This window comes from Calypte anna, chromosome 4A (assembly GCF_003957555.1).
Source record: "Calypte anna isolate BGI_N300 chromosome 4A, bCalAnn1_v1.p, whole genome shotgun sequence".
In the NCBI taxonomy this organism is placed as follows: Eukaryota; Metazoa; Chordata; class Aves; order Apodiformes; family Trochilidae; genus Calypte; species Calypte anna.
Window position 1 is genome coordinate 44,323,208 of NC_044248.1, and position 144,179 is coordinate 44,467,386.

Consider the following 144,179-nt stretch of genomic DNA (forward strand, 5'->3'; position numbering starts at 1 on the left):
TGTGCTGAGCTTGTATCCATAGAAGCTGTGGTGTCAGGGAGGCAGGGACAGGCACAGCCTGGGCACAGACACTTTGTGCCTGGGCTGAGAGAAGGGCAGAGTTGGGTATTGGGAAGAAAAGCTGAGTGTGAGGAGGTGAGCCCTGGCACAGGCTGCCCAGGGAATGGATTTACTCACCACACAGGGCTTGGGTCACTCTGAGCTCACACAATGCAAATGGTCCCAGGAAGAGGCCCAAAGAGTTGGGGCTGCTCAGCCCGGAGCTGGGAAGGGCCTGGAGGGGCTAGAGGAGAGCAGGAGAGGGACGTTGGCACGGGGGGTGGTGACAGGACAGGGGGTGACAGTTTTCAGCTGGAAGAGGGGAGATTGAGGTTGGACACGAGGAAGAAACTCTTGGATTTGAGGTTGCTGAGCCCCGGGCCCGGGTTTCCCAGGGAAGTCCAAGGCCAGGCCGGATGGGGCCTGAGTACCTGGGGCTGTGGGAGGTGTCCCTGCCCATGGAGGGTTGGGACTGAGGGATCCCGAGGGTCCATTCCCTCCCCTTCCCTCCCGTCCAGCCCTTCCCTGCCCGCATCCCGGGGCCGCCGCTGCCCTGAGGAGAAACCCGGGAACGCCCCTGTGAGCAGAGGAGGGGTCAGGTGACCCCCATGGACCAATCACAGCGCTCCCGCCCTTGGCGCTCAATACGAAATGGCCGCCGAGAGAGCCCTCTGGGGCTGCTCTGGCTGAGGCTCTGCTGCCGCTGCTCCTGGGTTCCTCCCCGCAGAAGAACATCCCTGCCCAGGACACCAAGCCTGCTGCCTGCCCAGGTAGGGCTGCTCCAGCTGCTGCCCAGCACTGGCGGGACTGGGCTGGCCTCTCTTGGCCTCTCTTGGCCTCTCTTGGCCTCTCTTGGCCTCTCTTGGCCTCTCTTGGCCTCTCTTGGCCTCTCCTCGCCTCTCTTGGCCTCTCCTCGCCTCTCCTCGCCTCTCCTCGCCTCTCCTCGCCTCTCCTCGCCTCTCCTCGCCTCTCCTCGCCTCTCCTCGCCTCTCCTCGCCTCTCCTCGCCTCTCCTCGCCTCTCCTCGCCTCTCCTCGCCTCTCCTCGCCTCTCCTCGCCTCTCCTCGCCTCTCCTCGCCTCTCCTCGCCTCTCCTCGCCTCTCCTCCCCTGTCTGAGGGAAGGCCCTGCCCTCTGAGGCGGCCGAGCTGCACCTTCACAGCCCTGGGGATGCCTTTGCTTTGGCTGCTGCTCCCGGGCTCTTCCTTCCCTCCTGAAAGTCTCTCTCCCTTCTTCCCTTCTCCATCCTGCCCTGGGAGGGCAGTGGGAATCCCACAGAGCAGCTGCCACTCACCAGGCACTCTCTCAAACCGTGACACAATGGAAATGCAGAAATCAATGCCCATTCAAACTGCACAATTTTTTCCTTCCAAACCTTTTGAGATAAATGGCTGTAGATGGACTGGCAGTGCTCACGGTTTGGGCCCTGGAAGGTGTGATCCAAGAACCAGGCTGCTTTGGTTTTGTCAGAACCAAGAATCCAGCCCCCTCCGTGTGTCTGTGCCCCGGGTCTCGGTGCTCCCTGTCCCTGGGTGGCTGCAGAGCTCCTGTGGTGTCACAGCTTCCAGGATGTGTTGTCTTCAGGAACATTGTGACAGCTGTCACCTGGCTTCTGAGCAACAAGAAAGGGATTCCTAAGTAGCCATGTCGAGGATGTTCTCTGAAAACCTCTGCTACAATATTACAGTGTTATTAACCGTAAATTGCAAAGTTAGACTTGTGTGCTCAGTTGGTACTATGGTTTGCAGCACGGGGCAGGAAAAAAGAAAAGGAAAAATTTTAAGGTCCTGGTTGGAATTTGTTGTAGTTTTTTCCTGAAAAGTTCTGGTTAAAACATGCTGTAAAGCAGTTACCTTTGTTCTGGGGGCTCTTGTTTTACTGATGAGAGCAAGAAAGTTCTGAAACCATCTTTACTTAGCTTCTTAGTCATGAGAAGGTGCCTTTCAGCAGCTCGGCTATTAGGCACTGAGCACTGCGTTAGGTGATCGCTGTCTTCATTGTAGAGAAATTCTCAAGGCACACAGAGATTTCAGTCCCTTGTGGAGATGGTGGTTTGCACCTAGTACTTGAACCCGTGGGTTTTTTCCAGAGTAGAGTTCTTTTTTAATAAGTGCCTGGGTGTAGTTCTGTTAAATCCTGCTTAGCAGTGCCTGTAGGTGTGATTCTGCTCTAAAATCTTACTATAAAAGTTGGTGAAGTTTGTTTTTCTTTGGGAATGATAATGTAAATACGGTACCTGCCAACAATATGAAATCATAGACTGTTTTTCCTATCAGTCCAAGAATTTCTCTTGTTTTGTGGTCTTGCACACTTCTTTCCTCCTTTTGCTGTCAGTTTTGCTACTTTGTATCCCCTGTATGAACAGGGGATGATAGATATTTCCTGAACAGCTTTGCTTTTGTTTTTTTAAGTATGCAAACATCTCCTGACAGAAAGCGTGGTTGTTGTTTATAATACCTCTACATCAATATAATTCCTTTTCCCCCTCTTCTAGGAAATGAATTTCCTTTCCTCTGGCTTGTACCTGCATGCTGATCGTGCTGTCTTAAACCATTTTCTGCCCATTTATTTACGTTCTCAGTTTTCTCAATGTAAGAGAAAAGAATTGTTTGCTTCCGTATTATGAAGCTGGCAGATATTCAGGGTTTTTCTAGTGTATGCAGTGTCTAGTTTAAAAAGCAAAACCAGAAAAGTGTCCAAAGGAATTCCAGGCCAAGAAGGCAGCACCTCGGGATCTTTAATGGTCCCCTCTTAATATGTTTACTGTTATTTAGCTTCTGTTGACAGAATTCAAGAGGTTTTCATCTGTATGTTTCTTTTCTTGGCAGTGTGATCATGTTGTGCTGTTTTGGTTTATGGTGCCATACCTCACTTTTCAATTACAGGTGAAAAGAGGACATGGTTTGGCACTTAGTAGTACAGCATACCTACAACCAAAGAAAAAAATGTTAAATTCCTTTACCTACCATAAATCTCCAGAATGACCCTTGGCAAATAAAATAGACCTTGTCTATATTTAGGGAATATCCTCATGTAGCTATATCAAATTGTACCACTTGAGAGGACTTGCTGAGCTCCACCTGAGCTCAAATTAATTAAGGTTCAATGATTTTAAAAGTCTTTTCCAACCTAAATGATTCTGTGATTTAGAAAGGTACTACTGGTAGCATACAGTGATTGCTCAAGTGGTTACCATAAGCATAGAAGTCATAAAAGCAGAAGCAAGCCAAATGTAGGTTTAGCTTTTACTTTTTACATTTCAGTTTCTTCAATGCAAAGTAAAACATTATGAATAATTAAACTCGGTCATGGTTTAAAACCTTTTGAGGACTTTTAGACATATATAGAAGCTCCAGCTCAGAAGTCTGTAATCAGCTGGTGGCTAGAATTTGGAAAGGGACTATTATATTCTTATCCTGTTGCTAGTTCCCTCCTCTGTAACTTCTGCTCAGCACTGCTGGGTACAAAAGGCTGAGGTATATTAATTTTTGGTGTGTTGCTGTGCATGTTGCTTCTGCTTACAATGATACTTTTTGAGGGCAGAGTCTGCTGTCACTGTTAGTATTGTCATAATGGGCATCTCTCTGTTTCAGTCTTCTGTGCATCCTTTGGAGTTACTGCATTAGTCCTGCTTTGAGTGAGCTGAAACAGGAATTCCCACTTCAGGGAAAGTCAGTTTGATTTCAAGGACGAAGTTTTTTAGCAGAATGAAAAATATCTTTTGAGAACAGAAAATCTGAAATGGTAATTAGGTGATTTATTTGTTGCCTTTCTTCCCAAGGACTTGTAGGGCTGGCCAAAACAACCTGCTATGGAGCAGCAGCCCAGAGAGCCTGATCCTTGCAGATCCCCTAGAGCACACTGGGATGCACTGAGCCTTCTTCCAGCCACTTGGGAAACCTGGTTTAGTCCTTTAAATATGTGAGATCTCAAGATACCTGGCTGATTCTCCCTTTCTGGGGGAGTGTGTCATCTTACAGTTCCAACATTGAGTGAACTGCCAGTTTTGAACCAATTGTCATCCTCAGTAGTTTGTGTAGTGTGTTACCACAGACAAACATGCAGCCTGAATCACAAAGATTAGACTGGAACCCTGTCTGATGCAAGGGCAGAGAAAAGGAGGGGGGGATGTTTGTTAATCACAGAGAATAACTTTCTTCTACTGTTGACTCACCAGGCTTTTGAAACTTCTCATGCCCACACAGCTGGGAGGTTTCAGAGTTTAGCTGTGAGGTGCCTTCATCCCAACGTCAGTTGCAGAAATAGACCAGGAGCATGAGGGACATCATCAGGTACACTGCTCACAGCACCTTGAGCTGCAGAAAGCATTCCTGAGACACAGGCTTTTCATCTCTTCTTTCTATCTTCCCAGTGTGTTCAGTAGGTTGGGCCTCTGGCTAAATGCATCTGATTCCTTATGCAAAAGGCAAGGTTGCAGACATGAAAAGCCTCAACTGGCATGGGTTGTGTGTGACTGTTTCATCCTTCTAGCCTATTGTTTTATGATGTGAGTGTCTTTAATAACAGTTGTTCAGAGACTTACAATCTTTTGTGTGATTTACTGTGATTATCCTGCATGCCACCTGTGCATGGTAATAATTAAGAGAGATGGTTCTATAAATCTGAAAGATTCAGCTAGGTAGTGTATGGAAACCCAGCAAACCTTTTACATGGAGCCATTTGAATGTTCTTCCAAAACTGGTTTTTGAGTGGTGTGTTTTTTTTTTTTTAAGGAGCTTAGTGGAATGGAGCATCTTAAAGATAAACTTCCAGGTTCAATTGACTGCTTAGATGTACAATCATGCATTTTTGTCCACTTGAATTAAATGTGCCTAAGGGACTGAGTTTATTTTCTGCATCTGTTCAAACACACAACTGAAATAAACAGCATAGTCCTAGCAACATAGCACACTAGCTATTAATCCACTAAGTACCCTATTAGTACCTGTCACTTTGGATTAGCAGTGAGTTTTTTATGTTCATCATGTATTTAAGTATACTGACTTTTGGGTGGATTAAATCTCTCTTATTCAAGTAATTCCCAAAAAGCATCCATCTGGAGAACTTTATGCCTTAGAAGTCTATTTCTCAGCAATAAGTCCAAATAAGATGGGCTTTATCATCCCAGAGAGTCAGTCAGGATGAGGTAATGGGAATAATAATTAGTTTATAAGGTTTTAAGTTTTTGCTGCTAGAAACCTGCTCAAACATAAATCAAAGACAGATATTTCATTTCTGTCAAGCATTAAAATTTCTCAGCAATTGATTAAATGTCAGACAACCTAATAATTAGTGTACTTGAGTACCATTTAGAATGTAAACTCCCGAGGGGGGAGGAATATTTCTTCTTGCTTCTGTCTATATAATCACCATCTCAAGTCTCACAGTGCATTATTTGGGCTCTTTAACTGCTCTCATACAAGAAATAATAATGTCTGCCAAACACCCCAAAATAATAGCATATTCTCTGGTGATTATCTGATCAGGAGGTATCTGAGGCATGCCACTGTGATGGTTTGGAATGGTGCTTAAAAGGGGACAACTTAGACTTTTATGTCATTAGTATTTCTACTTCATTAGTCCTAATGTGCATATGAAGTGTATCTTGCCAAGGCTGCTTGTTTGACAACACTGCTTGAGCTGTGTTACCTTCAACAACTGATTTTCAAGGTAAGAGGCTTTTTTAATTGAGAGGGGTGGAGTGTCAGTGGCAGGCATGAAGCTGACACAGCTCACAGCTGTTAACCTGACAGTCTTGTCAAACAATTTCCACTTCACAGAGGAAACTGGAACAACAATCCTGCAGGCTCAAGCCCTGCTTTCATACCAACAACAAGGTGGAACATGCAGGTGAGGACAAGGCAAGTGCCTATGGGAGCTTGTGAACTGGTTATGTAGCCCTTGCTCTGTGCTGTGGATGAAGCTGTTGGAATGGACTTGGATACTATTTTTACACTGTAAGTCCTCTGGCCAGTGATAAGAAGCCATGCTTGGGGCAGAATAATGAGATTGTACTCTCCAAATTAGCTGTAACACTTAAACTAATTAAATTAAGTGATTAATTTTTGTCAGTAACCTGAAGGCTTAAGGAAACTGAAAAAGCCCCCACCCTGGTTCTAGTCTCTTTCCCAAGGTCTCCCCACACTGTTTTGTTGCTGCTTTGGTGATCAGTGTGTCTGCCTCAAGTACACCCTCTGGGGTGCAAGTTTTAGGGTGCTCAGAATTTCTGTGTACCAGACAAGCTTTATCTCCCCTAGTTCATCTTTGCAATTTCCTATCCTTTCCTCATTCTAATCAAGCTACTGTGTAAACTTGTAAATGCTGCATTTTGAGGGTAAAATGGTACCTGTGTCTTCTGAGCCTTCAGGTCAATAGCTATCAGCCAGTTTAAAAGCTAATTGTTCCCTCTGAGACATCAAAAGCAGTGCAGTACATTCATCTCCAGGCAGCCTGAATTTCTGCCATTTAGATGGCCTTTTTGTTAGAATAATGACAATTTCATGGTTGCTCAGTTAGCAGAAATGCTCCATTTCATTTTTAGATTTTACAGAGAAAAAGAATGCATTTGAACAAACCATCCTTCCTTAGACCTAGATGCCACACATGTTCTTCATGTTCTGCCACTGCTGATATCCCATTGCTCGTGCACACAGGTTCTTACAGGTTACCTGCAAGTCTTCATTTTTAATGATATAAAAACCAAAAATCACACAGTGAGTGGTGAACTGAATCTGAGTACAGGCTGTGTTTTCCTTTTCTGCTCTCTGTAGTTTCTAAGCTGTGTGTGTATGGTCACACTTCCTTAGGTATTGATGAAATGTTGAGCACCAGTGTTAGTGCAACATGTAGAAGCCATTGGACTGTGACATTGTTCAGGTGGTTTCAGAAGTTCCATTTGACTTCTGGGTATACAAATATCTAGGCTCACATCTGGGATGAGTTTTCCCTTGTATTTCAAGATGAGTCCAGAAAGTACATCAGGAGTAATGTCCAATTAGAAACATAAGTGACTTAGAAGTCTACTTGGCATTTGGAATGGATTTAAGAACAATGAGAGAAGTGTCTGGATTGCTTGAAGAGAAATACCTGCAGATTTTTTTTTTATTTTTTTTTTGGTTTTTATGTGACATCCTGGTTCATGAGTAGGTTACCTTGGGGTGGTGAACCTGATCATGTGCTGCCCTGGGAGCCTTTAACAGCACAGCTTCAGCTGCCAGGGAAAGGCTCCAGGCAGCAGAGGTTGGCAGTGACTGAACTGAGGTGTCTCTTACAGAATTAGGTGATTGTACCCTCTGGGATGGAGATGGAGGTGAGGTCCTCTCTCTGCTACTTCCCATGTGTTGTGATCAGCTCAATTTTCTCAAACACCATACCCTTATTGTTTCTACTTCATAATCTGTTCTAGAGCACAATTTTATCAAAATGGGTTATTTATTTTCTGTTCTCAACAACTCTCTTCTGTCACTCATTTTGTACTCAGTTGTGTAGGTATAACTCTAGAAACCTGCAGAAATATTTTTAAGAGTTGTCTGTGTCTGGTTGCAGAAGCCAGGACAGGTGGAATGATCCCTACACGTGTACCAGCACAATTAATTTCTCCCCAGAAATCAGTTGTATAATCTGGACATAATCCAGTAGTCCTTCCTTATGGGGCACTTCCTATTCTGTTTTTCCATTAACTCTCTAAAATATTATTAATCTCTCTTATCCTTTGTTTAGTCCCAAAATAGCTTGGAAAAGAGTTTTCTTGTGGGTTTTGGTCTGTGTTATCAAGGCTGTTTTTTGTTTCAGAGTTTATGGAAAATTCCCCAGAGAAGTGCTTAACTGGATTGCTGGCATCAGTGAGATATATGTGTATTTAAAGGATTCATTTACAAATGCAAGGGGAGCTGCCCTGAGAGCTGTTTAATCAAAATAAGATTGACAGGTATGAGGAACTTGTGGTTAATGGGCATGGGAGAATATGAAGTGGCCTTTTCCACACCAGTTGTGGGTACAATGCTTCCTGTCACACAGCCCGAGTTATTTATGCTTCTGGCAGGATTGCATGTTAAAATTCCTTTAAGACAACTGGATTATGATTTGTGCAAATATGGAGGGTAGTATTTGGACTGAGAGCAGAGAGGTTTGCTAATGGAAGGTGGCAGGAATCTGGTGCTTGTGTGCACCTCGTTGGATTTGGTCAGAGATCTGTGGCCAGCAGAGGCAGGCAGACATCACAGCAAGGTTAGACAGTGCACCGAGGGGGCTTCAGTTTTTGTTTTGTGGATTTATTGGGTATTTATTTTGTTTTGTTTTCTCAGCTAGGAAGTGATTGTCCTGGGAAGCCTAGAGCATTAGCCACCATTTTATTCTTGGGGCTTCTTGCTGAAGTTGGGAGTGTCTCTTCCCTCTAGGCTAGCTTTGCCAGAAGGACAAAGCTGCTTGATTTCCCTCCTCTTTGCCCTCATTATTTGCATTTAATGTGCTGTCCAATATACTGTTTTCCAGTGAGGTGATTGCTTGTGTCATCTTCTAAGCAGGAAAGAGCCCCCCAGCTCACTGAGGTAGCTGTGAAACAGTCACCCTGATCTGCAGAGCAGCAGTGCAGCCCAGCTTCTGGCCCAGCACACCGTGGCTCTGTGGCACCAGCATGAATGAGCCTGTCTGTCTCTTTCTTCCCCATCCTGTGTCCACCGTTCAGCCTGGTGTCTTTTTGGATTTGGAGTGCTCTCTCACTGTGTTAGCAAACCTCTGGCATAATGACATCCTCATTTGTGCTGGGATCTCTAGGTACTATGGTAGTAAAAATGTTTCTGTGTTGGCTCCTTTCAGGCTTGGAAAGCTCCAAGCCCATTTTTCCTCCTCATTAATTAAAATCACTAGTAACCTTCCATCAATATGTAGCAGCATCAGCAGGAAAAACAACAATCTCACTCCAGTGAGGCCTGATCTTTTCTGGGAGCAACACCAATCAATTTGTTATCAGAACTGCAAATATTTGATAGCTATAATAGCTAGACTGAAGGTATTGACTGCACTAATAATGTTTTGATTTTTCTGCTCAATTTTTCTAAAGCAGAAGAAAATGAGAATACAGTTCCTCTCCTCCTTAAAAGAAAAAAAATTATTAGTGAAGGGCAGAGGCAGTAAAGAAGAAAATTTGATAGGAGATTCTGTCAGACACCAAAGGAGAATGCTTAAAGCTAATTGAAAGCTTCCCAGTATAATGTACGAAGTAACACAGAGTACCAGGACAGTGGTAGTGGCATTTGGGCTTACATCCTCCTTGAAAGCCAGTGGGAGGTGGCTGATAGTTTGATTTCTGCAGCTCTAACAAAAACTTAGTTTTATTATTTTCTTTTAATTAAACCTGCTAGATGTGGTGCACTAGCTCTTGCCTGTGTGTCCTTCACATCTCCCATCCCTGCTCTGCAGCAGAAGCAGTTTCCTCTGTGCACTGGAATAGGGAAGGTGAGGAAGAAGAGTGAAGGGATGTCCTGTTTCCTGGAGTCCAAGGAAGGAGGCAGGACATCACAGACTGCATGTGGCACTGATCCAGGGCTCAGCTTGCTGCAGCACAGCTTGGCTAAAAACCATGTCAGGAAGTTAGAGCAGATGTCATGGGATTGATGAATGAGGCAGTGGACTCTGATCTGCATTAGTCGAGGGAAAGTGTTTCACCCCAGGCAACTGGAGACTTGAATGCAGGCTTCTGGCATCTGAGAGTGGTATCCTATAGATCCTCAGGCTGTATAGAGTGCAAGGAGGTTGCTTCCCACACGTGTAAAATTAGGCTGAACATATGCAGGCTCCAAAGCCAAAGCCCTCTGTTCTGCCTGATATCAGGGAGGCTCAGAGATACTGGCCTCCTCTGACTCTTGTTCCTGCTTGTTTGTCTTGGAATTTTTAAAATATCAGCATCACTGGCATGACAGGAATTAGCTGCAGGGGTAGAAAAACCCTAACGACTCAGATTTAATGAATTGCAGTTTTCCTATGATGCAGAGGATCTTACAGCGCAATGAAATACCTCCCTTATTGCTCTGCTAGTCATTAAATAATTCCTCCAACTCAGTTTATGTCTTTCTGTTGCCAGCTTGGAGACTGGTATTGCTTTCTCAGTTAAATCATTGGCTTCTAATGATCCAGCTGAATTTTTATGCCCAGCCTATTTCCCAGGAGACTTTTATATACACTGTAATGATGCTGTTTGCTTGGGCACTGGCAGCTAAGTGTTCCAGCACCTCCTTTTACAGTCTTTGATACATTTCTCAGAAAAAAAAGTGCTTAGGCTATTGAAGAGAAATCAGAATGGCAGTTGTGTTAAGGTTGCAAACGCGTGATCAGCTTCACTTAGCTTGTCCAAACTTCACCTGAGATTAGAATTCATCCCTGTACTGTCTGGGTTACCTCCCCCTTGCCAGTGTTGCTGCTCCATTAGAGATGTCATTCTTGCAAGCAGCATGAGGGAAGGGACTGGGAGTTAGGTGCTGTGTGGTATCAGGCTCTTGGGGATGTCTCCCACAACCTCTCTGCTGTACTTGATGCTGCATAAGTGTAAAGATGAACTTAAAAAAAAACAGTTTAGGAGCAGTATTTTTTATAAAACATTGTGTTTCTGGACTGTCAGAAATAACATAAATTGAAAAAAACCCCACACATTTCAAATGTTTTCAAAACAAAAGGTGGTGCCATTAGGTTTAAAAATATTGTGATATGTGCTTCAGGTTCTACTGTATTTTTGAATTTAAGAAGTAAACAAAGCAAGTTTTGACTGAAGCACAGTACCTTCTTACTTTTTACATTAGTGTTTGAGGGAAAGTATTTTAAGTTTTCCTCAGGATCAGCAGCTTTCTGCTCACACTTGCACATCCCAGTATTTTAAAGGTAATTGACATGACCTGCACCTTCTGCATGCTGCTGCTTTCTGAGCACCAAGATCATTGTCCAAGCTAGATCTCCCTTTCAGACACTGAACTCCTGCAATGATGTGATTCAGTGTGCCCATAATGCTGAGGAGATCCCAACCTGTCCTGGAGTAAGGTACTGAGGATGGCAAAGATTCAGGAAGTGATGTTGTGTTTCAGGACAGGGATGCATATGCTGTGTGCATGTAAAACAGCAGTTATTGGTGTTCTCTGCAGGGAGCAGGACTGAGGTTTCTGTGAATAATTTATATTTCATCTTAAAACTCATTATTTCCCCTTTCCTTGTGTTTTAGTTTGTAATCTTCGTTTACTTGATAGAGTTCCTTCATGTTTTGAGAAATGCTGTGTAAATAACAAGCTAATGATTGCTATTCATCCAGCCTTGTTCCTGCTGTGTGAGATCATTAGGCAGACACTGAGCCCCCTCCTACCCGTGTCAAATTGCTGTGTGATTTCTAAATAATGATTTTGTGTCATACAGCTTAGGCTAACAGAAACTCCTGCACTGGAAATCTAATACCATACTTTGTATCTGATGTGGTAAATATGTCATGAAAAGCTGCCTTACCTTCTGAAGTCTCTCCTACTGGATTTGCAGGTCTCAGATGATGTGCAGTGGCCCTGCTGCAGCATCTGGGACAAGACCTGTGTAGCATTGGTGTCATGCTTGCTCTAATTAAAATGAGAGGGAGTTTTTCCACTGGTTGCATAGGGGTAGGAAAGTGAGTTCTGATTCAGGAATAGACTCTTAAAAAAAATAGTAATTCTACTGAATGAAAGAGGATGGGATTGTTTCATGACCTGTCACTGTATGTTTGAATACAGATTCAGTATGTCTGGGTACCTTGCAGGATGTGGCTTTCAAGTAGAATTTTGTTACATTCACAAGCTTTCAGGTTTGCTTTCTTGAGAGGTTTTTTCCTCGTTTCCTCAGTCAGAGGTAAGTGGGGTCTTGATGCATCAGGAAACCACCTCTAAAAAGGACATAAGTATTGCTGCATCCTCTCTGCCTGTTCAGAAAGAGAAGGCTAATGCAGAAGAGATGAGTAAGAGTCAGCTGTACTCCTGAGTGTGATTGCAGCCTAAGCTGCAAGGGGCTGTGGAGTACCCACCAGAGTGGAGGTAGTGGGTATGTGACAGAGCCAGGAAGAGAGAACTGCAGGACCTGAAGCTTTAATCAGCCCTAAGGCTGTCTGCAGGGTTGTCTGCTTCTTGGAGGTTCCAGTAGCAGGTACCTGCCAGTTCAGGGACTGAGTAAAGCAGGATTCAGTGACTCCAACCTGCAGAAGCTGCCTGCTTCACCCTCTGTGCTGTTACTGTGGGCAATACCAGATTCTTGCTGGTAAATTTTTAGGACTGAATATGATGCTTGTGTTCTGTGCTTTCTAGGTAGACACTCATCTCCTATGTCTAGCAAAGACTTCTGATCTGAGGCTTCCTGAGCTGCAGCCTAGCATGATGAGCCTCTCTGGCATGAGATTTGAGAGTAGGTGTCAGGCCTGGGGACAGCAGATAGATGGTAAATTCAGCCAATAGCCCCATCAAAATTGTAGAATACCATAATTACAATAAAAATTTAAAATATTCCTGTTTCACTTGGATGGATCTTTTTCATCTTACTCTTTGAAAATAACCTCTGATCTTCTGTGATAATGCATCTAGCATTTCAATGGAGCCTGTGTTTCCTTTGGACAGACAGTTGTGGTTAGATCTTCTTAAAGAAAACTAAAAATCAGACAAAAAGATCAGACAAAAGACCCTTAGACTATCTTGCAGGACTGGATTGCTGGCTGAATGAGGGCTGTCAGTTCTACCCTAGGGATCATGGCCAGTTGATACCCTGAGAATGAGGAGCAGACATGTGCCTGAATAATCTCCTGTCACCACCTGCCTGTCTTTGTTCTTGGGAATGCACTGAATTGTAAGTCTGTAAGTAGAACCATGGCCAGGAACGTTTCTGAGCAACTGTCCAAGCTAAATAAATCAAGGTCATTTGTTCACTTGGTTTCAATTGATTTTCAAGGAGTGATGTCCTAAAACACTTCTTGGCCTTTTGAGCACTTTCTGAATATCAGGGAGATTCTGGAGTCATTGCAGAAATGATGATAAAGGGGGTGAAATTAAATGCAACGAATCTGAGATGTTTCAAACTCCCCTATTCGTTTAACCTTTCCAAAGTGGCATATGAGCTACCCATATGTTTTTGAAGTTATGGAAAACAAAAATACTTTGGCATAGATGAGAAATTTTCTCCACACTTTCTTTAAGATAACTTGCAGTCTTGATTCTTCAGTGCCAGTAATGCTGAACAAAATCTGTGCTCAGAGAATGAAATATAATTGCCTCATGCAGCAGATTTTGTGCCCCTGGTAAGGTGCCACAGTAGGTTTACAGACTGTGCTGCTCAGAAGTGGCAGCTGAGTGTAATGGTAGCAACTGGAAACTCATCTTTGTGCTGAGAAAACTGTTTCTAGAGAGATGATTCTAAATATGTACATGAACCTACCTTTATGATTTGGCACCTGAGGAGGGCTGACTTCTTCATCTGTATGTGCAGGACAATTTCTGTTGGAGCTTCCCAGTTGTGTTTTAGTCTTGCTCCCAGGCCCAGCTTTTGCTCTGAGTGAGTCCTGTTCCTCTGCTGTTCACTTCCTCTTGTATACACCCCAGGTGAGTTGCTGAATATTCCCCAAGCAGGGCAGCCCTGCTTATTGGACAGGTGGATAGGATGTGACCTATTGACTGAGACCTGTGTCATCTTCCCACCCCCCTCCAAGCCTTCTCTTCTTAACAGCACTGCCCAGCAGTCTCAATTCTCTTTTTGGGTTTTATTTACTCCCAAAGAAACCATCCCATGTGCTTACCCCCTGCAGTATCTAAGTTTGCTAAATGAAACCTCAGATTCCCTTCAACTGCTTCAGGAATGAAGTGGGAACTTCCCCATCCTCCTCACCCTGCTCATGTTGCAGTATTATTTAGTAGGACATGGGTTGGTTTTTATCTTGCAGGGTTAAATACTGTACTGTTGCTAATTATGCTTTTACTGTGCAGCCTCCCAAATGGTGACACCTTGAGAGGGTGTCTCTTCCCTTGTGAGACAGCTCTGAGGGCAGAAAGGTACAGATAAAGAAATCACTTGTGTTCTTAGGTTTGTGCCCATGCAAGGCAGGAAGGCTGCCCAAGAAAGCAGAGAGCTTTGTGTAAAACACAGACATTTGATCATCCGTGGCAGATGCAAACACAGCAAAGGGGGCAGTTAGGCTAGAAAGGGGACAGAAAATCATGTGCAATAAATGAGGCATGTTTGGGAAATACAGTTGCTTTGCTTCAGCCCCTAAGCACAGATAATGTCTCATTTCCTGCATGGTTCCTAGGAAGGTGAAGTGGCAACTACTGATTGTGTGCCAGCAATCAGAGCTGGGTGCTGAGACAGAGAATTCCATGCTTCAGCTGGAGATGAGCAACACTGGACCCTTCTGCCTGCTCTGTCCTGTCTACATCGGTGGAGAGGGTGTGTTACCCAGTGAAAAGACAGGCAGATGTTGGAAGTGCTGGTTCCTCTTTATTTTCATCTCATACTGGGGCTGTGTTCCATTCCATGTTCTGAAAATATTCAAGTGCATTTATTGTCTTCCCAGATGTGTGTGCCGAACTTGGTGTGTGTTTTGCTGCAAAAGACCATTCATACCTTCTGATCTAATGAAAGTTTAGTTTTCTTGTGCACAAATTAGGTTAATTTTTCTCCTTGTTCTGTAAAGGGAGCTTTGGGAAAAACACTGTATTGCTTCCTGCAGAAATCTTTTTTCACTGATTGTATAAGAAGCTCAGGGAGTCTTAACTTCATAAATCCACTGTTTTAGGTGTGGAATCATTGATAGTGTACCTACTCTTCCCACCCCTTCTCACCACAGTAGAATCTGGAGGATCCATAGGAAGAAAGCCTCTGTTATCTATGTAGTGCTGAAGTACCTTCAGATTTGGTATCAAGTGTTGTCCAGAATAGTCTGTGCTTCTCCTTGTATTCTGTATGTGTTCGTTCCTACATCTTAGATTTCAGCATCTTCCAATACTTTATTGAATAATGTATCTCATATCTCTCACTTAGGACTCACCCTTTCCTTGAGTACAACTTCATGCACAGGGGGGTTATTTAGGACATTTTTTTTCTCTTAGAACAAAGTGGATGAGTGTTCAGTGGCACTGCAGCCAGCTTCCCTGCCCTAATGACCCAGCAGTCTCAGTGATGGGGAGAGCAGCTCAGGCTCCCCCTGCAGGGGAGTGTTTGTGGGTGCTGAATCAGCAGCAAAGCACAGTGAAAGCCTCACACACACCATCTCTCCTACTAGCTGACAAAATACCATACCTGTGCTATCAATACTCTGAATGTAGCACTGCATTTCTTCTCATAACTGAAAAAATACCTTTCCCTGTATTGATTTTTTATTCCCACTCTGGGACTGAGTTTGCTTTACTTATGCTTTGCTCACCTGCACTTTCCACTGTGAACTTGTGTAGTACTAATTGCCATCAGCTGTTCCAATGAGCTTGATTTCATTTAAGAAAAAAACAAAGATAAAAAACAGGAAAGTTCATTTGCCCCAAACTTGGGCAGCTGTTGTGACAAGGCCCTAAGGCTAATGTTTTCCCCACAGCTGTTCTCACTTGTGTTCTCTGCCACCCACCCAGAGAGCTGTCTCAGCTGCTTACCTGTACCCCATGCAGGTGCTCTCTCAGCTTCACCTCCAGCAGAAGGCTGCAGTCAGTCTTTTCTAACACCAGAACAATCAATTTTGAGTTTTCTTCAAGTGTGGAAACTAAAAGGTATCTGAGCATGAAGGGTAAGTTCAAACTGTCTGCTTTTCAAAGGTCTGTGTCAAAACCTTTGGTTTGTTTGGCTCTTAGATTTCCAGAAATCAGGACTAGAAGGAACTGCAAGAGATCCTCTAGTCTTCAAAACTGATGCAGTGCAAGGCCAGCTTAATCTGTTATGCTTCATAGCTCAAAAAGGGTAGTGGAGATTTTTTCAAAAAATATAGATCTTGAGATCTGTAATTGCAAAATTTATTATGTTGTTGTATTCATTGCAGATATAGCAACATTATTGTGATGTTAACTATGGCAGATGATCCCGAGGACCCCTTAGGAGAGGCCCAAAGCAATCTGTTGTGTTGCCCCAGCAGGAGGCTCAGTTTGGGCATACTGTAACTGCTGTTGCAGCCTTGAACTTTGCCAGCAGACACCCACAGTTTGCTTTGTGTGATTAGGGCAGGAAGGTGATAAATTTTGGGGACCTCTCACTTGTACTGACACTGCTTAATACTTATAGTGATAACTGGGGAAAGATGTTTAATGGAAGAGGAGAAGACCTCAGTGTAGATAATTAGAGCTTTACTGGTGTGAGTTAATCTTGGCCTCTTCGGATAGGAATCTGGATTTATGTGTATGTCTGCTGTGTATGGTTCTGAAGTGTCACTGTCTTTATGCTATATGTTGTCTTAATGTAAAAGGTATTTTTCCTAAAGTGTGGATGCAGGGGTTTCAGTTTACTAGAGGTCCCCCCATCTGAATCTTCTGTTTCCAGCAGGGCAATTTCAGAAACGGGCTTATCTTGGATATAAAGCTTTGCCAGTGCACTTGTAAAGACAGCTCTGATGATGTAGGTCAGATTCATCCCCTCTGTTTTGCCATCCCATGGATTAATACAGTGTTCTCTGCACAGACCATGCAGGGGCTGTGTATATCATGCTAATAGACAGTATTTGCAAAAGTTGTAATTCACACAGGCAGAGTCACAGCTTATGAATTAGTGCTTTTGGCATTTGGGAAAGAAAGCCTGTTTGAAATCCAGCTGCTTGCCAGCTGTGGCTATTCACAGCAGTTATTACACTGGCTGTGCTTTTCACTCCAACTTTTCATTTAAAAAGTATAATGAGTTATTTTATTACTGCCTTAAAAGTCTATTTATAATTCATTCACCTAGTGATGAATGTGTGTATCTGATTTTCAACCTCTCTTTAATTCTGTTACAAAGCTGAGTTACTTAGTGTAATGTTTTCTTGGCAGAAATGTAAGACAATCACATTTCTGAACAGCCAGAGTGACATTAACTCTTCACTCCTGTACTTCTAAAATATGAGTATTAATGAGTATTTAATATATAACTACTTGTTAGGTTGTTTGGGTTTTTTCCCTCTGTATTGTAGCCATCCCTGTCTTTCAGTTACCTTGGGCAGCAATATCTGGGGAATGACTGAGAATGTTTGGAGGTTTTTCAATGGGGCAGAATCTTTCTGGTTCATCCTTGAAGACACCCATGGCAGGTTTCGATGGCTGTGTGCTTCAGGTGAGGCACCTAATGGTTGTATGGTCCTGACACCGTTGCTTTAAACCTGCTCACCCTGTCAGCTACAGTATCAGAGACCACTTGACTGCAGTGCCAGGACATTTGTCAGCCTGTGTCCTGGGCTGTCAGGAGCTGCATTAGCCCAGGGCAGGTGATGGAACAGGCAGGGTCACTGATGCTGCTTCAGGCCTGGGCCTTGGAGAAGGAGCAGCAGAGGCTTGAATGTGGTCAAGTGGAGGGGGGTTAGACTCTTTAGCATGTTTGTGGGACTGGGCATGAAGCTCCGTGGTATTTCCTCATGTAAACAGAGGCCACTCTCTGTCTCATGGTTGTCTATTTGCTGTGATTACCCTTCTTGGCTGCTCTGTCCCAGCTTCACACCCAGAAACTGGGAGATTGGGGCATGTGGCCTCCTTGTTCCAAGATTCCCTGTAGGCTGCACCTGCATTTGTCATCCCACTTCCTTCCATGTTGGCTCTGCTGCCCTCTCATAACAACTATTGTTCCTTTCATAACAATTGTTGTTCTTCCTGACCCTTCTGGAAGATACATGGGAAGTCAAGATACATTGTAGAAAAACCAAACCAAAACAAACAGAGACCACAAGCTGTAAGTGACTGTAGCTCTGGTGCCTGGTGGGAGTTCATGCCTGAAAGGGCTGCCTCTGGTTTGGAAAAGCTCCTTTTTCATCGCTGCCTGGCTAAGTCATGAGAGAGCTGCATCCATACACAAGTTGCAGTTGAAGGGGACAAGAGAAAATGAATCATAATTATTTATGACAGGTTCCCTCAAGTCCAGGAAACACATTTTAATCACAGAAAGGATCCTGGAGACAGGCCCAGGGTGTCCCAGGTTCTGTCCTTTGCAGATAATTCTGGGTCTTGCAGGATATATAATGTTGCTAAAAAAAAAATGTACCTTCCTGCAGATTTAGTCTGTCTGTGATATTTTTGTACCAAGGTGCTGTCCAGTACTTAGAAATCTGGTTGGAGGATCTAAGAATAATATTGTTTGAACCCTAGAAAGTTTTGCTAGTAATTTTTGTAAAATAACCATATGATTTAGGAATATGTTTTTACTTATTGATATGTAAAACAGAACATGAAATTAATATTCAGACACAGTAGAGTAGTAATTTTCATTACTGAAATGGGCTTAATTGGAGTTATAGCGCTTTTAAATGGCATACTAGCAGCACTATACAAATTAGGAATGTGTTCCTGTGAATAATATAACCATTATCCAATTCCCCTTCTTCATTTCATTCTCCCTCTTCAAAGAAGTTAAAGATTTTGTCATGTACTTAATACGGATGATATTTTGCACTCAGGAAGGAAATAATATCAGGATAAATGGAGCCAAACAATAAGACAACAGCAGGCAAGGCACTAGGAGCAGCAGTGCAAATCTTTTTGTGGTGAAATGTGCCTTGGATTTGACTGCAGTTTCAGCTTGATAAGAGACTGTAATGTTCCATGGGCTGCTACATTTAGCAGGCAATGGCAAGATCTGGAGTCAGCAGTAGAACCTTTTTGTTGCTCTTTCTTTGCATGCCTACATCTATTCCTGTATTTTCTTTCCTTTGTGACTGAGCAAGAGATGTCTGAATGTCCCCCCTCAGGTGCATCCACTGGATAAATATTTTCTGAAACAGCAACAGAGCTCCTATAATAGGACATTTACTGAAAGATTCCTCTCTGCTTGGTGACAGTGTGCTGGGTTGGACTCTGGTAGTAGCTGAGAGAAAGGATTAGTGTCCTTAAAAAGCAGTTAAAATGTTTGCAGTTGGGTGTTAGTGGCTTCATGGGTGTTGCCCAGCTAGCAGGATTTTGAGAACACAGAGAAGCCAGACAGAAGTCTGGCTGATGTTATGACTTTTAGATGGAGAGGCCACTGAATTAAGCTCACTTGTTGTAGCTGTTCACCAAAACAGTGCTTGTAATAGATGATCCAGCATGTCTGACCAGAGGAAAAAGACCAATTTTTCTGACTTTGGAAGGCCCATCAGAGGGTTCCATTTCCTGAAGTTAAAACTTGCTCTGCTTTCTTATAGTTCAGAAAAAGCTTGAAACAATTCCACTGAGTATGAAATTTCCCTCAGAACAGTCCAGTTCTTTTAAAAATGCTTTTCAAGGAAGAGAAATCCTGAACAACTGGGAAATTTAACTTTTAATTTGTCTTTAATATTTTATCCAGCTTCTCAAGAAGCAGGAGAATGTTTCAGGACCCAAATGAGATTTAGGTTTGCAAAGCCTCTGAGCTCTCACTGGAACTGGAATGTTTCTGTCTTTTCTAACATTTAAATATCCCTTACACCGAAGATGCTGAGTAAGAGTATCCTTTCATCTTGATTGAGGGGCAGATTTTAGTATCAGAGTTATTTTTTACATTTCTATTTTCAGCATTTTTTTTTGTTACTTTGCACTGTCATAATTATTCCGAAGTCTGCATGAAATTGATTTGAATATTTATCTTGCTTCCCTTTCCTATTACTTGCCCTGTTTTTTATAGGTTTAAATTTTCCTTCAGTATTTAAGATATATTCTGTGGAAGTTTAATTTTCAGTAGTAGTTGTAACTGAGACTTAATGTTTGGTGAATGTAGATGCATTCAAATAAAGCATTTTATTGTAACATATTCTGAAGGTAACTGATGGCATGAATTATGCTGTTAGCAATTCAAACAGAAACCCAAATTTTTATTTTTTACAGTCTTATAATAAGGTCTAAGTAAATCATTGGTAGAAGAGAAATTAATAAGGTAGCTGAAGCTTTATGTCTTGGATTCTGTGGCAGTGTGCATGTTTTCTTTCCTATAATCAGTTGAACTTGTTCTTTCGTGTGTACACTTGAAGTTGTTCACAAGTGTTTTAAATTAATATTTCCAAGTGTATTTTCTTGATCAGCAAGTTTTTCTGAGCTGTTGATTGCAAATAATTTGCAATCAAAATGCAAGCTGTGCTGATTCACTTTTATTAGACACCTCACCTATAACAAGGTATTGTTTTTCTCCCCAGGTGGAGGTTCCAGCTCAGGAAAATATTCAACCAGAGATTTCAAAGGGACTTCAGGAAAAGCTTAAAGGTAAGTGTGTTCCTCAACACTTTCCTGAGTCCAGTGTAAGAGAGTAATTTTTTTAAGCAAGTTTCTGCTATGCATAGTTCTGTTCATGCGTTTTGAAATACACTGTGTGTATTCTGTGATGTTAAATTAAAAAGTGCTGCTTCCATTATATCTCTTCCAGAAAATTCACTTTCCAGAGTATCTGTAGAGGGGGAGCAGGAAAATAATGTGAATGCAACCACAACAAATGATGGTTTTATTTGAGTAAATAGTCAGGGCAATAAGAGGTGCAATTCCAGTTTAATTCCAGTATAAAAGATTCATGGCATTCATGAAAGTAAAGATTTAGAATAAAGGCTTTATTTCTGTGCATTATCTAGCCACCCAAATATGGAATGAATTTGACCACTGTTGTATTTTTCCATACAAATAGGCATACAAGACAAAAAGATGTTTAGAGTGTCAGCTTGTTTTCCTTCCCATCAGAACAAGAAATTTTAAAAGGAAATAGGACTGACTCAAATGTTCCTACAGATTTTGACAGATGTGACCATTTCCCTTCCATGCTGTCTGGTTTTGTCATGTAATTTAAGGAATGCAATCCACAGCACTGACAATTGTATTTGTCATGTAACCTTGAAAGAAAGTTTGTCATACAGAGGGGCTCAGACCTCATTAAAATCTCATTCCCTGCCAGGGTCTGCTGATGGAGGGCTTGGTACAGGTAAGGAAAGCTCACTGTAGGGTCAGAGTTTGGGGTTGTAGATGGAATTTCTTTTGCCTCCTGCCAGAGAGTAGATCTGCTGAGAAGACAGAGATGTGTGGCAGACTTTTTGTTCTGGACAGTACAGGACAGGAACTGCCCAAGATGAAGGCTGTGTGTAGTTTTCTAAGCAGTGGATTGGCAGCCCAGGCTATCAGATCCAGCTGAACCTGACAGCAGTTCATCTCACTCCCACAAAGGAACTTCATGTGCAGTCTTTATACAAAGACACAGATCTCAAGAACTGCACACACACTTGGTTTCAGGGAGCTTTAAAATAACTGATAGCTTTATTTAACTATTTTCAGATCTAGTCTTACTTTGATTTTCTCACCACTGGACAGAGGATCTTTGTTACCCAATGTCTGGCTGTTAGGTGCAGGGTGCACGGATGAGACATTTTCAAAACAGCTGGAGCTGTATTTGCAGTAGTGTGAAGTTTCACTTGCAGAGTTTGAAGTTGTAATCAACAAGCTTTTCCTTAATTTAGACAAAGCAACCATATCAAACACAATATTAATCATTGTATCTTTCACTGAAACTTTAATGTAATAACAAAAGCTTTGGAAGTAAATCACCAAAGCTATAAAACTAGTGTGTGCGTGTCCCATGCTAAATGTAACATAACTTGTTTAGGAAAAAGGGAAGTCTTGCTTACCTAGCAAGAAAGTAAGACAAAAAAAGCTTCTCTCTGTCATTTAACAGGTATGTCTGTGCACAAACAGAGCAAGTATATCAAAATATGGCACTGCTTTCCAGTCAGTGTTACCTGGTAGGAATATAAGGGAGGATTTTGATTCATCATATAAGAAATTGCAGACATATCTTCTTCAGTGCAAAGCATTGTGGTTGGGTACATGGATAGAGGGGGCACTTGCAAAGATAACTGAGTGCAGATGGATGTGAAACACTGCAATGACTTTACAGCTGGTTGTCTGCAAGAAGAAGGAAGAAAAGGCCATGAGAGTAACAGTGGTTTGTTGCTAGGAGAGGACTGGGAGGCAGTGGTCTGATCTGCCACACAATTAGACATATAATAAGAAAATTTTAAGAAGCTTTTTTTTGGGAGGGTGAAGGACAATTAAAGAAAGAAAGGATTTTAAAGTTACTTGGAAAGTTTAAGTTAAAAGCTTTGTGAGACTTGCTGTATATGAGGACAAGACTTTCCCTGGAAATAGCAGCACGGTTCTCTTGGACATCCACACTTCTGAGCATGGTTGCCAGAGTTATTGGACATGAGCCAACAGGTCTACAGTTCTCATTTGCTAATGGTTGGTGCTTCAGAGGCTGTTAATCCTTCCTCTGGTTTCCACACAGTGCAGTTTGTGACAGAAGGGTACAGATACTCCAAATGGTGTCTTTTGGGGTCTCAGTAGCTGTCACATCACAGCAGCCCAGAGCTCAGCATGGGCTGCTTTCTCCGCTCAGCATGGGCTGCTTTCTCCTGGGAGCATTACAGGCTCAATCTGTACTCCTATGTTGATGATTATTTTGGTGGTGCTCCTTTTTGTATTGCAGTACAGTGCTGACCCAGGGGTTCGTGGCACAATGACATGTACTAGACCTTCAAACAGCATAATATACTCAGCAACTCTAAAAAGTGGTTGTTCAGGAGCAGCAAATGAAGTTGGTCAGTCAGTAACTCAGCTGCACACACAAATTGTCATTGCATTAATCACCATTATCTCTGGAAACCTATCAGCTTGCCCAGCAAATTGCTGCTGCAGAGAGCTCGGAGGGCGATGAAATTCAGCCTGCTTTAGACAGCTTGTGTAACCCAGCTCTCTCAGGTCAACTGCAGGATTTGAACTGAGGAATTTCAGGGCAGTTGTGAGCCATGAAAGGGCAATGGTTGTTACTCTGAAGCAAAAATGGAATCATAAGCAACGCAGATCAGGCAACCAGCAGAGGGGGAGACCACTCTTTCTGTGGTTACAGAAGTTGTAAAGCAGTGGGAAATCAATGCGAGACCTTTTCTCCTTTCACACCATGCCCTGTTGTCTCAAACTCCTTCCTCAGTCACCAAGGAGATGACCCATAGTTAAAGGTCTGCAGAGGTCACCTCTCCACACCAATCAGCCCTTTCACTGGTATTTTGGTGAGGTGAACTTTAGCCTGTGAAACATGGGCAAGTAACATCTATTAGTGTATTAACCTGGCAGCCCTGGTGGTAGCAGGCTCCATATTACTCTGAATTTCCTCAAAAAGAGACAATCAGACTAGGACTCCCTAATCAGGGAGAAAAATGGCAGAAGGGGTATTACAGGAGACTTTGGAATTAAGAGAAGTGTGAAGAGGATGAATGGGAACCTATAGTGTGTGGCTTTTGGCCAAGAGAGCAGTTATCAAATTAAAGCAAATAAAAAGAAGACTGTCTCTTAAGCCAACTGTACTTGAGCTGTGCATGCAACCTGGGGCCTCGTGATGTTATGGAATGAGAGTCAGGGAATTCTGTTCTCAGTCTGTGACCAGTAATCATCGTGGTCCCCAGGTAATCTCCAGCTGAGGAGATTCCCAAACTGTGCATGGTCATTATTAGCAGAAATGTTAGTGCTGCCATCTCCATTCCTAAGCATCAGGACTGACTATTGTCAGAGACTGGATCCTGGGTAAAATGCTTGGCCTAAATCTATAATTTCTTTCATGCTTTTAAGCAGTGTTTGATCCATCTGTGAATAGAGCCATGGGTTCTGCAGCTTGGTACTTTGCATCTTAAACCTGTCAGTAGAGAACTCTAATGGGCTGAATTAGCCAGCAGACAGGCCTGTAGGCTTATATCTGAGGGATGAGGCAAGTGATTTAAAGAAAATCATCCCAGGACTCCTGGCCCTGGTCTCCAGTGTGTACACCCCGTTGTTACTGCAGTGTGATCTGGTTATGTCCCACCTGGGGGGCAGCCCAGGGACCCCTTGCCAGAGGGGAGCTGGGGTGTAGTTAGATGCAGTTCTCCTCTCTTCTGTCCCTCATGGGGAGGGACATGGGGAGTCACAACACCATGGGTAGACTTGACCTTTTGTAGCTGCCCCAGTGCCTCAGTCAACCCTCTCTTAGTTAATCTCTTTTAACAGCCCATTTGGCCATATTAACCTCTTGAATTCTCTGCACACTTAAGCCAGTGCACTAAGAGGCTTACAGAAAGCACAGCTTCACTGGAAATTAAGATGGTAAAGCTTGTCAAGAAACAACATTACTCTCAAGGCAAAGGGTTACAACTAGCAGAGCAGTACTCTCAAAACCACAGGCTACAACTGGCAAAAACTTAGCAAAATTAGAAATTATGTTGCCTTTATGTGCCAGGAATAAGGTTAGAAAGAAACAGAGAAAGAGATAAAGAAAAAGATACCACCACCCCTGGATGGAGTGAGGATTGTGATGTGAGGTCCTGGTCCTGGCTGGAAGGTACACAGACCCAGTGTTCCCAAGCTGCCTCTTCACCCAGCTGTGCCTGCCTCTCCTGCTGCGGCTGGGCCTACTGTGCACAGACTCAGTCTGGGGTTGGACCATGTTCTAGAAGTGGGTTGGTGGGGCACAGGTCCAGGTGGTCACTTGACATTCTCCTCCCCCCCGTTGGGTTGCATGAGCAGTGACCTTATTGTCACACGTGCTCTTGTTGTTAAACAGGAGAGTGATCTTTCACACATGTCACCTCTGCCTGGTCCTGTTCCTTATCCCTGAGGCCAGTGTTCAGCTTACCAGGGCAGCTGCCAAACAAGGGGCTGCCCTGGGACAAAAGTGTCCAGGTGCCTTATCAAATGAGGACCCCACCCCAGCACAATGTCCAGTTTGCCAGGGCAGTTCTTTTGAGGCAATTGTTAATTTCAGGACCCTGCAGATTTTTCATGTGAAAATGAAAATGTAGAATTTCTTCTAAAGCTTTCATTGTCCCAGAGCAGTTTGATGCAGGCATGATTTTGTATTCACAACACAAAAGCCTGATCCATTCAGTATTTCACCTGAGTATGTCATTTATTTTCAATCTCCCTCTGAGTAGAGAAAGGTACTATGATAATAAATGAAAACATAAATTCCCTTGAATTGCTGTTCTTTTGCTTTTTATATTGCTGCTGAGATTTCTGCTAGCCTTGGTTTCTCTTCCTGACTGCCTTTCAGTCTATCCAGTGACATTTTCTAATGGTTGCAGTTGGTGTTGAGGAGAAAATCCTCTCTCAGATCCAAGGGGCTGATGAGGCTCTGCATCAGAATTTTTTCAAGAGCAGATTTACTTCAGATTCAGGATGCTATTTCTTAATAGAGGTGGTGGATGAAGCTGGCCTCTGCCCAGCTGGTTAGCAAGCATTCCTGCCACAGTTGCCAGACACAAAGAACTGCTTAACATAATTGGGAACAGGGACTTGATAGGTTTCTTTTTGAAGTCTCTCTTGCTGGGTTTCTTCTTCATGGACACAATGGCTACTTGATAGGGAGAAAGTGACTGATTCAATAGCTTGTGAGCGTTCAGCAGGACTGCATTCAACTGCATTTGTAGTCCTGTGTATTTTTCTTCTTAGCCTCTCATGTATTTTTCTTCTTAGCCTCTCATATGCCAGGTAACTTCTTTAGGCTGTTTTAGAGAAGTGTGATCAGCTTGCATGTTACTTCATGGTTTTTCTATGGAAGTTTTGGGTAACACGGGGAGATTGATATAGGACCCCTTGCTCTCTAAACTCCTTCTTAGAGAGGAGCCTGGGTGTGTCTGGACCCAGTCCCAGTGGTAGACCTGACCCTCACAGGGAGAGTCCAGGTAGTTCTGTCATCCCCTTGGGCTAATTAAGGTGAAATAACACCAAACAATTAGTTAAGGGTTGTATTTATAGCAGAAGTGACCTGAAACTAGGAACAAGTATTTATAAAAGAAGTAGCTTGAAACTTGGGAAAGTGTAATGGTAGGTGGGGTGACCCATTATTGAAACATTTACAAGAAGTAGAAGGAAAAGGAAACTGGAAAAAAAAAAATAAAAAAGAAAGAGAAAAGATATCCCCCCCCTTGGATCCCTTGATGACAGTGTCAAATGCAGCAATCTTCTGGTGATGAGCATGCACCTGGCTCCTTGGCTTTGTCTCTGTTACAGTCCAATCCCCATCTCTCTGGGAGTCAGAGATTTGCTCTGCAAGGCACAGCTGAACATGGAGCTGCACACCCCCAAACTCCCTGTGCTCACTGCAGCTTCTTCCACCACAGTGCTGAGACATCAATGTGGTAACTCTTGCAGTCCCTCTCACTTGTTTCCCTCCTGTTGTGGAACAGAACCAGAGGTCAGAGCCTCAGTGTTTCTGATGAAATTCAGTTTGTGTTTACCAGACAGACCTGCCAGTGACAAGGAACTCCTGGCAGCACAAAGCAGCTGTTGCAGCACAGCTTGCCAGGAAAGCAAACCTGGGCCTTGGACTGTCACCTCTTGGGGATCCTGGTGACAAGTATCCAAGTGACTGCCACCTGAATGGTACTGATAGAACCTCACACCACTTACTGATAGGCAAGAGACTGAACACCCACTGGTAACACTGGAACAAGCACAGAGCAAAAGCCTTTCAGGTACAGCCAGGTGCTGTTAAATCTTTTACCATTCTTGTTCTAGTGAGCAGTTCTTGACTCCAGACAATGCAAATGGTGTATTGTTGCCATACCTGTAAGTGTCATTGTGAGAAGGAAGAGGCAGCCTCTTTCAGTGGGCAGTGAAGAGCTGACAGTTTCCTTTTTAAGCTGATTTCATGGAGTAGCATTGTCTGGAGGTCCTGAAGGAGAAAGCCTGACTACTGCTAAGTGCCTCTGCTCACTGCCAGTGAGGCTGCACTGCTGTAACCCTCAGTGTGGCAAAGAAGTGAGCTGAACAGGTTGGTGTCATTGCTCTAGACAGTGCACTTGACAAAAGGGAAATAATGCTTTCAGTGAGTGTTTTTTTTGGGAGCTGTATTAAGATTCATCAAGTAATTTTTATGATAAATGACTGTACTCTTGCCATTTGAACTGCATAGAGTGAATCAAATGGCTGTGTGTTAGCCTTATCTTGCAAAGCTGAGTCAATCATGTTGAGTGCAAGAAGTGTGAGTCTTTGTAAGTCTTAGGAGATATATTAGGATCTCCAAAGTCTTTAGACCAAAAGGTCATATTCTGAATTAAGAGATGGCACTGCATGCTGTTTTTTTTTCTTAGCTGAAGTTTCTTAAGTATTTCTCCTAGTACATGATACTTTTCATACAACTGAGGAGCCCCTTGAGGGGCAGGCCACAGTTGTAAATTCTGCTTATAAATGTTAATTAACCTTTATTTCCATAGAAGCTGATTTCTACTAGGTCAACATATACTTAGGGAACAGAAAGAGGTCTCTATACAGTATGTTGCCTTATGCAGTACTTTTAATTAATCACCTAATTTCAATTACTGTTGATCCTGGCTTTCTCAAGAAGTTCTGCTTAGTATTTATCTTGTGTTCTTTTTTTTTCAGCTTGCAAATGCCAGCAAAGTAGCATTGGAATTTTCATGAACACAATAAATATTACCTGCAGAACAGCACCACTTTAAAAACTCAGAGACAGCAATGAGTACACCAAGGGCTGGGTTTCAGGTAGAGAAGCACCATGTCTTACAGGCATGTAAATCTTTCTCAGGGTTTGAGCCAAACACCCTGAGTCTTTTCAAAAGCTGATGGGTCCTAGAGGCCAGATTTTTAGTGATATTTGAAGAGAGGTTTAGGGGACTGTGAACTTTGGTCAATTCAGCATTAGCACTTGAAGATACAGATATACAACTAGTCAGATATTCTGAGGATTTTCATAGCATTAAGTATTTAAGCATTTTTCAGAGTCTTCTACTGTCTGTATCTACATCTTTAAGCACTTAAATACTTCCATAAATCCAAAGCCAATGTCTCTATGCTGCATATGAGTGTTAGACTTCAGCATTAAAGTTTTCCTTGTGAAACTAAATAAATGTTCTACTTCTTAGAAGTCAGCAGGAGCAGGTGAGAACTTCTGAAGGTCAGACTTGGCTTACTGATGTACTTAGTTCCCTGAGGTTTGTTACTTTAGGTTTGGTAACAAGTTTGCCTTGAATAAAACTTGCCTGCTTTCAGGTGCTGCTGGTTACTAGCATGGCAGAAATGATAAGGCACAGTTAATAGAGAAGTTCTGGTTTCTCCTCTTGGGAGCATTGTTCCAAGGCTGGACAACCATGAGATTTTCCTTGGCACTGAGCAGGAAGGAGAGGCCTAGATCCTGCCCCTGCCAAAGGGTTTGGAGCATTGGCTTTTGGGGAGAAGAAGCCCCTGAGCATGTACCCTTGGTGTGGTGGTGATGGGAAACAAATGAACCCATCTTTGGTTGTCCTGTGGTGCCAAGCTCATGCTCTGCTGTACACAGCTCTTTCCTGAGAATGGGACTGTTGTGGAAGCACCCAGAGGCCTCTGACCTGGTCTGGCCAGGCAGCTGAGCTCCCTGGGGCTGCCTGTGCACTCCTGAGGAACAGGGCAGCTTAGCCAAGTGAACCCACAAGCACAGCCCTGCTGCTGCAGAAATGGCCTTGGTGCTCTGGAACAGCTCTGTCCTGTCACCAGGACATGGTGCAGTGGGGAGGCAGGACAGACCTAGCTGTCACCATGGCCTCACACGGGGCTCCAGTTGGGGTGTAGTGGAATAGAGCCCTGCACTGGTACCCCAGATTGCTGATGGCAAGGGGAGGTGCTGCAGGCCCAAATCCCACATGCACAAGGGGAGAGTGAGGAGTAGAACCGTGTGTTCAGGGGTCTTTAGTCTCTTCCCACTTCCCACTTTGCAGGTATCAGCTGAAGATGACTACAAGACTCGGAGGCATTTATGTATTATGGTAATAAAAGGCATGAAATATGGGTGTGTGCTGAACTTCTGGAGAAAAAATATGTGACTTCTTTTCTTCCTGATGGTGTGTGTGTGGTGATAAGCCCCAAGGGATCAAACCATTCTCTGATAGCAGGATCCAAGATCCTCCCTCTGCTCTGAGGGCATTTCATTTCAGAGATATAAGGATAGTAATAAAAGCTTCCTCCCCACCCTCGTCCCAAAGCAATTCCTTGGCTCAGAGATGCCTGTCCAGAGCTACATCAGTAATACTCCAGTATTCAGCCCAATAAAAATTTTGTCAAGGAAGCATAAAGTTTCTGTCAGATCTTTTCCATTAAAAATCATTTTTATAGTAGCAAGCTGTAACAAGCACACAGCTATGGAGTGAAAGTGTGAAATTATGAGAAATTTGGACAGTGTTATCATCCAATGGGGACTCAGTGGCAGACCACTTAGAATGCCTTCAGTGTATGGAGCGTGACAGCCAGAATATTTTTCACAACAGATTATAATGTAAGAAATTTATTACAGATCTCAGAAGGGAGTCGCCCACGCCACTGGTTCTAGTCCTTCCTCCCAGATATATAACTCGGATAATATGAAGTCATAACTCCCTCTAAATTATTTATGAGCCTGTCTCACCTTAGATTAGAAAATGTTTCTGTTAGAGATTTGCAGGGTTAATATCTGTAGCACTGTGTTTGACTTGCTGAAGTGCAAAGCTATTTCTGCAGTCAACAGGAGGTGTGCAGCATTTGCTTTGTTGGGCTGAACATTTGCTCAGTTGCAGCTGGGTGTGAGCTGATCAGAAGCAGGACAGGCAACCATGACCAGACCACCAGATCTAATTGCAGATAGCTACTGTAGCCAGAGGGAGTCACTAAAAGAAATTCAGTAAAAGAATCTGCATCGTGGTCACTGACTGAAAGCAATCTGATTCACAGGACACCTGTTTAATTTTTCATGATGTGTCATGACACCAAGAGCATCATGAGCCAAACCTGCCACTCATGGCATTTATTTTTCATTTTCTATCCAGAAGTCAGATGTGTTGATAATTTGCAGCATATTTGTAGCAGGCAGCAACGTTTGCATAATAGAAGGGTCTGAAGAGAAGAGTTTATTTTTACTGTAAACTGTGTTGTTTGATTGTAAGTCCTGATCTACTGACGATTTCATCACTTTGTGACTTATTGGTTTGATCTTAATCATAACCTTAATGTGATCATCACATTTTTCTCTTTACTGTCTTGATAGAGTTTCAGTATATTAGCTCAGTGATGTGCTAATTTAAGTGCCTCTGCTTGCTCAACCTCTCCAAGAAAATTCATTTCTAAAAGTCAACAGAACAGGTTTCATCTGTCAGATTTTGCAGTGTGGATGTTGCATTCAGTAGGTACAAATAACCTTCACGAAAGAAGATTGCAAGTCAGTGCTTTCTGAGACCAGCTTAATACCCACATCTCTTGGCCTGACCTACGAAGAGAAAAAGCACCTCTGTAGTGGGACAGGGAAAGTAAGAACACCTACAGAGCTGCCTCGTGAAGCCCTGAAAAGCCACCATGTGAGTGCCCAAACCCACAGGTCCAGCTGCAGAGCCATGCATCTCCTCTGTGAGTGTGTAACCCTGCCAGGATCAGCCATTTCAAATGCCTGAGGGATGAGAGGCAGTATTGCTTTCCTATACTGGGCACTCAAAGGTCACTCAAAATCAATAGCCAATAAGGTGAAAAGCAGCTCTTAGGGGAAAAAAAATAGTTGAAACTGCTCCAGAACTTCAGGTTTTACCAACCACTTGTGTGGTGGCCACGTGCACAGTATTTCAGCTTGCAGCTCTGCAAAGGCAGTTGCAAAAGATACTTGAGTTTTGTGCTCTTGTGTTTTCAAACCCCCTGCCCTGGTACATACCTCAAAGGCAGGGCAGCACAGTTGGCAGTGTAAATGGGCACTGAAATCCAAAGGTCTGGCTTCAATATTAGGAGCAGTTTTCTTTGTACTTGCTACCTCCTTGTATTTTCAATAGCATCATGGTCTACTGCAGGGACTTGTAGTGGTATTCTACTAACATTTTTCTGTTCCTGCAAACCAAGCTCAAGTATTTTTATGCCAATGGGCAGCTGCAGAGGTTTTAAATAGTTTTTTGTGAAAGAGCTCACATTTATATGTAAAAACATTGTCTGAATGTTTCACTGATCACTTTTTATGCTCCTAGATCTAGGAAAATGCATGTGCTAAAATAACTTCCAGGCTTTATACTAGAGTAGCCCTGCAGATGACACCACTGACAGCGTGTGTTGTGCCTGTTTTCCATGCAAGTCTTACACACATCTTGGATTTCACAACTTGGGTTCCCTGCTACCTGTGAGTAGCTACCTAAAAGCAGACACAGTGCTCAAACTAATGTTGAGCAGGGGAGAAAGATGAGGTTTTGTATCATGTAGATAGATGATACTTCTCCAGTTTCAGTTTCAGACATTTTCCTTTTCATATCAGCATTTTGCTGTTGATGTGCTCAACTTGTGAGCTAATCAGTGCTTGGTAGGGGGGATTATACCCACGCAGGGAAGGCAGACTGAGTGGGGGGGGAGCCTTGCCAGTACTTGGCATTTGAAGTTATTTACCCAAAGTGGAATTTGTGTACAGCAGTCATGCTCCAGGCCTGATTTTGAATCTGTCACTCCAACCATAAATTACATATTCACAAGTGGAAAACTTGAACAGGCACCTGCTTGTCTAATGGGAAAAGCTTTTTATTTCTGTTCTAAACAATGTTGTTTGTAGCTTTTCCCCAACTTGAAGTAAGTTCAAACTCTATTAAAGTCTTAGCAGAATTTGAGTAACTCTAAGTGGGTTTGATTTTTATGAAACTTCATTTGAACGCTTGTGCATTTTTTCTGCCATATTAAGTAGAGCATTTAATGAATTTTGACTGGTAATACAGCCAGAAGCCTCATTACTTGAAAGGTTTCTAGCTACCAGAACTACGTGTTTTAAGGCTCTGATGGAGAAAAATGAGCTTTCTGCTCTTTCCAAACTGAAAGACCAATGAGTTGTCACCTCTTTTTACAACACACCCAGCATTTCAGGTCCGTGTACCTTGAGTTGTGTTTTGTGGATAATACTTCATAAAAGAGAATTTAAGTGTTGTAGCTGATGAGATGTGTAATCATCACCAGGAGCTCCTTCATTTGTTTGTTTCTCATGCAAAGCAGGTTTCTGTGCAGCAGAGGTGCAGTTTGGAAAGGTGGCAGAGTCAAAGCCTGAGCAGGAGGCAGATAGATCTTCCAGAACTTGAGAAAGGCAGGGTCTGATCAGGCAATTTGTCACCTGGCTTTAAAGTAAAAAGTGGCTGCATCTATTTTGTTCAGAAGACGAGAGGAGGGAACTTGCATTTATTTTTGTAGAAGGTGGAACTGCCAACTTTTTTAGTCGCTTTCATGAAGAGATGAAAACTAAAGTCTTCTGACTGAGCTTTGTATGGAAAATTTGTCCTGCTGATTCCTTTGATTAGGAGGATGTATTTTTTCTTCCTTGCAAAAATGTTTGACATTTAGAAGGATATCTGAAAAAAATCCATTCTGCAGTAAAATAAAATGAGAGCCTTACCAAGTTTTTCACCAAGAGACAGGAGGATAGACTGGGGGACCTGTTCCAGTTGTGGAAGCCCCAGGCTCAAGCCCTTGTTAGAACACAGAACATGACCTCAGGCTTGGGTAAATGCCTAAGTCACACAATTATTCTTTAGTGAGGTCTTCCTCATGAGCTCAGTGTCCATCCACTCTACAGCAAGCCACTGAGAATCATACTGACAGCAGCTCTCCTCACAGAAGAATTTGTCATTTTTCTGCTGGGAAAACGTATTTCCTAAGAGACTTCCATCTGTCTCGAGCACATACTTTATTTAAGCATCCAAAATATTGAAATAAGAAGCTGTTCACAGAACAATTGCCTTATCATAAAACACCCTGCTAAGAACATGATTTCTGTTTCCATTTAATGTGAGGCAGTGCTTCTCATTATTCTCTGTGCACATGGAGGCTTCACCTAAATCAAACTGCACTGAAAAGGACAATAGTGCCATTGATTTCTAGTACTAAAAATAATGCATAATAACCTCACTGTGCTGTCAGATCTCTTCAGTGAATGAAATTGCAATCACAGAAGATGTATCATTATTCATCAACTTTATTATCCTTACCGAGCAGGCTGGTATCTTCATTCAGGTCATTTCTATGGAACTTGCCTTGAGCAGGAGTGCCAACACCATCTGCCTTTCTTGGTCACCCGTGCATATCCAGAAGGTGTTCAGACATCTTTATCCACATGAGGAGAGCAGGGAGGTGCCTCCTGGCTGACTGTGTTGCTGAGGATGACAGGTACAGAAAGCTGCAGGTTAGCTGAGAGCCAGACAAGGAGAGGACACGTGCATGTCTTGGAATGTTTGCAGCTCTGCCAGGATAGAGATTCCTGATTTAGAAATTAGATAACAAGGAGATGAAAAACACAACTAATTTACTAGATGCTATCAACTAGGCTATGAATTTTTTTTTTCTGTTTTGAAATATATATTTAAATGAGTGCTGCAGAGGAAACCCTACAGTACAGGGTGCCAAAGTTATGTTTTGGAGAGGGAATCACAGTTGTGTTGGAGGTTCAGCTGGCATAAACTGACTTGGGTTCACAGATGGCTTCTCTCATATCTGGAATGTGCTGTGACATGGCTCAATGCATGGGTGCATGCTGGTGATGATTATTTTTAGATGATAACTGCATCGTTCTGGAGGAGCTTTTAGCAGTTTTGAAGCCCATAATTGCATTCCTTGCCATCAGCTATGTAAAAATTGTAACAGTGTCACACACAGGGAAGGTATGGGCAGGAACAGGCCATGTTCTGATCAGAGAGAACCACGAGCAAGTACAGACACCAACAGCAGGGTTTGTGGGACTTTTTGTTGGTTTAAGAAAAGAACCCGAAACAAAAACTCCTCTTGCTCTTCCCTTTCCACACACGCTTTTAGTTTGGGCTGGGGTACATTTTCTCTCTGTGTACTTGTGAAATGTTGTGTTCATTATGAAGAGTTCTTGCTCTTAAGTACCTCTGTAGCCTCTACTTCCTAACAGTTCCACCACTTGCAGCTGAAATCCAAAGCTGCTCCTGTCCTTCTGGTTTTGATTTTGGTTTCCATCTGCCCTTGCAGGGGCTGCAGAAGGGCACAAGTGCTGTGAGTGAGGTGGGTGTTGTTAACTCTGCCTTCCTAGTCTGGCTGCTAATGGGAAGGACTGACATTCTCACAGGAAACACTTTTCCCCAGGTCACCTCAGCTTTGCAAGTTCAGGCTGACAGCAGGGCCCAAGGAAAGTGGATTTAACTGAATCCAGCTTTCAAACTTTACACTTGCTGATGAGGAAGCTTACACCAGGCTGAAGATCAATTAGACTACATGTGGCATGTGGGCATCTAAAAATTCAGGAAAAGAATGTTCCTTTTGTGTGAGGTACAGTCTGATATTTCTCATACTCATTTTTCTTACACTGTTCTTCACAAGCACTCTTCTTCTTCATCCTACTTGAACTTATATGGGGAGGAGAAGCACATAAGTAGGAGTGGGAGGAACTGGCATTGCCTCTGGGTGGTTTGCATACGGTGAAGCTTGAGCTGGTGGTGAAGGTGGAGCTGTTGCCCTTACCAAGGGGTTTTTAGCAGCAGGGAACGTGTATGAGATGGTGTTGCAAAATGATAGGAGCTCTTGAGCAGAACTTAAGCTAAACAGAAGGTCTAGGTGGTGCAAAACCCATTTAAAGGACTGCTCTCTAGCAAGAAATTTCTTCATCTGTCCTTGTGGCATGGACTAATTCAGCACTGAGCTGCCAGTTTGTTTTGTGGGACCTGTGTAACACCTGCTATGGAAATGTGCTTCACACAGCAAGGCTTTTAATAACCCAGAGCTTCTGAGCTCTTGGCCACAGTCTTAGGCTATATTTTTCCAATAGCCCTAAAACATGCTTTATTTTCTTATGTTATGCTTGTGGATATTAGATTGAACCTTCCTACTGTCAGGGATTTCTGAAACCTTAATTGCTTTTCCAACTTAATCATCCCTGGAATGAGCTCAGGAATCAACTTTTTGCTAATGGGGAAATATTTGAGCTGTTACGGCCCTGAAACTATTATTTGTAGACCTAAATTAAGGTGGGGAAGTGAAATGCAGACAGCAATCAAGGTTTCAACATCATTACATTAGAGCACACCAGGAATTACAGGATTAAATACAGCCTAAAATTAGTCCAAGAACCTGTTCAAAATGAAAGGAGTAGTTTTGAGATGAAATGCCCAGGACATTCTCCTAACTACATGCCACCTTGATGTTATTGATCCCTGTTCTGATGCAAAGGTCTTGCTGACAAGCCTCATTCCACTGGTAATTTCACTGGCTTTACATGCTAAAAAGGCTGGTTTTATTGGAATGATACAGGAAACTTTCAAAGTTTGTCAATTTCTCTCATCTTAAAGAAAAAAATAGAGAAATGTAATAATAACCTGATTGGTTTTAGCAGCATGTGGAGAAATCATGTGATAGGGTTGTCACTGGGGGACCTGAACCATTCCTGAGTGCTTTGAAGCTTTCAGAAGCAGTGCAGTGCTACCTGGCAGTACTTCTGAGGTGTGTGCAAAGTGCAGCTTTCAGCAGACACACTTTAAAGCCTCAGCAGTTGCAAGGCTGAAAACTCAAGCGTAGCAAATTAGCAGCTTTATTTTATACCCAAGTCATTACTGAAAGATGGAAAACTATGCTAGAAAAACACAGCATGTGATGAAAACTAACATTATTTTTATTCCTAGGAGAAACTTTCACAGAATGGTTATTAGTGTTGCAATTTTCATTACTGACTGATTTGTTTAAAGGAGACTTCTCTTAATGTGATGGTCGGTCCTTCTGACACAGCAAACCACCAAAACTCCAAGCAAATAGATCCATCAGTCAAAACAGTATGCAGTTAAAGCTAATCAGTCTCCTCTCTGCTAAGATTTTTCAATTTGTGGGACCTGAATAAGCTAATATTTTAGACCCTGTAAAAACATAACAGGGTTTTTCTATTAAAGGTTGCCAAAACACACATGTGCAATGAGACCTAACTAAGGAAAAAAAAATCATTTGAACTTGAATAGAAACAATTGTTTGTCTGGGGGACACAAATGGAAATTTCTCCACAAATCACTCTCTAGATCTTGCTTTGATTTTTTTTTTTCATTTCTTGACTCCCCTGTACAACATCCATGAGGCTGTTCACTGCTGGAGACCACAGAAATCCTTCAGACCTTCTGGGAGAAAAGAGATAAACAATCAGGGCAGAGGCAGGAGAGTGAACTGGATCATCCTGTGCCTAAAAGGTGAATCTGGCACCCTGCTCTTTTTTAGAGGAGAGGATAGGGGAAAAACTGAAGGGGCAGGTAGGGACCAAGCTGTTTCTCTATCTGAAACCTGCCAAAAAAGTGCTTAACATAGTGAAAAGGGAGGAGACACCCTTCCAGTGTGGGGTGAATACATACCCCAGGACACCTTCATTTGACTTGGAAATACAAAACTTCCATCAAACCGATCCTGTTACAGAGCAGAAGTGGGGGCAAACCAATGTGCAGAGGTCTTCCCCAGACCTAGCTGTCAGAGGTCATGGTTTCCTTGCTTCCAGGCAGAGACCACTCCTGGGCCCCCTCCCTGTGTGTTGAGGGTGCTGTAGCTGCCTCTCCTGCCATCAGCATGTTCCCAAATGAACTCAGCACTGTGCAGGAACTGCCTCAGGCTCCAGGAGGAGGTGCTGGCATTACACCACCTCCATTTCTGAAGGATCAGTAACAAAACATCCTTCCTGGGAAGTCAGAGAGCTCCAGCAGATAGGGCTATGACAGGGACAATATATTTGTATAATTTTCTGACAGTTCAGCTTAAAACTGTACAAGCTGGAAATACACTGTCAAGTGCAGTTAAGTTTGTAGAAGCCCAAGGTTTCATGAGGTAAGGCACAGACCTCTCTTACAAAGATGCTGCTGCTTTTTCCTGTCTTTTCAGAAACCCTATCAGGCAAGACCCCACACCTGCATAAACCTGGTCCCTATTACTGATAACAAAAAGAACAGCATTTTAATGAGGAGTTTGTTTGGACTAAATTCTACCACGACTTGCTGGCTTCAGTGTTTATGTAACAAGAGGCAGCATGGGTTCTGCTCAGCTGGAACAGTGGGTGTGCTTGAAACTTGCCTAAAACTGGGAAGATTATAGGAAATGAGTTAATGAGGTTGGGTCATGATTTTCCAGCCTGTGCGATGCCCTGACACTGTCCAGAGCCAATTAAGGCAGTTCCTTACTGCAGTTTTATGCTGCTTCAGTACAATAATTTTGTTAGTTCCTTAAGTTTTGGCACAGTGACTCAAATCTAAGGTGTAGGTAGTGCGTGTAGCTACGAAAGCCAGGAGGGGCGTGAGGGCTGACCTGAGTCTATTGTGAATAATTCTGGCAGCTCTGACCCTGTCTGTCTCGTTAGGAGGGTGAGTTGCTTTATGCTTGTTAGCTGTCTGTCGGAAGCTGCAAAACGTGATGGTGGAATACATTAGTCAGAGAGAAGGCTTCTGAGAATGACAGCAGCAAACTCAGGTTTGTGCTGTGAAACCCCCCCTCAACAGCTTCTGTGCATCCTGACACCATGCACAGCTTCTGTACTGCACCCTAGGGCTACACGTGGTACCTCTGGTGTGCCTGTGACTGCAGACCTTTGGGGAACAAACTGAAGGGCTTTAATGGGCTCTGACTTTAAGTCACAATTTGACAGATCCTACTTGTTCAATGCATTTTGTTGAGATCCCACAAAACCAAAAGGATCTGGAAATGCCAGACAGGCACTTGATTTTTCTGCTCCTGAGACTTTATAATTAGGAGAGAGTTTCTGCAGGTGAGGTGGGTTTGTCATGCAAGGTCAAAACAGGTAAGGTTTTGCAGCACATCCTGTGTTCTTGGTTCTGTGTTGTCTCAAGCTCAAGGGACACTCATACTTTTCCTCCTGCTTGAGTGTGGCATAGGATGATGACAAAAGCTCAAAGGGTGCAGTCTCTGTCCGAGTGAAGAACACAGATTATTATGTTTTTATTTAAAAAGTAGGAAGCAAACCTGTTCTGAGTAGCACAGCTTGTGCTACAACTGTAATTCTTGGAAAACTGCACCACTTTGGGAATGGAGGCAGGCCTTAAATCTAATTTTCCCCTCTTATTATGGTTACAAAATAATTGTACCTGCTTATTCTCCATTCAAGTAACTCTTCAATGTAAGGATTTAACCAGAGATGGTGGCTGCAAACTCTTGTTTAAAGATGCCAGATGCCCTTTCCCCCTGGAAACGCAGTCTACTGTTTTTTAAATGGAAGAAGTTTTGAAACCTGAGTGTCTCCTTAATGCTTAAATATGTCTTTTGATTCCTTATCACACTGAACAAATGAAAGGAGTAGGTAGGAAATCACCAAAGCAGGTAGCAAAAGGAGGAATGATGCAGAACTACATTTTCCTAAGTACTTTTAACAAAAACTTTCTGCTGTCAGATGTAGATTTCCACATGCCTTATCCCTGTTTGTCTGTCCAACAAGAACAGATGGGAGCTCATAATTTTGGAGGTTTGTCCATTTGAGTTAGGTGACCTAACGTGTTGTTATGTGCAGAGAAAGTGGGGCTAAATAGCTTCCTGTAGTGAAAAAGTTCCCAAAGCTGTGATGATGTCTGTAGGGGGAGGAGCCAAAAAACCCACAATCCCAAACAGATTACAGAAGGAAGATGAGCAAATTGAAAAATCAAAAGGAGCCTTGCAGTAGTTTTACATTACAGCATAATTGTGTCTCATTAAAACGCTCTTCCCTTTATTATCCTTGCATTTAGTACAGCAGTGGTTTTGTTTGATGTTGCAGTGATTTATGAGTGCTTGTGACATGACAGAGAAAGCAGAATTTTGGTGAGAGATGAATGATTGCCCTTGCAAGACCAAGGGATTTGTAACACTTGTAAAGTTATTACGTGGCAATGCATTCCTGGTTTGTAGAGCATTAGCTTGTACAGTCTTTCTGTGGGATGCAAATCTCTGATCATCTCTGTGCTGAATGGATGTTTATCTGGGTAAATGTTTTGTTTAGGTCACATACATTTTTGGTTGGGTTGGGTTTTTTTACTTGGTGGTGGTGGTGGTGGTTTCAGTCATCCCAGAAATGAAATGCTCACTGGTGATTTCAAGATGAGATGACGTTGTCTGTGTGGAATCCACAGAGCTTGTGTACAGAAAGCTGTAGTGTTGGCAGAGCTACATCAGCTTAGGTCAGGGAAACATTTTCTACCTGGCCCAGGTGGAGCTCAGTTGCTTTACAGCAATTTCTGGTCAAATCTTTCATCTATAGATTTTCTGTTTACTATTGGTTTAGTTATGTATGTCTCTGTTTATAATCACTTGATTAGCTTTTTCTAGTGAGGATATTAAAAAATCCTTCTGATATTGGATTTTTACTGCTTTGCAAACTGTTTCCTTTGCACCATGATGCTACTGGCTGGTCCATTTGGACTCTAAGGTCCATAGTGTCCTTGGGTTTCATCAGTAGGTCATGAAGTGTGCATATAGCTCACTCTTAGTGGCAAGAGATGGGTCTGAGGGTCAGGAAGCAAGAGAGCTCTCAGCTTGGGTCTGGTTTGCTCAGAATAATGACAAGTCTGCTCCTCTGTTCTTAATAACCAGAAAATCCAGGCTGCCAAAGTCTGAATCCAGATACTGCTCATGCAGGTTGATCTTTTCCTTAAAGTGAGTGTGTGTCACCCTGCAGGAGCGGAAGCCCTTCAGTTATTACTTGATGAGATTCCCCGTGTGGATGTGGCACGAGGATGTTTAACACTTCCTACTTCTAATTACCAGTAGTCTGCAACATGTTAAAAATAGTCCAGAGGCTTTGACCCTGTGTGCCTTACAGTACATTAAGCCTTGTTTAGGCTTACTGCAACACTGTAATCAGAGTTTCTGTAGCCTGAGGGATTTTCTCATGTTTCTTAATTTAATTAAACATTTCCCATTAAGTTTAATTATATGCTAAGATGAAAAATTCCTCCTGACCCTATGATAATAAGGGTTTACAACCAAAGTAGTTTTCACAAGTTTTCTTCTGGGACATCATCTTGTTTGATACAGTGAATAGTTTTTAAATTTCCGAGGTTTTGTGAAGTTTACTTCTACTTCACCCCTCCAGATTGGAAGTGGGGTGGGAAATGGGGATTGGGATGAGGATGTATCTGGGTTTGCACCACTGGGGCAGTGTTACTGAAGAGCAGGCAGCCTCCCAGCCCCCAGGGTGGAACCAGTGTGCTCAGCTCACTCCCTGAAATGCCTGCACACCAATGTACACAGCACGGGTAAGAATAGGAGGAGTTTGAAATCCATCTGTGGTCAAGGGGTTCTGATCTGGTGGCGATTAGAGACTGGAATGTGGTCATGGGTGGCTACGGGCAACAAGAGGAGGTGGGGGAGTTGATCTTCAAGTGAGAGAGCATCTGGGATGGGTTGAGTTGTGTCCAGGAGTGGATGAGGAGCAAGTTGAGAGTTTTTGGGTGTGAATTAAGGGTCAGGCTGGCCCCTTTTGTGGGTGTCTGCTACAGGGCACCTGATCAGTACAAGGGAAGGAGATGGATGAGGCCTTCTACAGGCAGCTGAAAGCAGCCTCGGAATTGCAGGCCCTGGTCCTCCTGGGGAATTTTAACTGCCCAGATATTTTCTGGAAAGCCACTCAGCCATCCATTCACAGTCCAGCAGGTTCCCCCAGTGCAGTGGTGACTGCTTGATGCAAATGGTGGAAAAGCCAAGCAGGAGAGGAGCACTGCTGGATATTGGAATTCAGCCTTGCAGGAGAGGCCAAGGACACCAGAAAGGGTTTCTTGACATAGACTGCAAAGAAAACCAACACTAGAGGTGGGTGAATGAGGTGGGTGCCCCGGTGACAGATGATACAAAGAAGGTGGAGTTGCTGAATGCCACTGAGGACCCAGGTAGCTGTGAAATCCAACAAGGGCATCTCAGGAGCCCTGCATTTGGGAAGGTACAACCCGAGGTACCAGTGTAGGCTGGGGACTGAGCTGTCAGCAGCATCCAGGAAAGGGACCTGGGGGTGCTGGTGGACAGGAGGATGAAAACATGAAAACTCTGTTAGTGTCTCGAGAGTCCTGTTGCAGATATTTCACCAGTGACAGAGGTATTTCCATATTTATGCTCAGTGGCATTACACTTTATATGAGGGTGATTAAAATTGCAGATTGCTCATTGATCCTTTGGACAGAAACTATTTTATGCTGCTTTTCAAAGCTTTGCATCTCTTGGGGCTTTTGTGTATGTGTTACAGTTTGCTATTTAAAGAAAAAGAAAGAAAAAAAAAGAAAAGTGTGGCACAAGAACATCCCACATGCTAGATACAAGCTAGCTGAAGGAAATTCACGAAGGCTGTTTCTTTAGTCTCCCAGCTGGATTATGATAGCAAAACATAAAATTCTAGAAAGAGCGGAGTCCCATCAACATCAAATCTGTTCAAATTGCTTGCCTTTTAGCTTCCATACTGGAGTTCATAAATACAAGTGGGAAGAAGGCTCACGGTTCTGTCTTACATGCAGCACATTTTATGGTGCAGAAATTTACTGTAACTGTTTTAGTTAAATATATTATTATGACATGCCCTGGGTATAAACACAGTAAATCTACCTTTTGTGTAAACTGTTTTCACATCAGAAAAGATCTCTGGTTTACAGTAGTTCTAGGCACAGAAAAATCTGTAATGTCCTAGCTGTGTGGATTTCACACAGCTTTTACTATAAATGGCCTTTATAAAGCCAGGAGGTTTGGAGCCATCCCCCCTTGCTTTCTCTCCCCAGGGTAGCTGCTCACAGCCCCAGGGACCTCTTCAGAGGCCACTACTCCCTGTGGAGATGCTGTTTCTTTTCCATGGTCTGCCGGGCATATTGGGCCTGAACTCCTGATTTCAGGTGTTTCGTTTCAGTAGAAAGCTGAATGTGGACCTGATTGGATCTGAAGCATCGTTTAGGGATGGAAATCTTATAGGTGGGAAATAGCAGGGCAGGCCTTTACAGTGCCATGTTCTCTTAGCTCGGGTAGTGATATTCACAGAGCATATCAAAGGAGCAGGTTTGCTTTACAAAGTCTGCCTGTGCTTTGGAAGTTGCTCATTCTGTGCTGTACTTAAACACAGCTTTCAGGATCAGCAGATCAGAGCCAGTTTGGGTCTACAGTGCTGAGCAAAGCATTCCCATCTCTTGTGAATATGTCATGGCTCTTGTGATATTTTTTCTCCTGTGATCTTGTCTTCCTGAATAAATTCAATGTAGTCTGTAGCTCCTAAAGAGAGGCTTGGAATCACCTTACATTGAGTACACAGATTAAAAACAAACAGAAAAAGTAAGAAGTACTTCACTTCCTTTCTTTATTCATTTCCTTTAAGTCTGTGTGTGTGAAGCCAGTCTCTTAATTTTACAGCCTAACCTGTAATTTTGGAATAGGTAAGAGCTGGCAGCATAAGGATGGATGGAAAACCACAAAGGATTCATGTGATTTCAGGGAAGAATAGTTCAGTCCCAGGGAACTATGCCAATAGTCATCAGAGAATACTCATGAAAAATCCCTTTTTTTAAGAAAATGAGCAGATGTGTCTGAACATACAAGGTGAACTAGTCTGTTGAATGAGAAAATCCTGATTATATGTGATCATTTTTCAGCACAAATCCTCCTCTGAGGTTCTTGCATGGGTTGTTTCTGCCTTTATCTCCTGTGCTTCTAAAGGATAAACAGTGAGTCATATCTGTTGGTGTTGGGATTTGGAGTTTAATAACTGATAATGAGAAATGTAACTCCCTCCCCTGCCTCCTTAGCACCAGAGCAAATGCAGCTCTGGGTTACACATTGTATATATGTTTTTAATGAAAATAAAAAAGGCAGGCTTTGCCTTTAAGTTAAAAAGTAAGTTGGTCTCTCAGTAGCTATAATTAGTTTTTGAATACTGACATTATATTGGTTCATATTTTGCCTAAAAAATGAATAAAAATTCAATTGAAATATATCATATCATCCTTGCAAAGTATTTAGTTGGAAGGAAGCATTTTCTTGATATAAGCCAGAAAGTCAGCAACGAGTATACAGGTTCTGCTTTAATAAGTCTTTTGCTTTGATGCAATCAAAATGGCTGTAAAACTCCAGAGCTTTCTGAATGTGCCATGAACACAGGCATACTTAGTCTTGAAATCAGAGATTGTCAGAAGTTCCTAAGCAATGGAAAAAATCCCCTAGTAGTGCTGTAATTTACTCACTAGGCACCAGGACAGGTTATTTTGTGCTCATTTATACTGCATTCAGATGAATTACTGGCACTGTATCAAAATGTCTTCATCAGCATTCAGCTGAGAAGATGCTGAGCTGGGTAGGGAGTATATACAGCTGAACCCAGAGAATCCCTGACTTCTCACCTGAGATATGGGTATTCTAATATATAGAAAGGGGTCACCAGCTGACCCCTTCCACATCCTTTTTAGTTTTCTTGGATGCAAACAATGTGCAGGAAAAGAATTGGCACTGGAAAGAGGAGATTGTACCAGAACTGGGCATTCTTCACTATGTCACAGTGTGGCAACCAGTGGAAGAGCATAGAAACGTGATGACCTTCAAGGGATTGCTTCCCAAGGAGCAAAGGCAAGCAAGTTTCCCATCATCTCCCATAACTGTGTTTTATTGTGAACAGAGAGAGACCTCCAGGGAAGCAGCAGGGGCCTGGGTGGTCAGCAGGGACAGGCAGCCTGTGACACAGAAGTCCCTTTGGCATGCTGGGGTCAGCAAACGTGGGAAAGAGATTGATCTGAGGTCTGCAGCCAGTGACAGTACCTGGGCTTCTTCCCCCAGTAGGCAAGCTTTTTGTATTATTGCTGTTTTTACAGTGGGTGCTATCAGCCATTATTTCTCCATCTGTATGAGCAGAGAGTGTGGAAAAGTCAGGTCTGTGTCTGAAAGAGCATGCAGTCAGCACCTGCCCAGGAAAACATTGTTCTCAGAGTGCTTGAAAATTGAGAAGGTGCCTTGCTAAATGTTTTAGATAGAGCACCTGAACCATAGTGTGCTGAGGCCTCCATTCTCCATAAGCAGCATTCCTCCTCTCTGGTGGATTTTTTTTTTTAACTTATTTTTGAACTTTTTTTTAAAACCTGCAATCTTAAACTCATGACACAGAACCTTTTTTGAGAAGGAAGCCTTGGAAAGATGTTAGCAAACTTGTATCTAAAACCTATAGGACTAATACTTGAAGTGGTTTCTTCCAAGTGGTGAAATCAAATTAGCAACCCAATTTGCCTGGGATTTTCAAGTGGGGAACAAAAAAGGCACTTTTTTGTCTCCTGGAAGATAAATGACATTGCTCCTTGCTGCAGGCCAGTGTACAGAGCCCTAGACACTCTACAACTTTGTTTTGGTTTGTAATTGATTTTTTTTTTATTAGAAATTTTCAGAACAATTTCAAACCCAAATATTTTCCCTCTGCCCTTTTATTTCTTGCTTGCTCTCTGGCTGATTTAGCTGTCAGTGTAGTGCACTGACAAATAAATCATTGTCAGGGCTCTGTTCTCCAGCACACAGGAGTTATGAGTCCCAAACTAACCCTGCAGTCCTGCAAAGGTCTCAGCTCCACAGCTCAGTCACAGCTTGCTGGCTTGGCAGCATCCCGCCGTGAATGCAAACACATGACATGAAAGGCAGTGTCTTCTGGGCACAAAACAAGAGTGGAAACAAGGTGCCAGGCAAAAGCAGTGCTTATCACAGGCAGTGCAGCTGCCTTTGCCCAGCAGGTGTGCTGGGGGGTTAATCCCAGCAGAAGAAGGTGGGTGACAGACATGGGAGGGTGCTGAGTGAGCAGATTCCTGTCCTCTCAGCTGATACAGGGAGCTGATGCTTTCCTACCTGTCTGCTGTAAGCAGTGCTAACAGGTTGGAAAAGCTGCTCTGTCTGGCAGGGTCAGGGCCAGTTTCTGCAGCTCAGAGCAGTGGAAGGGCACAGTATGGGTAGGACCTCACAGAGTCAGAGAATGCATGGAGCTGGAAGGGAGCTTTAAAGGTCATCATCTAGTTCAGCCCCCTCCCAGTGAGTTATTAACTGGATCAGGTTGTTCAGAGCCCCATCAAGCCTGACCTTGGCTATCTCCAGGGATGGGGCCTCCACCACTTCTCCAGGTAACCTGTAACTGTTTCACCACTCTCATAGTACAGAACTTCTTCCTCATGTCTAATATAAATCTACTCTGCTCTAGCTTAAGACCATTGCCCCTCATTCTGTCACTACATGCCCTGGTAAAAAGAACCCTCCTCAGCTTTCCTGTAGCTCCTTCTGGTACTGGAAGGCTGCTGTAAGACCTCCCCAGAGCCTTCTCTTCTCCAGACTGAACACCCCCAGCTCCCTCAGCCTGTATTCATAGGAGAGATGTTCCAGCCCCCTGGTAACTTTCATGGCCCTCCTCTGGATCTCCTCCATCAGGTCCATGTCCTTCCTGAGTTGAGGGCTCCACAGCTGGACACAGTGCTCCAGGTGAGGTCTCAGCAGAGCAGAACAGGATGGCAGAGTCACCTCTCCTGATCTGCTGGCCATGCTGCTTTTGATGCAGCCCAAGATGAGATTTGCCCTCTGGGCTGCAAGCACTCCTTGTCCAGCTTTTCATCCACCAGTATCCCTAAGTCCCTTTCCCCAGGGCTTCTCTCTATCACACTTCTCCCAGCTGTACTCATTGTGGGGATTGCCTCTGCCTAGGTGCAGGACCTTCCACTTGGCCTTGTTGAACCTCATAATGTTCACATGGGCCCACTTGTTCAGCTTGTCCAGGTCCCTCGAGGTGACATCTCATCCCTCTGGCACCACTCAGCTTGGTGTCATCTGCAGACTTGCTGAGGGTGCCCTTGATCCCACTGTCTATGCCATGGATGAAGATCTTGAAGAGCACTGGTCCCAGTATGGACCCCTGAGGGACACCACTTGTCACTCATCTCCATCTGGATCTCATAACTCCACTGACAGTCTTTGAGGGCTTTTCTGTAACCTCAGAAGATACTAGTTTATTGTTGAGCATTTTGCCTGTGAACATTTTGACAAACATTAACATTTTGGACCTCAAACCCTCCAGACAGAAGTTAAAAAAATACAAACGTGCTCCACCAAAGTAGACAAAACCCAGCAAAAGAATCTTCACCTTGAACTGATAGCTTGCTAGTGCTGGTTTTGTGGCTTTTGTGGCTTCCTCTGTGCTGTCATCATTTAATGTTTTAAGCTTCTTGCTGTACTGCAGAAGGTATCAGATACAGGATAGTGAACTTTTGAACTGCTGCTAAAGCAAAATGTGCTAAACTGTCGAGTGAAAGTTAATGCCACAAGTCTTGGAAATTTCACTTAATACTTTTATTTCAAGGATAAAAAACAGATGAGCAAGAACCCTTTTTTTGCAGGTTACTTTGCTTGATGAAGAAAATAGTAAATTCACCTTTCAAGACAAATTAGAAATCAGTCTTAATCACTTGCTCAAGAAATATGACTGCAAGTTTGCAGAAAGGTAATCAAAATAAAGCAAGAGGGGATAGAGAGACAGCAAAGATGTGAAAAGGCAATCAGCCCTCAGAGAGTTTCTGCCAGATACCATGTTTACATTGCTAAAAATTGGGAGACCAATATTTGTCCACGTTATCAGTAAATGAGTGTTTTAATAATAAATTATCTATGTGGTCTGTTTTCTTCTCTTTGCAAGGAGAGCAGCTCTAAAGAGAAATTGCTGTAAGCAAGTTGTTTTACTAGTGGGAAGCAAACAGAAACAAATCTGGATTTACCATTTTCTTTAATGTCATGGGGTGTTGGATTGTTTGGGGGTGATTTTTTTATTTATTTGGAGGTGTAGTTTTTTTGTAAGGGTTTAGGGGAACTGTTCCTCATGCTGCAGCAGTCTGTGTCTGGCTGCCCTCGTGCAGCATCACAGCTTCTGTGGCAGCAGCATGGGCTGGAGTCCAGCTGGGATCTCCCAGCCTGAGTCATTAGTTGGGCTGAAATGAGTAGGATTGCAACTGATGTAAAACTGAGTGTCACCAGGAAACAGTGGTCTGTGGTGTACAACATGATCCCATTTCTGTGTCCTCTGAGTGACCGAAGGACAGGTGGCTGATGGGTGGTTGTGACTCTACTGCCCAGTGCCTTTAAGTGCCCTTCTGCTGTCCACCCGTGTCTGGGAATGGATGGATGGATGGATGGATGGATGGATAGATGGCTACCTTGGCTCCCTTGCTGTCTGTTGCCCAGGGCTCTCTCTGAGGATGGTCAGGATTCATGCCTCGGAAGCAGAGCACTGTGCAATCTGTGGAAATGGGTAGGAGAGCTGTGGGAAGAACTGGGGTGGTAGCATAACTGGAAGATGGCAACACTCCTGTAAAATCTGGTGAAAGAAAAATGCTGCAAATCCAAGACAGCAGAAGGATGTGGCTTAGAAGCCCAGCCCCCATTTTACTGGTAGTGCTGTTTCTGTCCTACATTTTCAAAGTTTTGCCTAGAGGTGCCTGATGCCTGAAAAGAGGTTTTCGGAGTCTGATCTTAGGTCATAATTGACATTTTATGCTTATGGGCACTTAAGAAAGGAAGTATGCCTCGGGATGCTTTTCTTCTTAGTGTGACTATCTGTGCCTGTTTGTCATCTTCTGAGTCTCATCTCCCTCCAACTCTGAGCACGAGTCCCTTGCTACCCTGCAGGGAGAGATGGATGAGCAGACATGTAAATGAACCTTCTGTAACTCTTGCATAGGATTTCATAGGCTGTCACAGAGGAGCAATCATCTGTCACATTAATATGGTTCTTATTACAGTATTTATGTCAACCCCTCTGTCTTTCATCATTTTCATTAGCAGGAAAAGTAAGGTTTTAACAACTCTTGGTAATAGGTAATACTGTAACATTAGAACATAAATCTCGTGACGATACAGATACCCATGAAGTGACAGGGAAATGTTATAACTTGCTTTCAGCACTTATTTTGGGGACAGATTTGCATAGGTGGCTTAGTTTTAGTAAGTATTGACTACGGTTATCAGAACTAACAGGCACGCTTGGCAAAGAGGAAAAAGAAATCTTTGGATTGTAATTAAAGGTGGGAGCTGGCAGCTCCAGTTAGGAATGACCAGCTTTCCAGTGCTGCTTGGCATGTCTTCCCTTCCAGATTCTGACCTATGGATATCAAAATGTTATAGGTAACATGAGAAGACTTAGAACTGCCCTGGGGGCTGTACACAGCCCTGCGTTGCTTTCACAGCAATGCTCTATTTGCATTGGGCAGGAAGACCTCTGGTTAGTGACGAGGTGCATTTGGCACCTTATTTCCTGCTCCTGAGTTAATCAGTCATTACTGTTTGCATAACTGAGCTGATTGCTACTGCTGTAGATCTGTGATACAGAACTTCTTGTCTAGTAGAGATCAGAGCAATCCTCAGATGAAGGTGAGTGCTCTCATCCCTATTTAACTGATGGGAAAAGAGCAATGAAAAGCAATTTCTGAAAAGCAGCAGGGCTGATAGCCACTGGGAATTAAATTCTGTCTCTTACCATCCCTAAGGATGCTTCATAAATTTCAAGTGTGCGTAATGTGCAGTTGGAGACATATTTTGATTTATATCCTTTTGAGAGACAAATCATGGCCTATCATTGTGTTTCCAAATAGAGCTTGATCCTTAAAATGAGATTTACAGAGTGAATATTCATCCTCACAAAACCAAATTCCAATTGTTAAACTATAATTAAGTAGGTAAAAGTGTTGTTTCAATCACAGATAGCTTGAGTTGCAAGGGACCTTAAAGCTCACCCAGTTCCAACCCCCTGCATGGGCAGGGACACCTCCCACCAGCCCAGGTTGCTCCAAGCCCCATCCAACCTTGGACACTGCCAGGGATGGGGCAGCCACAGATGCCCTGGGAAACCTGGGACAGGGGCTCAGCACCCTCACAAGAAAGATTTTATTCCTAATATCTGATCTAAATCTACCCTCTCTCAGCTTAAAGTTACACATCTGGGGGAAAAGCCCTTCCCAGATGCAGTTATTATTCATTATTAGGAGAAGCATCAGAGTCCAGGCTGCCAGCTGGTGCCAGGCATTTGTGCCTGGGGAGGACCTGGCTCAGAGCCTGCCTCCCTCAGGACTTTCTCTACTTTAAAGCAGAAAGAGCAAAAGGAATGGCTGCATTGTGCCATTGGAGAGGTGAAGATGGGTGTGATGTCAAGTGCTCACAAAATTATTGTACAAGCAGCAGCTTCTCCAGAGTCTGTTCTAAAGGGAGCTGATGGCTTCACATTACCCTGATAAATTGAAGTTAAATACCTCTAGATTTGCAGTGAGTTGATGCAGCCCCCACCCTCTATTTAATCTCTGCCTTTCAGCAAGTGAGACTGGTTTTCTGGGTTGGAGAATTTCTCCTTGCAGCTGATAACTCTGCCCATCTCCAGAGCCAGGAGAGTCAGGCTTGGGAGTGTAGCAGAAACCACTGGAGAGTGGGTGTCCCTGTCTGCTGAGAGTTACACCCCATTCCCCAGAGGCACCTGTAGGGTGACAACCTCCCTAGTGATGGTGAAACACAAGCAGAAGTAAGTGCTGCAGGATTTTTTGGTTAAAATGCTGCTGCCTCTGTGTTTATGTAGCAGCATGGCTGGATTATTCAGGAGCTGTGAGGCTTATCCCAAGATGATGATTTTTACATCAAAAGTAGATTAATGAAAGTTGACAGCCTCATGTCCATCCAAACACAGTGTGAAGTGATAATAAGTATAGAATTGCTATTCAGTAAGGTCCCATGTCACATCCTCAGACTAGATAAATGATGAATATGTAATGAAATTACAGAGAATTGAGACAGATGGTTCTAGCTTTTGATAAATGCATATATCTTCACAATCAGATAATAATGCCAATGTGTGCCAGATCAATTGAGATATAACAACTTTGAAAATGAAAATAATTCCTCTGCTTTCACTCTGAATGTGCATTTAAATGGGAATCAAGCTTAATTTAATTATAATTTTTTTTCATCATGGAATTAAACAACAAGAAGAAAGAAAACCTCAGGAAGAAATACAGGGACATTTTCATCATATTTTGCTTTGAACTGGAGTTTTTTTATCCTACTGGGTGTAATGAAATCCCATCACTAAAAAGAAAAGACAATTGTTTTTTCTCCAATAAACATTAGGATAGATTGATGGTCCTCACTAGAAAAAGGACTAAATTAAATTCTTGACACCTTTTCAGGAAGATGTCATTTTGTGCCCAAGAGCTCCAGTTATGAAGAAGTTTATAATACAGTCCACTCATTATTGATAGAGATGTTTAATATTTTACTGACTATTTAAGGTGCAAAGTCCTTGAGATAAATTAACCTTTCCTCCTCTCTCTTGATTTTACTGTTTTACTTTAGACACATCTTTCAGACAATTGACATGATTGACTAGAGACGTGGTATAAAAATTATCATTTGAAATAATATCATTACCAAAAAGTAAGGAATTTTGAGAACAAAATAATTATGAAGCTCATTAAATTCACAGTTTCTGCATATTGCAGATTAGTGAAAGAGTAATGGCAGAAACTCATAATTTTGCACAGTGGATGTGTATTATCTGAATTTCTGTCACTTGCTTTGAATTTAAAGTCTTTGCTGTGCAGATAAACAAATATATCTGTCCTTCATTTCCATGAGATTTAGGATAGCTTCAGGTGAAGTTGCAAGTAGCTTGTAGATTTCCACAGCTGATCAGCCAAAACTTGAGTACTGGTGGTAATGAAAAAAAAAAAACCCAAGCTGAGATCAAATGTGTTAGGTGCCTTACCAATGCACAAAAAATAACACTACAGGTGTGAAGAGCTTATAATCTTGTGTTCAGATGAGGTTTCTTGAGCTGAGAGGGGAGAGATGGGGCACACAATGGCAAAGCATCAGCTTTCCTAACATGAGTATCATAGAATCACAGACTGTCAGGTTGGAAGGGACCTCAAGGATCCCTTTGCCCAACCCTGCTGACGTTATTGTTGATGTGAGCTGAGCTGAGCCTTGTCTTCCTGTTGCTCTGAGGCCCCTGATCTGTTTATGGCATGGGAAGAACCTGTGAGTGGCAGTGACAGTGACAGTCTGGCTGCAGCTGCATGACCTGGGCACCTGTGGATCAAGCTCCAGAGCTGTTCAGTCTGATTGTCACCTTACCTCAGGTCAGAGGTTCCCCATTCCTAATGCTTCTCTGCACCCCCTAGTGTTGATTTTTAAACATGAGGGAGCTCCTACCTTTATGTAGGTGATCACTTCCTTCCAGTTCCCTTCTCTCCTGGTGTTTGGAGTTGGATTTTGCAGAGGTACCACTTGCTTCCGACTGATACAAAATGCTTGCTTCTGGCAAGATGGATTTTCTGTCTTGCACCTCCTCTCTCCCTTTATCTGTCCCCTTTTGCATTGTTCTTGCTGTTTTTGTCTTCATCTTTGTCTCCTTTCTTGCTCCCACTGTTCCTGTCTGCTTTTTCTCTACTTTCTCCTCCCTTCTTTGTGTGTCCCTCCAGTCTCCTTCTGCAGACACTTGTGCTGCTCAGCCAGCTTGCCTGAACCCCTCAGTCTGGAGCTGAAGCCCTGGCTGTACAGGTGGCAGAAAAGAAAGGCCACATCCCTCCTGTCATCTCTGCCCTGGGTCATGGTGAACTCTGAGTCTCTTTTTCCAGAAACATGTTGATTTCTTTGGCTTTTTTTTAGGTAGAATTTGGGGTTTTCTTTCGGTCAAAAATCAAGTTGATTGGTTGGGACCAGGACATGTGTTTTAAGAGGTCATGATTTAAGCTGTTCCCTTCCAATTTCCAGAGGGGATTTAAGCCCCAGTCAATATTTCTTTTTTGGGCTTGCAGGATGGGCTAAGGGAGAAGAAAGGCTGGGACCCCACAGCCCATCTCACAGTGGGCTCCGTGGCAGCCCAGGCATCCTTGGCAGCCTGCCTTTGTTAGCTGAGCTTCTCAAGATCACACCCACACTTGGCAGAGCCCAAAGAGATCTGAACTGTGTGGTTCCTTTGTTTGGTAGGAATCACAGAGGCAAAACCAAGAGCAGCAATACTGAAAAGCAACCCCCTGTTACCTTCCTCTTTAATACAATCCTTTCTTATGTGCGTGTGCTTGACTGTGACTCTTAAGGCATAATTCATTAAAAAGCTTTCTCAGAAAACATAGCCACATGAAGTGACTTGCCTACAGAAGTCTCACTGCTGTCACTGTACTGTTCATCCAGGATGAGAGACTTTTGTAATCTTTATCTCCAAGTTTTATTCCATCATTGCTTTATTTCCAATTGCATTTGTTTAATAAGATGACTTCCTTTTATTTACATTGGTGAAGCCTTCAATTCATAAACTGTCAGAGTGGTTTTAATGTAGAAAAAGGCTTTATCACTGCATATAAATATATTTAGCCTTAGATTCATTCCAGGTAACCTTTTGTGGGCTCAGAATAAACGTAATGCTTTTTATGTGTACATACCACTAGATTTAAAATGAGACTTAGGATGTTCATTGCCATTGTTAGAGAATGGGGAGAAATATGAGGCATACTTTATCAGTGTTTAAGGCTGTACCACTCTGAAATAATAAACCATTCTCTCCTACTTCAAAGTCATTTTATAGAAATGTTTAAAGAACACTGAGTTTGTCTACTGCATTTGTAGGTTGTATTCTAAGTCAGAACAAACCCCTGTTGTTTGGATTGAAATTCAGTCTGTGGGCCATGACCAGCAAAGCCTTGCCTGGTGCTCAGTGCTGAGCACTGCTGGGTCAGGGATGGTCCATGGAAGGGGAGGTAGGGTTGGATATTCCAGGCAGAAAACATTTTCTCATTCTTCTTCCCTGTTCTGCAAGGTGGATATTGTTGCACACAGATGTTCAGCCTCCTGTTTCACTGTCTGGTTACCAACTGACCCAACAGGTTCCTGAGGGCATTTACCCAAGGTCACAAAGGAAATGTACAGCAGAGCCAGGAACTAGACCTGGACTCCCACAGGGTACAGAATGCACCAGTATGACTTGGCTAAAACTTCCTTCAGCAACTGGTTTGCTGCTGGAGTTTTCTTCATCTTGTTGAATTTTAGCAAACTTTCTTGGTCCCCCCCTCGAGCAGATACTGCTGATGCCTTTCTCTTGGGAAACTTTGTAGGAGCTTTGGTGCAGGTCTACAGGAAACATTCCAATTGATTTATCAGTTGTGCTGTAAAATAAACTCTGCAATTGCTGTGTTTTTATTAGAGAAGTGACACAGACAAATTTTGTCATAAGATTCGCTTGATAGATGTTTCACCAGGAACTAGGAATGCCTTCCAAGAGAGAATGCCTCTCAGCTATGGATACAGTCTTCTTCTTAGTTTTCTTCTGACAAAAAAATACACGGTACCTACCAAATTACATTAAATTGTAGTGGGTGAGGCTTTCTGACCTGCCTGGAAGAAATGCAGAAAGAGCTGAGGGAACTGTGGTGGGTTAGCAAGCCTGTGCCTCCAAGTTGCTCTGGTGCTGTTTAAGGGAAAGATGAGTTCTGGTAGAAAGTTGTGCTGCTGGGAAGAATTTTATCTTCTGTATGGCTTGGATGTGCATCAGTGGATGTCCTGCGTGTAGTGCAGGGCTCTCAGTGCACACTGTGTGGCTGATGGGCTGGGTGGTTTCCACGTGTGCCCCATGTACTCAAACACACATCTTCTACATCATTACCTGATCTTTCTCATTATTATGAAGCCAGGATTCCTGGGCAGACTATTACTGAGCTTTTCTGGGTCAGATCCCATCATGATATATATCAGTGATGTTCCTCCAAATTTAATGGACTGGCACTGATTGAAGGTTTGACCTCCCCTTACCTATAGTCTTTTGTGAAGGTGTTTCTGTCACTAATGTGCACCACTAACTGCCTGCTAGATATATTGGAATAGGTTACCAATGAACTTCTTTCATGGCTGCTTGTAGAAAATGCATTTCTCATACTGTTTCTGATTACCTTTGTTCTCTCTTTTCTGGCAGACTCTGCTTTTGATGTGTTTGTAATCGTGTATTATTCCTTCAAGGAAGCATTTGGAATCTCCTTTCACTTCTAAAGCAAGCTGCCTGCTCTTGGGCTGTTCCCAATTTCTCACTCTTTCTTTGCAAAATGGTAATTTAAAGGGCAATATCTTCTTCCTTTCTTTTTTTCTGTCTGTCTTTTTTGGGCTGTGGGTTTTTTGTATGTTTTTTTGTTTGTTTGTTTGTTTTTTGGGTTTCCTTCTTAGCAGCAGGAGCTTTGTTCTGTGATTATTGTCCTGATTGGCAGATAATGAAATTGAGCTGCACTCCCTTAATTGCAAGAGCTTGCTCATTACCCATTGCATCTGGCTGTATTTCATACTATTATAAAGAGATTTTATTTTGCTCGAGTAAAAAGAGCAAGTAATTGAATTCATGCTAAAATATTTATTTTCCTACTCATCTTATCCAACACTAGCAGATGGCTGATAGGCACATGGTGCTTAAAACTTTGAATGAAATTTGTAATGATATAAAAAACAATCTGGATGGCTTTTGACTCAGCCTTGATACAAAGAGGAAGATTTCTGGGTATTGTCTACTTTGATTTCAAAGTGTTGCTAGTACAAGTCCCAGTGACAACAAAGATATAGAAACTTTTCTTTTCTCTTTGATTTATTTTTTCCCTGTACACTGAAAGCAGGTGGTTCTGTTGTGGTAATTCATCCAGAGATGCCTCTTGTGCAACATCTTCTGGGTTTGATTTGGCATAGCCTTGTGTTCAGCCACCTGGACAGTTTCTTGACACTTGGGCACGCACAGGCAGTGCATTTCAGTGGCTTCTGGTAATTAATAACTAAACAGATCAGTGTGAAAATGGCTTGGAAAGGAGTGAGGCCAGTTACTTCCCTAGAGCAGCTTCTTCACTTTTCTTCTGGAAGCATGTAAGGAATGCTTAAGGAGTTCAGAGCTGTATTTTGGTTTAAGCCTCAGCCCCAGCAGGCTTGGAGCACACTCAGGGCACAACAAAATGTAGAAGCTGAAGCAGCTGCAGGAACACGGACATGTTGTCACACATGGTGGCTGAGCCTTCTTCACCTTGGTGCCCATGGTGAATATTTTATATGTAATGTCACCTCTGCCATTACCAAGCAGCTTTTGGGAAGGCTGAGCTCAGGGAGAGCTGGGCAGGCTCCCTGTGGAGGGACAGGCAGAACCTGGGACACTCCTCATCCCTCTCCTCAGGGAATCCTGCCCAACTCTAATCAGAGCTTCCTTGGTGTGAATCTGGCTGAAGTGTCCCAGTAATTCTCTAAGGAGACTGATTTTGTGCCCCAGTTTATATCTAAAGCACAGAGATGGCATTTTTTGACTCTTGGCAGGCCCCAAATGCTGGTTACTCTGGAGGACAGCGATGGCACCAGCTCCAGAGCAGTTTTTACTGGCAGCTGAGGACCTAATGTAGGAATAGAAGAGTGTCTGTGTCAGATCAGTCCAAAAGCCTGTCTGTCTCACCCAGGTTTGTGTCCACAGCAAGTACCCTTGCAGATTGGCAGGGAGGGATTTCAGCAAACTGAACAAGCTGTGAATGATCAGTCCTTTGATAGCTTCCCAGCTTCTGGTGGTACTGGTTAGGGGGTTGCAGCTGTACCATTGTATTTAGTAGTACCAGACCTGGACCCCAGGAATTTGTCCAATCCATTTTTAATACTCTTATTTTTTCAGCTTGTGTGATACCCCTCTGTGCTGTATGGGAGGAGTACCTCCTTTCCTCTCACCTTGTTGCAGCAGTGCAGTCCTGGATGTCTCCATCTCACTGATAGGAAAAGCAGCAAACAGTAGCTTCATATTCATCTTCCCCCACTCCTGCTCTTACAGACTTCTGTTAAAATGTCCTTTTGCCATCCAAGCTCAGGCGTTTCTATCTGCAGAGCCTCTTATTAAGCAAAGCAGTCTTGATTGGTTTTTATTCCCTCTTTTCTAGTCTATATCCTCCTTGAGCCCTGGTGGTCAGAGCAGTGTGCATCCCTAGGCATTTTCCCATGGAAGGAACACAGACATCAGCACACTCATCCTTGTTGTAAAGATAAATCCTTCCTGTAGAGCTGGCAGGTCATCTTGGGAGATTTACAATTCTATCATTTTCTTACACTGCAGGTAAAGAACTCTCAAATGTATGAAATGAAAGATAATTTTGAACTGCCTGTATTTGAATTCCCTGTATTTAGAATAAGAAGCCCCCCAAATATTAAATACTCGAATCACTTATTAGGAACAGTGTTTTATCTGCTATATCTTGATTTGAATTGAATGTGTCAGGAGGCATTAAGCAAAATGTGAGTTGTATCTTGAAAGACAGCATAACTCATAGATAGTGTAGCCATAAGCCAGTTGATGGCTCAGTTATAACCAGGCAAATCTAATATCCTACTTAGCTGTAGGGTATGTGATTTTCTGTATGTATTCCCCACTCCTGTAATTGTTTGTTGTAGACGATGGGGAATTTGCCAGTTGCCATGAGCTCATTTCTTGCCTTAATGCAGTTAATAAAGATGAATATATTTTCAGAGGAATCTTTGAAATCTTGCCCATATTTTAGCAGTTTTCTGAGTATAATCTTCCCATGGCAGAGAGAATCTGTGAAGAAAATTACTACAGGCCAAAATATTTATTGAACTACAGACTATTTATCTCAGAGTTTATTTAAAAGATCTGTATGAAGTTTCAGATTTCTTGGCCAGGCTTAGAAAGATATACAACTAGATATGAAATTTCTTGCAAAGCAAACTGCCTTATAACAAATGGCTGTATTGAAATTTGCTCAGGAAGATTTAAATGCAAATGCCAGGAAAAAGTATATTGTAACCATAGTCTGGCTTTTCTGTCAGAAGAGACAGAAAGTTTATTTCAGAAGCAGTTGCCAGGATTAATATGAAAAATAGCATTTCATCCACGTATGTATATATATTTGAAGTGATTCTCAGTGAAGGAAAAAAATTTGCCTGTATGATTACCAGTTATTTTACATGCATCTAAACAAACCATTGGATACTGTAGAGATAATTTCATTAAGTAAAAATAATAGTAATATTATAGTTTTCAATAGTTCTGAATAAATCAAAAACCTGAAAATATTCTGATCAGTTCACAGGGATTTCATAAATGCCAGCATTTTCTGACATCAAAACTGTGCTGTGATTTAGTGTCAGAGCAGGTTTTATAAATTCCTTGAGGAATAAACCACCAAAACCATTTACTTATCTTCAAAGCAGCAGAAGGAAATAATTGACAACACAATAGGAAGGTGTACTTTAGACAACTTAATGGTATAAAGTAAGCTGCAGAGAATGACTTTGCCATTAAAATGCCTTGGGAGTCTCAAAGTGCTGATATAAACCACCACTACTGTGTTTAAAAAAATATATTTTAAAGAAAAAATCCTTGAAGTTAAATGTGGTGTAAAGCCACATGCATGCACAAACATGGATAGGAGCCCTTTTTAAACTGTCTTTCAGAGCCTGTTTAACTCCCAGCTTGGCTTTTGTCTTCCCCACAACCCCTTCTGTCAGTAGGTCCCTGTAAAGTGACCATTTCAGATGAGAGGAAATCACCCAATTGCTGTGCCCTTCACCAGGTCTGACACCTCTCAGCCAGTGACATCTGTCAGTGCTGGAAACAAGTGCTTCTTTACAACTCATTTTTGTGCTAGAGAGAGAAGTAGGAAAGCCTAGGGCTGGAAAGGAGAAGAGCAAGGTTTGGTGAGTTTCTCCTTTTATTTGCCCTCTTTCCAATGAAGCAGCTCCAAATAAAACAAGAGGCCACTCTCCCTGGGAATGCCCATTCCTCATGCAGAGCATCCTTACTCCTTGATTAATGAGACATTTCCTTGTGATTTATAACCATGCCTCTGTGTTGGCACCGGAATAGCAAAGGAAGGATAACAAAAAGAGAGTCAGTCTGTCCACAGCACAAGGGGCTGGGTGAAGGTTCAGCACCAGCCACACAGCTCTCAGCCACCTCCTGCCAGTACAGCCAGGGCTTTGTGTTTTGGCTGCTGGGACTTCAGTCATGTCCTTGTGCTTTTCCTTTCCACATAGGAAATATTTTAAATTGAAAATCAACAGGTCATAAAAGGAGAAAGCAACAGTAGGAGGCAAGCAGATATTGCTTCAGGAGGAAGGAGTGTTTTTAAATACCATTTTGATCCCATTTTTGACCCCTTGTGGCAGAAGGACAGTACCTGTGTCTGATTCCTCTCAAATGCCTTGATGATGCTTCCTCTACTGTGGAGGCTCCTACTGTTTTCTGAGTACCTAATAATCTTTCTTGTATTTATTTCTCCTATTAGTGTAATTAGTCACCTAGATCACACTTCAGATCTGATAAAATGACACGGGCAGTTAGCTTTCTGCACTGGCACTCTCAGCCTTCCTAAAAGTATTGACAGGAGTGTGGAGCAGTGGGACAAGGCTGGCAGTGCCTCCTGCAGCTGGGAATGCTCTGTGCTGCTCACCAGCTCTGTCTGGAGGTGCTGCCTTTGCAGTGGGACCTTCATCATTCAGCAGAACTGAAGAGATGTTTCAGGGGGTTTTCAGACCTCGTGGCCTCTACACTGCACATTCTGTGAGGTGCTCAAAGGAACATTTAAACTGAAGAGAGAGGGGTTGTACAAAGTGCTTGGGTGAGCTGAGCCCTGGCAGCCTCTGTTGCTGCAGGGTGCCTGGGTGCACAGTCTCATTACCACCTCCTCTGTAGAGGTCATCCAGCTCCAAGGAGGAATACTGGGGTCATTGTCTGTGGAAAAAAAAAATAAAAATACCCTGTGCTTTGTTATCCTCAGACAGGCCCTTAGGTTTGAGTGGCTCTAGGGTGGCATTGGGTTTGATATGTCACTTCACAAGGCCATCTGCAGGTGTTTATGAGACAGCTCTTGGCACTGGCACTGAGGTCACCAACTTTCCAAAGACTTGGCAGGTGTAAAATTAGGTGTCTGGGTGGAAGTTTCTGACTTGGGAAATAGATCTTTGAGAACAGCTTTGATTCGGGTGTATTTTAGACAGAACTGGAAGTAAGGATGAAATACGAGAGATGTATTTATTTGTTGTTTGTCATTGTCATTTGTTGTGTTTTCATTTCTGGCCTCAGTCAGGGCAAAGCTTTGGTGTACTCTAGAGGTAAAAGCAACACAGTAGCCCCTCTGCCCTGTGTTTCTTCCTGTTTGTATATCACTCAGATCCTCAAAATTATTTTAACACTGAGTAAGTCTGTGAAGTCATTGGATAAAATCACTTTGCTTATACCCAACTTCGTGCTTTCTTTCTGATCTTCACATTTCTGTCTAGTTCATCAATATTAATTTTCTTAAGAAGATACTTCAAATCTGCAGAGGAACAAAGAAGGACACATGCCAAAAGTTTGCCTTCAACACTTTTTTTTTTAGTTGGTGTTAATTTCTGAGCCATTACTCGAGCAGCTGTCCAGGTCAGGAGAGTTCAAGAACGTTTCTTTTCTGCCATTTGCACTCAGGCTGCAGTGAAGGAACAGAATCCTGCAAATTAATAAGCATTTGGCAGTGCCTTCTACTTGTCCTAGTCTGTAACTGCACTGGTGGTGTGCTGCAGTGACAGGTGTTAGCAAAACGAGAACAAAAGGCTCATTCTGTCAGCAGCACATGTCCCTGTGGCATGCATCCTGCACACACACAGCAGGGCTCTCCTCTGCTCATACCTGGGAGAGAAAGCAGGGATGTGGGAGACAGGGAGCATCTGTGTGTTTGATCCATGTTCAGGTGTGTGTTCAGGTTGGTGCCTGCATGGGGAAACAAGACACCTCTGGCATTTGGGCACAGGCACCAACAGTGTGCTGGGATGCAGCATCCTGATGCCTTCTGCAGCTCCCTGCTCTGTCTGCTGGCTTCAGGTTTTTTGTACAGGTGTTTGTTGGGGTTCTTTCCTTATTTCTCTCTCTCTTTTTTCCCTTCCAATTAAACATTCTTATAAGGGTATTTATCGGATTTTAAAAGGTTTAGCTTTTCAGTTTCCTTACAAGATCTGAATGAGTCCACATAAAATACAAAGGTTAAATACTGAAAGTAGGAGTTACTGCATTTATAGCTTTGCTTTCCAAACAGTGTGTTGTATTTCGTGTAGAACACCATATTTTTAATTTAGTTTTTAAATTAAAAGTTTTACAACTAAGTCAGAGAACTTTTGCAAATACACAGTGAGTGTGACACTTAGTTTGATGTGTATATTGCCAAGTGAGACCTGAGCTGAGTGTACAGCAGGCCAGACTGGTGCTGTTGGTTTCCTGGTTGTGTCCTTCCTCTCTCTGTAGGGTTTTAAATAATCAGCAGAAGGTGAGGAGCACTGCTGTGGTGCCAGCTGTGAACTTCCAGCTCTGAGGGCTGAATGTCCTACACAGGACAGCTCCAGGGAGAATGTGACAGCCACAGCAAGGGGAGGCATGGGACAAATGACCAGACAGGTGGGACCCTCTCAGAAAGGCAGATGTGGCAGGAGGATAAAAATACCCTTCAAACATCCTGGTATATAGTGAGGGAATGTATATGTTTATGTTATGGAACACTTTGGTAGGGCAGCTTAGGTCCCTGTCCTGGGCCTCACTCCCCCTAGCCGAGTGCACCTGCATGCTCCAAAACTATCCTTGACCTTGGTCATTATGGAAACCTGCACATCACAGCTGGGCACAAAGAAACCCAACACATATTATCTCTTTAGTTCTCACAGAACTGGACTCTGCAGCTTCTCCAAACTGATTTTTTTTTTTGATGTTTTTTTTTTACAGTTCTGTCTCAGCTGGATCAGGACACCATGTTATTCCTTTGCTCACATTGGCAGTGCACATTCCAGCCCTTCAGTAACCCCTGTCAGTGTGGTCCCACTTAATGGTGTCTAGCCTGGGGAGAAGGGTTCATTTTATATTCTTAAAATATCAGAACTTAGATGTCTATGTGTGTATGCACATCTATGGATGAAAGTGAAAGCACAAAAAAGCAGAGATTGCAAGTTTAGCACTGACAGTGAGATCACCTGAGTGTCATGAATTCCCCTGTCTGTTTCTAACCAGTACTGTCATACACTGTTAAAAGTTGCATTTGCAGAGGAAGAAGGAGTGGGCTTTAACACTGATTATTCACACAAGGTGCTCTCATAAATCCTATAGAAGAGTGGAATTTTGCATCCTTGAGATGCCCAAGTTAAGTACATTTAAAAAAATCTATAGACAAGCTTTAGCCTGTCTCATCATATTTCCAGAGGCATAAAATGAAAATGCCATTCAGCTTTCCTGGTACCATGCAAAGGTTAAATCTTTGTGTATCATTCATTCATAGGCCCTTTGGAAGGAGGTTTCTTGTGCCAGTAACAGGAATCAAAAGCTTTATGCTGCTGCTGGATAGAATATTTTCATTTCTGCACACTTATATTAATAAAACTGCCAAAAAACCCACAGCCAGTGCCTGCCATTTTGTGAGTACTTAACACATGTGCAAACCTGGGAGAAAGAGCTGTTGCTTTTATTTTACTTCCAAAAGACTATCTTCTGAAGAGTATTCTTTCTGATTTTTCTTATTGTATGGCCAGAAAATCAAGACTGAAATAAAGTCAAGTGGCCAAGGAGAAAAATCCTCCCTAATTTCCCTTCCCTGGAGACAGTGGGTGCTGATGGGTGGTGTGGAGCTGGCACCAGAGCTGGGCACCCAGGGATATGGTTTGGGTTGCAGTTGTAGTTAGCAGCCCAGCTTCCCTGTGTTTCACTGGAGCCAGAGTTTCACTCAGGTGTCTGACTCTGCAACTTTGTATGTGGTATTGATTAATATTGTACAAGAAATGTGTATATTTTTTTTCCTTCTAGCAAGTATACCTGTAGAAGTCAAATATTAATGCCTAAAGTGTTTTGTAAATAGCATTCATAATCTCTCTCTGAAACAACTTTCTGTGGAGCCATTTTCCACACTGTTTCCCAGAGAAAAACAAATACCTAACAGGACTCTGAAACTCCTTTCCAATATTTCATTTGCTGGCTTTCAAGCATCATCCTGGGAGCAATGAGACAAGAAAAGAGTCTTTTCTTCCTTCAAGGTCTGCAGTGAATGGTGCAAAGCCACGCACAATGGGCTGGGAAAAAGCTTTATATATTATGACAAGCGAGTGTATCTCCAGGGTGCTCTGCTGTTGTGGAATGTAGATCTAAGCCAAATCATCCATTAAGTCACTGAAAGTGGTAAAATTTCTCAGGTTCCTCGAGATGAAAGGCAGATGAAAGAGACATTCATGACTCAGCTCTTAAAAATGTAATGAAGTAAGATTATCAGCCCAAATTGTCTCTATTAATCAGCAGTGTAATCTTGCAATGATAACCTCTGTGAAGCTGCAGAGCTTTGAGACTGCCTTGTGTGGAAGGAGCCTGAATGATGGTTTTAGGGTCATGTACTCAATCTGAGTCTCTGGCTATCTCAGCTGAACTATCTCCTTGCTCCTGGGGAGGTGTTCACATGGGAAGGATCATTATGATGCTCTTTCTACTCAGAGAAAGATTTTATTTTTTTTTTCCCCAGTTTTCATCCTCTGCTATCTCAGTTTCTTTTCTTACTAAACCTAATTTAACCTTTTAAAAATTTGCCATGCAAACCAGAGGAGGGAATGGCTTTGTGGCTATATTATTTCTGTCACACTGAGAGTGATTTATCATTGGCATACCTGCACTGATGTATATCCATACTTTGATACCTTCACCTTGCCTTCCAGCACTGATTAAAAAATAGCCTGGTAAAGATTTTTCAGATGAGGAGAATGAGGTTCCTCCTCACTCATAGTCAGAGGTCAGTCCTGCAGTTGGTACTTACTTGGAATGCCTGCCATCCAGGGTTTACTGAATACCTTCTCTAACGTTTATTTTTAATTTGCTGTCAGTGTGTGTGCTCTTGTCTACTTGTGTACTTACCTGTGATCTGCTGCTTACATTGTCTTTGACTTGAGAAGTAGTATTTTTTTAACCAGGTTTCTTGTAAAACAGACGCATCTATTAGAAAAAACAACCATATATTTCCAAGTTAATTGAGGATGAGAAATAAGATAAAAAGTGCAACAGCCTGGCTAGGGAGACTAGAACAAAATCAGTATTAAATCCTATAAGAATATCTTTGTAAAAAATGCCCTGTGGTAATTAAAATGCCTCATCATTAAAGCCATGACTATGGAAATTCTTAGAAAAGCCAGTGCACTTGGTAAAAGAATGAATTTTCTACTGGGGAAATCTTCATTGCAAGGAATCTTTTCTGTATGTGCTTAGGCACAGTGCCTTCCAAGGAGGAGATGGTAATTCCTGTCCTGGCAAAGCTTGCTGCCTGGTTTTCAGTAGTGTTGGAGAGGCAGAAGAGTAAAAAACAATGGAGTCTTCTGCAACCAGTAACACCAGGAAATGAGAGACTGACTCAGCTCTGTGCCTGGACCTTAACCTTGGTAGAGGGGGAGTACTTGGAGAACTGAACCTCCAAAGATTGCAAGGTCACTGAGACTTCAGAATATCCTGAGGAGCCTACAGTAGGAGCTGGAGGAAGTGTGCAAGGGGAGGCTGAGGTAATGCCTCCAGGTCAGCTGCCAGCTGCTGGCAGACCTTCTGCTGCAGTGAGATGCCCTGCAGGTGCCATTACTTGCCTCAGCAAATGACATCCAATTTTGCCAAGCCTGATGACAGACACAGAATTAACTTAGGCTGCTGCTCTAGGCTTGCCTCCCAGCTGCTTACCAGCTCCAGCAGCACGTCAAGATATTTGCCCCATTTTTTAAGAAGAGAAATAGCCGTCAGCATTGGCATTTGAAAGAGCACCAATAAATTCAGGTGGAAACAGTACAGCCATTTCTGTAGTTTCCCTTCTGTCTGAAGTTCAGTGTTCCTCTAGGTTTTTTATTAAGCTCATGTCCCTGAAGTCAGGGATGAAATATGTTAGACTTTAGTGACATTTATCAGTGTGTTCTTTAAAATAATACAAACCCAACAGAGTCAATAATGGTAAACAACTGAGTGTGTTTCTGGTGTGTGTAACATGCTACAGGTGGAATTCAGTTCTCTTGGAGTCTGTGATGTGACTGAGAAGTCCTATGAAGCTGTTTTGTTTTCAGCTTTAAGGGGCTGTTCTGGAAAGGGTTACATCTAATAGATGCTTTGGAGAAGATCCTATCCTCAGGTTACTGTTCATGCAAAAGATACTTTTTTCTATACATCACTCATATGTAAATTGCTTTTATGATCTTTAAAACAAAAAAGTCAAGCCTCTTGAACAATGTTGCACAGAAATGCAACAGGAGACTTCATAACGCTTTTTGTATCTGCCCTGGTGAATCCTGATGAGGAACGTGCAGTGGTTTGGCCCTGGCTGGTGGGAAATAGGCAAAGGAAATGACCAATTTTCAATCAACATAATTGGCTGCTCAGGAGGATTGAAATTTAGAGATATAACATTGCATCTTCTGCAGAAGTGTTAGAAGTTTTCTCAGGAACAGCAACTTGTTGGTAAGAATTACAATACTTAGAAATATTTACAGTTATGAGTAATTGTTTGTAGAAAAGTCACATGGCAGGTATTTTAGAAAACATCACTGTTGTAGTCTTTTCAGTCATTATTTAAGCTCAGGAAGTCCAAGTTCTATAAAAGACATTTAAAAACCACAGGAAGTTCAACACCACCACCCTTACCTAACAAATAAGTTTCTTGATTGGCTTCAGTAATGTTTTGAGCACATTTTTGATTTGTTTAGTGAGGATTCAGTTCTATAGTAGAAAGTCACAGTTTGCTGGTGCCCAGAGCCTGGCTCAGCCCAGCAGCATCTCAGTGCTAAGCCATGCTGGTAATATCCCACCCCCATGCCACCATCCTGTGTGTGGGTAACAGCTGTGAAGAACCAGAAGCAGAGTAAAGGCAAATGGAAAGTGACAGAATGGAAATGGGCAGAATGTCATCTCTGTGGTGTTATGCTCTGGTCTTGAGTGGCTATAAATCCATTCCAGGCCTAAAAGTCAGTCAAGGTGTCTGTGCTGCTTTACCCAGCAGGGAACACTGACCCCACTTCAGAATCCATCACAGATTTTGGATGCATGGCCTGGTGCTTTGCCCACCCAATCCTGACTTGACTGAATAGCAAATGAGTTCCCACACAAAGCCTGTGTAGCTGTGAGGTGGCTTTAGCTGGAATTACAAGTCTATGAGGAGCACCAACAGGACTGTCTCTTTACTAAATGTGTCAGCATGAGCCAGTTCTGCTCCACTATTTCCTGCTTAATGTTTCCTGTGAACTGAAGGAAGCCCAAAGCCACCTCCTTGAACAAGGCAGCTCTTCCCTGCAGTGAAGCTGGGCAGCACAGCTGAGCTTGGGGCACCATCTCCAGCCATATAATGATGGCATAGATTTGCTGCTTCCCTGCCTCTGGGATGTAGCATTGCCATTGAATATGCATGTCCCTGAGGACAACGTTGCTGGATGTACATCATTTTATGTTCATAGCCTCAAGCAGTCCTCTGCATCAGATTCTCCTCCCTTAAATCAGTCAAGGCATGGAATGGCTGTGCTGTACCTGGGCATAAAACATTTTTGCCTTGCTATGCTTCCCAAGCACTTCCTTTATCACCTTGAGCTGTCCACTCCACTTTAAAGAGAAGTTTCACTACCCACCTTCAAAAATTATAGTTTCCATCTCTTAAAAGAAAGAGGCTCAAAATCCTTTTGAGAGGATAAATAGCACAGAATGCTTTGATTCATATCTGCTTGCTGGAAATTTCACACATCAATTGAAACACCATGAATACATCATTATTTTGACAGCTTTGTGAAAAAGAAGGCAAGAGGATTGCATTGCATGGGTTTAATTGCTGCAGTTTTACAGCTTTGTGTGTTGCAAAAGAATCAAATCCTTCCTTCAGAGCAAAGCAGGTGGTAAACTGAAGGGTGAAGTGGAGATCCCATATAAAGCCTGTCAGATCTCATACCTGGCATACAAGCCCCCACCAAGGGCTCCCCAGCCAGAGCTGCTCTGTCTCTCACCTCAGAATAACATCTTTTTGTCTTCTTTTCAGTCTCAGCACTTCTCCAGCTGCAAGGAGGGTCACAGAAAAGGAGAGAGTAGAGAGACAACTGAATTTTTCACCAAACAGTGGTGAAAACAGAAAAGGCAACAGAAAAGGTCCTTTCTTTACCTGCCTGGTAAGAGGTGGTGGTGCCCAGCACCACTCTGCTGCCCAGCAGAAGGAGTTTCATGGGCCAGCATTCAGGCAAGCTGAACATTTGTCTGTAGAGGTTAGGGTGTTCATTCAGCATAAAGCTGAACTTGAGTGAAAAACTCAGTAGTGTCAGGTGTGCTGGACAAAGAGCAATACCTGTGCTTCACGGAAGGGCTGTTTATGGGGTATCTGGAGAGAGACAGGGAATAGTCCTTGGCTTCTCTGAGCAGTGGTACCCTCTCTTCTCATGTCTTCACCACTGCTTGCAAAGCTCACTGCAGCAAAACATTCATGCAACAAGTTGGTAGAAAACCATAAGTATTAAGGCAATGTAGCCATTTAATATTGCTTTTATTTCACTTTGAGTGATGGATTTGGACCTCTCTTTGTAATCACAAGATGAGAAATATGTTTCTAGAAAACAAAGGGCATTTTCCCTCTCCTATCCCATGACTCCACAACCTGAACCTTTACAAAAATAAAAGGCATGTGCATATATTTGGTTAAGATTTTTAACCTAACCTTCTTCTCCACCTTGTCCTCTTAGTTGTCTTAACAAAGCCAGAATAAGACTTCAGATGCAGAAGGCACTGATTACTTTTCTGCCTTCAGTTTATAACTTTACCAGAGAGTGAGAAAGAGCAAAGTAAAGGCATGGAATGACCCTGGGTAGCTTTACTGATTTGTTCCTCAGGTTCTCTTTCCTGCTTCATTAGATGTAGGTTTGTGTGCGCTTGCATGTTGCAAAGGCACCAGATAAGGAGGCTTCTGAAAACTGGAGCAGAAGTCATAAAAAACAGTTATTTAGGTTGGGGTCCATGGTCCTTCCACGAGAAGATCTTAACAGTTCCCATTCCTGTTGTCTTTGGCACTGAGAGTATATTAATGTCTCCAGAGCCAGGCTCCACTTGCCCTGGGATAAGCAGATGGAAGAGTTTGCTAAATCCCCATCTGCCAGAGTTTGTTTTTTTGCCTCTGGGCTTTTAGAAATTCTCATAACCATCCATTGCTGAGAAGCAGCTCTGGATGATACGGGTTAACCAAGCTGTGTGGAACAGATCCTCTTCAGACCCACTATGAGCACAGGGTTTGATAGATATTTTAACAATGTCTCTGACTTTCTCCCTGCTGAGTAATTTAGGAGGAGAATGGTTTGATTTCCCTCCCTGGCAAAAGTGAGTTGCACAAAATCTGTGATGCATATTAAGTAACCAGGGAAGATTCTACATGTGAATTGTTAGTCCTATTGCAGGTATTTTGCTGAAATGTTTGACTTTCCTGTCTTTCCTCACCAACATGAATAAAGTATGTAGTAGAGTAGTTCAGGAAGTGTGAGAATTCAAAGAATCAGACTGGTTTGGGTGGGAAGGGACCTTAAAGCTCACCCAGTCCCAACCCCCTGCCATGCACAGGGACACCTCCCACCAGCCCAGGTTGCTCCAAGCCCCATCCAACCTTGGACACTGCCAGGGATGGGGCAGCCACAGCTTCCCTGGGAAACCTGGGACAGGGACTCAGCACCCTCACAGGACAGAATTTCTTCCTAATGTCTTTTGTAAGTCTTCCCTCCTTCAGTTCAAAGAGGTCCAGAGTTTGGTCTCATGCACACACCTGCCTCATGGCTCCTTACAAGTGCTGCCTGGGAACATTTCTAAGCATACCTGGTTCTGTTGGGCCTCTTCAGTGCAGCAGGATGTCAGCCCAATGCTGTCTGTATTGAGCCCAATTTAATTTTGTGTAACTTAGACTGAAACTTCTCTGACTGCTTGATTGCAGTTGATTAGAGGTGTAAAACCTTGAAAAAGGCTAAAAACATTAGGGTTGTCATTTTTATACCTGGTTTGTCGTTACAGTGATTTAGCAGAAGGGTGTCTTCATTCTGATGAAAGTGTAAATCAGTCCTATTACATGTTAGAAGCCTCAGAATGTTGGAAAGTAATTAGCTTTAATTTGCCTTGTGCATTCACTTTCCTTCAGCCAGACTGAACCTGAAATGGTTTGGTATGGGTTTCCTGATCCTCTGTCACTGATGGATGCCACTTAGTGACACATTTCATGATATTTGGAGCAGGATTTATGGATACTTAAGTCCTTGTAGAGGCTTTCACTTTGGATTTACTCCAGAAATGAAGTCTTGCTGTTGTTCTTTGCTCACACAGTGAATGTTATCTCCCATATGGTATGTCAGGAGTCCTGCTGCTATTTATTCATAATGCCCTTTGCTGTGGCCCCAAACTTCTCTTTCCCTGCTGCATTGAGAGGGTGGGATGTGAAAGCCTCTCAATGCTCCCTTCTCTTTGCACAAATCTCTGGCTAGGGTATGAAAAACATGCTGAATGAGATGTGTAAAGGGGCACATTCAGGTGTGGGGAGGGCAATATTGTCTTTTCTTAAAGGTGGAAGCTGTAGTTATGTCTGTCTGGAGGGAGTCCTGCTGGGTCTCCTGTATGCCCACCTCAGTGCCAAGCAGGATCTTTATCTGACTGGTTATGCCTCTTGTGCCACACTCGTTATTTATTTAATGAAATGTCCCAGTAAAACAGAACAGCCATTCATAAGCCCCTGACAACAAGCAATCATGAAAATTGCCTTCAAATTTCCCTAATTTACTTGTAAGACTCAGAACAATGGGAGAGAATAATTGCAGTTATTAAAAGAAATTGCTGCAGGCAAAATATAACCCATTTTAAAACTCAAATCCGGGAAAACAGAAAGGGGGGGCAAAAAGGAGAGCCACTCAGTAAGATGCCTCATGCTCCCTGCCTCCTTTTGTCTGTGTAATGAGAGACTTCACCTTGCTGTTTTCTCAAGTACTGTTATTTGCAGAGAAAATCAAAGCATTTCCCATCAGCACAGCCAAGCTGTGTGCAGCAGTGCCTCTCCTGGCAAAGCCCTGGCAAAGCTGTTTTCCTCTCCTCTGCTTCATGGCAATGCAAAACTCTCTCTGGTAACTGAATGTATTGCAAACCAAGATGAGGAAAACTCATTTTGGCATGAACGACTGTAAAGAGAGGACTTCAGCTCCTTCCTGAGCACAAACTAGGCTGCTTATGAAACCAAGGACACAACTGTCTTTTAATGGCACACCACCCCTAATGAGATCTGTTTTCTTCTGTCATTTAGAGACAGTTTTTACAGAATTTAGGTTCCTAAAGATGTATCTCTCGAGATTCCCAATGATTCTTGTTGGTCCAGACCCAACTGACTTTGCACATGGAGAGAGGGGATGAACCTTTGGCACCAGAGAAGACAAAGCACAGGCTTGGACAAACAGGACTTGGACTTTGTGTGCCTGACTTCCTTGTGAAAGTGAGTCAGAGTCCTCAGTCAGTTAAACACTGCAGCACTAAGCAAAGCGATGCTAAGGACGTGTAAAACTTGTGCCTCAGAAACCAGATGGGATTGTAGGAAGAACTCATGCTGGACACAAACTGCATGCTTTTGTCCTGGCCAATTCAATAGAGCTTTGTCCAGTAGAACTGAGCACAGGGGTAACTTTCCTCTCTGAGCACAAATGAAATGGACTTGGCTCTCCCACTCTTTCGTAAGGAGATAACAGAACAAAGGATTGCCACAATCTGAGGGCATGAACCTTCATTTTCTCTCCAGTCCACCTAAATGGAAAATAATTTCTTGTTGGCCTGTGATGTTCCCCTCTGCAAGTCAAAGCCCTTTGAATTCCAGTTGCAAGTCGTGGCAGTTTACTCGCAGTTTTTCAGCTGCATGTGACACCCCAAATTGGCCACCTGGTTGTGATGAGAAGCAGCCTGCCAACACCGAGGTCTTTCCAAAGAGGCCTTGTTGCTATTGTGAGAAGAGGGTGAGCAAATGTGGTAATATTCCTGCATTGCTTTGCATTGCTTTTTCACTTCATACTTTGCAACAGGAACAAAACAAAGCAGCAGAGGCCACTGGCAATTGCATACTGCATGTGGCTTTTTGACAAAAATACTGTCAGGCTGTGACTATATCAAAATGTTACCAAGAGATAGTGGGTTTTATTGGGTTTTTGCCCAGGCAGCTGGCAATCTTAATTACTCTGAAGAAAAAGAAACAAATTCTTTTTCTTTCTTTCATATTTGGGAATGTAAATCATTCAGTGTTTTAACTTCATGCCTCCCTGCTTAATTTTCCCATATCAAAGCAAAGAGAGATGAAACTTCCTTTTAATTGCCTTGCTGTAGACATCAAGTAGACCCACTAAATGTCTCTGTTTTGCATTGATTTGCTGTGAGTAGAGTTTAACCCATGTTCAGCATCTAGTACCTGAAGTAATTTTCCCAGGTAAGCACAGAATACTGAGGAGTCAGTTTGATGAGTGCTATTCAAGGGAAGCTGAGAGTCTGTATTCATAGCACTGTCTAAATTGGTACACTGTTTTTTTTTCTTCTGGATGTGGAACCAAATGCTGGCTTTTGCCCTCTGAAGAGATCTCAGCAAAAGGACAGTAGTTCATATGCACTGCATTGCATTGAAAAAAAAAAAATGTCACAAAACCCTCCAGGATTTAAAACCTTGGGGGAGTTAAATGTTTCAACTGAATTACATTCAGAAATACATATATTTAGAAACATTCCAAGGTGTCCCTTCCTCTCTGCTTATGACCTGCCAGGGTGCTACAAATCCCAGTGCAGAAGTGTCACAGGTTGGTGATGCTTCAAATGTACACGTGTTGATAATGTTGACACTACATCAGAAATGATTATCCTAAACCCAGACCATGGGAGGAAGGAAAGAGCCTGCTAATTGAATTTTTAATTTTTAAAGTCTCTATTGCTTTTAATGTGCTAGATTTAGGCCAGGGAACAGGAATAAAGGGTCCTAGTGAGGAAGCAGCCAAGCAGGTTCCCTGAGCACACCCTGTAGTGAAGCTAATGTGGGCTACTTTACACTGAACTGTTCAGCACCTTTCAGGATGAATCCTCAGCATGGACACTGCTGTTCTGTCATCTCAGATGCAAATCTGAAGTGCCTACCAAATCCCATTGGGGTCCCCTTCTCATCTTGGTGTTGGGAGATCTAAAAACATTTTCTGGGAAACTGAATGCCCCAACAGATTCTCTCACCAAAGGCCTAAAAGCCTTTTGGTTTTATGAACATGAATCTCAAGGATGTAATCAAACTTTCCTGACGTCCCATTTTGCCAGCTTTGTGTCCATGCTACCAGACTGTCCTCTGTGTGCTGGTTACCCTGCAGTACTCTGCTTGGTAATACCTGGAAATTTGCTTTTTGTTCCCCCCATAAGTGATGAAAACCTCAAACTGAGAAACAAGGTGTATGGTAGAGTTCCAGAACAGAAAACTGGGGAACGGTAAGGGGGAAAGAGAAACAGTGGAGTAGGCTGTTGAAATTCAAGCTTGTTGTATGTTACACTGCATTGCTTCAAAGAGTTGTGGTTTTTTTTAAGGTAGTCTTGCCACCTGGACACCCCTTTCCACAGAAACGCTGCAGAAGTTGAACACCCAGCCACACTTCTTCCCTCATAAGTGCATGTAAGTGCTTAACCACGTCTGTGTTTCTTGCTGCATTTTCTAGAATGATGTCAAAGACTCTTAGAGGTATATACTCCATGATTTTATAGAGTATTTTTTAATCCAGATAAACTCCTCCATAAATATTGGGGAATTATAGTGCAGTCCTGTAGCCATCTGAGCCCTTATAAATACTTACAGTATTACTAGTGTTTATTTTCCTGACCAAAGTGTCTGATTTGCTAAGACTGTGTTTTGGTGTCATGAGTAATTCTTATGATATTTAATAATTTCCTCAGATACACTGGCACACGTGGTCTGGTACAACAAGTGGTCTTAACAAATCACCAATAAAGTGCTCCTCTTTTCTGTATAATTCCTGTAGCAGTGCAGAAGGAAATAGAGGGAGGAAGGTGTCCAAGCAATTGTGTTTTAGGCTGTAGCTTCTACCCTCTCTCTCTTGTGCTCGGAAGTGGTATTTCTAGTTATTGGAGAAAATCATGTTAAAAGTGATCATAACCATATAAAGGAAGAATAATCTCAGAGGCAAAGATTCTTATGTCATCCTGTCTATTTTTATAGGAACCTTTGCTGATTTACTTGCCAGATGAAAGCAGATTTTCTGTTCTCTCTCATCTTTTTAATTTAATCACACAGCTTTACTGTGGATTTATGCACACAGGAATGCCAAGCTGTAGGTTCACCCCTTGTTTGCAGTGGCTTTCCTGAATTCATGAGCTCCTTGCTGATCCAGAGCTATTCTGTAGAGCTTCAAGCCACAGGTAGTTCTGCTCTGAAGCTGTTCAGTGAATGCCTCTCTGCAGAGCCTGACAGTTCTTGTGCATGTAAAGCAGTAGGTGTGAAACTGTTGTGGCTGTTAAAATATGCTTTCTGGTGTTCATGGGTGGAAGGCAAAGCAGTGGCAGCTCCAACACAAGAGGAGGAAATCTTTAGTTTCAGAAGAGCTGTGCACAGTGTGTGTGTGTGTGACTTGTTAAAACAAATGGCAGCAGATTGACATGCATAAGGAATTGTTTCTATAAGTCTGTAGAAGGTAGAGAGGACAAATCAGGCAAAGTAGTTTCTGGTAACACTGTTGTATTTAGGCACTGTTTTGGCATATCCAAAAGAGGAAGCTTTGGATACCTGGGAAATTATTATGGTTTATGCTGGTTCCTTCTATAAATAAAACTAATGAATGTCTTCTAGTAAATAGAAGCAGTAATGAAGCAAATGTAACCCTCCATATCTCCCCATACCAATGGATTCACCTGACTCACTTCAAAACTGCAGTTTTACTACCTCCACTGCACCTCAGGCTCTATGAGTTACAGCTCTGGACCTTTAAATGTTAGGGATAAGAAAATACATTACTAACAAGTAGTCAATGAACAAATAAATGCCCCTCTGGTAAATTCAAAAAGTAATGTTTTGAAATACTGCCACCTTCTGATAAGTTTGGGATGGAGAACTGAGTTTAAAGAAATTTGTCAGAAGTTTTGATCAACAGTAATAATTCAGTTCCTGATTTTACAGTGTTAAAGCTGTGTTGCACAACATGTGTTTCCAGGCCAACTTTCACAATTTGTGATGCTATGTACACAGTAGTATAAAAACACGAAGAAAATGGAATATGATTTCTTGCAATCTATGGGAGAGACACTGGCCAGCTTGTCTGAAGTAGGGAAAAGGACTTAAGTGTATTTTATGTGAGTTCAAGGACTGACAACCAACTGGACTTCAAGTTAGGTGTGTGTTAAATGTGTTACAGAATTGTGGCAGAAATGCTGGTATGACCTGCAGGATGAGCTTGGCAAGAGGGGAGGTTATGTGTGCTTTGAGTCTTAGAGAAGCAGACTTCTCTGCTCCTGTGTAACACCTGTCTGTGATGGGAATGTTCCATGAAGGGTTAATTTATTTTACCATTTTTGCTTCCCTAGCATTCAGATGATACTTGTCTGCATACCACCTTTGTGTATATCTGAATTATCCAGATGGTGTTTTATGTGTCCAGCCCCATACCATTACTGTATTACTTAAACTTGGGAGTCATACTTAGAGATAACTTTCCCCAAGCTGGCTTTTTGCTTGCAATGTCCATCCAGTTTCAGCTTTCCATTGTGCCTTTTGTGCTGTAGCAATAGATATTGTGTAATTAATGGTTCACATACCATTTAAATTCCCTTGACAGAGAAAGTCTGCTTGGCAAAGACAATAAGTGTTTAAAGGACTCAGAAATTATTACAAAATCTAGGCTAATGTGACCTTAAAGTTATCACTTCAAACCCTCAGAATTTAGGCAAAGAAAGGTTCTTGAATTGCCCTTGGTTCACTTGAATTCACCCAGCTTCTCGTGGGGCTGCAGTGAGACTGGGATGCCCGTGTCACACTCCTGCCTGAGGAGCTGTTGTGGCCCAGGCTGATGCCAAGGGCCTGGCTGAACCACATTTTCCCCAAAGGTTGTAAACGTAGCCTGCTGGTATTGTAGGCACAATGAAATGGGTATCTTGAGGTGGTGACTGACAGGGTAGACTCCTTCTATCAGTGTTATTAGGGATAAAAACAGGACTTCCAGCAGTGATGGGAGAGAGGGACACATTTTGAAGTCACAGCATTGCTTTCTTGTAAGTGCATCCCATCTGGAAACTCCTTCTGCCTGGAGTACCCCGAGCAGCACCCATGGGCCTCAGAGGAGAAGCCAGGCAGTGAGGCAGCACCAGGGCTTGGCTAAGTTTGCTGCCCTTGGGGATTGAGGCCCTTCCTGTGGTCAGTGTGTTTGTACCCTGCAATTGCTTTCTCTTATTAATTAGATTCTCAGATTTCCCACACGTGACATGGCCGATGTTTTGGCATTATTTTTTTTGACTTTCAGTTTCCAGCTTGGTAATATTTTAGGACATTAGCTGGCTCCAACCTAATTTTAGGGAAGAAGGGTCTTGAGTGTGCTGAGTTTATCTTCTGAAACCAGGGAGTCAAGTAAAGGACTCTGACCCATTTTGATGGCCCACCAGAGGATGAGACTGAAATTTGAGCTCAACAGTCTAATGGAACACCAGGGAACCCACCTACCAGAGAGCTGTCCTGAATGAAAATACTCAGGAACCAAGCTTCAAAAAATCTTTTGCTTGTGTGATTACTTGTACATTGGCTTTGTTAACGCCAAAGCATGAGGAGTGGTTTGTATCTAGCCAAGGAATCAGGAGGACTTGTACTGCACACTGGTTGGCAATGGCAGGTCAGTGTCAAGCTCTGGTGTGCACACAGGGAGCACTCTAGAGGTGTAGCCTGCTACAACCAGCAATGTGTCATTTGTGTCATTACAGACTGAAAATAAGAACTGTTTTCTCATCAGAAAGGTGAATAGACTTGATACCTGAACCCTTCACACAGCATGTGAAGCCATGCTGCCATCCCAAGATGCTTGCCTTCCTGGCTGGTTTCTAATTATGAGTTTATTTTCTCAATTTAATGCAGAAAAAACTCTTCTATGTTTTAAATAAAAACTTATTCTCTTTTGTTTCAAATAAGGGACTACTCTATAGCAGAGTTTTAGAGATGACATATTCTGCTACAGATGCAAGTGACAAGCCACACGGCAGGATTTCATGGTAATCTCAAAGTAATATTAAAACAAAATATTAACTGTATGTAGAGTGTGCCCCTTCTCTTGTATCCTGAGTTCAGTAGAAGGCAAGTAACATAATTGCATTCAGCAAAACTGTCAAGCAAGGAAACCTGTTAAAACTGCAGAGAGGAGGAATGTAATGAGAGCCCTGGAAGGAAGAGGCTAAGAGGAAAGTAATTGGCAGGGAACATTAACATATACTTCTAACCAGTCTTCACAGAAAGTGGAATGATCCAGAGACTTGACTGCTCTAACACTTTTTTTCCCGTGAAAGGATTTTGTATGTACTACTGTGCAGGAGAGGAATGCTTATTTCCCCTGTGTTATTTTACATCTCAGTTTGGAAGAGCAAGCAGAAGCCTTATTTAGCCTGTTAAGTCCAGCAGCACAGTAATAGAGCTTATAAGACTTTCAGCAAGGGAAAGGCATACTGGGCTTACATTTCAGGTAGTTTTCAGGATATCTCCTTGGCTGCTATAATTATATGTCATACTAGATCTAAATTATTAGAAATTATTTGCTACAGTGTGTATGCAGATTACCTCTCAGGGACCTTTCAGGCTGGATTTATGGAGATAGATGTTTCCTGAACATCTCTTTCTAAAGAAACTACAGATCACAGGACTAAGCTAGGTTTGGTTTGATGAAACAAGGACTCAGAATTGGAATTGCTGACTGACACCCAGCAGTTGTACTGAGGACTGGGAGTTATCTCCCAGGTGTCAGTTCTGTTCCTTCCTGCTCAGGGCTGTGAGAAGGGACAGGCCTCTCTCCTGCACCTCACCAAGCAGCAGTCACAGCATCTGGGACTGTTTGGATGTAAGATGGAGAGGCAGTGGGCTAACAGTTTAGGAGTTACAGTGGATGCTTGAACTTCCATGTGAAGCAAACTTGACCCCAGGACAAGAGGCTGTGTGAGTGCCTGGGGGATGTTTAGCCTAGCAGTGTCAAACCTGCAAATTAAGGGGAAATGCTCTAATAGCTCACTGCCATGGAGAAAAGGGCAGTTTTAAGCTGAAGATATTCCTGCATTAAGGTTTTGCCACTCCCACTTGTTTTAATGGTACTGGGCAGCCCCTTTCTTCGTTGTGGCTACATTTGTAAAATGTTAACTTAAAAAAGGCAACAATTATCTGTATGCTGCTGTGTTGTTAACCCCTGCCTCATCTGTTCTTCTCCTGTGCTCTTTCCTGCTGGTCTGATCTATAATCCAGCACTGTTCCCTGTCCTGGAGATTTGCTTTCCAGTGCCACGAGATAGTGAGTGTGCCAAGGAGCTGCCATGGACATTGTCACACAATGGATGTGACACTGCCACGAAGAACTCAGACTCCTGGGTGGTTTGGACTGTGTGAGATCAATGTGTAAGGAAGTGCAAGGTCCTTTGCTTCCTGGTTCCGTGGTAGAAATTGTTAATTTGAGGTAGGTAGTGACTTGGGAAGAAAAGAAAGCATGTCTTATTACCTATGTTAGTCTATATTAGGTGGGCATGAAAAAGAGGTGAACATCTGTCATTATGCAAGACTGAGAAATCCAAGTGCTGAGGCAGCCTGTTCATCCAGTCCCTGCATTCTGCCTGCTTCCCAAAGTGTATTTGCACTGTCGCTGCAGGAAATGGGTATAAAAGAAAATGTGGACTTTTATCCTATAATCCTCTTAAATCATTCACAAAAAGATAACATCAGCAATAAGTCATGCAGTGGGGATGTTTGTGTTCCTTACAGAAATTAAGTGCCATCTGAAATCTGATGCTGGGCTTGAAGAAAGCAACATATTTAGGCACATGGATAAATAAGTACCTTAACCAGGCACCAGCAATGACCTGGTATCTGAGCTCTGCTTGGTCTGGGGGTTTTTTTGGTTTGCTTGCTTGCTAGATTTTCCAGAAATGTCTCTGAAAGCTGATGCAAAAGACTGATAATGGGTGTCTTGTGCAAGAGGGAGAACTGCTCTGATGGTTCTGAATCCATGGTTCCAGTTACTTTAACAATTAGTCTGGGGTCCTCTGTGTATTAATCAGGAGTGGAACTTGAAGACTGTTCCTGTGCAGCCAGTGCAGACTGTAACATTTTCTGACAGTAGCTTCACCCAGTCACATAACTAGTGTGTCCCCAAAACCCTGAATTTCTGAAGATGATCTATTTGCATCAGTGGCTGTAGCACAGCAGTGAGTTTGGTTTCAGGAAGGCACATTTATATGAATGTTACCTTATTACAGATTGTGGTGGGAGACACACTGTGTGTAGATGCAACTTGCTAAGCTGTGTGCCTGAACTGTTAGGTGGTAACTTGGAGCATGCTGCCCCTCCGACCTGGTTGTGGATATACCAGCTTAAGAGCTGGTGTGCTCAGGCTAACAGCTCATCTTCCTCATTTAGCAGGCAATGTGTCTGAACTTGGCTATGATATATCTGATTTGGTGAGTGGCATGTCAGACTCAGCAGCTGAATAGCATTTCTCATTCTGGAATAAACCTTCTATGGAGGATACGTATATACACACACACACACGCACACATATTTTTTGTTAGCAGATGATTGAGCACACACCAGAATGGATCAATCCTTCTTAGCATGCAGAAGCTTTTTTCCCCTGTTCATCATTCCTCTCATTTGACCACTATTTTACCCCTCAGCTGCTGGGGTACACTGCCTTCCAGTGCTGTGGATCAGGCTCCATAAACCAGTGCAGCCACTCAGCAGGGAAGACTGAATGTAGGTGAAATCCATAGTTTCTCTTCCTGCCCTGTGGTACCACAAGGTGTCCCAAAGCAGCACTTTTCTCTTTTCTTTCCCAGAAAGCTGTGTTGTATTTACCTTTGAATAAGATGAGGTGGGAAATGCATGGCCTTGAGCCTGATTCAGCTTACAGTTTTACTTCCAGAGTCTGTTGTGGTTTGGTGGCTTGTTTGTTTTGGTTTTGTTAGTTTGTTTTATGCATTAGTGCTGGATAAAACAAAGTGCATGTGAACGTGTGACATCCAAAAGCTGTTTGCAGGCTTTCTGGGCTCCCAGCACAGGGCAGATTCCTCTCAAAGTAATTGCAGCTCTTTTCTGATCACTGCATACTCTACCATCCTTGCTGTAACTTAGTTTTCTGCCTGGTCAGGGATCAGCACAGTCTTTGACTGCAGGATCACACATTTTCTCTTAGAAGGGGAAGGCTGGGAAGGCTGACAGTGCAGTGCTGCAGGCTAGCTGGTGCTCAGTGCCATCAACTGGAGGGCTGGGGGAAAGAAGAGGGTTTAGCAGCTCCAGGACTGCACTTGAGACTGAGCAACAGCAAGAATATCAAAACGTGGCTCAGAAGGGAAGCAAGGCTGCCTCCCAAGTAGAGCTGGCATTCCTAGGGGAACAACAGGAGAGCAAATGCTTTTCTCTTGGGCAGGGAAACCGATCAGCTGATTAGCATTGGCACATTATCCTTCAGCAGCAGGCTGCCTCAAGCAGGGGGCATGGAGCTGTTCATCTTGCACAGGTTTCATGTTGTTCTGCTCTGTTTAGCTTCTGCTTTGATTTCTCATTTGGTGAAAGATAGAATCAATAAATCTTGAGTGCAAGTTGCTCAGTGGAGGGCTGCACTGTTTTTATTCTTTGTGGACAGAAGTAGCCACACACCTGTGAGCTACACATCTCTGCCCTGCTTCTAGCATGTTTGCTCTTAATGTTGCATTGCTTTGGGGGGCACTGGGAGCACTCTCACTGCTACTGGCAAATTCTTGATTTTTATTTTGTAAGAGATGAGTCCCTGCTGTGTAAATCTCCAACTGTGCATGCTTCTGCTGAAGCCACAAGAGTAACAGCACAAGCCTGGAGCCTGCTGATCATCATACTGTGGGTGGCAGAGCCATTAGTACAACACAGAATCCCAAGCATTGGTTTGTGTTACTCAGCCACTGAGTTCTGAGATCCCTTTTTTCTAATGGGATAAATCTAGTAGGTTCTTTTTCTGATTATCACATTAAAAATCTTTTTAAAGGACAGGTGAAATGCAGCCTGAAACAGCAGTTTCCCTGTTTCCTCTTGCTAGCAAAAGCCTTCATTGCAGCTGCTAAGAAACGTTTAAGTTCTGGTTAATATGCATTCATTTCCAAATAAAAGATACCTATGCTACCTGTATTAGTTTTGGATGAAATTAGGAATGGGAAGCTCATCTCCAGCTCTCTCCACTCCTGGTCTAGAATCCAGGTGAAGAAGTAACAAGTTAAATTGTGCTGGTTCTGGGCATGTTCTCTAAAACCTGTTCCTGAGTATTTGAAGCAAATCAGAGCACTTCCTCCCAGGGGAAAGCACGTGTCAGGAAGAGTAATGTGCAGTCTGTTTCTCTACCTTTCTTGGAGTGTTCACTGTGGGACGGGGGTGATTTGTGATACTCTTGTTTCTCCAGCACTAACAAAAGTGGCAGCAGAGAAAGCCCTCTTGAGTTAAAAGCCTTCCTAAAATTTGGGCCTCAGGTCCAATCCTTTGCTCAAAGTAGGTCCTTTAAAAGCAGTTTTCTTAGGTCTTTTCTAGTTGAGTTTTGAGTTTTTCCAAGAAGGAAGATCCCACAGCCTCTTTGGACCCTTGTCAAACTTAACTCAGTGTGTCTCCTTTGTGTTGCAGGATTAGGGGCAGAGGAAGCAAAAATAGTTACCAGATCCTGGCAGCTCTCTGACACTTTGACTGATAGTGCTGGAGAGGGTTCAAGCTTCTTCAGGACTGATGGCAAAGAAGTATCTCCTCCTGTCTTCAGTGAGATCAGACATGCCAGCGTTGGCTGTGTTGGAATACAGCATCCCATCCACAATCTGGTACACAGGTAACTAAAACACACACCAGCTTTTCAAAGGGTTGCAAAAGAATTCAGGAGGGACCAAGCACACAGGGGAAGCTTGCCATCTGCTTGTAACTGTCCCCTGAGTTACCCTTGTTGGCCACTATGATTTTGCATGATTATTCTGAGTTTTATTGGAAAAATGGAAAAAACTACATGAAAATAGTAATTGGGTAGCTTTGACAGCTCAGTCAATTGATAACCTACCAGTATATGTTATGCTAAAACAGTGACCACCAATGGGGTTCTAGGTTGTTTATAATACCTGCAATCAAATTGTGAATTGCATCATGTGAACTTGGGATTCAAAGATACATTTTTCAAAGATTTCATCAATCAGGATGATGTGTGCCTTTTAATGTTTCTGTATTTCCCTTTCATTAAAATAATCCGAGTTAAACTATGTACAACTTCAGTCCTCTTCCCCCAGCAATAATTAAGCCATAATTTTGATGAGATTAGTGATGTGGGTTGCCTGGTTTGAGAAACTGTAAACGAGCCTGATTTCCAGAGAGATGCTGATCATATGCCTTCAGTGAACTGTCCATATGAGCTGAAACATTGACTTGTGGAGCTTTGAGTTCTATAACATTGAACTTCTATAATCCTTCCCACTGACAAATCTTTTAAATGAAAAATGAATTATTTCTTTCACTGCAGTTCAGTTACAGCTGTTGTCTACAGAGGTAAGCTGAAGCACTGTAGATCTTTGTCATGTGAGTTTGCTGCAGCAGGGAATCAGTGCTGAAAATGTTTGTGCCCACTTTCAGTGTTGATGCGAGTCAAGCTTACAATAATTCATTTGCATGTGCAAAACTACCTCTCTGCCAAGAGATAAAGAAGATGATTTTGAGTCACCACATTGTCATAAAATGAATTTATCCAGAAGCCTGGCACTTCCAAAGTAGATGTCTTTGTAGTGCAATATTCAGTGTGTGCCCCTTTTTGCAGTTTCCACACTGTAGCTGCAATAACTGACAGCTGAAAATATCATTGTGAGGCTGTCAAATGTGCCCTCTGCATAAGTGGTGATAATCTAACTATTTTTCAGCTTCACATATCAAAACACTGGGAACTGATACTTCAGAGCGTGTTATTGGCAGCAGTAGGTGGAATTAAGTAATGTGGTTTGTGTGTCAGAGGCCTGTGGTGCTGACAGGAATATTAACCATAAATCAGGCAGAGCAGAATGGTGGTGCCAGACTGGAGCATAAGGCAGGATCAGACCAGGCCTGCTTAGGCTGTACTCACAGGGAGTATTGCCTTTGGCTGACAAAAGAAAGGATTGGTAGGCTGGGGCTCTAGCAATGATCCTGTTAACTTAAAAAGCTGTGAAGGTGCAGATACAGATGGCTGAATGGTACAGATACAGAATGCACTCTGCTGAGTGCATTCCCAGTTGTCCTGCCATGCTGCAGAAGCTGGTGAAGGAAGAGCAGGGTATATCTTATCCCTGGTTAGGCATTGCTGCTTCTGCTGAAAAAATTTTCACTGATAGCTGGGTCTGCACTTGCTATCTTGAGTGGAGTTTGCAGGGCTGACATATAAAATGTCCTTGATTTAGAGCCAACTTGGGGCATTCTTTCCTGCAGCAAATGGTTCTCAGTGGCAGAAAAGGTCCCACTGTCTGCATTTTGGCTGTTACTTGCACCTGTGATGAACCGAGCAGGGGAAGGTTTCTGACTCCAGCTTTCATGTTGGCAAATGAAGCAAAACACTGAGAACTGCCTATGCAGGGAGGGTGCAGCTGAATGATCTTTAAGGTCCCTTTCAACCCAAGCCATTCTATGATTCTTTGAATTGTTGGTGGGAGGGTTGTGAGGAAACATCAGAGTAAGTACCTCATGCAGTCAACCTGCTTGTCCTGGTAACTGTATCTAACAGCTTATGGTTCTTCTAGATGCCACACTCACATAGAGCCTGTTGCTTTTAATGACTCCTACAGCACAGTTGCTTTGGTGACAGGATTGGGCAACTCTTTTCATAATTAGGTCCTAGATTATCACAAGTTTTACGTGCTCTTGAAGGCCTGTGACTTTGCTGCATTCACTGTGCTAAATGGAGATGACACAAAAAGAGCAAACCGTGCTCAGTAATGGGGTAGAAACCTGATTCTAGCTAACTCTACTTGAAAACCATTGGGGAAGGGCACTGCAAAGATTTTTTGCAATTATATGGAGTTTCTCAGCAGGGACTCTGCTAACAATATCCAGAGCAATCCAGCAAGAAAGAAGCATAAAGCCGGGAGCTAAGCAAAATACAGAGAATTCATTATGAATTAGTGTTGGAAATTAGATCCAGGCTGTGAAATAACCACAATTAAAATTCAGAGAGCAAAGAAGAAAATGCTTACCTAGTGACCTCTGCTTGCTGTACGAGGTTAGAGAAAAAGCTGTGCTACTTTAGTATTCTAGCATAACTACCACATTACTGGAATTGCTAGGCATTTAAAGGAAAATCAAGGGACTGATTCCTAACTGATGAAAATCAACATAACCCAGCTGGTATCAAGGCAGCTAAACTGTCTACAAGAGTTAAACATTTGCCTCTGAACCAAGGGTTTCACACTCAATATGTTAATGTAGCAGGAGACAGTGAAGCAGCTTTTTTCTGGAGAGTCTGTGTACTAATCCTGAACTGCATGTCTCTGTTCAATGGATATGAGTGGCTTAGGAATAAAGACAGTGATCTCAAAGTTAACCCCAGGGAGAGAGAAATAGATCCGTAATAAATCAGATCAGTACAAGGTGATTTTTTTTTTGGTGATTGTTTTTTGAATTACCTTCAATCAATTTATTTCACTAATATGAAACGGAATTGTTCCCAGTTCAGGTTTCTTAGGAACACTAAAATCCTAAAATGCCAAATGAATAAAAGAAATTAATACCAGACTTCTTACATAAGAGCTCCCTGGAAACAAATCCGAAGGCAGCCAAGGAAAACAAGAGATTTAAATTGCAATATTTTGTATATTGTAAAGAAAATCCCTGATTTATTGAAACTCCATAGTGGAGATGTCAGAGCAGTGCTTCTCACCAGCCTGATTGAAAGACCACAGTCTTCCTGCCTTGATTCCCCCTCTTCTGATGTCAGAAGGTGTATTGTAAACTTGAAATTGTGTACATGGCTCAATTGGTTTGGTGTAATTTTCTGAGCATTTATGCTTTATCCTGTGTGGTGAAAAGTAAGTTGCATGTATAGAGAGCTTGATCCTTTTAATACTGTTGTAGGGCTACAAACAGAACACACTCCTCTGCAGAGGGAAAAATAATCAGCCTATGTGGAACAGCTCTGTGCTGACCTTCACTGTGCTGTGTCCATACCCAGTGCAATCAGGGCAGGAACTGCCTCACTGGCAGGAGTGGTTTGTTCTCCTCAGTTGATTATTTTGTTATAAATTTACATATGGCCTTTGCAAGCTGCCTGATAATTGCAACGTCCCCTGGCACTTTGGAGCTTGAGGGCAGCCTCTGGATTCCTGCTCTCAGAGCAAGGATGATATTCTGGCTGCTAAAGAGGTGCAGAGGGCTTGTGATGTCAGCTGTGGGGAGGGATGTGCCACCCAGCAGCCCTCACCCTGCCCCCTGTGTGGGCAGAGCTGCCTCCACAGGATGCTGGCATCCCCACTGTGCAGGGGGACAGGTGAGTGACAGAGAGAAGCTCGTGTTTCAGTGGGCAAAAGGGTTGTTATTTTCCTAATGGGACAGAGATCAGAATTAGAGGCTACCTAACATAAAAAAGTGATGCTTTTTGTCCTGGCAGGGAATTCTCACCCACACTTCTGTCCAGCCAACCTGCTTCTAACACTGGTAATGAGGGGTGGGTTTAGGGAGTGCTGAGGCAAGTACATTTTGAAATTATTTGCCTAATGTGACTGTCAGGCATGCCAGAGTTTGAAGCCCTGTCCTACAAAATTCTTTGAATTAAGTAAATGAGATGGAAAAAATACCATAATTCCCCTTTTGTTGAAGAAATATCAAGTTGTAGATTGAAGAAGCACTTCAGGCCTAGTGAAATAGATAGAAATACAGCATTAAGTCGAGGCAGGCTTTAACCAGTTGCTGAGGGATTTTGTGCCTTTGCAAAGGGCTGATCTCTGCACTGCTGGAGCTAGAATCAGAGCCCTCCCTCCAGGACAGACAAAGCTCAATTTAAGAATTGTTTTAAAGGACTTACTAATAATTCTTATTTTTTTGGCAAAATTCGTTTAGCTTTTTTTATTTTCCCAGAACAGCCATGGAAAAGAGGAGACACTGTGAGTCTGCATCTTTTTCTGGAAGCTTCCAGTTTACTCAGGCATTTCTGTAGAGAGGTGAACTGTTCAACAGCCTGCAGAAGGGACTGAGCTTGCTCAAGGCTTGTAGCAGGGAATAAACCCAACCAGCATAATTGGAGTGACATCTATTTACACCAGCCAAAAGCTGTGACCCCTGATCTTTGATTACTCTGGTGGAACATGCTGATGCAAGGCAGGGATTTTTCAGCTGTCCTTTATGTACTTGAATTGCCTGACCAGCTACAAGTCACAGTGGCTGTAAACAAGGGGAAATTGCAATGGCAAACCGATCAATTACAGAATATTGAAAAGATCAAGGAAGTGGCAGCAATGCTGCTAAAGCCAATATGGAAAAGCCTTTCTCATCCAATAACCTCATTCTTGTGACAGAGATTATAACAAGATGGAAAATGGCACAACATGAATGCATTCTGGTGGCAATGATTGCTGTGAGAATTGGGACTGGTTCGTACTTCACCCACTCTGTCTATCTTTCTTAGATTCTGTATCCCAGGCAACCCAGGCAGAAGGTGTTATATTTATTATGTCCCTGTCGCTTTTTCTCTCTTGTAGTGAAATCTGACATGAAATTCTCTCTCATCCTTCTACCCTTTTAAGCAAGCAGGAAGCGTGGCAGTGTTAGCTCCCCTCAATCTCCTAATTAGCCCAGCAGAATGTACTTATTTCTTTTCTGTCTGAGAAGGGCTGTGCCATGAGTCTCTAAAGTGGTTGCTGCTGCACATTTTCATCCTTATCCTGTATAAGGGGGTGCCCTATGCTTTTAGAGATGGACTTGGTTTCATTTCTACTACACAGCACCTTTAAGGCCTTAAAAGAGGTGAGTTCTGGTTACCACATGTAAAGCTTGAGAACTGGCATAATACCTGTCAGGAAAGGGTAATGCTGTACAGGGTCTGCTGGGTAGTTAAAGGCCTGTGGTTAGAAAATTCCTATAAATAAAGGAAATTAGAGCATAGCACATGGTTTCTGTGTTCAGCTCATGAAATCCTTTTTCTTTTTTCTCTATTGAAAAGACTTCTTTGAGCCATTGAAAATGCTCTTTTTTGTATCCCAGAGACTGTTAACAGCAGGAGGTTTTGCAGGGAGAATCCAGCTTTGGCAGTGGTAGGATTAAACTTGCCAGGTCAGGTCTGAATTATTTTTGATACATTGGCACATGTTAAGGTCATCTTGGAAAGATCAGAACTGGTAACAGGTAACAAAGAGGTGACACCTGCTTTCAGCTTCCTTTGAACAGAGCTTGTGGTGCAGCTCTCTCTACCTGTGAAGTTTCACATGTCAGCACACACCACTGCTGCCATGGGGGCAGTTTCACCTGAGAGATGGTTTTAGAGTTTGCCACCATGCAGCTTTCTGCTGCCATCTCCCACGTGACTGCATGTGTGAGTGCCACAAAGCAGTCAGTCAGGGAATGATGTAGCTCTTGTCTTCTCCCAGTGAGACACTTCTCTTGTGCTCACCTCCAGTGTAAATGGTGCATCTTGGCAGAGGATGCAAGTCCTGGTAGGGTGACAGAGAAGGTGTCTCTCTCTTGAAGGCTGTGTTTCCCCCCAAGATATTTTATGCCTAGTAAAGTCAAGTTTGTTTTATTTCAGCAATCACTGCTGGCTATTTGATGCCATTGCCTGTAACTGGGAATGTCAAGAAGGAAAACCAAAGTGTCAGCACAAGTCTGAAATGGCTCCATCTCTGAGCTGGCAGCACTGTTTCCTGGTCTTCAGGGCAGGACTGTTACAACCAGGTAAGCCCACAACCTCTCAGTGTTTACACCAACCTGTGAACTGCTCATTGTCTTGAATCTCTGAATGACCACTCAGTCCCAGTGGGAAGGAAATGCTCACAACCTGGGACTGCAGCCTGTGCTTGGGGGAACTTTGCTGCTTCTGACTCAGTCACATGCAAGCAGGTAAGCCAAAAGAACCACATGTTCACAAAGATGGAGAAACCCTGCTGTGATCCATTAGTGCCACAAGATGTAAAGCCTAAGTATAGCACTTTTTAATTTAAATTTCCTTTTGGTTTGCCTTCTGTTCCCCTTAGCTTAATTCCTCCATACTGCTTAGAAAGCCAAGCCTCAGGACTTGGATTGACAGGTGCTCCCTGGGCTTCACCTGTGCCCTGAATGCTGCAGAGCCTCTTTCCACAGTGCTAGGGATGTCCTTGTTAAGCAGCTAGGGAAGAAAGAAATTCCTGTCCTGATGATAAGGGAGAAAGGCCTCCTTCTGTGTGACATTCTGCTTTTCTTTAGCCTTACCTGTGTCAGGTTGGTCTGTTCTCCACACTGTGAGTGATCCCTTTGCAGAAGAATAGTTCAGAAGTCACAGCTGCTGTTCGAGAGACCTTTGAATGTTCATCTCTGCCTCTTTTCAGTTCCCCTGCAGACAGGCCAGGACAACAGCTTGTTAGTGTTTGAATGAGTCCATCCCTGTATCTGCCTGAAATTCTCAGTCATTTAAGTCTTGTATCTGGTCACTGTGATGCTATGGTCTGCTCTCTAATTCAAGGCTTTGCTTTTAAGCCTAACTAAGAGTGTAACACTATTACGTGGTCATTACCTCTGAAAGGAGGGATGATTCTGAACCTAATCTGCCATTTCTGGCTGGTTTTGTTTTTTTATTTTTCCCTTGCTTCCAGAGAGTGAGGTGCAGGAGGATTCTGGATCATTTAAGTGAAAATGAGGGATATCAGAAACAAACGGGCAGGGGTAGGGGTTGTGTGGAGTTGAGTGTGCCATGTTCCTGGTTGTTCCCCAGAAGAGGTTTCTCAGCAACCTGTTTGCCAGGCCTGCCTTCCCACCATCCCTCCCAGGGAAGGGCAGGGTATACACCACTTACCTTCTCTGGGGGTGCAAACTGTACCTCCCCTCTTGCTGGTTACAGCTGACCCACTACAGCCTGATGCCACTGACTGCCCACCTGACAGCTGAAAATGGTAACTCACAGTCCTCTTTGTTTCTAGTCTTTCTGCTCCTGTGTTCAGATGGCACAGGACTTTTTTCCCCTCTTATTTTTTTCCTGGCTGTGGAGGTTGTTTGCCACTCTTGTTTGCATTAAAGCTTATGAGTACTTGATGCCAACCAGCAATATGTATGTCATAAAACTGCCAGCTGATGTGCAAGCTGAACTGCCACAGTGATCCTTGGGTTGTATTTTTGTAACTGACTCAGATCCAAGGTTTGCTTATTTAAAATGAACCCACGTTGGTGGAGATCCACACACAGACAAGTTCCTGCCACTGCTCTGCTAAGTGACTGGCTCTTCTCTCAACAGCTCTCTCTTGATCTCATCAGAGGTAACTCAGCTATGGCTTCAGGGCAGAAAATGACAGTCCAAAATGAGCCAAAGAAAACTCTCTGGAATGTCTCCCCTCTTCTCCATTACCTTAAAAGAATTAAATTTGAGTTTATTCTGAAGGGCTTCTGTTGCTCTCAAGCCATATCTCCTAATAGGTTTCTTAGAGAAGCATTTTTCTCTATCCAAGTAATTTAAGCCTTACATGCCCCCAAGCTATTTTTTAATTAAAAGAAAAATAGAAAATTCTTGGCCCAAGTTGGGTGCTTATGCTGTTGATTGACAGCATAAGGATTCCTAAGGAATTTCTCAGGAATTCTGAATTCTGCACTGCCAGATACTAAATCAGCCCTGTAAGTATAACCCTGACCTGAGGCTGGGATTTTAAAAATTAGTTTCTTAATAAGAAAGGGAAGAAATAAATTCAACTTTAAATAAGCATAATGCAATTTCCCTTCACATAAATTACTCTTTTATGATGGCACAGATATTCACCTTTATCCATCTAAATACTTAAGTCATTGCAGCTTCATTTTGCTGGACTCAGCTCAGACCTGCCTAAGACAGAACCCATTACTAGAGCCACTGAATTCATACATGCTCACCCTGTTTCCACTGCCATGACCCAGCAAAGGCATGTGGCTCCCCAGATCCCCTCCTTTCCCTGTAGCTGAGCCAGAGCTGTCTCTGTAGTGTATTTTCAGTGATTATAACACGTGGTTATCCCATGGCAAGGTGGCAGCTCTCCTTTGGAGTCCCTGCCCACCGTGTGACATGCACAGCTCAACTGGGATGCTTGGCCAACAGGGTAGAATGAGATCTCAGGGGAGGAGAAGGAGCTTAATTTTCTTTTGAAGCCTTGCAGTAGTAAAGCTCTAGAGAGATTTTCTGTTTGGTGTGTTTGTGGTTTTTTTCAGTGAAAAAGTGTGCTTTTTCCTATTAATCAAAAGCCAGGTTTGCCTCAGTGGCTTTGACGGAAAATGTTCAGAGAGGCCTTTGTTGTAACATACCAAGGTGTCAGAATTATCCCTTTATCTCAGCAGTTGTGCTTTCCAGAAGGAGAACATTTCAGGTGATGAAAAACACAGCAACTTTGCTGCCTCGAATCAGTCAGTTTTTTGTTGGTACAGAATCTTGTCTGAGCAGACTTTTTTCATTAAAACTGAAATGCTTTGTGGACAGGTTTTGGTTTTGCTCAAGTTTTTACTGCTAATCTTTTATTACATAGTTCTGTGTAGTGCTTCATTGTATCTTCCATAGTGAGAGAATGTGTAGTGGTATGCCATCAAGTCTCTGCTTTGACCTGATTCAAACTGATCTGTCCTGAAATGATTCAGATGCAGCCAAGTCATGATATGAAAGGCTCCTGTTTCTGAGGCTGCCAGAGGTATTAGATTGTTTTCATCTCCCATATGGAATTAGGAAGTGGTGTTTGACCCAGAAAGAGAAATTTTGGCCTGATTCCGGTTTTGCAGAATTCTTTGTGAAACTGGTCCTTCCCTTCTGAGGACTAGAAACTTACCCCAGAATATGTGTAAATCTGCCACTGGCCACAGTGGGAAAGTCTTGCTTCTTGCCAACACCAGAATCTTTAAAACTTACCTTAGGATGCAAAAGGTTTGAAAATGTGTAAATTAGCATACTAAAAAAAAACAAGAAGAAAAACAAACCAAGAAGGTGTGGTAGAGGTGGAGAGCCTTGTCCAGGGTCCAGTGCAGTGCATGGTGCAGAAGTCAGCTCTCAAGGGACACTGTGCTGAGCCATGGAGCCTGGCACAGAAGCAGCCACAGGAGATCAGTGTCACCCTGGCTAGTGATGTTCCTGTGGGTCCCTGAGCCTGCTCACACCAGTGATGTGCCACACTGCAATTAATAAGCTTGGGCTCCCAGAACAGATAAGCAACACAGCCCAGCATGGTGCTACTGTGCCTTTACCTGCTTTTGGTCTGTGAGTTGAGTCTGCATTTAAACATTGTGCTCCCTGGTGTGGTTCTGGATGTGCCTTGAGTTCCAGCCTCATGATGTGGCCACTGGACCATGCAGTCTCTCTAACTAATGATGTTGAGATGAAATACCCTTAAAATACATCCTGCTCCCCTGCTGCATCTGCTAAAACTACCTGGCATGGCATTAACTGTGAGAGTTCAATCTGCTCCTAAAGGAAAAGTAAACATTTTTAAAGGAAGTCTTTAAATTTACCTGCTTGCTGGCTGTATTTCAGTTGATTCAAAATCCATCTTGGTTTTTGTCATCTGCTAGGTTGGGCTGGCTGAATTCAGTGACTTTTCATCCTTCAAAATCATCAGCTGCTGCAGATGATACATATTGGATGTTCAGTGTAGTTTTTCGTGTTCTTTTGAGGAACTAAGGCCATTTCACCCAAATTTCAGCTATGAAGGGACATATTAGGGTAGTCTATAGGTCTGTCTGCTTGCAGGCTTTGGAAAATGTCTGTCCGATGTGTGTCGTTATCCTCAGTATCCAGTTGGTACTGTGACCGGTGGAACCTCCTTTGTCAGTAACAGATGGGTTTTACAATATTTGCTTCAAAACTGGTGGCTTCTGTAAAGCCCCAGAGCTGCCATGGAATTGTATATACAGCAATGGCTCTTCTTAAGGGATATCTGTGAATTTAGATCACAACCAGCATGGACAAAATATTAGTAAACAGTGACTCACCCTCATATGACATATTAGTAAAAATCAGTTTTCTGAGAAGCACTGGGGACATATTCTCTGTTCTCCTTCCCCAGCCACTTTCTCCTAACTCTGCTGTCTGCTGATGAACAGTCAGTCTATGTCAAGAAGATAGAAAAGAGGATTTAGTTTGATTTAGTTTGATTTTAGACCAAAGCCTTTCCTAGCATTTTCAGTCATAAGTATGGTAGCTTTAATGAGCAGGAAAAAGAGGATAAATATGACTCACAGTCTGACAAGAAACTCAACTGGAAAAGGGTAAAATGTTCTGCTCAAAGCTGTGTTATAAATTACATCCCATTCTATCAGTCTTTCTAGTAATCTGCTCAGTTCAAGGAAGGTAACTTTCTGCAAATCTCTGAAAAATGCCAACTGAAGGGTCTCAAGGGGTTGAAATCAAAGCTTTAATTGCTGGGATGGAATTGAACCCATATTCCAGCCAGTAAAGGCTGGGAGAATTTCCCATCACATTTTATTTTTCTGTAACCTCTTGGTTCACAGCTTTCAATGATCTCCTACTAGTCCTGAGCCAAAAGGCAAGGAGGTTGTGAGGTGATCTTTCCAAGACAGAGGAATACTGACAACTTTATAGGTCATAAATAGGAGGGAAAAGAGCCCAGCGTGGTTTGTCCTACAGTTTACACAATTGAAGTTGCTGATTGATCATTTACACCCATCAGTTTGTTACCCTGCTATGCAGGAATCACACCAAAAGCAGAGAACCTATGCAAAATCCATGACAGATGCTGTCTTCGTATTACTTTGTGTCCTTCATCACCAGCATCCTGAAATATTGAAATATTGGTTCTACTATTAATAAATAATTACATATTAATACGTTTAATATCTATTATATGCAAATTACATCATTGGTGGATGAAAAACTGAATATAGGGGCAATGTGCACTTGGAGCCCTGAAAGCTAACGATGTCCTGGGCTGTATCAAAAGAAGCATGGACAGGAGGTTCAGGGAGGAGGTGGAGAGAGCTCCAGCTCTCCTCCTCTCTTACAAAATCCCACCTGGAACACTGATCCCAGTTCTGTGTCCCAAGTGTCAGAATGACATGGACCTCTTCAAGCAGGTCCACAGAGACGCTCAGAGGGCTGGAGCAGCTCCCCTGAGGAGAGGCTGAGAGGGCCATGGTTGTTCAGCCTGGAGAATGCTCTGGGGAGAGCCTGAGGGGACCAGAGAGCCCGGGGGGGGTGCCGGTACGGGTGAGGGGTCTGGGGACAGCCGGGGACAGGCTGGGGTTTATTGTTTATTGTGCAGGGAATTTACCGTCAGCAGCAGTCACCGAGGCGGCGGGACCCCGGGGTTCGGTGTGTGACTCTTGAGGGGCGGCTGAACAGCGGGAACCACAGGGAGAGCGAGAGAGAGAAATGGGCGGGAAGAGGCGGCTGCAGCGCGAGGGCAGCAGCTCTGCCTCTGCCTCAGGATGGGCGGGAAGCGGAGTGAGGAGCAGCCTGAGGGAACCTGAGGGCTCTTCCCGCTCGGGGGACAGCTGAGCTGTGTCTGAGCTGTGGGAGCCCCTCCGGACAAAGCCACGGCCAAGGAGAATGTGCCCCGAGGAGACGCGGCTGTTAAGGTGCCAGGCTGCACGGGATGGGCGTCTCAGCCTCTGGCAGAGACAGGCGGTGGGCGGGGAAGTGGCCGGGCCAGCCTCCTTGTAGTGCTGGAAGAGGAGGTGGAGACACTGAGGAGTATTTTGGAATGTAAGGGATGTATTGGTACAGCTGCAAGCAGAGGTGGAGGCACCGCCAGAAGGAGAGGTTCCCTGTCCCTCAGGGAGGGGACGGAACAGACTGAGGGGAATGGAAACGGGTGGCAGGAGAATCCCGACCTCCCTCACCATCCCAGGTGCCCCTGCAAAATGGATGAGGGAATGGATACAGGACCTGTCTGATGGTGATAAAGACCCATCCGGGGAGCTCCCATTCTCTCCTGAGGGGAACAGGGCCTGGTGTGCCAGCCAGATCCATCCCATAGTGTTGGGATGCTGTCTGCTGTGGCTTGGGTCACAGATGATACAAGGAAGCTCCCATCTCTGTTAAGACACTGGGCACATCCCACCAGGGCCCATAGATTTATTGTTGATAAGATATTGTTGATAAGATACATTTCAGGGTATGTAGTAGTTATGAAAGTCTTCAGAAAAGATACTGTAGCTCCATAGATTTGTTTCCCTGTTGGATATGTCTTGAAGGATAGTAGCAGGGCTAAGAGGGAATGGCCATGGACCTATGCTGGAAAGCCCTGTCATCAAGGCATTTTGAGATGGGAGTATGGGGAAGACTGGATTTATAACAGGATTTTTTAATAGGATTTACATTCTTAACCCCAGGAATCTTTGTGCTGTTTATCTTTCTTTTGCATCTCTCTTGGGCTTGGAATGTGTTTCCACAGACAGCTTTTCTTTTGAGTTAAACCTCCAAAGTATTTAATCTTGAGACAAGATTGTTAGTTCAGTTGCAGTTGAGACTCAGTGTAGAACTGTGCTGTTGAATGGTATTTCATTATCTGTAACAGTATTAACTGAGAGGAGGAAACATTGTGGGGACTGGAATTATCTCTGCAGTGGAGCAAAGCATGACAAAAGGCAGTGTGTTCAACAATGTGATAAAAGTTGCATGTGCTTTTTTTTTTCCTCCAAGTGAAGTTAGAGACTGATATGTCTGAAGGTTTAATCTCCAACCTCTTCAAAAAGTGGTGAGACAAGCACTACTTATTGCTACAGCAGACATAGGCATCAGCTCTGTCCATTCCCCATTCCTGAACCCCTGGAGGGGGGGTGCCATTTTGTGACCAGGGGTCTGCAGTTACAGCATGAAAGTACAATAGTTTCTGGCTATGTGGGAGAAGAAAATTATGGTGGCAATTAAACCTGTGAAAACAACACCCATATTCTTCTTTGGGGAAAAGTAAAAGAAAATATATTTATTCTGAATTAGTGATCTTAAGGATTTAGTTAGGTTTTAAGAGAAAATGTAGGACCAGACACTACTTACCTTTTGTCATAGTTTAAAGAGAGGTTTTGCAAATTGTTGGTCCACTCCCCCACGATAGGGAGATAGATAAACAGAAAGAAAATCATTGTGGAAAATATGTTCTGCCATAGCAGCATATAATTATGTGACAAAAAAATGTAGCAGCCTGTGCTGCAGGCAAGACATTGTGTCTCATTAGTGTTTGGTGGACCTGATCACAAATAACATGTTTCAAAACTGTCAGCACCCTCTGATTCTTCACACTCAAAGTTAGCCAGTTTCTGGAAAGAGACTTAATCTGGCCAGCCCTGTTTCTAATCATTTGCTTATGAAATTAAAATGATAGATCCTCCAGCAGCTGCACTCTGAGGGACTAAAAGCAGACAGGCTATCCTCAGTAAGTGTGCAGTCATTTTAACCAAGTTAATGATTCCAAAGTGTCCTGTGGGGTGTGTTATGACAACTGGCCTAAAGCAGGTTTTAAAGATCAGTACTTGGTACTCCTGAGATGTACAGGCCAGAAAGTACTCACAATCCAACAGACTCCATTTGAGATCCAGTATTTTCCTCCAGTGGATGAGACTGAATGCACAGGAACATGGACAGCAGAGTCACTCAGGGCTGTGAAGCTGTGCATCGGTGTAGGTACACTTGCAGGACATTTATGAAAAAAGGGAGCAATTCACAGATGAGGGTGGAAAAACACTTCTTTATTTCATCTTTGACCACTGCAGAAGCTGGTAAGTGAGGTTAAAATTGCCTACTGGATTTAACAGTTGACTTTACCTTTTGGTCTTCTGTGTCCTTCTAATGTTGGGGACTCCAGAACTGGACACAGAGCTGCAGGTGGGGTCTCAGCAACTCAAGAGGGGGAGAATCCCCCCCCTCGACTGCTCTGTGCTTCTCCTGATGCCCCCAGGACATAGTTGGGTTCTGGGCTGCAAGGACACATTGATGGCTCTTGTTGGGGTTCTGCTCCACCCCCCACATCTCCCCAAGTCCTTCTTATCAGGGCTGTCCTCAGTCCTTTCTCCTCCCAACTTGTATTCATGCATGGTATTGCCTTCACCCAGGTGCAGAACCTTGCACTTGGCTTTGTTGAACTTCATGCAGTTTGCACTAGTTCTATCAAACTAGAAGTTTGACAGCTTCTGGAACCTGTCCAGGTCTCTCTGGGTGCCATCCCTTCCCTCCAGCCTGGAGGCTTCACCATGCGGTTTGGTGTCATCAGCAAGCTTGCTGTGGGTGCACTCAAATGCATTTCTTGTACTCTAAGAAAATCTGTTTTCCTCAAACATCACAATATGAATTTTTGCATGCCATGTACTTGGTGACAGACAGTAATAAAGCATTACATTTACATAAAGTTTTCCTTGCACTTTAATTTACTGGCTATTCTCACTCCCCTTTGTTTATAGCCCTTCAATATAAGTGTCGAGGAGAAAGCAGTCTGGACAGCTAGACAAGATGCAAATTGTTTAAAAAGCTGAAGCCTGCCTTTATTGTGTATTTAAAGTTTACAGTCTTGTGGATGATATTGTGCAGTAAAATGATGAAAGCCCATTTTTGGCTATACAAACACAAAATGTAACAAGTTCATCTTTATTAGTAGAAGTTAATAGGCTGGCATCCAGTTTCAGCAGTGGTTGTGTAATCTGGATTAAGCCTTGCAGGAGTTAATGGTTTTTCTCTGAGTTTTGTAAGTGAGCCTGTGTGATTTGTTTGTAAGTGGCTGTGTGAGTGTTCACCTAGCCACAGACCCAAACTGCTGTCTAGTAGGAAGTCAGGGGAAAAATAATCCCCAATGTTTATCCCCCCACCAGCTTGATTTGCAGTAGCTAACCCTGCTGCAGGCTCTGGCAGGTTCCCTCTACTATGTGGTCATGAAGGTAGTAATTTGTCTGCCTGATGCAGAGAGGTGAAAAGGGGTGATGGCTGCCTGTGATCTCTCTCCATGAGCTTGTGAAATGCAGGGCACAGTCCAAACTACAGCTTGAGAGACTTGCTGTGTTTGGTTGTTATAAGCACACCACAAAACTTCTGATCATCCTTTAGCTTGGTGAAGCTTAGAGGACAATTTCACAGTGAGAATGGTAAAAGGATCACAAAATGCACTATTAAAAGACTTGTTTGTGTAGAGATACCTGAGAGTTTAGTGATGCTGCAAGAGGGAAATAGGAGTGACAGCAGATCCTGGATTTTTAAGCAGGACTGTTTGTATTATGTATTGTTTCAGTTTTCTGGTGGCTCTGAAGAGCTTCAAGTAGGATCTATATGTTCAAAGGGATGAAAAGAAAGGGAAAAAGAAAAAAAAAAGCAGCAGCACCTTTGGTTATTTGGTTTGTTTCAGTTGCTCTTCATCCAATTGTTTTGATTGCAGGCTTGCTGTTGCTTTTTATTTTTGTCTCTTTAGGATACATAAAAAATATAACTAGGGGAATGAGGAAGAGTAGTAAAAGGTTGGTTACAGTTTGTGGCTCATGGCGTAGATCTGTGGACTGTTAAGGCCCAAGCGACTGTGATGATCTTCTAAGCTGACCTGCATGCATAAACATTACCCACTGAGTCTTACACCTTGCCTAACAACTGGTGGCTGAACTGACTGTAAATTCTTAATGTATTCAATCTTGATTTAAAACCATAAAGATCTAAAGATACCTAAAAATTATTGATATTTAAGGAGACATAGAGAATCTGGATGCATTTGCATTCTTGGAGAACACCCTCCAAGATCTCGGGAAAATCTTGTACCAGTCAGAAACTCAGTTTAAAGAAAAAGCAAGTGGAAACACGTCTTTTTTTCAGTATTTTTAAGTTCAGTTTACAGCTTGTAGAGGTGGGAATGATGAGCCTGATACAGCAGAGAGTCTTAGAAGCATTAGAAATGTTCTTTCTGCTAGGATAAATTAAGGCAGTGGTGAATTACTAACCTTTCCTCTTCCTTTTCAGAAAGCAAAGAGGAAACCAAGAGGCAATCCTCGTGGATCCACAAAGTCTAGCATCACTTGACCGTACTCCCAGGATGACATGGCTCAGGAATCCCTCTCTGGCAGGTGCTGACTGCAAGGATACCACTTAGCTTCAGGAAATCAATGGAACTCACTGTGGAGTGAAGCATTAACAGCAAGGTAAAAATGTGAGAATGAAAGCATGCAGACTTACAGTAGAGCTGGCTGAAAATTTTCCATCCTAATGCTCTCCTACTGGAAACTGTGGGTTTGATTGAAGTCTGTGACTTTCTTAAGCAAGAGTTGTTTGGCAGAACTTGAATGCATTATTTTTATTTGGGGTTTGAAAAGTTCTTGGCTTTTTGGGGGCAAGACAAAATGAAACTTAAAAATGAAGGTTTAGCAAAACTTGAGTGGATTCAGACATGAGGCGTATTTCTACAGAAACAGACCAATCTAACTTCATTTAGGCTTATTTAACTTTTTTATCAGACAGTTCTAGTTTTCTTAAAACATATCAGGGTTTTCTGGATATTCACTGAAGAACTGGTCTTAAAAAAGGAAAGATGATTCAGATTATTAATTGTTTTTGAAATGTTTGACTATAATAAGAGGGATCTTGGACTATGATTTTACAGATCCAAACATTTGTCCCAGTTTTCTTCAGTCACATAAATTAGATCAGCTCCTTTGCAGTGATGGGATCAAATTGCTAACTGATATGAATCAGAGAAACTCTGCTGGTAGGAGTTGAATTTGCATCTAGAAAAAAATGACACATCTCTCCATGAACTCAGGTGGACCAAATCTACAGGCCTGTAAACCTAAAGTCATTAAGTTCCCTTACACAGATCAGTGGCAGATTTGAGTTATTTGAGGTTTTATAGAGCAGTCTGAACCATTGCTGTGGAGATCTTAGCACAGAGTTCCATAACTGAGAAGCTTTTATCAGTGGTTTGGTAAGATGTTTCAAAAACCAGTCTGCCAAAGGTGTTAATGCTGTACTGCATAGAAGAGCTGGAAAGAGAAGAGAGAGGAACAGCATTTGTTGATTATGAAAATTAGTCCAAATAGTTCAAGGATACCCAAAACTACCTACAATTTATAAGTTCAGAAAGCCACTGAGAGCCTGAAGAACATGATGGTGGATGTTGGGGTTTTTTGTCTAAGCTCATGTTAATGGCCACTGAGTCAAGCTGCATTGTGTTTAGGAAGCTCACATCTTACTTTTTCTCATATTGGTGTAATTTAATTTACTGTTTTTTCCCACATCTGAATGAGGTTTTGCAGCCTTCCCTTCCAGCCCCAAGCTAAAGGTATGGCTTTGTGTTCTGCATTTACATGCATTAATTTAAGCATATACCTTTTATATATTGTCATGGTTAAGCAGTTCAAAGAAATACAACAACAGGAGAAAACCCCTTGTCAGAAGTCGTCTTCTATTTTCATTGGCAGGGCTCAGAGAAGGTAAATTTTGGAGGAAAGATGCTTTCCATTTGCAAATCTCAGTCTGTGCTTGTGAAAGGTGAATGTAAACAACATTAATAGGGTTCGTATTAATATGAGGTTCATATTTTCTGATTCATGAGGAGTTTTTTTGTAAAATCAAAAGAAAAATATTTTAACATAAAAGTTTAAAAAAATAGAGTACTTTTTCCCACTCAGCTGGCATTAGTAGATGTGTTTGCCTCACCTAGAATGCTGTACAATATTCCAAATTTATTGTGACTGTAAACAACAACTCTGCTTGCTTTATGGCTTTCCTGGGCTCCAATAGTAAAACACAATATCTCTATCTGTTTGGAATTATGTGTTATAACAGTTTTATGAAGGGGGGGTAAAGCTCTGATAAAGATAAAATAGAGTTTTGGTTTTTTGTGTGACCTTGTCATTTGAAAAAGCATTGCACTCTAACGAGATATAATTTAAAAGACCTCTGGGAGCAAATTGAGTTTACTGAGATATTTCTACGAGTAATTACTTACTGTGAGTTGTCAGTGTGCTCTGTTACAGTTCCTTTCCTAGCAAATGTAGATAGCTGCAACTGTGTAGAATGGATTAGAGCTACTACCATTAATGTTTGATGGGAGACAGTAGTGAAAAAGATGGATGCTTATATAACTGACATTTCCAGCATTTATGGCCATAGACTAAAATGCCAGGCGCATAATTTCAAGTAAAATGGCAGACCCAACTCAATAATATTTAATGATGTAGCAGACCTTGGCTGTGAGAATAGCTAATGGAAGCCATTGCACTGCATTTATTGAATTGTTAAAATGAGTTGAATAATAATTGTGTTTTGCAGGAGTTTTGTTTCAGAAATTTATTTCTGAGATCTGGTGCTCTGAAAATAAATTATTTACCATTCCAGTAACACACAGGGTAGGAAAGACTTGGAGCTTGGTAACTGATGGCAAGAATTTTACGCTGACTTTGTCCTGGCGTTTACAGCACAGACATATATTCAGGAGCTCAGTTTGGAAGATGGGGTGAGATTGATTTGAAAAGGTAGTGGAGGATCAAATTACCTCCCTGAAGAATCTCTTTTTAGTAGTTTGACTCTTTAGAAAGTCAGACCTTTTTGTCTATTGTCATACTTGTAGGAATGTCAAGGTTTAGGTTCTGCAGAGCACGTTGTATCATGAAGATACGTGTGTGCTGGGACTATGACATCACTGATGATGTCAACAAACCAAAAATTGACTTCTTTGTTATCCTTCTTACCAGTATTCTAGAGAGCCTGGAATAAGCAGTAGGGACTTGAACTAGTAGAGAACCTCAAACTGATGGAGGTCTGTAGGTGTCTTGATACCTTGTTTGAAGCTACAGTGTCTCCCAGAGTTCATTTCCCACGTTCCACAATCACAAAAAAGTCACATTTTTGTGTGGGAGTTAGAGGGTTGGACCCTTCTAGTATTCTAATTTTAGTGTTCTGTATTAGAAGAGTTGGACCAGATGGTCCTTGAGGTCCCTTCCAACCTGTCATTCTGTGATTCTATGCTTCTATTTTTACTTTTAAAAAATATTTTTAGAACATTTTATCTCTTCCTAAACTCAAACATCTTGTTTTGAGCATTCTCAGTATTCTACATATAGATAAGGAAAAATAAGGACTGTAAAGTTTAGCAAATGTAAGCTAAACCACTTTTGCTTCAGAACTGTCTGAAAAAAACTCAGAGGAGTTAGAAATTCCCTCCTGTAAAATGTCAGCAGACACCCAGAAGGTACCACCATCTCCAGGGTCACTTTATTCTCTGGATCTTACCCAGCATCTGTTGAAGTTAATTGAAAAATCTCCCATTGACTTGAAGAGGTTTTGGATCTGGCTCAAACAGCTCTTAGTGGCAGCAGATTGCAAGAAGGAACCCCACTGTGCAAATTCAGCCATCTGCCTATGGGTAAGCATTTGATGGTACAAATATATTTGCCTGGAACATGTAAGGAATTTGTTTCCAATTAGGCAGTATTTCAGACTAAAGGAGATCTCCCCCTCTCACCTGAGGCCCTTGTTTTTGCGGATCTGTTCTGAGCTGATGGTCTCTAAAGGAGCAAGGCAAACTGACACACATCCATCTCACAAGTTTCTTTTCTCTGCTGTGGGTATGTGAAAAGATAAGCCAGTTCTAGGTTCAGATTCCATCTTTGCTGAATGGAGGTAGAGCTGCTTGCATGAAACAAGACAAAATGTCATTTCCATCTCTAACCTGTGCTCAGTGATATCATTATCAGTCTTCTACTGTATCAGCTGTCAGGTTAGATAAGAGAACTGTTTTGGAAACAAAGCAGAGAAGTATGCTGAGTGCAATATATAAGGACTTTCTTAATTAGCACACACAGCTGTGTGTTGCCCTTTTCATCTAAAACTGGTAAAGAAGGGGAATTATGTATGTGGAAAGAGTATTTGAAGGATGGTTGTCTTTAGCAGAATTGCAGCATACCAGGGAAACAAATGAGGTTTGATGTAAAACACAGCCAGACACTGTGTAAATTGCCCCAGCTGATTAGAAAACAGGAAAGCTGTTAGCATCCTGGAACATGATGCGTGTAACAAAATTGCTCAGTGGTGTGAATTTGGAGGAGCAAGGAGGCAGCCTTGTTGTATGCCAGGCCTCAGCAGTGTCCTGTGCCTGCTTTAATCATCAATTACTGTAATGCTGGGGCAACCCACCAACAACTTAATTATTGTCTGGAGCTCCAGACCATAGGTGGCTCTCCTTGGCTTTATTACATATTAAAGCAAATTGACTCACGTGTGGTCCAGAAGGGGCTGTGTTGTAGCTTCTCTCTTAGGGTATAGGCACTCCTTGAGCTTGTGCTGGAGGAGTCCCGAGGTCTTACTCTGTCTGACTCTGAGCACAGAGGAAAAAGACACTGACTAGTCAGGAAACCCATACCACAGGGATAAAAAGACAGGCTTTGTCTTTTGATATTTGATATCAAATCCATTTGACCCTATATATTTGATAGGCTTTGGGCAGCTGTCTACCACCAGTGCAGACAGATGTAGCAGAAGGCACTTGTGGCTATCAAAATCATTTATTTGCCCAGGACAGTGATACCACCACAAGTAATGGCTTTGAACTGGAAGAGGGTAGATTTAGATTAGATATTATGAAGAAATTCTTTTCTGTGAGGGTGGTGAGTCCCTGTGCCAGGTTTCCCAGGGCATCTGTGGCTGCCCCATCCCTGGCAGTGGCCAAGGTTGGATGGGGCTTGGAGCAACCTGGGCTGGTGGGAGGTGTCCCTGCCCATGCAGGGGGTTGGCACTGGATGAGCTTTAAGACCCCTTGCAACCCACACCATTCTATGGTGATATGTTTATATTTCTTGGTAAGAAATCAATAACTTTTTAACATCCTGTGCTTTGCTAGTATGTGGTTGCACAAGAAGCTGGGCAGGGAACATAGCTAGACCACCAGAGCCATATTGGCCAGAGGGATATTCCAGATCATGAAACATTATGCTCTGTATTGATGAGGGTTGGCCTGGAAGTTCTTGGCTCTCTTCTGGTAATGCAGTTTTAGGATTTTCTCTCCTGGAATCTCTAACCAGAGACAGGCTGGGCACTGGCCAGCAGGTGGTGAGCAGTTGCACTGTGCATGGCTTGTTTGTATATTGTTATTAACATCATTATTATTGTTGTTGTTGTCATTGTTATTGTTGTATTACACCAAGCCTCTCTTTACCTTTCTGATTCTCTCTGTCACTCCCCAAGGGGAGCAGGGGAGTGTGAGCAAGTGGCTGCATGGTGTTTAGCATCCTTACAGATTAGAATCATGACCCATGTGTACCAAATAGGACATTTTCAAGACATGCATATTCTGAAACCTCACAGTAGTCTCTGTTTGTGGCACATAGTAGGTTGTTTTGTAGGTAACTGTAGCAAATTGCAAAACCCTAGCAGTTAAACAGTCCAGCAAATCTAAGCTACTAAGATCTGAGTGACCTGCCCTAGTTTTGGTCCTGTTGTAGTAGGGGGTTGGACTTGATAACCTGCAGAGGTCCCTTCCAACCCCTGGCATTCTGTGATTCTCTGATTACCTTGCAGATAACAGACTGGAGGTGTTTGCCCATCATACTAAAATGCTCAGTTAATTTGAGAGCAAACCATATGGGAATTTTTGAGAAGGTAGGAGAGATAATCAGAAAATGGAAGCTACAGTTGCACACACAAGATCTGGTTTGAAATCATAGATATACATGGAAATGATTTGCAGGTTATTGTCCATATGCTTCCCGAACCTGTGTTCTGTCTGCAGTTTCTTTGACTCTGTTCCCAAATGCTGTCCCATCTTCTGTAGGTCTGTAGCTGAGTTGTGCAAGCATCAAGATTGAGTTCAATATTGAAAGTGCATCAGCACTAGGCCACCCTGGCTGCAAATCTTTCCATGAGCAGGAGCAGGTTGCCTGTCCCTTTGTGTCTGGGTGGCTCCTACCAGCCCCTAGCAGCCTTGCCAGGGACGTTGCACAATACACACACCTCCCCTCATAGTGGCAGAAGAAACATCAAGCCCCCATCTTCAGGGCCTTGTGCTGGTCTACACAGCCTAGCTATGTCTCCTTTTTGTGGCTTGGGTGACTCCAGGTGAATACAAGATACTCAGATTTTGGGTGGTTAGTCAGTTTAGCTGGGCTAAGTGATTTAACAGATACTTTTGAATATCTTGGCATGGACATAAAACCCAGTTTGTGACACTTTAAGGATCTGTTTAGCTGTTCTTCCCTCCTTAAAATCTCTTGGATCTCATCTTCCATCTCCATGTACAACTGTGGGATGTTTTTCCTTCTGTATATGTCTTCCCCACTTCTGGAAGAAAAGGGAAGTGGCTCCTTTTGCATGGACCCCTCAAATACTGTGACTATACAAGAACATTAAAGCAGCTTTGGAAGGAACATGTTTTCTTATTCTTGGTAAAACTAAGGTTGCAACAGACCCATCTTTTGCTCTCTGCTCTGTTGAAATTGCTGTATAAGTCTTAGTTCTTCTGTTTCTTAACTGTGAGCAGGAAGGTAATGTAATTAATCTCACTATTCTCAGTGGTTGGATAATAAAATACTAAATCAAATTTACTGTAGAAAAACCCCCAAAGTGATACTCAGTGAGGAATAAAAGCAATCCTAACTGTAGACTCAGCAATGGGTCACCAGCTACCTGCTAAACTTTGAGGAGGAAGATGTTGGGGTTAAAATAGATAGTTCTGCCACAACATTGGCTTAATGACCAGTAGCAGCCCTAAAAGCAGCTGTGAAGGTAGGAATTATTATGAAGGAATAGACAGCAAGGTAGAAATCATTATTTTAGCACTATATAAAGCCACGACTCCCACCTCTTGAGCACTCTGTATTTCTGAGAGCCTTGCATTTGAATAACGTTACTGGAAAAGATCCAAAGGACATACCAAGGATAATGAAAATATGGAAGAGCTTCAGCACAGGAAATGATCAAGCAACTTAAAACTTTTCAAGCTAGAAAAGCAATGGCTGGAGGACTGTGAAATGAGTCATGGTAGGGAACAGTTGTTCAGTGTTTCTTCCAGGACTTCCAATACTAGAGTTCAGCAAAGAAAAAGTATCACACAAAGGCTTAAAGCAATTCAACAAAGTATTCTTGACAAATTGTACAGTTCAGCCATGGAAACTGGCAATGCAGAACAGTGTAGCCACTGGAAGCGTACAGGCATTCAGAAAAACTCCAAAGCAAAGCAAACCACTGGCAAAATCCACATGAGAGGTGTAAAAAGGTAACTACTGTACAAAGACAGCACTTCTACATCTGAGGTCTCCTGAGCTTCAAGTAGTTGTGCAGGCAGGGAGTGCTAGTAAAGTCTAGCTTCTAGTTGAATTTCAGGTGAGCCCTTTCTTTTATCCTTTCTCAGGTCTGTAAGAGAGTTTTCTCTTCTTATCAGTGTTTGGAGAGATAGCTAAGCTGATCTTTTCCCTCTGGAAAGGTCTATGTGAGGACTGTCTCAGAGAATGACCATGTCCTTCTGTTTGTGGGATAGATGGTGATTTCTTCATTTTGTGAAGGACTTTCTCTCTTTAAACCTTGTCCCTACAGTTCATAACATGTAATACATCTTTTCTGAAGAAGTGTTTTTTTCTATGATTCTTGCATCTTAGAAAGGAAAGTCAATAATAAAAAGACAAGAGATCACAAAATACTTCTTACTCACAGTGTGATTCAGCAGGAAACAGAAGGACAAGGAAAGAAAATAAAATTGAGATCTCTTGAGACTGAGGAGAAGAGTCAGGAAAGAAGCCTTGTGTATGGCAGGGAGGCCAGCATCACTTTCTTATTTATTGATCTTATTATAACCTGAAAAGGTCAAGTCTGAAGTTGAAAGTAACAAGTGCCAAGGACTCTGCAAGCTTGACAAATCCAGCCCATCTCATGCAACTTGGCACTGAATGGAGGCTCTGCCAGGCTAAGGGTGTTGCAGATCACTCATTGGAATAGTAGCAGATCCCTACCAAGTAGATTATGGCTCAATTCCCTTTTCTGTCTCAGATGAGCTTTTTCAGATGCTTCCTAGTCACAGTGTGGTATAATTAAGTTTCTGGCTTCTCTTAAGCCTGGTTTGGTTAATAAAAGCCTGGTCTAGGACGTGGTTTATATGCTGGGTTCTGCAGGTCAGCCAGGTTCTCATCACTTTGTTTTAAACAAAGCTGCCAAACAATACACAGATGTTTTAGAAGTGTTTTGAGATCCATGAGAGCAAAGAAGTGCTAGATTTGAGCTAGGTCCTTGCACAACAACGTGCCCTTCTTGTTCTAGGTTCTAGATAGCATGCTCCTGTGGCTCTGCCAGGAGTTGAAGATGTTACACTGCTACCTGGATTATATTTTTCCTTTCTCATCCTTCCAGATGTCTGTCCTCACAGTTGTGGTGTCTTCCAAACCTGTGCAAGATTTCTGCTTCAGTGCTGGGAATTTTTAAAATGAGTTTGTGTTACTTTGCACGAAAATGAATTGGGAGTGCTTGCATGAGCCACTCAGGTGTGTTACAGCCAGCTAGATGGTGAGATTTAACCAACTCCAGTGAGGCCTGCCAGAGAACATTTATCTTAGCTTTTTTCCATATATGTACCAGTAGTTGTAAGACAAAATTCTCAGCTAATGTTGGAACAGGCTCTAGCTCTCACAGCTTTAACCCTTTACACTCAATCATGTATCTCCAATTAAAGTCTTTCTGGAGGCCTCTAGCTAAATCTTTTTGAACTTGCATGTGCTCTTTCTATGTTGAAATTCATATTAATTCTTCATATTTGTCCTGTTTTCTACTCAGAAGCAGCCTCTGAGGGGAAACAGCTGCTTAGCAGTGTAGGAAGCTTTGAGAAAAGCCATCATGTGAAGTAGCTCAGAGAAGAACTGCCAAAACAAGCCTGAAGTTCTTTGATGCTTCCAAATGCATCCAAAAAGCTGTGGAAGTTCCGAGTTGAGTTGTCTCTAGGTGAGGGTTCTGGGGCCATGGTCCAACCATGAAGTACCAGAGTCTTAAACTGTTTTTTGCCTGTAGAGCTAGCAGAAAGTATAGATCTTGGTCCAGGCTGGCACTTAAAGCTGGAAACGTTGGCTGCCTTTCTCTTCTCCGAAGGCAGAGCAGCAGAAAGCTGAGTTTCTTGGGTCTGTCCCTTCCTGATTCAAAGCTGCAAATATCAGGGGGCAGTGGTGGGCAGCAGGCGAGGCAGCACTCCCTCTCATGGGGCTTCTGGGCTGTGAAGGCAACACTGGACATAGCTGCTCCCTAGAGGAGGGGTAATTGCAGGGATCACTTGTAAATACCTTTTCTCTGCAAAAACTCAGACCTGTCCTGTCCTGTGTAACTGTTTGATTCATTGTATGCCTGCAACCTGTGCTCGAGACAGGTCCATGAAAGATAGAAGGGATCTCTTCTGTAGCTCCCCTGGGTGCTTTCTCAGTTAAAAAAAAAAAAAAAATTATATTTACTCTGTCATTTGTAGTCATCTACTGACATCAGCTAATAAAGAAAAGGTGGAGTTTAGTGATTGGAGCCAAAGACTGGGAGTGAGGTTCCAAATGTTTTTTTTAAGCCCTATAGGAGCTGTCTGTGTTGACAGGCATGCATGCTGTTTCTTCAAGTGTGGTATGTTCATTGGGTGATGGCTGTGTCTGGCAATTACATAACTTATTTTTCCAGCACTGGAGCTTCCTTAATTTTTTTTTTCTATGCAATTATCTTGTATCTCCCTATTTTACAGCTTCCATTTTTTAGAGAGTAACTGAGATGAAGGTTTAAGCAGCTTAGCATTATTCCATACAACATACAGCTTTCAAACATATTCTTCTGAAGCCATACACAGACAAACACCCACTGAGCTGTCTCCATCTTCCTCTGTGAAAAAGAAATTCCTGCTGAGAAGTGATGAGAAGAGATCCTTTCAAAGAGACAGGCTGAGTAAAATGCAACAGGACACGGGAGTGTGCTCATTGCACCTCATTAGTGGTGGAATCTGCAGGACGTGACAGCAGTGCAGCTCCACGCTGTAATGCAGTCAGACTGGGAGGACACAAAAGCCAGAAATTCGTCTTTATGCTCCTAATATTGTTTTCAGCAGGCTTTAAGTTACACAGTCTCTCAGAATATACTGACAGCTGCTTTCAAAGATGAAACCTTAAGTGAGATTAAATTGCTTTATGCAGGAAGACTTTGTGGCTACATTTTCAAGTCAGAATTTTAAAAACCTGAAGCTGAAAAGCATTTATTTTCAAGTTTTCTATTTCAGTGTGAAAAAAACCCCACCACCCCATCCCTGAACAAGCCTGACATGGGTTATTTCTACCAAAAGCGGTTAATACTTGTTTTGAGCTAGTAATATTTTTTTTTTCTGATATTGAGCAGCGATTTATTCAGCTACAGGAAAGTCTAAAGCTGCTGTTATTTACAGAAGAGCAAGACAAATGTTTACAGTACAAGCACAGTTTTTGTGCTCAGAAATGTGTCCAGTAAACACTATAAAGCAGGGATTCATAACACCAAAGCAAGGAAATAATGTGGGGTTGCAGCCTGTAATGCAGTACCTGCAAAAAGCTTAGAAAGGGGTTTGTGTAATATATAAATTATTTTACTGAATGCATTAAGAAATGCAATAGAACATCTAGGAAGATTAAAATGTCTGTATCTTGTCTCCTTGATTACCATGAATGGATCTTAATTAGAAATTGGAAGCTGTGATAAAGACACATTTTTCCTGATAATTTCCTTTGTATAAAGGATTAGCAATACCATTCTTCAAAATGTTGTCATCTTTCCTGTTAAATAGATATGGAATTTACCTTTGCAAGGCACATAAGCCAATAATTAGTTTACTAGAGTCTGTATAAGCTGTGTGTCATGAGACAGTGAAATGAAATGTAGGCTGAAGTGAACTGCACTGTATTTTTTCTTGAAACTGGTAAGATTGACCCCAAGTGGTAGATTTATCCCTGTGTGCACACTTCAGAAAGTGGACTTTCTTTACCTGGACTGTGTATTTTGATTAGTGGGAAAAACAAAGGGGTTTGGTATTCATATTTGTGAGTATTAACCTACAAATAGGGTCTGTAGTGCTGCTTTCCTACAGGACATAGGTATGGCAGAATGCAACGATGCAAAAGTTTTGGGCTAATCAGAAATCTTGTGAAAAATATAGAACCAGTTGGTTTGGTTTGGTTTGGTTGGTGTGATTGTAGATATCTTTTCTGTAAAAGAGGGTTTTGAAATGACACAGCCCACTGCAGTCAAGGAATTAGTTGCCACTGATGGTGAAGGAATACCCCCTTAGTCCAAAGGGATTTTAGCCTGGAAATTACTATTCAATCAGACTCTTTCCTGGAGAAATGCACTAATTAAAAAATACTTGAAACTCTGTCTCACTGATGCTTCTCTGTGAGTACCCAGTCAGAAAGCAGTACTGGTTTTCATCATTAAACCTTGCTTCAGATCAGGAGGTGACAGCTCTGCTGTCAGAGAGCCAAGAGGCATTGGTGCCATACATATTTATCTTCCTACAAATGGAAAAACCTACAGTGGAGTCAGGTTTTCCCATTTATAGTTGGGCAGCAACGTTTCCAAAGCACACCAGAGTGTAAATGTGATGCATTTAAGTTTCAGAGCTGAAGGTTATTGGAGAGGAGTGAGACAGAGGAACAGAAGAATAACACGTTCCCAAGCAGAAAAAACACCCTCAGATTGATGGCTTGTAAATAGACGATCAGTGACCCTTGTGTGAATGAGTCTCAGGGTCTGTTAAATGGGAGCCCAAGCTCCTATAATTAAAAAAAATAATTGAACCCTCATGCTGTAACTATATTTTCCTCCTCATTTTTTTTTGCTGTCATTTGAAGCATGAAACTGAAATATATGTAGTAACACCCTTCTGAAAAGAAAAAAACAAACAAAAAAACGCCACAAGGAAACAAAAAAACTCCTAAACAAAACAAAAACAATTACCCTGTCTCCCCAAATATATTTCACTTTGTTTCCTCTGAGGGCTGCTGCCCGAATTGTAGGAAGTGCTCTGGATTTTGGCACCAAAATGTCCTGCCATTTGTTTTAGTAGTTTTTGGTTCAGGCTCCCAGATGAAGACTTTTAAATTGTTTTCACTGCTGGAGCTCTGTTACACGTTCAGAATCTCCACTGTGCTGTAAATGTAGGACTTGAACCTCTGATCTGTGGCTGCAGAGTGATGGCGATAAACTGGGCAGTTCAGATCTGTGCCTGAGAAAAAAGGGAACTTGGGGATTTGGAGATGACCTGCCAGTTCCAGGAAAAGGCTGGGGCAAAGGAGAAGGAAACAGTGTTCAAAGAAATGGATACTTTCTGTCTCACTTCTCCCTGACATACGTTGTTTTGTCAAAGCCCATGCTGAACAACTGTAAGACTTTTGAAATATTTAAGAAGAAGAAAATTTCAAGGGTATTTCCAAAGGAGTAACTATTGCAGAAGGAGAAATTGAAATGTTTTGTCTCAGATTCTTAGGCAGATTCAGAGCAAGTAGTCTGGTCCAGGGTAAGTATTTATGGCATACTTGCTGATAATGTGAAATCTGCAGTCTTGTAGTTAAAAAAAAATGCTTTGCTTGGCCTGGCTGGGAACAGAAGCCCCGTGATTTCTTGTCACTAGTAATAGGAACATTTTATTTTGTTCACAGTGTCATGGCTGGTAATTGTACAGGAACAGAGCTCTCAGTGGACTTATTCTTCATAGAGTATTTCTGTTTCTTCTGTGTTGAATTAGATTTAGACAAGAGCATCCTAAGACCTTACCACACTTGTCAATCAATGCCATAGAAATTTTTTATTAATTAATAACTGATGTTGGGTACTTCTTTGCCAGAACATTCTAGACTCATACAGTGGTTCAACAGCAGTCTCACTGCATCCCAAGATGGGATGTGCTCACCTGTAGTAGCACATTTTTCAGCCCCCATTAATGCCCAAAATATACAGCAATGTAGCCCCTGTTAATACATGTGTTCCAGTTAAATATATTCGTGTGTTTGAGGCATTGGAGTGTAGGGATGTATTACTTGCAAAAAAGTAATTTTGTTCATTTAAAAAGAAATTATATTTTTTGCTTTTATCTCAGATTCTGAAAGTCAGCATTATTATGATGTTGAAGCTGCCCCAGGAAAACAGGGATTAGAAATGAGATTGCAATCACAGCATAGGTGCACAAAATTGAGGAATTAGCTTTTGATGGATTTAGCAGGTACAGAGGCATCAGCTGGAGATGACAATCATCTTTGAGGTGTTCAGACTGGGTTGGTTTCATTTCAGGGTTTTCTACTAAGCAGATCTAATGGGTTTAGGCCTAACATCTGCCTTAGGCTTTTTACCTTGAGTTCATTCCTCCCAGTTCTTGGCTCTGCCCCAGTTCTGACGTCTGGGGGAAGGCACAGAGGGACAACTGTGCTGGTGTGAGTTTCAGTCTGGTTGTTTCCACACTGGTACCAAAGCAGCCCCCCATTAATCTGATTAAGTTTTAAAGAAATTATTCAGCCTGCTGAAAGGTTACCCAATGTAGCTACTTCATAGTCACTTTTTGAATCATTAACAAGCTCTTCATGACACCTTCATGTGCAGGTACAAAGCCTTCTGGAGGATTCCTGCGATTTAATTTCTCTACTTTAAAGCTGACTGGAGAGAACAAAGGCAGAGCTGGCAGTCACTAATTAAGAGGATGAAGGAAGGCAGAGGGGATGCTGACAGGGGGTGACAGGCTCATTGGAAAGAAAGAGCTGCATCCTGAGAGTGGGGATGTATTATAGACAATTCTTTCAGGCTTGCTGAAGTGCAAAACTAATCCCTGAGTATCTCCCTACCTCTTTTTGTTAAAAACTGCTTTGTCCTCAACTATTTACTTAATACTGCACAGAAGCAGATTATACTTTCCTATCTGAAATAATACTGAGTACAAATTCTGTTTTCCTTTGCCAAAGAACTTTGGTAGGACATGTAGACCCTTGATTACCAAATGCTTCACAAGAACCTGTCAAAGAGCCAGGCTGGGAAACAGAGTTTCCTCATTCCCAGAACCTGATGCCTGAGGTTCACTACACGTGTCAAAATCTCAGCAAGCCTTGCTGTCCAGGTGGCCTGAGTGTCCTGGCCAAGTCCTCCAATCTCTCTGAAAGAGATTTCACTAGAGCAGGGTTGGCAAAGAGAGAACTTCTACTTTGCAGGGCAAAGATGGGTTTCCTGTTGGTGCCCACAGGCTCTCTAGCATCAGAGGGGATGATGCTTCCAGAAGGAAGATAGGAGGAATTTCTGTGGTTTAGCCAAAACTTCTTGCCACTCTGTGACTTCCTCATGAAAAAGCCCTTATTAAAACCAACAAAAAAAAATTTTAATCCCAGCTCCCTTAAATAAATATAGGGAGGAAGGATCACTGATCATTCACATAGGCCTGAACTCATTGCCAGCCTTTCTACTGCCTTCACAATGCTGTTCATTTTCTCTGTGGTTACTTGGCCTTTTCATTCCACAATTTTCCATTCTTCTTTTTTGCTTCTCCTTTACTCATGTGTTTGTTTAGAGTTTTTAAATAATATTAAACTACTGGAGTTTGTGTAGCTATGATATTCAAAAGAATTTTCTAGGGAGCAGTTCCCCCCCTCTGGGACTGCTTTTCCAGACTTTACAGCCCTGATGCAAATGCATACTGTCCAATTTCATTTTCCCCTCAATATCTGTTCTGCCTCAGACCTGTGGTTGGGATGACTTTGGTGTCCACACAAACACAAATTGCTCAAGGCCCTGAATTCCTGCTTGGGAGGCTGAAACAGCCAGTACCCAACCTGTGGCACGTGGTGGCAATTACTGCTTTCTGAAAATGTTGGCAGAGCAGCATATACACTGACTGCTTGGCTTCTGCTTTCATCACCCCTTTTGTTAAATAGCACAAGGGCAGGAGCCCATCAGGCAGCTGGGATGTAGGTAACCCTGTGTCCCCAGAGGAAGGTGGTTTGGGCTGGGCTGTGCTCTGGGAGCCCCTGTTTTACCTGGCTGCCCTCCCTCGTGGTGTGGGGCTCCACTGGCAGCACCACCATGCAGAGCTGAGTCTGTGACAATCAGAAGTGGGGACCCTTGCTGGGTGTTCGTGTGGTCCTTGAAACAGTGGGGTCCATACTCAGCTGAGGATTGGACACTTGAGGTGTGATTTTGTTGTAGTAATAGCTGTAGGACATACTTGGATGTTCTTGGTAAATTCCTGTAAATTGGTTGGTCCATGATCCTGTGGAGAAGGAAATCAACAGATGAAGTAGTAAAGCTTAAACACTGCTCAAGTGTTGTTCTGTGGCACTTGAGCTGAATGGGTGCCCAAACTGAAGAGGAGGGCTCATTTGTAAAACTGCCTCTTTCTTTGCCAGTTTCTAAAAATTTTTATTAACAAAACAACTGTTTCATTAGTGTGCTGATTAGCTGCAGAATTTCTCTGCTGTCGAAGATGTGTGAAGGACAAGCTCTTAACACAAAAGGAGCAATCAAGGGGAAAGAACTGGTTGCAGCACGCATAGCTGATTACTAAATGCTTTTACACCATCCTATTGTATTTAATCTGTACAGAGATCCTGGTCCTCACTGTACAAGGGACAGAAGACAGGGTAAATTGTGCAAGCAGCTGAGCAAAGAGGCAGAAAGCTCTGTGAAGCACACCTGCTCAGAGCACCACCAGGCTGAGGAGGTAAATGCAACAAAGAGAACAGGAGATGAAGTACACTGACAGATCTTCATTGCAGGAGCCATAGAGGCAGGTGGTAAATAGAGCAGAAGAAGAGTCAAAGGTGGATTGTGCTTGGGCTTGTGTAGAGGGCAGGCTCCAACAAGTGTTTTTGTGTTGGTGAGAAAAGCATTCAGTTGTCAGTGAAGGAAGTCCAAGGTCCTTATCTCTGGGGTGATGCTGAGTGCCTACTGTCAGCTCAGCCCATCCATGCTGGAGCCACCTGTGATGCCAGCAGCTTGGGGTGCTGCAGGACAAGCTGTTCCCAGCCACAGAGAAATGTGGTTAGAATCCCTGTCTTGGCCCATCTGGGGGTGTCCATGCCCAAGCAGGAGTGGCAAACCAGGCTCTGGCACTCTTTGTACTCAATGTCCATCCACTCACTGCTGCATTTGCTAAGTGAAGTGGATGTGCTGTGGGTGTTGTGAAGCTGGCAACATCACAGTATCACAGAGGCAGTATTTATCTTCTCTTATCTATCAGAGTTAGTGTAGAAGGGCTGTCCCAGAAGGTGTGATTCAGTGCTCACTGAATTCACTAATTTACTGGGGTTTCTTGGGTTTACCATGAAGATTCTGCAGCCTTTAAGTAATCAGAAGGGATATTTTCAATTTTATTTTTAAGAGCAGCAGCTACTGCCCAGTTTTCACATTATGCAGGCACTTCATTTTTGTAAGTCCTTTGAATTTTCTCAGGAAAATCATCTTTGAAAAGTTATTAATTTCAAACATTAATTTAACATTAGAAATTTTCCCATAGGCTATAGTGCACTGATTTCAGTTTTTCATAGTAAAGCAACCTTTTCTAAAATAATACTGGCTGTTTCTTTTACAAAATGAAGATCAGCTTCTCCACCCATCTGTGTCTGTGGTGTCTTGGCATCAGAGGTAATGTTCTTCCTGTTTAATGCCTTTATTTTCATTATCTATACAATCTTTTCCTTAAACACAATAACTGACTTTTCTAGTGTGATTAATGTCCTCAAACAGGTACAACTATCAACTGGCATGGGTAGGCTAGAGGTATTACATTAATTATGTAGACTGCTGGATGAAGTTGGCACTTGAATACAATTCACTTTATAAAAATTGATCTCTTGTTTTGTCCCCTAATCAGTCATTTGTACTCTACATTTTTTTTTCTACACTGATCCTTCTTTTCTAATTAACTCTTTCATCCACATCTGAGACCTTTTGCAGTCTGATCTGCTGAGAAGGTTTCTCTACTCCTGCCAGGACTAATAACTCAAAAAAAAAACAAACCAAAACCCAGCTGTATTAAGATTATGGTAAATAAGGAAGTTTTTTCCAATTAACACTCAAAAGGAATGGTACATTTTGTAGGGCATGGTTTTAGAATGCAGAAAAATACTCTTCCAGGAAATTTTCACTGCTGGTTTGCACAGTCCTCAGCTTTTGTCTCGGAGACCTTGCAGTCTGAAAAAGGAAGATAGGTGGGGGTGATGTGATGTTTGCTCATAGCTGAACTAGCTGTTTGTGTCCAAGGCCAACTAGAAGCAGATTTGCTTTTAGCTGCTGATCCTGGTCCCCCAAATGAACCAAGGTGTGCAGTGTCAGAGGAAAGGAGCAGGGGAACCCTGACTCTTTCTCCCTCATTTTGCATTGATGTGAAATAACCCAGAGGCAGTGGTCAAGATGCTCAGAGGACATCTTGGAAGGTTGCAGGTGGTGTTTGATGATGAAAGGACACTTTGTGTTTGCAACATAGAAGTGTGTAATGCAATGTATGTAAGATTAGTGAAAATCTTGTTCTTTTAGCAGCTGCAGTGTTTTCTATGTCAAAGAAATACCAGAAATCTGTTTTCTGTGAAGTGGTGTTGTGTGTGTGCCATGTTTGTTTGAAAGCTCTTCCAAAAAAATTAAATGTATGTGTCTATGCTCAAAATCAAGTCTAAAGGGTTTACTAAGTTTGCAGTGTAATTTTTAGTTACAAGATAACCACCCAATTATACTTTTTCATATTCATAATTTACTGCTAACTATATAACCAGTTGTTTTCCTGCATTATTTATAACACTTGTATAGTAAATAAACTTAGCTATTAGCAGTATATCTCTTAGTTTGTCAAAAGGGTAATATGTACAGTGTTGTTATTACCCACATCTTCATGTATATCAAAACTTTAATTACGTGACAAAAAGTACAGCTTTATAATGGAACAAGTCTGCAGTTGCATAAACCTTACTGAAAAATGTGATTGTGTAACCATTAATATCCATAGCAATCTTTACTTTCAGCTGATACAAACTCTAGTGACTGCTCTGGAGTGTGGATGGAAGGTAATAAGCTCCTTTGCACTAAGTGATAATCACTCTGAGGTCCTGCCCTAAATTGCCTCTCAGCACTAGCAGATTATGAAATGTTAAATAAATGCATATAACAGGAGGAGAACCAGACCCTGGGGTTTAAATGAGACATGCTTACAGCGAATGAATAGTTACGTGGTGTTTAAAGCAGATTAAAATATATCTTAATGGATTTCATTCTTCTTGCAGCCTGCTTTGCATAAAGTTGTATTTATTTGTAAGCAGGGTGTGCACTGCACCCCTATGGGCATACAGAAATATCCTGCACTCTTAATGCTTTGCCTTCTTCTCTTCTACTGGTGACTCCATTTTTCCTTTTCCACAGTTCATTGTTCTTTCACCTGCTCCTGTTTTTGCAGGCACAGGAATAGGTGAGGATTTGCTCTGGCATTTTGTTCTCTGGCTCATAAAGGGAATGCTAACCTCATGCCAGCTTCCTTGTGTGAAGACAAACTTGTGGCTGTTTGTGAGGCTCATATCTATTATGATAATGAAGGCTGTAGTACTTGTAGTAAGTGGAAGATGAGAGGACACATCTGTAGGGATGAGTCTTGCAGCACAGAGGAACTCTGATTACAAGTTTTGGATGAAGGAATGCACTTCACCATAATGGTTTTCTGACCCTGCTGGTATTACTGATGTATGTTACTTCATATCCCTACACAAGATAATTGGATATAATTAAAGTGAGGAGATTTCTCAAATAAGTCAAGATCCTCTTTTCAAAGGGCAAATATTGCTGAATAATTGCTGTTCAGTGCTGTTAGAAACAGAGCAGAAATGTGGTGCTATAAAACTTAACACTTTTGGGGTTTGCCTTCGGGGTAGAAGAGAAACTGGGGACAGAAATGAATTGATTGATCAGATTTGGGAGAAACTGTGCCAAGAAAAATTATAAAATAAAACGCAGGGTCTGTGTCTGAACTTTTGCATTAGTCTTGCCTAAGCTCTTACCAGTTCTGAACATGGCAATCCCATGTGCACAGCCTTGAAAGACATGTTGTGAAAAGAAGTTGTGCAACCCTAGATAATGAGCTTTATTGTGGTAAGATTTCAGAATGATTGATGGAGCTTTCCTTTTTTTCTTTCTTTGACTCTGTATGGGAGTAAAATGCCTTTTTGACACTAAATGCAGGAGGTCAGTGGCTACAGAGTGAGCGAGTGCCTTTTTTTTATGGTTGAAGACTTTAGGTTCTTATACCTGCTTGTCATTTTTGGAAAACTTTCCCCTTTTGGGCATTTGAGGTACACACTGATTTTACCTTTCATGGGTTCCCCAGTCTCCCATTTCCTTGCTCCACAGAGCTGCTGTCTCTGTTCTTGACTCAGCTTCATGTAGTTTCCCTCCTCAGTGCAGACTTGCTGCTTTCCTGCTTACCGTGTCTGTCACAGACAAATTAGGGCACTTCAGCAAGCTCTGACTTTGGGGAGAAATTAGGATGTCTGTGTGTGTTTGAGCGTAGGAATGGGCAAATGTATTTTACATGAATGTGTAAGAGATGGAAAAAGAACAGCAGCTCATTAATGAAATTATTCTTCCAGTTTGTTGTAACCTTTTAAGTTCAGACTTTAAAATGTGGTTGTATGAGGCTGAGTTGTTAAGGCCTAATTTAAAGAGGCTGTGTACTTACTCTGCACTTGATACCAGGCTCCTTTATAATAACTGTTTAGAGGACAAAAAGGGATGCAGCTGAAATCACCAGTCAGTGCTGAGCTGCCAGCCCATTTGTTATGGTTAATTTTTAACAATGACACGTTATGCCATTTGGAGAGGCAGAGTGCTCCTGATTCTCATGAAAACAGCAGTGCTTAACTTTTGTTCGCTTGAGAACAATTTTGCCAGTTTTGGATGTATGTTCTCATACCTCCTCTCACCGTGTTTGATGGTTATCAGATGCTGGTATCTCAGTAAACCACTTCTTTCTGAGAACCACACAGCTAATTTCCAAAGGGTTCTTTCACTGACATGGCATAAATGTGATTAAATATACTATAGTTAATTTACAAAATCCCTGATCTTTTAATCTCAGTAAATCTGAAAAGTTAAACACCTCACGTTGCTTTTTGAGCTTTATTCCATCTAGAAGAAACCATCTGCTTTCCACCAAAAATCACTGTTTCCTTCATCTCTTGAAATTGATCCTACTGTGATTAACTTCAATCCAATTAAAAAGAACATGTAGGCAGCTGCACAGGTCTGAGTACATGTGGACATGATAGTAGGGTTCCTCATGGGGGAACCAGATTAAGGGCCAATATATTAGACTGGTAGCAAGACTTCAAACTCTGGTATCCTGGCATTGCATGCAGTATATAATAGTGCCCTACTTGATAGCTATAAAGTTCCTTGCAGTTCAGGAACTCAAGGTTTTCATGTGCATATATATCCCCCTAAATGCTGTGGGAATGAGTAACTATGTCTGTATCAAGATGTTGAAATATGACTTTATTTAGTGCAAAGTGCTGAAGCATGCCACAGGGGACAGGCACTTCCCAGTGCATTTCCATGAGCCTGTGCCACATTGCTTCTTCCTTGTTTATTCTCAGGGGAGCTGCTGAAACCAGGGGGATTTGGGAGTCTAACTGCTGCTGAAGCTTTGTTCATTTCTATACAAAAGCCTGGAGAGAAGGGACAGATTTTAGGCATGACTTCAGAGAAATCATTCTGCACCTCCCCTTCCAGGGCTCATGCTTCTTGCAAGCTACCTCTGGGTCTCACTGTGGGAAGCTGGCCATGGAAATTTTTCTCCCTAAGCCTGTGTGTTCCTCTGCATGGCACTTAGCAGGCTTCCAGCATTGCAGTCTTGTTCCAGATTACAGAGGTATTGCCATCAGTTTGTGCCAGCCTTTTAATGAGAAGTACTTTATAAACGTTTATTGTTATGAATCATATTGCCTCAAACAGCCCTGTGGCTGGTGGTGGGCCAGACTTGGAGATGGCTCAGTGCCCATCCTTTCTGCTTTCAGATTTCTAAGTGGGGAGCTTGGTGGCTGGGATTTGATTGTTCCCAGGGGACACTGCTGAAGTCTATGTGGCCTTGAATAAGAAGCAAGAGCAGCCACAATTTAATAATTTTAAGATTTTTTTTTTAGCTTAAGTCAAAAAGGAGAGAAAATGCCACTCTCAACTTTATCTTTGAGACATCTTTGAAGGGCCTGACCATGGGGTGACCCAACCTGAAAGCTGCCCCAGAAACACAGTCAGAAGACAATAGGAAGAGTGGAGCACTTTTGAGTAATGACTTCAGCATTAGTATTAAGGTTGGAAGCTTTTATGATTGGATTGGTAGCACTACAGCCTGGGCGTAGGCTGCTCTTCTGTGAATGGAATAGGGCTATTTTGTTAAGGCTGCTTTTATATATATATATATATATATAAGCATGGATATGTGTATGTATATATATATATATCTCCATAGCTTGTAGTTAGTGGCTAAACACTGATTTGTAGCAGCACAAAATTACTCACAGCACTGTCACTGCAGCTTCTATTCTTTTTCAACCTTTCCCTTCCTTTTCTTCCCTTCTTCTCTCCATCCCTCCTATACCTAAAAAAAAAAAAAGAAAAAAAGAGGCAGAGAACAGAGAAGACCATTACCACACTGATTTACATAAATACAGCTTTAATTCAGGCTAGTGTTCCAGCAGTCACATAAAAGTGATTCAGTACCAAGCTGTTTGTATCCTTAATAGCTTCTGGAATCTTCTTCCCAGTCAGGCCACCTCTGAAAGGCTGGGAATATTGCAGATTTTTCAGCTGAGTGCCGAATACCAGGATGATGAATCAGTGACTGCAGGAGTATCTAATTCGATTAAAGCTCTGCATCAAAGAACTGTGGCTGTCAACATTAGCAGCCAGGTAAGGATCTGTTAACCTGGGTATTTTAAGATGATCTTCAGGGATTTTGAGAACAGGTGGCCAATTACCCATCTACTATTGATCTGCTATTATGCCAGGCAGAAAATACAGAGCTGTTATCTGATTAAATCTGATGATTAGGAAGAAAGCCAGAATGTGCTATTAATTAGACTAACATATTTTTATTTCTTTCCCATTATACTTTTATGTGGCTTTCTTACATGTGTCATAACCTTTGTTCTCTGGATCATTTCTGTGTACAAAGAGGCTGTAAACAGGATCACACATAAATGAAAAACATAAAGCATTACTTATAGGCTGATGCACCCAGTAAAATGAATCTGCTAATAGGCTGAGGATTAACCCACTCACTGCCCCACTGAAACATTGGAACAGTCTTTACTGGTCAGGCCAGCAGGGCAGACATCTTCCATTTCTTCTTGGATCAGGGCTTGTTCTTGGTGTTACAGAGTTTCTGTCTCCTGAACCTTCCTTTCTTCCACTACCACCACCTTTCCTTGTTGGTATTTTTCATGCTCACAGGCTGGACTGCTTACTGTCCACAACTCAAAAATTACACTCTCTTTTCACTTCCATGACCTTTATGGCTTTAAGACCTCATGAACTTTCTCATACCATAACAATATCTTGCTCAGTAAAATGCACTTAAAGTAAAACCAGTACAGATGCTGAAATCCAGCCTTGCCATTAACATTTCCTCCACCTTTTCCAACTTCCCTCAAGCATTGATTGCAGATTGAGTGAAGCAATTTCTGGGTCTCTTAAGAGAAAGAAATGGGTGCCCTTGGTCCCTCCTGCCTTGGGGTCTGCAACTCATTGATAAACCAGATCTAGTAGTCTAGTTAAAAATAATAATATGTTACATTCTGTAGCAAGATTTGTAATGCCAAAATACATAGTGTGGTCTGTCTGCCCTGCTCCTCACATGGGGATAAAGTAGTGGTAATGTCAGAGAAGGCTAAAAAGTTACAGGGTCTTCAGACTGGTGTGAAAAATGCCAATGTGGATGTTTTCCCCTCTAGAAACAATGTGAACAAGGATCTTTTACCTTCTCCAGGGTCTTTGCCAAGTGGGTTCAAGAGATGGTTTTCTGGTTTTGAGAGCTATAGGAGGATATCTTACAAGCATTGTGTATGAAACTCCTCCAGCAGCTGTTATGGCAGAAGTGGTTTTAGTATCTGCCTGAGTTATTAGGAGGCTATCAACAAGAAGGTCAGTCCCAGTGGCATTCTTTTCAGGGGCTGAATGATCCCAAGCAAGGGCAGATAAAATGAAGGCGAAGTGAGTGTTTGTTTTGCTAAGGAAAACCTGTTCTGTTGTTGTCAATCACATGCACAGGAAGAGAGATTCAATCATAGTGAAGGCATTGGACATTCAGAGCAGCTTGATTTTTCAATTTTATAAACAGTAGGAGGCTCAGGAAGACACAATGTGGAAAAACAACTCTAAAGAATCAGCAAATAGAGTCAACTCTTGATTCCTATGCCATTAAAATCCAGATTATAGTCATTTATTCAGTCCAGAGTGCCTGAATTTCCACGTTTTCCAATTTAGGTGGCTGTGACAGCAGAGTTCATGAAAAAGCCCTGCCTTGCATTTAATCAATACATTCACAGAGGTATTCCAGTTCATGCCCAACTAGTACAATTTATGCAAACTTGGTGAAAAAAAGTGGTGAAATGCTTTGCTTGACCAAAATCCCTGAGTGTTTCACTACTTTGGGACGCTAAGACATACTATTTTGTAAATGAGTTAAGCATTGATCCAACTAATTCAGATTCCTTAAGATCCCCATGTTTGGTGTTTTCTGTGGACTGACTGGAGACCTTCATACTCATGGCTGGTAGGATTTGGGTAAAATTTTAACTGTGCCTAGAGTCTGGCAGGCAGATTCGCATATTTAAACATCTTAACCTTGTGCTTCCCTGTATTCAAAAATGTTTTTTAAAGAGCTAGGTTAAAATCCCCTTTTAATTTTGAGATATGAATTAAGAAATCCTCTGTTCTTCATGTTGGTTCTAACAGTTTCCTGTAAGTGGTTGTGTGCAGCCATCAGGGTTGCCAGGGATTTGTCAGTGTAAAGGACCTCTTCTAGTTATTGTTGAGCACCCTCTCCTGGCTCTCTGCTATTTGCACATCAATCATCTCATGAACTGAGTGCACGGGGATGAACTGCAGTGCCTGGTTGAGTTCAGGAGAATGCCTTTTCAGATGGTGTGAGTTGCTGCCCTCCTTTCAGCCTACCCCACTTTTTAGCAGCCTCACTGATTTACAGCTTATAAATCCTTCCAATGGTGAAATTTCTCAGTAAGGATTATTTTCTTTCCCCTCATGCTGCTTCTAATTGATCCCAGAAAAGCACTTGTAGACAGCAGAATACAATGCATCAGGCATAATCTGCTAAGGGAATTATCCCCAGTTGGTAAAAGCTTGTTTCTTGGGTTACTAAAACTACATTCACATCTCTTGATGGATCTTATCTTTCTGTTGATAGCTCAGGAGGCCTAAGGCTGAGTGTAGGGATGAACTGGTGTGTCATAATGCAAATTTATTTGCAAGGGATTATGTCAATAAGAAGCAGCTAGAATGAAAATAAGAAGGTGAAGTTGTGGGATTACCGCTTGGTTAAGAGTTATGGTGTGAGAAACAGTCATCTGAGTTTTGAATTCCATAGAATCATAGAATGGCCAGGCTTGGAAGGGACCTTAGCATCTTAGTTTCAACCAATCCAATCTTCTTTCAGGAGCTGTTGGTGAATCCCAGCAGGTTCCATGGACTTGTTCACCTTCAGGTTCTTTAGGTGGTCTTGAACCTGCTCTTCCTCTACAGTGGAGGGATCTTCCTTTTCCCAGTTCCTTCTGTAATATGGGGGGTGTGACCAAAGTCCTTGCTGGTGAAGACACAGGCTAAGTAGTCACTGAGTACCTTGGCCTTCTCTACACTTTGGGTGACCAACTCTCCTGTTTCCTGATGGAGTGAGCCCACATTTTCCCTGGTCTTCCTCTTATTAGTGATGTACCTATACAAATTTTTCTTGTTACCCTTAACCCCCCCTTGCCAGATCCAAGTCTCTCTGTGCTTTTGCTTTCCTAACCTGATTTCTTACTTCTCTGTACTTCCTCCAGGGCATCTGTCCTTCCTTCCATCCTCTGTAAACTTTGTTTTCACCCCTAACGTGTCCAGGAGTCCCTTGCTCATCACTCAGGCCTCCTGGCACTCATGCCTGCCTTCCTTTTTGTTGGGACACATTGGCTTTCCCTTTTCCAGTCAGGAGGAACTTCACCAACCTGCCATGACTTTTCAAATATGATGGACAATCATATCCTAATACAATTGGGGCACATGGCAGTTTTCTTGCACTATGTGACTGCTTGTCATGACTAATGGGGTCCAGAATTCTTTGCACAAATCATACCAGGAAGGGGAAAAATCTTCACTCTTTCTTGCACTCCTGTTATTCCACAGTCATGTAGTCAGGCAGCATTATTGCTAAATTTAAGAGTTCCTAGGCACCTAGTCTGGATCCATCCAGTAACTTCAGGCATCTCATGAAGGCACATGCATAAGCTCTTTATCCATCACCATGTTTGTAGGATTTAAGCATCCCAAGAGGGCCATACTCATGCTTTGGGGTGACTGCCTTCTGTTAAGTACAGCAGAGCCTAGGGAGATGAAAGTCTTAATTTTGACACCCAATAAATAGGTGGTGGGCTCTGCTGTTCTTCTCTTACCTGATGGCTTCAGAGAGTTCTTTGCTCTTGGTACACACTGTACCTTCAGGCAATCACCACTGCACAGCATACCAAGTCCAAGAACCAGGCTTCTTCTAAAGGGACTAACAAGAGCTTCAAAGCAGCATCATAGCCAGCCCCCTAAGTGCTGACAAGCCAGGCTGTTTTAAAGTTGTAATATAGCCCAAAGTCTTGGAGATATTTTTTCTAATGATCATGTTAAATACAACATTGATTTAGCAAGGAGTTTTTAACATCACTGCCTCTGATCTTGCTCTTGGGCATGGTTCTTGCTCAACCCCAGGCTGAGGAAAAGGACATTTCTAAGCACTGGGAACATCATCACAGAGCATACACCATAGAGTAGGAAGCTAATTTGCAGTAGCCAAGGATTACACTACATCACCTTTTTATTTTGTGATGTGTTTTGTGGTTTTATATTCCTGTATAGCTAGAATGACCCTGGCTTTTATGGAGAAAAGCCATCATCTCTGAGATGCTATCAGGGGACTGTCTGGGGTAAGTAAAGGTATGCTATAAAACTCTTTGATTCCAGCCTTCTTGCTAGCTTTCATTTTGGATTATCCCCAATTAGAAGGTTCTTTGAATTTTGCTGCTGTTTAATTGGAGAATGAGAATAAAGAAGCAGATAGAAACAAAGAAAATACAGAAGTATTTTCAGGTCATTGCAAAATGAGAGAAGCAGTGTTACTGAATTTGAGAGAATGTGAGCAGTGTCTGTTTCAATTTGTGTGTGACTTTGATACAAGCAAAGAGACCAAAGTCTTATGGTTTTTTAAGTCAAGAGGTTCAGAGAATAAATTGACTGCAGCTGAGATCTGAAGCAAAATACCTTGTTTATTTCCTTTATATGCATGAGAGTACACCTTTTAAACTGCCAGAGAAACTCCCTAATTTGCAATTAATGAGATAAACTGGAAAAGAAAGAATAGCACAAGAAGAGACATCATGTGACAAAGTATTCATTTATTTATTCCACACTGAAAACAGTCATCCTGGCTTTCTTTTTTCCTGGCCAGGGCTCCTGTATGCACACACAGCATCTAGCTTGAGTGACACAGCTCCTAGGCAGGTCCATGGTGCTCTATATCCTCAGACCATTTCTAATGACCTGTTTCAGTGGTCATCAAGGTATTTTGCCCACTCTGGTCTTTGAAGCAAGTGTTGGAGCTTTGCTACTTGCACTAAATCTGCTGCCCTGTCTTTCCCATCCCTGTCACAAGGGCAGGCTAGATTAATCCTACTGAACAGGCCTACATGGGATGGAATTCTATCTCTTCGTTTTACTCTAGGCCTGATGGACTGTACAATCAGCCTCCTTAGGCAGAGAGCACTTGCAGAGTGAGAAGGCAGCACTGTACTTTATGTTGCCCCCATGTTTTCAAGATGATGCCACAGAGCAAGACTTTCCCAGCTTCCTCAGCATCTGCAAGCCAGAGCCCTGGCTGGGGTAACTTGGCAGTACTCCATGGAATCATCAGAGTGCAGCCAAGAGGTGAAACCTCCATCTTGAAGAAAGTGAATTTGCTTGGCTAATTGCAGGCAAGTGCTCCCTCTGAGCACCTGTAAATTGTTGAGTTTAATAGGGAGGCAGCTGTTGCTGGCTGCCTGGGTTCTTGCTGCCTTGGAAGTTGCTGGGAGATGAGAGCAGCAACTTGCAGCATGATTAGCTTTTTCTCCCCTCAGTTTCATTCTCATCTTCTCTCTTAAGAGCACTTAAAAGCATTTGTTGCTCCTTAGAACACCCACAGGACCTGTTGTGAAGTGCACTTTTTGTGCTTAAGGTTTCAAAGCCTAAAATCTCTGACCTTAAGAGCTCTGGAGCATAGCTTAAAGTCTGCCTTACAGACACCTGCAAAACATTGAACTTAAACTGGCACAGCTGGAGGGAGGTGTGGCTTATAACGAGAGGTGGTTTTATTGCTGCATTTCAGTGCCCTCCTTCTGCAGGAGTTTTGCTGAGTGAGTGGGAAGTAGGTATTTGGATGGGTCTGGCCTTTGGATTTGAGAGCTTGATTGCCATAGTGGACCAGTCACTTTTGCAAACTGGAATAGAAGAGATGTAGAGTCGCCAGCAGTGAATGAGAGAGATTGTTTTGGTTGCACAAGAGATAAAAGCATTGGCAAAGTTGGACATTTCTGTGTGAGTTGCTGCAGAAAACCTCTCTGTGCAGTGGAAGGGATTCAGCACCTCTGGTCACAGGATTTACCTGGCTGGAATAACCCTCAACCTGCAGAAGACAGAGGAAGCTGAGCTGTAGTTACAGGTACCTCCCACAATTTTTGAAGGGCATTGGGGGAAATCTTCCTTGGGATGCATTACAGACAACGAGGAAGGACTCTGGCAGGAGATGTATTGCTCTGAAGTCTAGGTGGGCTTATCACAACCCCTTCACTGCCCCTAAAGTAGGTAAGGATTGTTGGCTCTACTCTTATAATGGTTGAGTGCAGACAACTCAGCTACCTCAGTTAAGAGAGAGGGTTCTATGGACTTTCTAGTCTGTCTGGGTTTGCAGGTTAGAAACCCCTATGTGTGTCTGGAGTCCTCTAGCAAGCCTTGCCTTCACCTGTAGCTTTGTGTTACTGTGTTTCTCCTGTCCTGTGGTGTAAGGCAGGTGTTGGCCCAGGCACCTTTCCTTGTGTTGCAACTGCATCTGGGTGTTGTGACCCATGTATATAATAAGCATCAAAGTGTACGGGGAGATCCCCAGGTAGGAGCCTTACCTGTAGTCTTACTTGAGAAAAATGAACTTTTGTGTTAATGTGCTGCTGGTATCAGGCAAACTCCTGACCCTGAGCAGTTGGAACAATCCTTAGCCAGGGAGGATTTGGTTCCCCTAGGAATGACCAGAAAGCACAAGAACATACCCTGTCTGGTATCAAAGTGGTGCCATGGCACAGCAAAGTCCTCAGGAGTCACTGATAGGGAGAAGAAAGGAGGAGAGGCTCACACACTCTCTGAGAGGGGCTGAGTTTGTAACATGCCAGGCCCTGCTTCCCAGCACCATTAGCATCAGCAATTAAGCAGATCATGCCCTAGCCCAACAACAAAATAGGATGGCAGCCAAAGGAAATACCCTAGGTTGAGCTTTTTGAAAACCTGGCTGCTGGTTTTGAAATTGGATTTCTGTTCTTCCCCTCACCCCCCTTTTATTCTTATATGTGCCACATGGCCCAGGACTCCTCTCAGCTCCTGGCCACAGACTGCCTTCCCTTGGCTTCATGAGGGAGTAAGTTAAAGCTGCACATAAATGAAAAACAAGGCCTGTGGTGGAGAACATTCAGTTAAAGCTCTCCTCAGGAGAGAAGAGTGTTGACTCTAGAGAGAGATGGAGGGGAGTGGGGGTTGAAATCGGCAGTGAAAGAGTGAAAATAAAGTTTGTGAAGCCATTACAAAAAGTTTGGCTTTTGCTGTACTTGGAGTGGCCCCCCACTGGGAGTTCTTCTAGCCCAGAGCCATTTGCTGTTTAAGATCATTAATAACTTGCTCAATGTCCTCCAGTGTGATTGGCTGAGCCAGTATATTACCAGCAATTTGAGCTTCAAGACAGAGAGGAAATATAAAAGCCTCTTCAAGTTGCTGGTACCTTTTGGGATCTCAGGCATATAGAGGTCTTGAGAAATCTTGACAAATTCAGACTTGGAGGCACATTTTTTGAGTGGTTCACGGGGTTATAGCTGCATGTGAATGGGCAGTGTTAGGATAAAAGGTTGCAGGATGGTTTCAGCATAAGCCCTGTGGTGTCTGGTCCTGGTTTTTCAAGTGAGTGATGCTGTTTCCAGGAATATTTTAACCTTTTATTTGGGGTTCCAGAGAGTTTGCTGATATTCCACCCAATATTTACTGTATAAATAAAACTGATTTGGATGTTTATGACCCAGATCAGCAGCTACTGCAAGATATATAGCCCAAATACAATTAGTGAGATCTATAGAAATGCCACTGGGCTGTAGCTGGAGTTTCTGCTCCAGCCTGCTTCCTTCCCTTGTGTTTCACTGGGTGGTTAGGGGCACTTGCCCAGTGACTAAGGTGCCTTTTTCTTTGCTTGCGATGATTAAATCCTTAGAAAAAAAGGACATGAATTAACAGAGCAGGAAGATGAAAAATGAGTCTTCTGCTTTCTGAATCATTGTGAGGTGTTGGCACCTGGGTCTTGCAGCTCCCTGGAGCAAAGTGAGACTTCTGATTTGCTGAATGAAAAAAAAAAATCCCTACTGGGTATAGACTGAAATTCTGTCCTAGTAGAATTTCACAGCAATGTCTCTATTTCCCCTAAGCCCTGAGCATACCAACTAAAAAGTAATTTGTACCTATCATTCATTCAGCTGTCTTCTTGCTTGGCATGAAGTGTAGAAACCCCCAAAAGATGGTTCCTGCTCAGAAATCTGCTCTCCATGCATACAGCATCAGGGTAGGAGTGGGCCTGGTTGCAGATACATGGACAACCAAAAGAGAGGTAAGACTGAGAGCCACGTGGCAAAGCAACCTCACTCAGCACATGGGCTACTTCACTCTTGCCAGGGGTATCCTGAAATGATTCTTGTGCAAGAAAACAGTGCATCAGGATATGAAAAAAGCTCCTGTAGGGATGATAAAGCATGTTTACTGGACGTAAAGAGCAGAGATGTACAGGGTTTAGCTCTTCACCATGAGGAACTAGCTCCAGAGAGCAATTCTTCACTGGTAGAAGAGAGGCATGGTTTGTGTGTGTGTGACTCAGTTAATCAGCAAAGTGTGCAACAGTTTGCCTTACTGTGAAACACATACCTTGATCAGCAAATTATCTGCTTGTTCATTAAATTATGCACTGTGATCTCTGAGGTGTATTAAATATTGAAATCAGAAATGTTATCATTAATAGAAACTTAATGAACAACAACGAGATTATGTGCCTCACTTGACTTGTGTGAGAAGCAACTCCTTGTAGTTGGAAGGTGACTTTTCTCAGTCTCTGCTGGATAAATGCTAATTATTTCAGTTACCAATGCCCCCAGAGGCTCAAATGCCTACCGTGGACGTTCTACCTCAGACTGTATATGGAGTAGGGTTTCTCAGTATGTAGATAAAAGCCAATTTTAATGGACTGGAGGAAAGAGACACCAGTTTTTACCATGCAGATTTATAGCTAAAGCATTCTACCAGCTTCTGTATTTTGGCTTCTTGCATTCTATGAGGTGACTTTTCAGATGTGCAGCTTCTGATGCCTTCACCTACAGTTAATGTGTGTGTGCCTAAGTTAGAATATAGACATAGGCAATGCAAAAAGGGCCTGAGGATGACTCTAGGTAGTTCCATCTCTGGAATGTTTATTATTGGGATTATTGGTCCATCAGAAATCCCAGTCAAGATCAAGGTCCCATTATAGCAGGCTGACTCTCCTCTCCTGTGTGACTTTTTCAAGGTCACTCAACTTTTCAGTGACAAACTTGAAGCTAAATAGGAATTTTCTGCTCTTTGTTTTACATTGCAGTACAGGTGTTGGATTTCAAGTCCTATATATCTGTGTCTGACTTAGCTTTTAATAAGCAGAGCAGGCTTCATCTATTATAAAGGGTTTCTGGGTGGGCTTGTTGAAACCCACATCACTGCTATGCCTTCCCACACTGTCTTTTCAAAAGGTCTCAGTAGGTCTATACCACCCTGTTCACACTATGAAGCTTTGCACAAATGGAGCTGGAGGCTTTACAGAGTGATCTCACTGATGAAATAACCTGCTTGCTTTCTGCTCAAGTGGGTAACTTGAAGGCATTTGGATGCAACTGTAATTATCCGTGACATGGCAGATGGACCATGGACTCACTCAGCTCTGCCATGGACTGACAGCTTGATGGGCAGCAAGCTCCCATGTCTGGTCTCTGCTCCTCACCTGTCCTGTTGGCTGAATAGCCACTTCCCTCCCAGGGGCAATTTAATTAGGAATGACTGGAGCTGTGTCTCTCCCCTTTCTCTGCTTGGACCTGTGGAGCAGAACTAGGGCCAGGAAGATGATGGACACTCTTCATCCCATGTTAGCAGTGCCAGCTCCCAGGTGCCTGCCTGCGTGGTGTCTGCCTCTTGGGTATTGGCTTCCCTGAGGGAAGGGCTCTGTGCGTCTGCTGGCCCTGCCTACACAAAGTCCAGCCTGCTGCTGGGTGGGACCATTTGCAGGGCTAGAGATGTCTCACTCTTCTACCCTTCTCCATTGCTGCACACCATTGGACTCCTTTAGTCCTTTATGAGAGGTCCTAAATTGCTACAGAAAGCAGTATTGTTTTCTGCTAGCTTAGCTGTTGTATTCCTTAAATCTTGTTTCTCCTTCCTAGCCTTTACTGCTTGTTAAGTTTACTGGATATCTGTGTCCTCTGCCTTTGTCTTCTGTAAATGCTGGTAGTAAGTCACAGCTTGCCCATAAGAACATTTCAACAGAGGAAAGGAAGAATTCAGTAATAATAACAATGCAGCCCTGGCAATATTACTGCAAAATAATACTACAAAAACATTTAGTCCTGAAGTAGTCATTCCCTCCCACTGATATCTACTTACAGTACAGAAGGAATAGATCCCCAGGGACTTAATAATGCTTGGAAGAGATTGCAGGTTTAGTTTATCTTCTGTAGAACCAGGTGCAGCTCACAGGTATCTTTGAGCTGTGCATTAATGGGGGTGGCATCTTCTCTTCTTTCTTGTTCCTGATCCCTTTGTTCCCAAATACTGGAGGAGAAATGGATTATATTCCATTTTATTCCCCTCAGTGTGATAATTGCCTTTGCCTGTGTTAAAGTAGGAACCTGTCCCCTCTACCTTACACTCCCCAAACAACCTCTGTTGATGTGAGAACAGAGCAGAGGTGCCCAAAGTTGAGTTCAGCAGCCCCAAGCAGCATGGGTGAGCAGAGAGCAAACGTTGTTCCCCACACTCTGTCTTGTAGGGAACAGGGCTGAAATACAAAATGGGTATTGGGTGCCCTAGCCTAGTGTGTTATCCCCCTATATTCAAAGATGCTTGGCTGTGCTCCTCCTTTGTTGGCTCTAGTTTGCCTAAAGGTTTTGCTAACTTTACCCTGAAATATGTTCCTACAGACTGTTTATGCTATTCTGAGCCAACTAAATAAAAGCAATGTTTAAGTGTTTGCATTTACTTGTGCAGCAGCTACTGGGCTCTTTATCCTGCAGCACTAGCAAGGACTGCTTTGGAGGGAGCTTCTGGGGACAACATGGGCCAAGGGGGCTTCAGTGACCAATTGATGACAGATGTGAACAGGAGTAAAAGATGGATTCTGGTACTATAAAATCTAGGGAACAGTCAGAGGCATTACTGAAGCTCTTACTGTTACAGGAGTGTGAAGGATTCATTGCTTCATGGAGAAGATAGAGTATTAGTTCACAGAAGTAATAAGTTACGAGAGAGAGCAAGATCTTTAAATGTCAGTGGCCTGTGTTCATGGTCAAATTGCATCCCATGGAAGAGGAGACAGGAATTGGTGCAGAACTATCAGGAACATTCCAGTAAACAAAACGCACTGAAGAGGTGAAACCAAAGATGGTCCTAAAACAAGGCCTGATCTCGAATTAATGTTCCTAGCAGTGTAAAGGGGCTGTCATGATATTTTATTCTATTCTGCTTCTGTTAGAAGAACAAGAATTACTGCAGGAAGGAAAGGGCAATTTATACTGCCAAACACAATCTCTTAAGCAGTAGGAGTGTGACCTAAATCCTAAGATTTCTTCTTTGTATATTTTAGAGCTTGTAATCCTTTAGCAGTGCCTTGCTTTGTGTGTTTCAGTTTTTAATTGTAACTCTGAGTTATAAAAGATTAAAAAATAAAAACTGAAATTATCTGATAATCATGAAAGTTAGGGCTTCATAGAATAAATATTTTGAGTCTTGAAACGAAGTGGTAATACTTGTTAGCTGAGAGGCTACTGTTTCAGTTCAAAGAAATAATGAGGAGGAGGGGGGGACACTGTGGCTTAGTGCACATGGCATACGTGGGCAAAAAAATACCTTTCCACCCTGTAAAGGGACTGTAATTGCACTTAAGCAAGTAAAAATATTTATTCAGTGTGTATGTGCCTTCAGAAAGCAAACTGCTTTCTGTAAAGGAGCAATCAATAGCTAATAATATTCCCAGTGGTTATTTTCAAATACCATCTCAGGCTCCTCAAGAGCCAGATGGGCATTAGTTTAGCAATACCCTGACAGTCCAGGGTGCTTTTGTACTCAGAGAATGTGGGTGGTAACAGATGGTGTACACTTAGCCTGACTTGTCCATTCCTATTCTGTCATCTCCAACTTGATATTTATGATAATATTCCTTCTAATTTTAAATAGCCTGGGAGGTTTTCTCTCATCATGAGTTTCCTGCCATTCAGCCTGCTCTTGGATGAAATACTCTGCATCTTTAATGCTGAAGAGGTCTTAGTCCTATTACATCTTGAAACTGATAATAAAAATTATTAGTGTCAGACACTTATACCACCTGTTCCAGATGTTTTGTTGCAAAGATGCTTATTTCTTCAATTAAAAAAAATAATAATAGAAAACCATAGGTGACAAGCAAAACATTAGGGGTAGTTACCTGTGCTTAACCCACAGCTTTCAGTTTTGTGTGATTCTCTCTGATTGTATGAATGTTGCAGTTATGGGAATGCAATAATACCTTGGGAAATAAACACTCCTTTTCTCTCTCTGGGGCAAATTAATTCATGAGCTATCTGAGGGAGGACACTCTGCCCTTGGACTCACTGCCTTATGAAGAATATCAACCTGGTCAGACTCCAGCCAGGACAAAAATTGTTGATTTGAGAGGTGCTTTCTGAAACACTTTGTGAGACTTAGCAAGTCATTTTGGTGCTTTGAAAATTGTGCTGATCAGTGGTAATACAAGTTTAACAACAATCTAAAGATGAGGGATGACACTTTCTTGTTTCCCCACTGACTAAAGAAGGAACTTTGGCAGATCTCTGGGGCTCAGCATCTGACTATATATTTTGAAAACTCCCGTGGATGTGCAGCTGCACCAGTAAAACCTTCACACTGGGTGGACTGATGCTTTTACCCATGTTCCTGAATCTCTTCCCTGCTTCTGTCCTAGGATACAAATTTATTACTGAGGCCTAAAGAGTCCTCACAGATGCACCCATTTGGGGCACTTGGTTTGGATGGCTTCACTTCCCTCTGAGCTGTCATTTGCCCTCAGCCCTTGTTCTAAGCATCACATCAATTTTCCAACATTCAGTGACCATGCTTCTCCTTCACATCAAACAGGAGCTTTCTGGTTGGCCTTCTCCCTTTCTGTCCCTGAGCAGTGTTTTTCAAGAGGAAGGAACAGTCACCCATTTTGATAGATGCTCATCTGTTCTCCACAGTGTGTCATTCAAGGTGAGCCTGCAACGTTGTGCCCATGTGTCTCATCCTGTTTGTGTGTGAAGCAGTGTCTGTGGCTGTCCGTGCACCCACTGATTGCAGCCATGTGCAGAGCAAGAAGGCCACAGCATGGCCTTTCTAGGAAATGCTAGGACCAGTTATAAAACTAAGGGAAGCAAGGATTTATTTTTTTTTTTCCTAGGGTACAGAATACACTGAAATAAATATTCGGGCTCTGTAGCTCCATGTAAGCCCTAGGGCAAGGTCACTGCAAATATTTTGGTGACTTTTTGGACAATATGTAATGGCTTTTTTCTGCCTTTTAGCAGAAGATTAATCAGGCTTCTGGTCAGAGTATTTTGTTGTGCTTAGAGCTTATGTTATTTCTTCCCTTAGGCTAAATACTCTGCTTTGTGGTTGTTATAAAGGTCAAGCTGCTGAGGCATTAAGTGTATCCTTCCTTTTCCTCTATTAGTGCTTTTCTCTTTTTGTCTACTTCCTCAGTTGGTGTTTGTGCCTTACAATTTCTATAACTGTGCAGTTACAGTATATAAACATCAAAAGCAGGTTAAACACCTTAATACACTCATATTACATCTCTTTTCTTTCTCTAGTTTGATCAACTGTTCCCATGTTGCCTATTGCTATCCTCAGTAAGGCATTCACTCCAGGAAACAACTGGAGTGGCAATGCTGAGGGAGGGTTATTGGGCTGCAGTTAATCTCTTATGATTAACTCAAAGTTTGCCTTTGAACAGAGGCAACATGTCAGGAAATGCAAAATGATAAAATTGGGATCTTGGAGTATCTTTGGCCCCACCCAAATCAAGGCATAGTCAAGATCTGTCAGCCAGGCTATGGTCATTAACCATGTATGGCCAGAAAATCCCTGTGAGAGGTAATGAAAATTTCATTAGGAGATTAATACCTTGTTCTGTGAAAATTAAATGCAGAGTTCATCCTTGTCTTTCCCTGCAGTCTGGGTAGGGTAAAAGGAGAAAAGCTATTAAAGTGTGTTTCCCATACATATTTTCTGGCTCTCCAAGGCAGAATCTTGTGTACAGTGCTGAGCTTCCAACATTTAATCCCATGATTAGGCATAACAGGGTTGATTCTACCTTCATCTACTATTAAAGGTTCTCAGACAACTGCTCCCAGGCTACCTGTCCCTGCTTCCATCTCTGAAGATGTTCTTTTTAAGTTTAAGAATGTCCAGGAGCTCCTTGTTCATCCATGCAGATTTCCTGTTATTCCTTCCTGCTTTCCTCTTTCTTGCAGTGCATTCCTTCTGGGCTTGGAGGAGGTAACTCTGGAATGTTGACCAGTACTTTTGGGCTCCTCTGCTGTCCAGGATTTTATCCCATGATGTCCTAATAAGCAGGTCCCTGAAGAGGTTGAAATCTGCTCTCCTGAAGTTCAGGGTAGTGAGCTTGCTGTGCACCCTCCTTGTTGCCCTACGTTCCACCATTTTGTGGTTGCTGCAGCCAAAGCTGCCCTTAAGCTTCATGCTGTCCACCAGCCCTGCTTGCTGGTGAGAACAAGATCCAGCAGAGTACATTTTTTAGCTGGCTCCTCTGCCACTTGGAGAAGGAAGCTGTCAGTGCATTCCAGGAACTCCCTGGATTGCTGGTGCCTTGCTGTATTCCCTGTCTGGCAGATGTGATGATGATTTCCATGAGGGGATAGAGTGAAAGTGTAATATGTAATATTTTGCAAGTGTAATATGTCAAAGACCCTTTTTTTGAAGGCTCCTGGGGAGATTGCCATCCACATGGTTAATCTCCCCCGGAATCCTGTCACTTCTGGTGGCTTTTGCTGAAATCCTCACAAAGAAGTGATTTGGTTCTATTACCATGCAACCCGTGCTGCACATCCAAGAGCTCGATGTCACTTGGGGTCATCAGGCTGCTCTTCTGCTGCAAACTCAGGGAAAATTGTGACTGACCTCAGGCAAAATGAGGGCTGGCATATTGGAAATCAGAATTCATAATTACGCAGTGCCCTGAGAACTGAAGTTAATTAGAAGGTGTTTTTATTGTAGGGGAATTTGTTATTGGTTATTTTGGCTTTTTGTTTAGAGAGTCTGAAGTCTATTTCTTTTTGGAAGGCTTGCCTAAGCACTTTCTAACCATTATAATGCCATTATATATGGGATTCATTACATTAGACACATTAGTGGAGATTAAAAAGGATCTATTGGAGGTATTGGCTGAAAAATAAAGGATAAAGACTAGTTGCAGTTTGAGCTTTTATTATGTGGCTTGAAACAAATGCTGAAATATTGTATTTAAGTTAAGTGTGTTTGTTGAAGAGAGCATTAGGAGGGAAAGCAAAGCAGCAAATACCACTCTCTCCATTAAAGAAAGAAATCACAATGGCTGGGAACACTGTGTTAATTAGCAAACTAATTTCCTTGTACTTTAAGTGCATAACAAGCTTTAAATGCCTTCCGAATGGCTTGATATCAATTGTGTTTTGTTCTTGGAATGTAATTGTTTCCATGGCAATGCTGAGTTCTGCTGTACATGGATTATATCGGTAAAGCCTTCCAGTCACTTATGGCAAGTCTGTATTAGCTTAGCAGCTGACCTGTATTCAGGTTATATTTTACTTTTGTTGCAGTTGTTTTACAAGGAAATGAATGGGAAAAAAAATGAAAAGTCACTGGAAATGGGCCAGATCATCCTGCTTGGCTTCATTTCACTCTTCTTAGTGGAGCTGTGCTGCATTACACCAGCCCTGTTCTTTCACAGGTCTTCTGTATGTATGCAGGAAGAAGGGCAGGAAATGTCATTTCCCTGCTGCTACAGACCACCATTCAGGTCACTGTGAATTTGCTGCCTAGTCAGATGCTGTCAAGTGAGCTTTTCTTCCACAGGGAGAGCAGGTAACTCCAGAGGAGTGCTGTAGGGCTGCCAGCTGCTGCTGGGCAGCTGGGGGGATGGAGAGGGGACTTTAGCCTTTGTGGGGCAGTGGTCACTGACTGCAGGGTGACCTCAGTGTTCCTGTTAGTGAAGGGAAAAAGCTGACCTACCAACTTTGCTGGTCACTTTGAGCAAAGCAGCAGCACAGCCCCTTTTCACTACCAGCCGTGCCTTTTCTCTTTGTCTTTTACACCTGATGCTGTAATTACACCTTTCCCAGAACCCTGTTACCTTTTCTCATGCTTATCAGATTATTTTATTTTTTTTCTTCTGGTATCAGAAAGAACAATCTGTGTTCAAGAATTCCCTAGAAGCCCATGCTTTCCAGCTTGGCCCTTGCTGGATTTCCCCACAACTCATTTTCTAATGGGCATGGAGTTCATTATTACAAAATACACTGTCTGATTCAGGAAGAAGCACTGAATATTTACATTAAGATATTGAATACTGAAGGACTGAGTTCAAGCCCTAGCTTTGGCACAAGCTGCTTCACTAGCCTTTGATAGATTAAATAGTCTCATAGCCTTGATTCCCATAGTGTAAACCACAATTTTTTTCATTTCTATAACCATTTATAAATAGTTTCTAGTCCAGCAGAACCAGTTGTGAACCACCTGTTTTGATGTGGCACTCCATAGAAAAGAGCTGGAGATCTTAAGCTGTGGCTCTCACCAGGAAAAAAAAAAATATTCTGTGTTGGCTTTTCACTTGTTCCTTTCATAATTTACAGGCTTGATGTAAGATTCAGCATCCCAGAACAGCAACTGAACACTGTGGTGTTTACCATACATCAGCCTTCTCTTTTTCATTCAGAAATGGAAGGCAGTTAAATTCATTAGTTTGTTTCTGTAGTTATAAAAGATTAAGTAGAGGAAACACAGCCGATTTAGGGAGCAAATGGAAATATTTATACAGAAGGCTCAGCAGTTTAGTGCATGTGTTCTCTTTTCCATTTACTTTTGCTTGCAAAAGACATCAAACAAAACCCTGACCTTGTAGAAAGACTGATGTGTGTGACACGGAATTCAGTAGAAATGTACCCTCTAAAAAGAGTGTTGCACAAATGCTTCTGTTGGAGAGGAATTAAATTGTATTTGGTAGTGGAGGAGAAAATTAAAGAAACTCAGTTTTTCCTTTGTACCCTGTAGTCCTCACACTGGCATGCCTACTTAAATCAATAGTCTTTAATCTTTATTTGCATTCAGTTATTCTTTGTGTAGTGTGTTGTACTGGTCTTGCATTTAGACCCAGGTGCTTGTGTTTGTGATTGAGTTCTACATGAGGTGAGGCAAATGACAAGACAAAAAAAGATTGGCCAGAATAAAAATTACATCTGTTTTACGTGTTGAAAACTAAACTATGCAGAGACTGAGTGATTGTCATAGTTTAACACTGGGCTGGCGATTAAACAAATGACTGATGCTCTTTGTTATCCCCTCTCCTGCAGATAAAGGAGAGAAAATAAGGGAGAGAGACTTAGAGGTTTAAAACTGAACTGCACAGCTTTAATGAAACAGTAGAGATGAAAAAGAAAGTTATGACATTTATACAAAGACAATATCACATGTCCTTCCCTTGGTAACTCTCACGTCACCACTGGGGTTTCAGGGCAGGCCCTGGAAAAGTCCCAGGCTGGGCTCCTGGCAGCAGTGGTAGATGGGAGCTGAATATACAGAGGTTCATCAGGGCATGGAATGGGATCAAAGGCAGAGAAATTGATGGAATCCTCTGAGGATGTTCATCCTTTAATGGTCAGAATAGCTTGACCAGTTCAGACCAAGTATGATATGTACAGAACTGAATACTCTGTTGGGTGAGTTTTGGTCACCTGGCTGGTCTTCTCCTCCATAAAGGAGGGTATCAGGTGTGACCCCTTTCTCCCTTTTTTATCTGGAGCATAAGATGTTTTCCAGAACCCAGCAGTGGCCTTGGTTCTGCAGACCACTCTCTAGCTGTAACTATAAACATGGAGCCTTATCAGTCCTAGAAGCAGACACTAAGAAACTTGCTGTTCATTTCAGTGAGAGCAGCTACTTAAAATAGACTTAGCTGAAAGCACACTTACAGAAAGAAAAAAAATAAAAATTGTTTTATCCTGGCTCAGAGCAGGACAGTGATTTACCCGAAGTCCCATAGGAATTAGTCCAAAGTTGAGAAATCAATGTTCATGCAGGAGATGTTTTTCGGCAAATATTCAGCATACTGGATATTGAAGACAGGCAGGCAGTGTTGTCCAGGCACTACACTGCTAAAAAGGTACTTATGCTTCAGTGACATAAATGTGAGGGAGAGCCAGAGGGCCTTTGTAACCTTCTGCCAAGTATTGCCCAGGTGCTGAGTTGGATGCCAGTCACAAGAGCTCCTGCAATGCCAGACAGCACTCGGTATCAGAGTTGGTGGGCAAATTGCAGCCAGCAACAAATGTAGCAAACAGCTCTTCCTTTAATGATTGGGTAAAATACTGATCATCTCTAAAATATGAGACAGCACCCAGATATTCTCCAGAGGATGTCCCTCTTTGAGTGTTTCAGGGCATTTCTCCCTGCCTCTGGAATTCTGCCAAAAAACACTAATGATAGAATCAAAAAAGGCTGCATTCTGGGAAGAGACCTGACTTCTATGATTTCTGCTAGCTGGCAGTTTAAAAATTATTACAAGTAGAGAAATTGAAGAAACCCTTGTTTAGGAGCTGTTTATATGAGCAGACAATAGTTAACTCTGCTCATTGTAAAGACAAAGGAGAGCTATCATGGTATAAGCCCATCAGTCTGATCCTTCTAACTCAACAGGAGGCAGATTATGTTAGCATTTATAGTACCTGGCCTTGGGAAGTGTTACTGGACAGCTAACACTTCCAAGTTTTCAGCAGTCCAAATGGTTGTCCCAGACAATTTACTTTGTTCTTTTAGGAGAATGGAGTGGGAAAAATATATTGACCTAAATATTTAATATGTTTTATTTTTTAATGCTTTTCCTTTTTAATTGTTTCAATTTTAAAAAGAAATTTTGCTCCAAAATAAGAAGTTGAATCCCTTTATCTAAAACCAATGGCAGGACAATATTTCACATCTAGGATCCATACTTTCTCTCTCCTCTGCTCTATAAGGTTGCCCTGCTTGACCCAAACAATTCCAGTTGCATAAAACTGCATTTTTCACATCATACAGTTAGGAAGAATTCTTGAAGCATCATCTTTGGCCACTCTTCAGCTCAAGAAAAGCCAAGTGCTCTGTTTCCACCAGACTCTTCCTCTCTCCCAGCAGTCAGCTCAGGGCCCCATTCTCCCTGGTGCTCCTTGGTCTGTCACCAGTACAGTTTGGGAGTTCAGGCTCATTTAACTGTGACCCAGAGCCAAGAGCAGGCAGAGCAGAGCTCCAGGATGGAAACCTTCAAGGACTGCATTTTTCTCAGTAGCTCTGGGGCAGTGCCCTGTCCTTGCTTGGTCTGCCCCTTCAGCTAGGCCCTGTAGCAGACTTTTAATGCCTCCCTCCACCTTGGTCTCATTCAGGTCAGAAGCACTGCCTCTTGCTGCTCCAGACGTGTCCCTGAGGCTACAGCCTTCCCGTGTGGCCTGTGATTTGATTTCCTGTGCTCTCCTGTGCTGCTGCTTTGTTCACCACCGTGTCTTCCCTCTCATCTCTCCTGCAGGGCTGAGCAGTTCAGTGTTCCCTTCTCTACTGCTGCCTGTGGGGTTCCCCTGTTCAGCCCTGGCTCTGCTGATGGCAGTAAGGATCTGTCAGGTCATCTTATGATGTGTAAGTCATTACAACATCTGCACCTCACTGCCAGTAGATTAAAGAAGCCTTAAAGTTTAAGATGGATACCTTTCATCTGAGTTAGTACTTTAACACTTCTGCCTGGTTGTGTCAAAGCCCTCTGGCTCTTCAGCATCCTGCAGAACAAACACTTAAGCACAGGGGGATGCCAGCACCTTTTTAAAGTAGTTAGACATAGGAAAGGTATAGAGAAATCAGTTCCTAGGTTTTTCTGCTCTCTGCAAGGATGTTCCCTTACACTCCTTCTCCCCCCTCAGTACATCTCTCTTGGCCAGGAGAGCAGCTACATCCACACAATGGTCTGCACTCCTGTACACATTCCTGTGCACAGTCACACACCTACAGTCATCTCCTACTTCTCATGGGTACTGTGCAGACATAATGCTGGCTTCTCTCATCTACACACCTGGTATAAATTTCACACTGGGAGTGATTTCCTGGGCTTTGGAGTCCTTCAGATATGGTCTTTAGGTGTGACTCAGAGCCTATTTAAGGTACTGAAGTAGTAACAAATTTTCTGCTCTGAAAGGGCTGCTAACTGTATCACCCAGTCCTGTGCTGAACCCCTGCTCTCACAAAGCTGGGGGAACCAAATACACTGCAGTCTTCTTTACTAATGATCTGCTTGATGAACCCCACTCTCAAAGAACATGATTCATTTCAGGAAATTTTGGGAGCTCCGTTCCCAGTGGGATAATTCAGGCTTTGCACCTGAGAAATTTTCAATTGACAAGGAGAAAAAGGGGGTAAATGAATTCAGGAGTACAGGAGAAGATAAATTGAAGCTAAACTTGTACCACATAACAAGGAACATTTCAAGTTCCTGATAGTGATTGGCCTGAGGTATTAAGGTATGAGGGATAGTGATGAATTGAGATCTATTCTAAATCCCTTCGAGTTTTAATCTGGTATAGATGAAAAGGAGAAGAAAGAGAAGATTTAAAAACAGTGCTGTGCTTTCTGCCATCAATTCACCCTGCAGGAAATCTGAGCAATATTCAGGAAGTACCATAACTCTCAGGAAAGCCAATTGCTTCTAAGCAGAGCCAGCCTGGTCTCATCCATGCTGAGGAGCAAATGGGATTGACAAGCATGTAACAGAATTGAGACAGAAAGTGTGAAACTGTGTTTGAAAGCAGAGAGAAGTTTAGAGACAACATCAGAGTGATTGAGAAAAGAGGTGGGGGGGAAAGGGAGTTACCTAAAGGAAAAAAAAGGGGGGTTCCATGAAGAAATTGGATCAGCATTTGGAAAAGGCAGTGGGCACCTGGGGGAACCTAAAGAAAATCAGACTAAAATGTAGACTTGTGTGCTAAATAACAAAAAGTTAGTGCATGTCATTAAACAGAGCATGGCTGGCTTGGTGGCACTCAGCAAAAGCCACCAGTGTGGTAGAACTGACATCTACTTTGCATCCTTTATGTGAGCAAGTACACCAGGAGCAGGAGCCAGAGCAGAGCCACATGAGTAGTGGGAGGGAAGTCCTGCCAGCTGAAGATAACCCTCATGAAATAACTGGCTGAACAGTCAGATTCATCACTGGCTTGAGGCAGGACATCACAAACTGAAAATGGAAGGTTTAGTTTCTAAAACTGCTTTGCCTGGCAGCGAGCCCCTGTGCACACGTACGTCTTGCTACAGTACTACTGACATTTATGGCTCTGTTTTGTCTCCTGGATTTGGTGGGGCTTTGGTGGTGTGGCTTTTTTATTATTTTTTTTGTTTGTATGGGTCTTTTTAAAAGCTAGAACAAATTTTTCATGTTTATTTGTCCTGGGATTTCTGTCAGTCTGAGGCACAAAGCTGTGCATACTTTTTAGTGGGCTTTTGTGATTTCTAGGGAAGAAAAAAGCCATTTTTGTTGTGAAGCTCTCCCTTTGTCTCAGCAGAGAAGAGAAGGCTGAGAGGAGACTTTTTGCTCTCTACATTTGACTGGAACATCGTTGGTCTCTTTTTCCATGTAACTGGTGATAGGATGAGAGGGAATGGACTCAAATTGCACCAGGGAAGGTTCAAATTGGATATTAGGAAAAATGTCTGGATGTATCAAGAGTGGTCAGGCATTGGAACAGGTATAGTTGTTATACTTAGGTACTTATAGACAAGGTTTCCCCTCTGCCTTCTCTTTATCAGGCTAAAGAGTCCCAGCTCCCTCAGCCTTTCCTGATCAGAGGAAATGTATGCATCAGAGAGATGCTACAAACCCCAACTCATCTTCATCACCCTCCACTGGACATCTGATCTTGGTGTGCCACTCCCAGGCTTCTCTGTAGTAAACCCAGTTTACCCTCACCCCCTTCAAGTCTAGTTTAAAGACTTATTTAGAGATGAAAGATGAATTTTCAAGGGAACAACCTTCTCCTTCATTCCTTCTATCATCCCCAAAGCTAAAGCTACCAACAGTGGCCTGGCACCTTGAAAGCTGCTCTATTCTTTCTGATCAACATCCCTTTCTGTAAAAGATTTAACAACTAGGATGAGGAAGCAGAAAAAAACTTGGTTAAACAGAAACTATTTGCATGCAGAGCAGCTGCTTTCATGAATGAGATGAGTGCATGCATAACTCTGCCATGTGAGTATTCAACCTGCTCACTGCACTGAAATATTTAAATAGTGGTGATTTGTGAAAATCCAGCAGTGTGTCATATGTCTTCCTAAAGCTTAAAAAAAACCCAGAAAAGGTTTGTTATTCTTCAGCTTAGTTATTCTCTTGACTTAAGTGTGCTCAGCCATCTGTTGAGGACACAAAAAGACAGAAGCAAGCAATTAAGCAGACCAGTTGCAATCCACAAATAATGAATAGAGATGAAGTGTTCAGAGACATATCACTGGCTAAAAGTATTTTTTCAAGACTAGTGAGTGCTTGCTCACTTGTGAGAGAAAGGAGTGGCTCATTAATAACATGCAAACCAAAGATAGGTATCAAATCTGGAAAAGGAATTTTTGGGACTCAAAGTCTAACGAGCCCTTCAGGCACTCTCAAGGTGTCAGCAGAGAGGTCTGCACATTTATATTAAATGTGCTGCCTCTCACTTAGGAGGTGCTGTCTTTTCCCATTGCCCCTGGAAGGAGCACAGACCCTATGGTTATTCAAGACATCTTATGTCACACTGAGTGAAGTGGGACAGAAGTGTGTCTCATGGGGTGAATTCCCAGTACCATTAAAATCAAAATTTTTCCCTTTTTCAGTATTTTCTGACCTACAGTCTTCCCATTTAGCATAAAACGTTCCCCTGAAACTCAAGAGTTAATGCACAAATTTATAAGGTGTTCTGAGTGCTAAACCTTAACTTTAGAAGCAAAAAGGGCAGCAGATAGCCAGTATTTCTGAGTGCTTTTTGCTTTTTACTTTTTTTTTTTTAAATGTATGGCATAATCCACAGCCATTTACTTCTTAAATGAAGTAATTGGAAACAAAGATTGTCTAGGAGTTTATTTTAAATAATGCTTTTTAATAAAATATATTAAGTACTGCAGTATATGAAGTGGACCTTTGCATAGCAGCACCATTGTGAGCTTGTGCAGAATGTCCCATTAACACTGGCTGCCACATTTTTACCTCTTTCTTAGCAAATTTAGCCATTCTTACATTCCTGGCAGTTGGTAATGTCCTCCCTGTTCCCTGCATGGAGCGGGCAGCAGTTTGTGTAAGCCTCATGACCATCATAACCTCATTTAGCTATCTTTGTTTGTGGTGTCTTCTCAGACCACTCTGGGAGAAGGACACTCCTCGCTCATGCTGTTGCCAAATTCTCCAAGAATAAATATCCCCCACCCTGGTTTGGGTGTAATCTGGTCCAGCAGCTCCTGTGAAGCTCAGTGTAAGTATATCAGGCATTACCACCCAAGGAGCAAAACAGCTTCTCAGTGTGGCAGTGGTTGTACTTGGACAGGTATTCAAAATGAAAGATCAGTTCACATTTTCTGAATGGGAAGAATATGCAGTAGATTAGTTTTCAAATGGTTTTTAGTACAAGGAATGAAACCACTTACATCTGTGATTTTCTAAGGTTGCATTTGTTTTTGCTGTATTTTTTTCTTCTGTTCTTGATGCAGTCCCTATTTGTGAAGAAATGTGAGCATTATATGAGAATAAGGAAGACTTGGAGGTCAATTTTAGAAAAATAAATATCCAAATCACTACCATGATCCTTCTGCTCTTTGAAAATGAAAAGTAGAGTGTTTCAGAGAGCTGTTTATTGGAATGATTAGTTTTATCATGAATATATTACTCCAACACATGGTTTGAGATTGGCCATTACCTTAGAAAATTCACAGATAAAACACAGGGAGAGTTGCCAACAAAGAGCTAATGACTGAGAGAACCTTTTCCTTCTGGGCTTCTTTTTCCCCTATAGCTATGCACTGGCTTCACCTGGAAGGCATAAACAATCTGTTAAAAAAGTCAAGAATGGTAAAAATAAGTTAAAGCTGTAGGTAGTGTAGATTTTGAAAATCCAATGATTTTTGTGGGGGGAAAGCCATTTTATTTATTGAGACCACTAGGTAGATGCTGAAAAAATCTAAAATATTTATGAATGAGTGAACTTTCAAGTTGTTGTTGTTGTTTCTTAAGGAACAGTCTTTTTGTGTTTACAAGGGAGCCTGGAAAAGAGCTCCAAGTCTTTTTGAGCCTGTGTGTGTGCATATATGAACAGCATGCAGTGGTCTAAGTGTCCTGTTAAAGGGAAGGCTTCACATGCTAAAGGTAAAGACAGTTCCTCTAAGGTTTGCTAATGTATTGACAGCATTGACCTGTGTTATTAGAGGTAACTTCTTGAGGAAGGACCTCAGCAACATTGCTGAAGAGCAGAAATCAGCTGCCAAGGGAGTTCTCTGAATGGGAGAACACCATCTTTGGTTTGCAGCACCACTTCACCTTCTTCCTGGCTCAGCTGTGGAAGGGACCCAGGACCAGACTATCTTTTATGACATAATAGAGGCTCAGTTGCTGCTATTGCAGCTCTGAATTTGCAGCACTTTTACATATTGAAAACTCTGATATCCATAGTGATGGGTTTTGAATAAATAAGTGGATGGATATGTACTCATATCCATTCCTGATGCAGAAACACGTTTTGGAAGAAGACTTACACTGCTGTAATCATTCATTGTACTTTATGACTCACTCTTGTTCAATTTTAATTTGACTTTGGCCAGTGTAGGAGTTTTCTTGAATAAAACCTAGATGCCTCCACCAGGAATCAATCTCCCCTGATTATGAAAAATGGAAGGTAAAGGAAAGCAGATTTTGAAGTTTCCTGTCGATGCTGCATTTTCATAACAAGAGGAAGGGGTGGTATTGAAACCTCAGCTGAAAGAGGCCAAAGGAGAATGAGGTCAGAGTCTCTTTAAATGCCTCTCACTGGCTGCATGAAAATCAGATTGTATCAGTCTCAGGATGCTAAAGTTTTATTCTTAAATTCATCCAGAAAGTATCCTAAACTGGTGCCATGTTGAGTGCTAAGGGCTGCACGAGCAGTTAGCTGAGCTTGCTTGTATGTCCATCCATCTGTCTTATGACTTTGTATCCAAGAAATGTGCTGTACATCTATGTAAAAGCCTGCTTTTAATGTCTGTAAAGAAAAGGATTACAGGCAGTGCTGGTACACTGGGCTAAAAGCTCTCATTAGTGGCCAGATGAGGCCCCTTGCTGTATTCACACCTCCCTGGGTAGAAGGAACCAGAGTTAAGATCAGAGTTAAAGAGAATTTAATGGAATTATGGCCATATCCTTGTTCAATTTTTTTCTCAGGCAATCCTACAATTTTAATTTATAACTAGAACACCTCTTAAATTGGCAAAGGAACTAATCATCTATGGGGCTGGGTTATTTGCCTTGCACAGGGCACTGGAGAATTCTAGCTGGAGTGGTCAAATGCTGCAAAATGGCAATTGCTTATTCTCATTGCAGCTCAATTGCTGTTCATTTTGCCTACACCTGGGGCTGATTTTTACTTGCCACAGGTAAAAAATTCCCTTTTGGCAGGCAGCCAGCTTGAGATGATGCAGATTCAAATCTCGGTGGGACTTTGCACTGCAGCCTTTGTATGAG